Genomic DNA, 134,530 nt, shown 5'->3' on the forward strand with positions numbered 1-134,530 from the left:
GTGAGCATGCAGAGTGAGGTTAAAAGAGTGTCTGGATTACTTTCCTGAGGAAATCCCATATACAATTTTCAGGTAAAGATTGGGGGAGATATGGTAAGAAGGATAAGATGGGTAAGAAGAAGAGGCTAGAGAACAGGAAAAAGAAAAACAAACAAACAAAAAAACAGTCCCAGGGGAGTCTAGTCTCACAGAGGTCAAGGAACAAGAGGGTTTTAAGAGGAGGACATGGCCAAGTGTGTGGAATGTTATTGAGAGCTTAAGTAAAAGGACTGAAAATTGTTCTTCAGATTTCTTGACAAGGAGGCAATCTGGATATTAGTAAGGTGGTTTTGGTGGAGTGATGAAGGCAGTAAGCAGAGGAGTGGATGGGAGACAGAGAAATAAAGATGGTAAGGGTAGAACTATCTTAATGAAATTTGGTTCTAAATGGGATGAGAGAAATAAGTATGACATTAGAGGAAAATGAGAGGTTAGGAGACGCAATGCCCTAGAGAACCAGAAGTTCCTTCAAAAAACCCCTATTTAGCAAGCACCCACCTGCTCTTACCCCCATTCACTAATTCCAAATAACAGAATTATTGGCAATGGTACGCAACTTGTATATCAGGAAGGTGTGATGGGCTGCGAAGGCTGTTCAGTTCAGGTTTCAGAGCAAATTCGAGAGAAATAAAGAGCCCAGAGCAAGTGTACCCATTAAGAGTACAACTCTCCTCTCAGCTGCATATGTCACCTTCTCCCGGCCTCAGAAGGGCAAGGATTTTGACTAAAGGTCAGCTTATAAGAAAAAAGTCAGAACTTTGGGACCCTTAACTAACCCCTTTAGGGCAAGCTCCATGTTTTATTTGACTTTATATGCCCCCAGTGCTAGTGGCAGGATCTGGAAACCTCTCTGTTTTTGTGTAATCAATGTAGTTTCCCTTGGGAAAATTAGTACAAGCAGTAGTGCTACCCCCTCTCCAATAATGTCCTCAGAATGGTTACCCTGCAGGATGTCACAGATAAGGTACCCTTCAGACCAGGCCATGGTTGTGCCTTTGGGAAACCATAATCAGAATCAACGCTTCTGTCACAGCTTCCCCAACTCTATAGATTCTGATATTTCTATTCTCTGCCCACTAGTCTCTCAGGAGTGAGAGAGGGGGCTTTTAAACCACAAGTTATAACACTAAGATGTAAGCTGTAAGGGGTTGGGGTAATAGCTCCTTGGTAGAGTGCTTTCTTAGGATGCATGAGGTGCTGGATTCTATTCACAGTACCTTCATTAAAAAAAAAAAAAGGACAAAATGTAAGCTGTGGTTCAGCTTATTATTGGATATTAAAGTTGGCAATGTTATTCATGAGCCATATCTGAATGTGATTTCTATGATGGGAGCAGTCAACTATATATTGACATGTTTTTGAATTCTTTGGAACACAAATGCTTGTTCTACCATTTATCCTTGCTACAAAATACATTCTGAATAGATAATATGGGGTTTCTTCTCTAAATTCATACCTGCTCACCCAAACATGTTAGCTTTGTGTGTGTGTGTGTGTGTGTGTGTGTGTGTGTGTGTGTGTGTGTCTGTACGTGTCTACTCCCCTGGAAGCCACACCTTGTCCTAACTTTATCTTATTGGTAGGTCAACCTGTTTTCAGCAGAAACGGTGAACTCACCCTAAGCCCTCTGCAGATCTGTAGGGGAATCTCCCTTGAATGTTACCTGTCAGGTTATGTGTCCTATTTCTGGTGTGTCCTCACTGCCACTCCTTAGCCTATCCGCAGTAGAATCCCTTCAACCCAAGTACTGGTGGGAGCTGACAGCCTAAACCATGCTCAGTATCCTTGACTTTATCTTTCAGTAATAAACTTACCTTCCTGAATATCTTGATGGGGCAAATATTATCTGAAAATACTTTTTTACTTAAAATATTAAAATTATTAGGTGTTAACAATATTCCAGGCCCCATATAAGGTAACGTTTTTGCATTCCATATAAATCTTTCAGGAGCTAGTCATTTCTGTTTTTCTGTCTTTATTTATCTTTCCATCCCCTCACCTATGCCCTCTTATATTCCCAAGTGGGCTTGTGGCAGCTTATAACAAGCACAGACAATAAACTAATGAGGAATGAGAAATAGAGTCACGACTAGAGGATGCATCAGTAAGAATAGGATAGAAGATCCCAAACATGTAGGCCATAAATGCTATGTGGTTGTTGTATTTACTCTGACATTTAGCTCTGGGTTTCCTGGTAATCAGTGCAAGTAGAAAGACCTAATATTCCTTTTTGGAGAGGAGGAAGCATCTCAGTTCCTTAGGGAAGGCAAAATTGTTTTTAGCACTAAGTTCTGAAAAACATTTTCAATGTGGTGCTTTATATAAGGGACACTGAATGTGACAGTAGATAATGTTCTTGAAAGTCCATGTGACTGTCTCTTGTTTTGTCTTTAGATAATAGTGATACATCTTAAAATGCATCTTCCTGATGGTAATTCTGCAAGGACTCACCTCCAATAAAATGAAAGCTGTCTGGGCAAATGAATTGTATCCATCAGAAAGTCCTGATTAACTCTAGGATCCATCCAAGGAAAAGGACTGAATACACTCAATTTCTCCTTGGGAAGAGTTCATACTCACTGTCATTATTCTCTTAGTCATTTGAGCACTGCTTTCTGGCCCCAATCCAGTTGTCCCTTTTTTGTTTAATTTTTGGTATCTTGCTTTCAGCTAGCTGTTGTTATTAATTCTCATAGTAGCCAGAAGAGTCTCAATGTCAACTGAGTTTTGGAATTGATGAGTTTTAAAAAGTTTAAGATTTTTTTTCCTAATTGTTGATCTTCTCAAAGCTAATATATATTGTGACAAACTAAGAGGGAAAAATAATGTTTAGTACTTTTCAACCTTGAGTACAGAGTTCCTTTCTCGTGCATCAAACACCTGGTGGGACATGCTACTGAAAGGTATTCTTTGATAATATCTCAGTGATAGTCCTCATAGGGTACTGACACTTTAATATAGGATTAATCATGGTTAATAAATCTTTGGAATTCAGGACCATGAATTTTCAATAGAGCATCCTAAGCACATTGGCAAGTTGATGAAATATATTTGGGCAAGTGGGCCTTCCTAGAATCCCTAGGTCATTACCGTGTATCTATAAGACCAGTGCCCACAGTCTTGGACATGGTCTAAATGTGCATCTTTTCACAAGAAATCAAGATTGTATTCTTTAGCCTTATCTTTGAATTCACCTGAAATAATATAACTAGTAAAAATACTGTTGAGTGGGGGAGATCAAGAAGGAGAAATAAGAGGACATGGAGCTCACCTCCCCCCACAAACACATCAAAACTACACCTACACATGGAGCAGTTCTCACTGAAAACAAACTGGAGACCATCAGAAAAACTCTTATACAACCAAGGCCGTAAGAAACATCCACATGGAAGGGAAGAGAAATAGTCAGGTTGGGATCTGTGCCCCTAGGAGGAGGGGAATTACACAGGCTTGGAGATATTCCCTGCGGAGTGAGTGGTTTGAACCACATATTGGTCATCCCAGCTCTGGGATCTAACCACTAGGAGGATGAGTCCTCTCAGCTAGTTTGAAAACCAGTGGGACTGACAGTGGGCCTTAAGAAAACTAGAATCTGCTCATGAAGAGTGTGCACATGCTTGCTTATACACCAAACAAGGCGGAGAAAGGAGATTGAAATTGTGACCAGTATGAAGCTAGAAATCAATTGCAGGAAAAAAAATGGGAAAAACAAACACATGGAGGCTAAACAACATGCTATTTAAAAACCAACGGGTCAATCAAGCAACCAAAGAGGAATTCAAAAAATACCTTGAGACAAATGAAAATAAAAACACAACTTTCCAAAATCTATGTGACACAGCAAAAGCAGTTCTAAGCAGGAAATTTTAACAAAACAGGCCTTCCTCAAGAAACAAGAAAAATCTCAAATAAACAACCTAACCTACCATTTAAGGAGTTAGAAAAAGAAGAACAAACAAAAACCAAAGTCAGCAGAAAGGAGGAATAAAGATCAGAGAGGGAATAAATAAAATAGAGAACAAAAAATAATAGAAGAGATAAATGAAACCAAGAGATGTTTTTTTGAAAAGATAAATTGTAAGTGTTTAGCCAGGCTCATGACATGACATTCTATAAGAGGACTCTAAAGTTTCCACCCCAAAACTATTAGAACTAATAAATGAATTCAGCAGGGTAGCAGGATACAAGATTAATATACAGAAATCTGTCGTGTTTCTATACACTAATAAGGAAATATCAGAAAGAGAAAGTAAAAAACCAATTTTATTTAAAATTGTGTCAAAAAATACCTAGGAATAAACTTAACCAAGGAGGTGAAAGGCCTATGTGCTGACACGTGTTTATAAAACACTGATAAAGGAAATTGAAGGAGATTCAAAGAAATAGAAAAATATGTCATGTTCTTGGGTTGGAAGGATTAGTAGTAGTGTTAGGATGGCCATGCTACCCAAAGAAATCTACAGAGTTAATGCAGTCCCTATCAAAGTACCCATGACGTTTTTCACTAGACTAGAACAAATTGTAAAATTTATATGGAACCACAAAGGACCCAGAATTGCCAAAGCAATCCTGAAGAAAAAAATGAAGTTGGAGGTATCATGCTCCCTGACTTCAGATTATACCAAAGCTATAGTAATCAAAACAGCATGGTATTGGCACAAAAGCAGACACATAGATCAATGGAACAGAATCGAGAGCCCCAAAGTAAACCCACACACCTGTGGTCATTTAATCTACGACAAAGGAAGCATGAGTATATTATGGACAAAAGGCAGTCTCTTTGATAAGTGATGCTGGGAAAACTGGAGAGCCACATATAAAATACTGAGATTAGAACATTTTCTTGCACCATATACAAAAATAAACTCAAAATGGCTTAAAGACATAAATAGAAGACCTGAAACTGTGAAAATCCTAGAAGAGAACATAGATGGAACACTCTGAATGTTTGAATATTTTCTTGGATCAGCCTCTGAAGGCAAAAGAAATAAAAGTAAAGATAAACAAATGGGACCTAATTAAACGTAAAAGCTGTTGCACAGCAAAGGAAATGGTAGACAAAGTGAAAAGACAACTTACAGAATGGGAGAAAATATTTGCAAATGGTGCGACTGACAAGGATTATTATTCAAAATATATAAACAGCTCATACAACTCAGTATCAAAAAACCCCAAATAATCCAATCAAAAATGGGGAGATGTGAATAAATATTTTTCCAAAGAAGACATACAGATGGCTAACAGGCACATGAAAAGATGGTTCAGCATCACTCATTATTAGAGAAGTGCAATTCAGAACCACAATGAGGTGTGAAACCTCACACCTGTCAGAATGGCTGTCATCAAAAAGATCACAAATAGCACATGCTGGAGAGGATATAGAGAAAAGGGAACTCTCATACTCTGTTGGTGGGAACATACATTGGTGCAGCCATTGTGGGAAACAGTATGGCGGCTCCTTAAAAAGCTAACAATAGAACTACCATATGATCCAGCAATTCCACTCTTGGGTTTATATCTGAAGAAAATGAAATAGCTAATTGAAAAAGATGCGTACACCCTAATGTTTATAGCAGCACTATTTGTAATAACCAAGGTATGGAAGCAATCTAAGTGTTCATGAACAAATGAATGGATAAAGATGTGTCATGTATACACACACATACACACACACAGTGGAATACTCAGCCATAGAAAGGAATGAAATTTTGTCATTTGTGTTAACATGGATAGACATGGAGGGTACTATGCTTAGTGAAATAAGTCAGATGGAGGGAGACAAATACTGTAGGGTATCACTTATGTGTGGGATCTAAAAAAATAAAGACATGAATATAACAAAACAGAAACAGACCTACATATATAGAGAACAAAGTAGTGGTTGCCAGTGGGGAGAAGGAAGGAGGGAGAGGCAAGAAAGGCGTAGGGTATTAAGAGATACAAACGACTATGTATAGATTAAATAAGCTACAAGGATATATTGTACAACCCAGGGGATATAGAAAATATTTTATAATAAGTTTAAATGGGGTATAATCTATAAAAATATTGAATTACCATGCTGTACACCTGAAACTAATATAATATTGTAAATCAACTGTACTTCAATAAGAAGAATCATTAAAACCAAATAGAGAATATTTATGTTCGCACAAAAGCCTGTACACAGGTGTTTATGGCAGCTTTATTTATAATTGCTAAAACTTTGAAGCAACAAAGTTGTCCTTCATAGGTGAAAGCATAAACTGTAGAATACTATTCAGGGATAAAAAGAAATGAACTATTAAGCTGTAAAAAGACATAGAGGAATCTTAAATACATATTGCTAAGTAAAAGAAGGCAATCTGAAAAAGCTGCATACTGTATGATTCCAACTATATGACATTGTGGAGAAGATAAAAAATGAAGACACTAAATAGATCAGTAGTTGCCAGGAGTTAAGGAGAAAGGAGGGATGAATAGGCAGAGCACAGAGGATTTTTAGGTCAGTGACACTACTCTGTATGATACTATAATGGTGGATACATGTCATTATACATTTGTCCAAACCCATAGAATGTACAGCAGCAAGAGTGAATCCTAGTGTAAACTATGGACTTTGAGTGATAATGATGTGTCAATATGGGTTCATTGATTAAAACAAACGTATACTCTGGTTGGGGATGTTGACAGTGGGAGAGGCTGTGCATGTGTGGGCAGCAGGAATATAGAGATTGTCTGCTCTTTCTGCTCAATTTTGCTCTGCCCTGAAAACATCTCTGAAAAAGTCTATTAAAAAAGAATTTTGAAAAAAATTCTGTTGAGATTATTTGAAGCATATCTTGTTTGTAAACTACCACCTAAAGAAATTACGCTTAACAATATCTAAGCAAGAATTATAAAGAATATATAAGATGGTGGCTCTAAAAGTGCCCGTTACTGTCAATACGACACAAAATTATTATGATCAAAATTTTTAGAAGTTGTTAAGAAGACATTTCAAAACACAACGGTTAGCTAGTGACATCTAGTACCTCCTGTATGGAGATTTATAATTCTGTAAAGCTGGAAATTACTGAAGATCTTGAGATTGGATAGAATGAAAACAGATTTCATTTTTTACTTCTTAGAAATAAATATTTGTAACCATCTGGAGTCTGTTTTCTGGATTGAGGACAAGAACAATAACCTCACAAATTTCTCTTTGAAATGTCACATCTCGCTTTTGGTGGCTGAACAGTCCTACAGCTTTTTTTTCTCCATTATACTGAATACACTATTAAAATTTTTCTCCTTAAAAATAGAATTTTAACATTTGAAACAAAAGTAGTTTCTATCCTCTAAGTATAGCATTAGTCACCAGAGAATGGAATTCTGTTTGAAGGTTACTTTTTCTCTGTTCTCTGTTTAAGTCTAGACTGAACACTTAACTCTTCCACTCTTCTGTGTCTTTGACTTACTGTTCTGTTTACTGCAGGGAACTCTCCCTAATGCATAATGAACTCATATTCATCCTCTAAAACCCAATACAGTTTTATCTGTTAGGAAGGCTTTTCTTACCTTCCTCCTAGCTTCCACGTGTATTTTATCATTCTTTCCTTTGTGCTAACTTTGTGCTTACACTTATTTCTGTTTTTCCATTTATCATACCACGTTCTTAGGGAATTTTCACCCATGAACAGTGTGAGTTCAAAGAAGATACGAACTACATCTTGCTCATTTCTGCATTTGGGGGCTAAAGTTTACACCACAATACAAATCTGCGCAAAATATGCTGCTTTTTAAAAATTTGTTGTAAGTCAACTTATCTAGCTCTGGATATCCCAGCTCTTCTGCTAGTGGGAGCATGAGTGTGGTAGAAAACACTTACCTTTCTTGTTAAGGGTAACTCAGCCTCTTCTGGTTTAACAGAAGTTTCTTTGTGATTGATTCAGTCTTTCTGATTAGTCTCTAAGGCAGGTGGTAGAATAAAAATAAAATATTCCATCAGTTCAAAATCCAAACTCCCAATCAGCATTCTTTCCCCCCACCTCTCATAGTCTTTTCTTTCCCCAAGATGGCATGTGTATTCTGAGAGAGGATTGGCTTGTTTAATGCAGCATGGAGGCAGCCTTCTGGTGTTGGGCTGCCTTCTCTGTTCTTGCTGGTCTCTGTTGAGGAGTGATTAGCCTATTCAGTGCCTGGTTTTCTTTGGCCAGTGTCCACTAAGGTATAGGTAATCCCACCTCATCTACCTGGGTTTCCTGCTGGGACCTCCTCTTAACACCTGTAGTCCCTTTCATGTGCTCCAGGGTCCCGTGTCCTATGGTCTCACTCTCCCAGTGCCAGATCCTTCACATCTCTTATCACAAGGCTCCCCAGCTCCCCGTTTTGGGCCTTTGGGCTTCTTGGCCTTCCATGTAGCAAGTGTTGGTCATGGGGGTGGGGATGCTCACTTCCATCTACTTGCACCTCATCTTCCACAGTTGAGGAGGATTGTTCTAGAAGGAGGAAAATTTCAAGAGACAGAACTGCTTCAACCTGTCTGATCTCAGTGGAGAGTGACCATTCAGAAAATCACTGTCATAAGACATCTGGGAGAATGAAGAAAAATGGAGTAGATTTTGCCACTCTTGTTGGTGGAAAGAGGACATTCAGTCAGCTGTTGAGCTTTACAAAACTGTGGTTATGTCAGATTGGAGAGTTATCTAGAACTACCGAAGCATAAATTGAAGAAAGGTGATAGGTTTTCAGCTATAGACACTTCCATGACTCTGATACTGTTTGGGATTAATATCTTTAGGAAAGATTAAGAGATATTGTCAACTTTTGCATAATAATTTATAGTATTAGTTTCCAGTAAACCTTGCTCTTAAGGTTGGCCAGTGGAATTGCTTATATGGCATTGTTTAATCCTTGGAAAAATAACTAGATGTGACATAATTCTTTGTATCTGTTCTGTTAAAATGCTCCCTGTGAAAGAATAGAATCCAGTGGATACTGGGTAGCAGACCAAGGCAGTGAATAATATCTGTTACGTTCAGAGATCGTTTAGTCTGGCATCACTTGCTTTTCTCCTTCTGCTGAAAACCTCTAAATTTTTTTGAAGCTATGAACATAAAAATTATAACCTAAGAATTCCCAGCAGGCTGAATTATTTGCTGAAACCTTAAGACCAGCAGGTGTTTTGGAAAAATGTGGCATCAAAAGCCATCTTCTCTCAGCTAAAGCAATCTTTCACATGGAGGTACAAAATGGAATCAGGATTTATACAGGAAAAATGCTGAAGCCATCTGTTATTTTTTGCCCTCATGTCTGTGCTTGAGTGTTTTTTGCCTTCATTTTTTAAGTCATTTTAGGCATGTGTTTTGAATGATAAATCCTTACTTACTCTTTATTTCTTTGGATTTATCACTTATATACAAATGAAAATATATTTGGTATATAATTAACCAGCAATTCTCTGATTATTCCCTTTCTAAAGTTTTATAGGAATTATGGGCATTATCATTCAAATTAGTACTTAATTATATATCATTTTGTCATTGTTTGCTGTGGTTTATGGTGTTTGTCTTACTTCTTCTCTAAGTGATAGGTTTTTTGTGTAGGTGGGTGTGATGGTTAATTCTGTGTGTCAACTTGACTGGGTCACTGGGGTGCCCAGACGTTTGGCCAAACATTGCTCTGGGTGTGTCTGTGAGGGTGTTTCTGGATGAAAGTAACGTTTGAATCAGTGGGCTCCCTACCATGCATGGGCCTCATCCAAATAACTGAAGACCTAACTAGAACAAAAAGGTTGTGTAAGAGGGAACTGCTTTGAGCTGGGGCATTGCTCTTTTCCTGCTTTTATATACAAACTGAAATACTGACTTTTCCTGGACCTGGAGGCTGCCTGGCTTCAGACTAGACTTATGCCTTTGGCTCCCCTAGGTTCTGCTGACTGCACATCTTGGGACTTCTAGCCTCCATTGTCATGTGAGCCATTTCTTTAAATAGGACTCTTTATATATACATTTACCCTGTTCTGTTTCTTTGGAGAACTTTGACCAATACAATGGATCATGTCTGATACTCATATTATTCATAAGTATGGCACACCATTGGCTATGTTAGAAACTTAAAATAGACTTTTAAAAGCAGAGAGATCTTTGATCAAAATGACTCATGAAACTTAATGTCAGTTATTCTGAGACAAAATCCTGACTATGCATTTGCAGATGCACTGTTGCACTTGTCAGTTTTGACAAAGATGAAAATAAAGCCAATGAGAGATGCAGGATTGATCTTGATTAGGTGGTGTCAAATGAGCTGAATTTCTATATTTGAATGATGAATTGTAATTATAGCTCATTATACAACATGATTTTCATCATGAAAGTTATTACTTAAGTGATAATTTAAACTCATTTGCCCTAGTCAGAAGTGTATATCTTCTGAAAATTCATGATATTATAAGTGTGAAAAATTAATAGAAACCTCGATTAAATAGATTTGGAAGACCAGACGGGGGAGCTCGCACTCCTTGTGATGATAGCAGAGCCCTATAGGACGAAAAAGACTCCTCTTTCCGGCAAGAACGCAGCCAGTGAAAGGCCATGGATTATCTGTTTACCGTACCCTCCCAACTTCCTCTTCTCCTATATGAAAATGTGTGTTCCCCATGCCCTGTGGGGACTTGCGTGTGCCTCACCACGGTTGCAGACCTCGAATTGCAGTTCTCCGCTGATCCGAATAAACCCATCTTTGCTGGAGAAACATTTGGCAGTCTGTTTCAGTTCAACATAAGTGATGTAAGAAAGATGCTTCTTACCACTGCTGCTGTAAGATTTGTAAACCAATTAAGGCATATCATCCTCCCTGTAGCCACTGGTGCTTTTGACCCTTGTCAGGGCATGCATTTGGAGTTGTTTTTCACATAGTTGTGATGAATGTCTTGTCTGATTTTGCCTATGACCCTTGACATGGATTTGTAGGAGGACTGATCAAGATGAAGGCTTTAGTGTGTTTGTTACCAAACAGAGTGAAGCTACAACTGGTTCGTGTTAAATTGAACCCCACGGCCTTGGCTTCAGTGGGGTTGTGTAGTAACTGACTGAATTAGTGGCGTAAAGTTAGAAAGTGTGCCAAACCATAAACCAGAGATAAGTGAGCAGAGAAGTACGTTTGACGTGTGTAGCGTGATTCTTTTCACTTCAGAGTGGTCACGTGAAAGAGTATTGTGATCTCTTGCGGTTGAGACTAAACACTTACAGCCTTTGTTATGTGAACATTATAAACACAATTTATGAATATATGAAATGTTTCTTTCCTCCAGGGAAGAGAGCTAAGATATTTCAGCTAAGAAATCTGAGAAAGCAGAAACGTCAAATTGACGAACAAAATTCTCCTCTGAAATATCTGGTATTCCGCATTTGTCACTGATTTAGTTTTTATATGTATTTCAGAAAGCAATTGTTCCCCAATACTTGGCTAGATTTCCCATAGAAATATTGAAAAATAGAACACCTGCTAATGTTGCCCACCTGATCTTGAGCATGACAGAATTAAACACTCCTGAGCTGCAACTTCTCCTTTGAAAGCTGACACTATTTCAGGGGCAGTCAGCACGGCATTCCCAGGACGGGGTGTCTTTTTAACTTTGCTCTCATTAGGTAGCTTTTCTTCCTCTTCAAATGTGAGGAAAATAGAGCCATCTCCCTCACCTGAACACAGAGCATGCCCAAAGTGGACGCTCTCCATGGGACACAGACAGCTCAAAACAGAGACAAGTGGCCGATGGCATTCTGCAGTCCCAGTGGAGAGCAGTGGAAACACCCACGTTAACAACGTAACTACCAAGAGTGGATATTAAATGGAACATTGAGCGAGCCCGTGAGCAGATAGTAAGAAGAACCAATCTGCTAGAAGAAAGTGACCTGTGGTGCACACCTGTGAAACCATGGTGTGTGGCTTTCAACAGAAGGGATGCAGAAATTGGAACAAGGAGACAAGAGAAATCAGACCTGGACTGAACTCCATTAGTGATGATTCTCTTAATCATCCTTGACTAAGGATTTTCACCCAAGACATATTGAGGAGAATACTGGAAACTAATATTAGAATTCTCTGTATGCCATTTTTAATTTTTATTCCTCATATAATTATGATTATATTTATATTTATTAGTAGTACATTACATAGTAAGATACTGTCATTTTTTGTTTTACAGTGCAGATCCATTCCATCTAAATTAGTGTTTTTATTGTCACAAAGTTCTTGAATTAAAACATGCCTCACACGTTGTTGTAGATGACTGGACTGGGAAGACATTACCCGAAAATGGCTATCTACGTCTGGGGCCCAGAGGAGCAAAACCTAGAAATCAGTCCTTTGTCCACAATGCTTGCTTTGCTATGCTCATTTCAGCCTGCAGATACTAGACCATGTCTGTCATTTTTAGAGATCAGCAGGGTCTTCGTAAGAGAATTTTAGGGGGGAAAAAGTGAGTGTGATTAAAAAGATTATCTTTTGCACTTTATTCAAAGTGACTACACTCAATCACTTATTAAGAGTGACTAGTCCTTATTTGAGAATATGCTGGAGAGGAACTCATACATTTTCTGTCCCCAGCTAAGATCGCTGTGTTCCAGGGAGACATTCCTCTGACCTAGCTCCAGAAATGGAAGCAAACCGAGTGACAAATGCTTATTCATCCCTTTTTATGGACCCAACACTGGGCTAAGGGTAAAGTGTATAAAATAGAGACCAACTACATTCCTGAATCTTGAATAATTATTCTAAACACAAAAAAGAATTGTTGGTCTAAAACATTTCATGTTAGCTAGAGAGACAAATCAAAAGAAATTATTGTGACCTAGAGCAAAGAGAATTCATGAAAAAAGCATAATTGGAAATGCTCCTGGAAGGAGAAGGCTAGGAGGGAGGAGAATGGATGGACAGATGGGAGGAGTAAATCCTCCACGCTGAGAAACCCATCCCAGGTGTGTGCGTCATCCCTGAGCTGCAGTTTCTACTGTTAATGCCATGGTGCCCACACATGCAATAGTTTCTGTGACTGTGTTCTGAAATCTCAGTTTCTGAAATTAAGATCCCTCCAATTTCAACTCCACTCTACCATCTTGACTATTTGTCTTCCATGAGGACAAAGAGTTTGAGAGAGAGAGACATGGTTTTGATCCCAAGATTTTTTTTTATCTCAAGATAATTTTCTGTGCTTGCTTTTCTCAGGAGGGGTTATTTCTTCACTCTGTTTTTGCAGTTAAGTGTCCTCAAATCTCTGTAAAATAAGATACTAGTTTTGGCAGATGCCATTGCTCCCCGAGCCCCCAGGTAGATCACACTTCCCCTAACAGGTGAGTGTTGCCATGTGAGTGTTCTGGGCAGTGGTAAGTGAGCGGGAATAATGAGACCATTTCCAGACTGGCGCATGGAGGATCTTCCCTGTGTGATTCTCTTATTTTCTGGCTGATTGGAGAGGACTCTAGGGAACCAAAGGATGAGGCCTCTGATGGGAAGGATCCTGGTCCCTGACTTATGGACATAGGAAGGTGCCTTCCCCTCCCCCATCACCACTCATATTGTGATGTGATGTGAGCTAGAAAGAATCCTGATGAGTTGATTTCTCAAAGTGATATTACTGTCAATTTAAAACATATAGATGAATTTATTACAAAAGAGCATAGCTAATCCTGATAAAATTAATTTTTTTTAAAATTTGGAAGTGATTTGAAAACAGTAAAAGTCCCAAGAACAGCACAAAGAGCACCTGCTACCCCGTGCCTTGGTTCACCTACTGTTCGTTCCATTTCCTTTGTCTCTTGCGCCTTCTTCACATGTAGGCAGGTTACTCATTTTTTTCTGAACCCAGTCTCTTCTTAAGATTGACACTCTCCCACACAATCGTAGCACAGTTACCAACCTAAAAACAAAAACAAAACAACCCTGACCTCTGTTCAATCCACTGTTTATATTCTACTCTGTGAATTGACCCACACTGCCCTTCATAGTATTTTTTTTCTCTCTAGTACAACATCCAATGTAGTGATTTACTTGTGATCTCTCCTTAGTATCCTTTAAGCTTTGTCTTTGCCTTTAATTTTTGTCTTTTATGACACTCACAATTTCACCTTCCTACCTCCCTTCCCCACTGGTAACCATAAGTTTGTTTTCTATGTCTGTGAATCTGTTTCTGTTTTGTAAACAAGTTCATTTGTCTTTTTTTTTTTTTTTTTTTTTTTTTTTTTTAGATTCCACATATTAGTGATATCATATGGTATTTTTCTTTCTCTTTCTGGCTTACTTTACTAAGAATGACATTCTCCAGGTCCATCCATGTTGCTGCAAATCGCATTATTTTAGTCATTTTTTTTTTTTATCACTGAGTAGTATTCTGTTGTATATATATGCACCATGTCTTTATCCAGTCATCTGTTGATGGACATTTAGGTTGTTTCCATGACTTAACTATTGAAAATAGTGCTGCTATGAACATTGGGGTGCATGTATCTTTTCGAATTATAGATCCCTCTGATATATGCCCGGGAGTGGGATTGCTGGATCATATGGTAACTCTATTTTTAGTTTTTTGAGGAATCTCTGTACTGTTTTCTACAATGGCTGCACCAAATTGCATTCCCACCAACACTGCAGGAGGGTTCCCTTTTCTCCACACCCTGTCCAGCATTTATCATTTGTGGACTTTTGAATGATGGCCATTCTGACTGCTGTGTGGTGATACCTCATTGTAGTTTTGATTTGCATTTCTCTGATAATTAGCGATGTTGAACATTTTTTCATGTGCCCATTAAGCCAGGCATTTTGAACTGAAACTTTGCATAGCACCTTGAACAAGAGTTGGAGAGGGAGGCATTGCAGTTGCAGTAGTTGTTTGGTTGCTGAGTTACAAGGTGGTTGCAGTTTCTAAAAACAACAAAAATGTAGTTTCTTAGAATATACCCCAAATACCAGCTCTTTTGGAGACGGGAAGTGGTATGTAAAATTAGGATACTGGTGGTGGTTCACAGCTTCCTGTTCAGCATCTCAGAACCTCCTACTGCTCGGTGCTTTTAGAATGCCACAGACTCTCTTCTGACTGGAGAAGCATATGTGGTAACCTGGCAGACACACATTAGTGTCTGTGTAGGTGTATTCACCTACCAAAGATACATGCATTTAGAAGATGATGTCTGGGATGAGCGATTCATGACTTTTAAAGCATGGTTTTCCGAGGACGACATTTCTGAGACGTGGTACTTGGATAGGGGAAATGGTTTGGAGCAATGTGATGGTTAATTTTATGGGTCCACTTGGCTAGGCTCTTGTAACCAGTTGTTAGGTTAAACTCTTAACTAGATGTTGTTGTGAAAGCATTTTGTAGATGTGGTTAATATCTACAGTCAGCTGATTTGATGTAAAGGACATTAACCTTGATAATGTGGGTGGGCCTCACCCAGTCAGTTGAGGGCCCTAAGAGCAAAAGCGGAGGCTTTCTTGAGTAGAGGACATTCTGCCTCGAGACTTCAGCATCAACTCCTGCCTGAATTTCCAGCCTGCCAGCCTGCCCTACAGGTTTCAGACTTCCAGCTTCCATAACTGTGTACACCAGTTCCTTCGAATAAATCTCTTTATGCATATGTGTCTCCTGTTGGTTCTGTTTCTCTGGAGAGCTCTGACTAACACAGATGGGCAGTCATTTTTGTATTCCTCATGTTAGGCCCCAGAAGTGGTGATTGGTAGTGTGGCGGTTTAGACATGAGAAATGGTAAAATGATATATGGTAAATGGGTCAATGAGTAACCAACTGTAGATTCAATTACTAAGAAAGTTAATAGTGTGGTTCTTCCTTATCCATGGGCGTAATGTTCCAAGTCCTCTGTGGAAGCTCGAAACAGTGGCTTGTACCAAATCCTATATATACTTTGTTTTCTAGTGGATGGGTAGGGTATACAGTGTGGATCCACTGGACAAAGGGATGGTTCACATTCTGGGCAGGATGGTGAGGGATTTCATTGTGTACTCAGAAGGGCTGCTATTTAAAACTTATGAATTGTTTATTTCTAGAATTTTCCTTTTAATATTTTTGGACTGCAGTTGACTGAAGGTAACTGAAACCATGGAAAGCAAAACTGTGGATAAAGGGGACTACTGCATTGAGGCTTTGAAGTGAAAAATGAAATTTGAGCCTAATGGTGATATTTCTTCATAATACTGAAGTTCCCCCAAAATAAATAGAAATATGCGTATTTTTTTTTAACTCTTAAGAAATAAAGTCTTCTGGTTATTTGTTTATTGCCATGTAAACTTGAAGTAATTTTGCTGTCTAGGACTCTAATGGTTTTCTATTTAGCAAGTAGCGATGCTGGTTTGTTCTGTTTCTGTAATGAGTAGGTGTTATCTACGTATAAAAATTTTTGCTGCCCTCTGGTGGACAGCAAATCAATAAATCAAAAATATATAAATATATATCAAGTAGTCTTCTGTTTGAATATGTTTTCCAGATTTCCTTTGTAAGTTCCAAAGTCCAAATGCATCTTTCATATAAAGTGAGAGATCAGAATCTCAAATTTGTTTTATAAATCCCGACTAGAATACATGAAGTACTTAAAATATGGCACCCAAGGAGCATAACAAGAAGTTGACTGATTCCATGAGAAAATGCACTGAAAAGTCTCACTTGGAAATCCAGTGACGGTTTCCCCTGCTGTGGCCTTGGTTCCCGGCCCCTCACTGGGCTGGGCTGTGGGTTGGGCTGGCGTCGGTGCTGGCAGGAGAGGGATGGGCTGGTGCGCACAGACCCCAAGGTTTTTGGGAATGGGGCGGGGTCGGGGGTAGAGATAGGAAGTGAGGCAGAGCTGTGCCCTGAGGAGTAGGGTAAGAAGCTCAGTTTGAGAGAGAGAGAAGATCTGGAAATAAAATACATAATGGGGCTGGAGGAACCAGAGCGACACCGAAGGCAGGAGGGGCAGGAAGGAGCAGTGGGCTGGGCTGTGGGGTACTGGAGCTCCACCGCATCCACTTGCAAGAGCCAGGTGGTACATTTTTGGGAATTTTGTGAGCCAGTTGTTAAACAAAGATGTTAGTAAAAATTAAACCATATAAACTTACAACTGAATAAGTTGTTTTTAAAACTAAGGTAGCATACACTCAAAACTCATCACTTTCTAATTATTTTACTGCACTTTTACTACATGACTAATGGGAAAGCCACTGATTGAGGTGATTTATGTGTTTTATATTTGTGCGGTGGGAATGCTAGACAGCGGTGTGCGGCTGTGTGTGTCACACAGCTCTGCATTCTGTGACATCAGTAGCTTGTCGTTGGTCTTGGTGAGAATGTTTTTGCCAAGGAAATTGAAAAATGCTATAAAACCAAGAGTTGGTTTAAACCTTTGCCAGCACACCACTGGGTAAATAGATGTCTTTGAGAATGAAAAAAGGAAACTTCCTATTTTATTATTTTATTAAAAAAATTTTATTTTTTTATTTTTTATGTTACTTATTTATTTAATATTTTAAATTCCACCACCTAGGCTGGATTGATGCTCTGGTGGTCTAGTTCATTTATTCACTCAATCAACAAATATTTTTCGATGCTCTGTTTGTTGACAGACAAGTTTTGATGGGTCTCTTGTGTTCCTGTGCGTCTTACAGGAAAGGCACTGGCTGCCCTTTGTCCCAGAACACCCTTTCACAGATGTTCATATTGTGAATGGCCTTGGAAGATAGAGACCATGTCTCCCTCTGGAGCACAGGGCAGGCATGCTCACAGCCTGTTACAACGTTTTTGGATTCTTTATACTCAGGGTTTATGGATTGTATCACAACCCACTGTGTGTGCAGGTATCATCTGGCCCTTTTGGTGTCAGCCTATGGAACTGGGCTCAAGGGACTGCGGCAAAAGTGCCAATACTCTGGCTACTGCTGTTGCTGTGATTAAAAAGCTGTCCTTCACTTCTGCTCCAGAGTGTTGTGTCTTCTGTCAGCATCAGGCTAACTTTTGATCTGCAAGTAGGGTAAAATCTTAGATCCTTTCCTGTTTTTGATAGACTGTCAGGCACTGGGCTAGGTGCTGGGACGAAGAGATGGACAAGGCGGACAAAAGCCTGCCCTATGGGACTCAGAATGTCCTATGGGATTATAAAGCAAAACCATTAACACCACACAAGAAGCAGTGAACCATTATACTGGGGTAAGGATGAAGAAACAGTTGAACAGTGGGGTGATGGAGTCATGAGGCAGTCTAGAGAGAAATCTCCTTACAGTTTGTTGGGGAAGTTCCTTCTGGTGGGTGGTTGGATGAGGAGAAGCAGATTAGGACTGAGGAGTGAAGAGGTGGATTAAGTAAAATGGTGACACAATGAAGTAACAATTGTTGATTGATTGATGAAAGGGAGTTTTTAAAAATCAGGTTGTCATTTGGTTCATTACTGAGGTAAATAAATGGGAGGAGTGTCATCAGACTGGTAGTAATGGCAGGGGATTCCTACCATTTTATTGCATTGGAGTCCCATGAAATTCCAAATATTGTGTGATGATTTGGGATTTGAGGAAATTTCTGGAACTTGGGGACTGGATAGGAGAGTGCCAGTGTCGTGGGTAGAAGAGAGCAGATTTGGCAGGAAAGATAGCTGTAGTGAAGGAGATGGAATCCCCCATTTCTATGGGAGTGGTGAGGGAGGGACCTGCCTCGGCACTTTCCTAGGTGAGAGCGTGTGAGTCAGGGACGAATTGTCAGGAGTTTTACAATTTTCCCTTGACCATTATTTTGGAAAATTAGGTAGCAAAATCCACGGAGTCTGGATACACTAACTGTTGAGAGTTAGAGTGAAGTTAGTCTCTAGCTCAAGGACTGAGATGTTTCTGAGATCCAGTGCCGGTCACTTGAATTAATGGCTCCGTGACCTCTCTACTGTCCTTACAAGATGTGGAGCTTTTTCTGAGAGGTTGTTTTAAAAGCCTCACTGAAGACCTGAGACCTGAAAGTGCAGGCAGAAGAGTGGGAGATAAAAGTTCCCTTGTGTCTTCCACACATGCGGCCTGAGCACTTCTGTGGAGTTTCAGAAATATGTGTTAGAATGTGCACTCAGAGCAGGTTAAAAATAACATTTCTACACTCAGTTATTTTTATTGATGTAAATACCGCAAATGGTATGTTCTAGGTGGAATCTGTCAATTGGTTATAATTGCTCATTTCTTTTAATACCAGCCATTAGATAACCTTAAGTTAGGCACAAAGCATCTGTCCCTGGGTAATAAATATATTACTGGCTCCTGGGGAGTTTCCACAGTAAAATGCTAACAAAATAAATCTAGAAACCATCCAGATTGTTTTACTGTATAATTTTGTTAAAATGAATACATCACCGTAGTCATGTACCCATATGTGTGCCAGGCATGCAACGTACAGTATCATAGTCCTATAGAAATCCCCCAAAGTAGTTATTGCTATTATTTTGTTTTTTGTAGGTGAGGAAGCAAGCTCGGAGGTGGAGTGAGTGGCTTCGGTCACATAATTAGTAAGCAGCTGAGTCAGGAAGCTGCTGTGAGGCTTTTGAACATCTAGGCAGTGCTCTCTGATCTAAAGCTTTAAGAAATTTTTGCGGATTTCCCTTTTGTTGCTCTTTTTTAGTTTATGGAATATCCTAACCCCATACCCCGATTCTTGGGGTCATGGCCTGTTCTTGCTGGTCCAAGCTTCCTGAGTCATAAGTCTGAATTGAGATCATGGTCCCAGTCCTTGTCCTCTGGAAAAGCAGGATCATTGCCTTTATCTTGAGTGTGTTGGTGGTTTCACATACCCTAATGTTTTGGAAAACCCATCCACAAGAAAAGTACCCTTTTGTTCAGGATTAGGCCATCATGAACACTTAACCCCAGCACAGTTTAACTTAATATCCTATTGGTGAAAAGGAGAAAACATGTCCATTTCTGTTTAGAAAAGAAAACGAGGGCTAAATATTTGCAGCTGTTAGGAAAAAAACTCAGAGATACTGTCTATAGAACAACTGCCCTCAGGAATATTAAAAACTCTTAACTTACTAGGAAATCTACAAGATGATTATACTTAGGACTTAAAATATGAGGTATTAAAAAAAATTCTTGACACAGTCAACTAGCAAAATCTCTTAGGTGGTGGGGAGGGGTGTTTAAAATAAGAAAATAACATAATAAAAAGGACATGAAACTATAGATGTATAGTTACCAGTCAGGGAACCTCAAAGTAAGTACCACCTAGATCAAGAAATAGAACTTTTCCAGCAGCTGGAAGCCTCTCTCTGAGCACAAAGCTCTCCCCTACTCCTCTGTAAAGGTGATTTTTATGGTAAATTTTTTTCTTATTTTTGTTGTTGTTTGTTTTTGTTTTTAACACTGAAGTGTATACACACTGTAGATATTTGTGTATGTATAGTGTATGTATGTATTTTATATGTGGTGTGCATACTTTATATATTTTACATGTGGTTTATAATAAATTATATATATGGGGTGTGTGTATATGTGTAATTTTAACCAGTCCTCTAGTTAGAGAATACGTCTGTGGGATTTGTGAACTCCTCAAGATTAGCCAACCTTACTCATGGACCCTGATACTTAATAAGCTTGTAATAGCATGCAATAAATCTTTGTCGAGTGTAAAAGAAAAATTACTAAACAGAAACCTCAATTAAATAGAGTAGGGAGACCAGAAGAGGGAGTTCTCACACCTTACGATGATAGCAGAGCCCAACAGAGAAGAAGAAAGTCTTCTTTTTTCCTGGCAAGGACTCAGCCAATTGAAAAGCCATGGATGATTTGTGTACTGTAGCCCTCCTGACTTCCTTTTCCCCTGTATAGAGGTTTTCTTGCCAATGGGGACTTGGCCTGTGGCTCACCAAATTGCAATTCTCGGCTAAATGAACCCATCTTTGCTGAAGAAATATCTGCAGTCTATTTGATTCAGGTCAACATGAGCAAGTAAATTATAAGTTGTTAAGTAAGAGATCATTATTTTACTTACCTTTTGGAGACTTTTTTTGATTATGTGGTGGCATAGTATGTACTGAGATACAAACTGATACTTTTTTCCTTTAAGATTTCCTAAACCCAGTTTCCTCCATTTCAACAGTTGAATGTCCTGCCTTCGTTGCTGTAGGGAAGGGACAACACAGACAAATCAGATTACAAAAGAAGTAAATTCTTGGCTAATCTATTTCTATTTCCAGGAGTCAAAGGATTTGGAAGATTAGATAAAGGGTTATTTTTTTCTGTTCCTGAATCTCTGGACCAGAGAAGAAAGGAAGTCAGAAGACAAAGAAGAGATTAGATGCGAGGCTGTCACTGAAAATGGAAGGTTGACACTTGATTGTTTGCCTTCCTTGACCTCAACCCTAGAATGACAGAAACCTCGGATAGGCTTGAGGGCTCTGAAATCGAGGAGACCTGCACCGTAGTGTGCTGGGTCTGTCTTGTCCCCGCTTCTAAGAGCCAACTGTCACATTTTTAGAAGTTGTATGAGCTTGTTGGTATCACATGGGTAGTTTGAAATCAGCTGTGGTGAGGGTGTTCCTCTCTGGAAATGGGCAAATACTCTTCCACCGCACCCTGGAGAGCTGGTTGTTAAACGTTTATCAGCACCCTCTGGACTTGTGCCTCCATTCCTGCAGCCTGAGCCTGGAAAAGTAGCGGGACAGCCAAGGACTGGCCATCTTCTGAAATTACACGTCAAGTGTGAAATTTGTGGTGTGATGTGTCCAGGAAGGTGGGCCTCAGTCAGCCTCCCAGGGCTCCTGCTATGTCTTTCTGCCACGGGGAGAAGTAGAGCAATTTCTATGCATGGAAGGCAGGACAGAAGGGGTCGAGTATCTTAGACAACCCTCATAATTGACCAGAACTCCAGAGTGATATGGGATTGCAGATCATTGTTTTCTAAACAACTTACAATGGGTATGGATGTAATTGAATGAGGACTAATTTTGAAGGGTCTTGGAAGTTGAAGCCAATGGCCTGCCAGCAACCTGAGTGGATCGGTGACCTTGAACTGCATGAGCAACATGCATGTCAAAGAATGCTGGTGTCCATAGATGCATTGCTTCAATCTCATGATTAAGCTTTACTGGATGAGGAGTTGTTTCTTATGAATGAGGAAAGAAAGCAGTTCCTTGAGAGAGAATGTACTCCTGGTGAAGATGCTGTGAAGATTATTGAAATGACAACAAAGGATTTGGAATATTGCGTGAACTAAGTTGATAAAACAGTGGCAGGGTTTGAGAGGATGGACTCTAATTTCGAAAGAAATTCTACTGTGGATAAAAACTATCAAACAGCATCGAACGCTACAAAGAAATCATTTGTGAAGGGAAGAGTCAGTCAATGCGGCGTACCTCATTTTGTTATTTTTAAGAAATTGCCACAGCCACCCCAGCCTTCAGCAACCATCACCCTGGTCAGTCAGCAGCCGTCAACATCAAGGTGAGATCCCCCACCTGCAAAAAGATTACAACTTGTTGAAGGCTCAGATGATGGTTAGCATTTTTTAGTAATGAAGTATTTTTTAATTAAAGTATGTACATTGTTTTTTAGAGATAATGCTAATGCGCACGTAATAGGCTAAGTTGTAGCACAAACATAACTTTTATATACACTGGGAAACAAAAAAATTTGTGTGACTCACTTTATTGAGATATTCTCTTTATTAAGGTGATCTGGAACCAGACCTGAAATATCTCAGAGGTACGTCTGTACCTGTGTCTATGTATACACATCTCTCTCTCTCCATTCAGTATTTATTACAGTCTGCCAGCTTTTCTGGTACTAGAGGTACAGTCACTGGTGTAGGGTACTTAGGATTCCCTTCAGCAATTTGTCAAAAATGACAGACATGTATTTTAACCCACAATTCCATAAATTCGTGCTTCACTTATTTTCTGTCTTGGGTAATGTCAGCTTCCATCTATTCTCAGCCTCTGTTGCTTCTAGTAGGAATTTTGAAAAAAGATATTTTATCAGTCTATGTGCAGAGAACTCTGAAAATTCTTATGCATTATCTCATTTAATATGGCAGCTCCAAAAGAGATGAACTGTTCACATATCCATTTACAAGTGAAGAAACTGAGGCTAAAGGTGATCACGTGTCTACTTGGTTCAAAGCCCATGTATGTTCTCACTGGGCCAAACTGCCAGCTAGTGTCCTGATGCCTCACGGCAGGATCCACTGATGTCCCTTCCCTCATTTTGCAAATGTGTTTTCCTTTTTCTTTGAACTAGAAGATTGTGCAGCATTTCTAGTTCACAGGAGTTGTATTATTTCTACTTGTTCTTATGAACATAATGTCTGATGAAATATTGAAACTATGTTTATTTGTGAATGATAATTTCCCAAAGAATGTCAACAGATAGTTCTGATGATGAAAATGAATAGACAATGAAAAGAAAAGAAAATTGTTATACTTAGGCACAAAATGAAAGATTTATGGAATAGATGACAGACCGTGTTGATATTTGTGAATTGGATCAGGACCCTCTCATTTGCAAACGTCAGAAACCCCACTCAAGCAAGGTCTTGGGAGCTGAACTGCTGCCCCTGTGGAGTGGGCGGGGGTCTAGAGTGGCAGGAAGCACTGGATGCAGGGATGTGAGGGCCACCTGAGCCAGGTCCAGACAGGAGCCGTCTGAAGGTCACTGCTGCAGGGCGACAGTAGGGCCATAGAAAGAGGGAAAGAGAAGTGAGTAGGATACACTGGGAAATGGAGCATTTTCCCTTTATCTCTTTGCCATGGGTGGCATTTCTGGAAGTGACTGTGTCTCCTCTGTGGCTCCTGCTGTCTGTGATGATGCTTGCTGTGGCTTCCCATTCTCCTGGGTAACCCAGCCATGTAACTGGGTTACATGGGTAACATGCAGCTCCTGTAACACTACTTCCTTCTTTGGTTCCTCAAATCTGCTGGTGTCAGTCAGGTTGTTTACTAATGCTGTTTGGCTTCTCAGCTTTTGACTCACCTGTGTTATCAATTTCCTACACAAATTTCCCTCTGATTTAAATATTCAGAGTGGTTTATGATTCCTGGTTGAATGCTGACTTGTGCACTCTGCTTCTGGTCCTTGACCTTTATAAACCTAGAACCTAATAATACTTTAATCATTAATGGCATACAAGTATAGGACCATTAAGAACAGTTAGCATGACCATTTTCTTAAAATGCCGTATTTTGAAGCATTTGAATCGTTTTTTTTTTGCATTCTTTTTTATTGAAGTATAGTCATTTTACAATGCTGTGGCAATTTCTGGTGTACACCATAATAGTTCAGTTATACATATACATACATATATTCATTTTCATATTCTTTTTCATTATAAGTTACTACAAGATATTGAATATAGTTCCCTGTGCTATACAGTATAAACTTCTTGTTTATCTATTTAATATATAGTAGTTAGTATTTGCAAATCTCGAACTCGCAAGAAGCACTTGAATCTTAAAGCAAGAGGTTCATAGTCAAAAAACGACAATGAGGTTTTGGTAAAGCCAGGAAGATGAATCTAGAAATGCGTATGGAATGAGTTGAAGGTGCATACTACGAGACAAGAGGCCTGAGCAAGTTGGCATGAGAAGAAAAAGGAACCAGGAAATGCTGGGAGGGTCTTTGATTACATCAAGATCCCAGTGGTGGCATTTTAGGGTGAAGAACATAGATGGGGAGGAGCACTTTTAGCTAAGGGGCAAATAAAGGGAAGGTGAATAAAAGGGAGGGTGTTAGTTGGGAATGATTTTTGTAGTAGATTCAATGAAGTACTTCAGTATGTCTCAGTGGAAACGTAAGTTCATAGTAGAAGTCACCCAAATGAATTCCCCAGCAAAGCCTAATGTAAGCAAAAAAAATTAATCTGTTTCCTATCTTTCACTCTTAGATGATAAATAGGGCACTTTGTAGATTTTTGAAATCCTACCTCTTCATCCTCCCACCCCCATATTTGCCTTCACTCTTTTGCCCTTTCCATTATTCAAGCAGATCTGCTGTTCTGTGTTCTTTGCTTGGATAGGAATGTGGGAGGTGAAGGTTTGGTGAAATGAAGTTGGTTTCCATTTTCTCCCTGGCTTTTCCTTTCCAAAATGCTAAGGCTTCAAGGAAAAAAAAAAAAAAAAAAAAAAAAAGGCAGAGCTGAGGATAAGAGTAGGGTAGATCTTCTCCAGGCACATAGCAACATTTCAAATGAGTTTGTAGAATTTGTGATTAAAGGGATCTCTGCCTTGCTCCTTAGGAAGAGCACTGGAGAAGTGGTAAGATGCCATCTGTTGCTGTTTTCTGATTGGATTCTGACTTACACACTGTGCTACTCATTTTTGATCTCTATAAACTTAGACCCTCACAATACTTTAATCATTAATGATATACATATATATAGGATCACAAAGAAGACTTAGCACAGCCATTCTCTTCAGGTGCCATATTTTAGAGGCTATGTGGCAGCTTAGAGAATCACACAGCTGTCCTATATCCCAGTATGGTATTGATGTAGAAAAAGTCTCCCAGAAGTAGCAGAGATTGTGTTGGACCTGAAGGGGCCATGCGTACAGAGCTGAGGCATATTTCAGTATGCCCTGCCTGCGCCAATGAGCAGAAGGAGGCAATCCCCAGTTTATGCCACTAGGATCAGATAACACACAGGGCCAGATAATCTTCTTTTGATGCTTAGGTTAAGAAAAGGAAAATAGCATGGAGGTTCCTCAAAATATTAAAAATAGAACTACTGTATGATTCAGCAATCCCACTTCTGGGTATATACCAAAAGAATTCAAATCAGAGTCTCAAAGAGATATTAGCCCTCCTATGTTCACTGCAGCTGTTCACAATAGGCAAGATATGGAAACAACCCAAATGTCCACTGGGAGATGACTAAATAAAGACAATATGAATATATGTACAATGGGATATCATTCAGCCTTAAAAAAAAAAAAAGGATATCCAACCACTTGCAACAACATGGATGGATGTGAAAGTCATTATGCTTAGTGAAATAAATCAGTCACAGAAGGATAAATACTGTGTGATTCCACTTACATGAAGTATCTAAAATAGTCAAATTTGTAGAAGCAGAAAAATAGAATGGTGGTTGCCAGGGGATGGGGGAAGAGAGAAGGGGCAGTTGTTCAATAGGTATAAAGTTACAGTTATACAAGGTAAGTTCTAGACACCTGCTGTACAACATAATGCCTGTAGTTAACAAAATAGAATTGTGTACTTAAAAATTTAAGAGGATGGAGTTCATACTAAGTGTTCTACTCGGCCCCCTCAAATGAAACAAAAGAACAACAACAACAACAAAAAAAACCAGAGGAAAACCAAAGAGACCCAAGGAAACTTTTGGAGGTGATGGATATGTTTATTACCATGATTGTTGTGATGAATCACAGGTGTACCCATACATTCAAACTCACCAAATTTTATACATTAAATATGTGTGGTTTTTGTTCTATCAGTTATGCCTCACTAAATCAATAAAAAGAAAACATAAAAAAGAGAAAGAAGCTTACTTTTTTCAGTTAATGTTTGGATTGTCCCCAAATCATTTATTGAACAATTCATCTTCTTCAACTGATTTGAAATAACACTTTTATGACATACTGAAGTATTTTTATATATTTAGGTCTGTGTTTGCACTTTCTCTTTTCTCTCAATGAATTTTTTAATCAATTTTAGAGGAGGTTTTGTGTTAATATTGTAGCTTTATAACTTATTTTATAAACAGTAGGGCTAGTTCTTCTGTGTTCCTCTTCAGAATTTTCTTGTTTATTTTTGCTTGTTATATTTTGATATAAACTTTAAGATTAGTTTCCTTAGTTATAAGTATTGCTAGTATTTTTACTAGGATCAATTAAAAATTATGGATTAATTAATGGGGATTTGCACTTTTATTATGTTGAGTTTTCCTTATCAAGAATATGGTGTGCTTTTCCATTTTTTTCACACCTATTTTTGTGTTCATTACTAATATTTTAAAGTCTCTTCATACAAATTTTGCACATTTTTGCAAATTTCTTACATTTCTTGCTGAGTGTATTAGTCAGGGTCCTGGCAAGAAAGAGATAGCAAATACTTAAATGGAATAATGGAGGAGAATTTAATGGAAGGGCTGTTTTCAGAGGTGTGGGAAAGGGTTAAGAAAACTCAATAAGGCAGAGTTAAAATATCCCATGATTAGTGACAGCAGAGAGTAGGAAGGGGGGAAAGTTGACTCAATTCCTCACTATAAAATTTTAGAACTTTCAAACTGTGCAGGAAGTGAATTCTTAATACATATTAATGGTTTGATTGTTCAGGTGGAGAAGGAGTGAGGATGAATGCATTGATAGCTGACTTTTGTGCTGTGTGTAAATTTGGTCACACACTTGAAGCGTCAGAAGGAGAATCATAGGGTGGCAGGAGAGAATTAAATAATTCATCAGCTTCTCAGCCGACCTTTGGGATAATTCAGAAGGAGCACACAGGAGACTCTAAATAAATCCTGTTGAATAAATAAACTGGGAGCTACGGGTTATGTGATTTGCTTTTCTACTATTGTGAATTGGGAGAAAGATTTAAATTGTAGAAACAGCAATATTTCCAGCAAAATATCTACAAATTTCAAATACCCCTGCAAATAAGCGAATAAATTTATTTATATTGAATTTGAGTTATTCTTTTTTAGGGGTTATTTTATTTGGTGCATTTTATACAGGGAATCCAGGACTGCAAGTGTGTAGCACACTTTCTGAATACCTTTGAGTAAATGATTATTCCATGATAATTGTCCATTAAAGGCAAATAGTAGACCCAATAACTTCTATTGGTTGTTTGTAGTGATTATTGGTTCTTTGAGATGTTTAAAAGAAGTTTTATATTGTAATAATTACTATTTTAATTTTTGACTTGATTAATATAGTCAGTCAGTTAATCAGTTTCAGTAAACATACGGTAATGTAATGAGAATGTCAGTCCAGCTAGTAGAGGTGATGCTTAACTCTCCTCAAGAGGGCAGCAAAACCGCACAGCTCAGTTCTCAGAGCTCAGGATGAAAACCTTAAAAAGCTCGTTCAGAGACATTCCCTGACCTGATCATTCCTATTAGTCCAACTAATTAAACATAACATGTGCTGATATTTGTATTGGCATTTTATGGAAGTTTGGCCTTTTCTTTGTGAAATGAAAAAAAGATTCTTCTTTTTCATTTTTGGTTAGACAAAGGAACTACACTTGCTTGGGGTCTCAAAATGCATTATTTAAACAAGGCCAAATGTTTAAGTTAGCTACTGTGGATAACAAAGTAAGAGCTTCCCCTTATCCCAGATAATGTGACCAGATAATGGTTGTTTGACTTTATTGGGGCTATTTTGGAGATTGCCTTTCTCTCTATGTCCTATCCCGGGCAGAAGAACCTTCAAAGATATGTATCCTAGAGTGAAGAAAATTTGAAGATTGGTCCCAGGCAAATGGGAGAGAGCTGAACACATCCCGGCTCTGCTCTATCAAAGGAGATTTGGTCATTTTCTAGACCAGATTATAGGTGCGGCTTGTTATTACCACTTAACACATCTTCTTTTAGTACTTTCTGTTTCTGGCTCTCCAGGCACCATTCTTGTTCTTAGAAGGGGATCAAGTGATCCTGGTAAAGGTGTTACCTAATAGTGGTTCAAAATGTTTCTTCTATCTGGTGTATTTGCATTGAATAGAGGATATGTGAAGATTAGAAGATGTTTAAGGCATAAAGGAATGGATCATAGAATGGTAGCATTTTGGTCCTTAGCAGGTTTATCCTTTGTGTATAGTAGGCTTTCGCTAAATAGTTATTCAATAAATGAATAAAACCCTAAAAGAATAAATGAAAGATGTAGCTGCTCTTCCATCTGTCCAAAGTACAGAATAGAAATTCTCTTCCTTTTTTCATGAGGCTGACTTTGATGGAGTAAAATTTAGCTTATTGTTAACAGAAATAGTGCAGGTAGATGATTCAGGCAGAAGTATTTGGTGATTCCTCATTACATTATGTTGAATAGGTTAAGAAAGGGTCAAAAAAGTTCCAGTAACATGGTGACCATGAATGAACTTGAAGCTTGAACGTTAGGATTCTCATCTTTCAGCTCTTTAAAGGTTTTATAAGAATTAACATTCATATTTATCAAGCAATTATTCTTTGCAAATCTCTGTGCTAGTCCTGTGTTGCAATTTACTACACAGTATAAAAAGGAGGATGTCATAATGCTGTCTTCAGTGAATTTATAATCTCCCTGGAGTCCCAAGACTAGCACACATGAAAACATCGGTGACCATAGAGGTACAGATTACTAATGCAGAAGAGTGAGTGGCATGCTTCAGGATTAAAGGGGCTAGTTCGAGATCCTACACACAGAAAGAGGCCCTTGAGCAGATTCCTAGAGAGCAGATCGGGTTCAGATACAGAGAGAAAGGGAGGGTGTGCGAGGAAGAACAGCTTGTACAGAGATGGAGAAGGGATGAGCATGGTAGGTACATTCAGAAAACAAACTAGAGAATAATTGCAAATTGGGTGATAGGGCTCAAGTTGGAGAACTGATCTGTAATATAAAGGTTTGGGAACTTAAGCTACAGAAAAAGATGAACTATATATAACATTGTTGAGTAGGAGAGTAAAAGGTTAGTCTTGTTTCAAAACGGACCTCTCTCCACTTCCATTGCTGTGGAAACCACCAAGAACTTTGGAGTAACAGTAAGAGGAGGAATGTTTAGGGATGGGTAAAGGACAGTGGGATCCATTTGCTTCTCAACTCTGACTGTTACTGTGCTGAGTTATGTTTTTGAACCTATATTATGATATAGTTTAAGAAAGTAGGCTTAGAAATAACAAATCTATGTCTCAATTTCCATACCAAGATAGTATTAGTGATAAATTCCAACCTGGATCCCATGTATGTATGACAGTCACTAGAGATCCACTTAAACTAAAAGATGAGATCCAATGATGGTACAATTTTATTTTTCACTAAGAAACTATTTCTAACATTGAACACTGGTAAACTAATGGTTTGTTGGCAAGAAACATACCCTTTAATAGAAAGCCAACACGTTAAGTCAAGAACATTTTATTTCTTCCAAATGGAAATCCACTACAGAAGCAATGTTGTGTGTGTGTGTGTGTGTGTGTGTGTGTGTGTGTGTGTGTGTTTGGAAACGAACATATATTGCAGAAACAGACACAGGATATTTTTATATATCAAACTAATGTCTTTGCCAGGTTGCAATTATGTACTTTCATGATACGAATATTATCACTAACAGTCATTTCCAAACTAGCTTTCAGTTGAAGTGGCAAATTTGCCATTTTAATGACACATTTGAAAAGTTAGTTTCTTATAGAAGAGTACAAATAAGTAAAATAAAACAGAATACATGGAGGAAAATATACCTCAAAATGCTGAGAATAGGATAAATAACTTCTTAAAGCCCTGGAGTCAGAGACATTTCAGCACCTAACAGAATTTGGTAAGTGACAATGGAAAGCTATTTTGTTCATACACAGTTTGTTCATTTTCCGTTCTCCCTCACTCTCTTGCTCTCTCCCCTACACCACCCCCCTACCTTACACTCACCCCTAGGTCTTGTTTTTTAATTCTTCCAGATTGTCAGTAGAGATTTCATACATGTTTTAAACTTGGGCATTTTCTCAACCATGATCCTTTTTTTCCTTTTCTCCCTTTATATTCAAGTCATTGCAAGAATTTGATTTTTTTTTTTTTTTGTAGAATGTCTCAAAGTCTGTCACTTTTTGCTTTTCTGACTTCAAAGCAAGAATGTTGTGTTATTTGGCCACTTTTAACTTTGTTGTAACATTTTCTCCATAAATATCCCCATATGATCTCTATCTCCTCTAATGCTGAATAGCAACATTTATTTAATCTTTTTTGTTTTCTCCTGTCACCCCAAATATCCCATTTCCCACTTTCATTATTATCAGAATAAATTTATGTGCGTATATTTTGTTTTATTTTGTTTTCTAAAACAAATTCAAGATTATATATTTAAAATAACTTGGTAATTTAAATATGTAATTTAGATATTATTCCTGTTTTTAAGATTTGGAAGCTGAGAGATGAGAGGTCATGCCAACCAACAAATAGTTATTGAACATCTTGAATGGATCTAGGACAGCCCTCAGTGCTATAGGGAACATAAGAAATGTAAGTATTTGGAATATTTTAGCAATATTTCCTAACACCAGATTTGCAAGTACCACTGGAGAATGTGTTTCCTCATATACTTTATTCTTGATGGTCATAAGAGTAGAAAATAACAAAGTTCTTTTGAGATAGTAGACTTCCCACTAATAGTAGCAGCAACAACACCTAATCTTTATTGAGGGCTTAATATGTACCAATCAGTTTTGTAATCACTTTTTATGTATTTATTTTTTCATTAAAGCAACCATGTGATATAATCATATTAATATACTCTTCAAATAAGAGATAATGTGGCAAAAAAAATTTTAAGTAACTTGCTAACGGTCACCCAGTTTGTAAGTGATGGAGCCATGGATTTGAACCTGGGTAGGCTATTTCTAGAACCAGCATTCATAACCACATTTACCATTCATTACTCTGTATTTCCTCTATATGCCCCACCAAGCTCACTCTAGTTAGGAGCATGACTATCTCATGGTGTGCCTTAGAGAAATTACAAATTGTTTTATATCAGAGACATTCCTGATTGTTTGGAAATAAGCAAAAATCAAGAATTTAAATGACAATTATAGAGAATTATTCTTGATCACAAAATACATACAACATAGTTGGAGAAGTTAGAGATATAGATGCAATTACTGTGCAAATTGGCCACATATATACTAGCATTGTAATCTGACATACAGAAACTCTAAGGAGGGCAGCACAGACAATAATTAGGGAAGAATTACTGGAGAGGGATCTAGAGTGCCTTGATGTATACAAGGAACTATTGTCTGAGAGTGTTGAAGAACGTGTAGGTTTTGCAGAGGGAGTGCTGGTTGGGGTGGGGGTGGGGGATGGGGAGGAGAGCATGAGGACAGAGGGGATGTGCTATTGGGAAACAACGAAAAGTGATGAGTGCCCCTTCCAAGCAGAAGCTTCGGGAGCTGCACTGTGGTTTGCCATGTTGTCTTTTCTTTTTTCTGTGAGACTGGCAATTTTTTAGACAAGGGCTTCTTCATCACCTTGACTCTCAGGGTGAAGAAGCATGAGATGGAGTCCCCCAAGGACCCATATTTCAAAGTTGAAATAAACTCTCTTACTGTTAGTCATTGAGATTCTGGGATCATTTATTGACACAGCACTTCTTAGCTTATATAAGTAGCTAGTAGGCAATTTCAGCATCCCAAGCATAAATGGTTAAGGATTTAGGCATGAAGAACAAGAGACCCATCTAAAAGTCAGTGTCAAGGAAGAATTGCAAGACTTGGTGACTGATGGGTTGTGAGGTGCAAAGATTTAGGCGAACCTAGCAGGATAGCCTTAATCATTTTGGTTTGGGAGAATAAATCATTATTAAAAATGATGAAGTAAGGGTGGAAGGTGATTTGAAAGTTAGGACATAAACCCTTAAATCCTTTTCAAGGAGTTAAAGATATTACAAGGTGGAGTAAAGGAAAAATGTTATCAAGCAGAGATCACTTTGAAAAATTTGGTAGTTCAGAGGACTTTCATAATACTGAGAAGGTGAACTACTTCAACAGAAGTCAGTAGAAGGTTTTTGTTTTATTATGTTTTTTTTTTAAAGTTAGGCTATACATTTGCATCTTTGGAATCATAAAAAGTGTAGAAATCCAGCAGTGTGGAAAAGATGCTGGGGAGATGGTTAAGTATGAGATTCAAGGTCCACAGAAATTAGGAAGGGGTGTGACTGAGAACGTAGAGGAATAATCTTTGGAGAGTGAAAGGGAAACATCTTCATTATAATTTTGGGGAGGAAGGGTTGACAGAGAGATAGTAGGCACTAAAATGAGGACAGGGATTAGCATAAGACCAAAACTTGATAGTCACAGTGTCTTAATTTTCCATTAAAATTGGACAGGTTATCAGCTGAGGGAGAAGTAGGGAGAGAGCAGAGAAAAGAGTTTTTGAACTAGCCACTGAAAGGAGAAACCTGGTTGTGGTTAGGAGATTGCTGAATACAGAGGGCTCATTTGAAGTTAGACCACAGGAATTTGTAATGGGACAAGTCTGAGAGCTCTCTGTCCTCTCAGGGGTGTTCAGTGTCCTGGGCACGGGCAGAAAAAGCTCACAGAGAGGCTGATCAGATTTGTGGTTTTTATGGGTTAAATTATTTGTCCAAGGTCATACTAGAATTCTGTTTAATCCCTTCTTATTTTTTTTTTTTTAAGAAAAATACAGTGTCTCCCCATGGACACATTTTTATTTTCCCGTGGTTCTGATAATCTTCACATTGGTTTGAAATTCAGCTCCTTTAACCACTGGGGCTTAGATTTCTTTTTTTACAGTTAGTTCTTTATAAAGAATGATTTTGGTTTTTGGGTAACCTTTCTACTTTCTCACTTTTTCATTTTGATAAACTTCTCAGGTAACTTTCACTGGTGGAAAGAATTTCCTGCATTTTTTTTTTAAATAAAAATTTGTCACCTCACTTAATTCATATGTAAGCTAATTAATGATCATTTTTAAATGCCTCATATATTCTGAATGCTGTGCTAAAGCCCAAGGATACCAAGATAAATGAAATAAGGAATGTGTCCTTGATGTGCTTACAGAGGTCAAAACTCCAGCTGGGCAGCACCAGCTGACAGCACCAGAAGCCGAGTAACTTGAAGCTTTTCAAGCTCCTAGAATTCTAGGGGCTTTTGCTCTAACTTGCTATTGAGGAACCTAGCTCTCTGAAAAAATCCCTCCTCTCTCCCAGCCCATACCACCCCCAGTCCACATATACTTATTACTGGGTTGCTTTTCATCAACTTTGGTTAATCGTTACATGGAATGAACCATTTCTCCTCATCCTGCTTCAGTCCCCACTGATGAAAATGATACTTATTGTTGACACCATCTCATCCCGCTAGTCACCATACTCTCTCCACGGGTTTTGCCATGTTTTTGCAGAAATGCTGCCACTTCTACAGGCTGTCCCAGTGTCTACTGATATATTGGAACCCTTGAGTATTAAAGATGATTGCTGTTCTGTTTTGACTAGAAAGCCAAGTTCTGTTTTCCTATCAGGTTACATCTATTCAGAAGAGAACCAGTGCAGTGTGCTTGATAGCTATCAGTTGATGTGGAAATGGCTACTACTTAACATATAGTGCTTGTGGACTCTGCTTTTAAATAAAATCAGCTGGAACCCACATTTTATGCTTTGTGAAGGTGTCAGCTCTTCCAGAAAGATCCAAGGGCATGTGGGTGGACGTGTGAGCACCTCTGATTCCAGTTTACTGTTTCTGCTGGACTTCTCTTTCCCTGGTGTCTAACACACCACATCTTTTGGTTCCACAGAGTGTTGTTTAATTATGGCACTTGGCTCCATATCAGTATCTACAAAGAAACTATCCTCACACAATCCTGAAATTTTTTTGGTGGGAAACAGGGAGAAATGCTTACAATTTAGAAATGCAGGCAAATTAAAATTGAATGTTACAAACTCTTATTAATGAAAGTCTGCTAGTGGGCATTTTTCACCCCTGAGTCATACTCTTCTCTTTCTTCTTTCCCTTTTCTGCTTCTTGCCTCTCATTTTTCCTACTCTGTTCAGAAGGAAATACATTCCTCACGTTGCCTCATGAATAAAATCCAGTGTTCATTTTGGTTGCCTTGGTTTTTCCTTCCAAATCTCTCCTTTTACCCTGTGAGCTTTATCAAATAAGGTGTTTCCCCAAATGTTTTTTCCTAGCTCTTGTAATCATAAAACGCTCAACCCCATTACAAGACTCACAATTCCATTAATCCAAATGATGTGAAAAAACTCCGGAGTGAAAAAATTGGTGCAGCCACTTGGGGAAGAGTTTGGCAGGATCAGCCTCATGCACAAGTGACCTGTGCAGTCACGGAGGACCCTGTGCTTAGAAGGGCCCCACACTTGTTTTAATATTCTCCTCTTTCTGTCTTGAAATTCTTAATAATTTTTGACTGAGGGGCTCTGGATTGTCACATATCACTGGGCCCAGAAAGTTACATAGGGAGTCCTGTAGTTTAGTACTACCCACCAAAGCTGAGCAAACCCGGTGAATGACCCAGGGATTTCACTCTGGGACAAAAATCCAACTGCAGCTCATACCTATCTTCATCAGAAGATGGTACAGAAATATTTATCTCAGTATTATTCATAATAGCCAAAAAACTAGAAACAACTGAATTTCCAGCAATAATGAATGGACATGTAAATTCAGTTATATTTATATAAAAATATGATACAGCGGAGAAGATTAATGATCTACTATGAAAAGTTACAGTGTATTAATGTCATAAACATAGTATCAGGGGAAAGAGGTGAGACAAAATAAAAGTTTAAGATTCCATTTACTTAAGGTTTGTCAACAGGCACACTTACAATGCCAGAACAGTGTAGAGGTTGATTTGGGGGCACAGAGGTTCATAGTAATTGGGAGGGAATGTTATGGAGGCCTCAGAGATTCCGTTAATGTTTCATTTTTTGACCTGGGTGGAGGTTACGTGTGTGTCACTTTGTAAAGCTCTTATATTTATGTTTTATATACTTTTTGAATGTGTCTCATACATACAAAAAATTAAAAATAATACATAGCTTGTTGTTATTGAGAAAAATTGGATTATCTGTTGTGAGCCGAGTAGAAACTCTTAAATCATCTCTGATTAAGTAACTCATTGTAATAATAGATGCTCTTCATTCCTGCTGTAAAACAGCACACTGTCAGAGATTACAAGACTCGCTGGATGTTCGTATCCAGTAAGTTTCTTTCTTGTGGCCCATTTTAATAAGCCAACAAACTTCCACTTGGATGAGAAAAGGGCATCCATGGCCACATCTTCTTTCTCCGCTCATTTGTGGATGGACACTTAGGTTGCTTCCATATCTTGGCAATTGTACATAATGCTGCTGTGAACATTGGGGTGCGTGTATCTTTTTGAATTGATATTTTTATTTTCTTTAGATATATATGCAGTGGTAGAATTCCTGGATCATGTAGTAGTTCTATTTTTAGTTTTTTGAGGAACCTCCATATTATTTTCCAAGTTGATGTGGCAATTTATATTCCCAGTAACATTGTATAAGGGTTCCCTTTTCTCTACATCCTTGCCAACATTTGCTATTTGTGATCTTTTTGATAATAGCCGTTCTGACAAGTGTGAGGTGATATCTCATTATGGTTTTGGTTTGCATCTGATTAGGGATGTTGAGCATCTTTTCACGTGCCTGTTGGCCATCCATATGTCTTCTTTGGAAAGTACCTATTCAGATCTTGATATAAACAGTTTAATGGTAATTCATCAAGCTTTTATTTGCTTGTAAAACTCTCTCTCTCTTTCGGTTCTGAATGATAACCGTGCCGGGTAGAATATTCTTTCTTGGTTGTAGGTTTTTTCCTTTCAGCATTCTAAATATATCAGGCTACTCTCTTCTGCCCTGCAGAGTTTCTGCTGAAAGGTCAGCTCATGGTCTTATGAGAGATCCCTTGTATTTAACTAGTTGCTTTTATCTTGCTGCTTTTAAGATTTTTCTTTTATGTTTAAATTTTGCCACTTTAATTACAGTGTGTCTTGGTTTGGACCTATTTTGGCTCATCTTGTTTGATATTCTCTATGCTTTCTGACCTAGATGTCTGTTTCCTTGCTCAGATTAGAGAATTTTTAGTATTATTTCTTCAAATATGTTCTCTGCCCCTTTCTCTCTCTCTTCTCCTTCTTGGACTTGTATAATGTGAATGTGACTATGCCTGATGTTGTCCAAGAGGTCCCTTAAACTGTCCTTAACTTTCTTAATTCTTTTTAATTTTTTTCTTCTTCTTGGGTTATTTCTACTACTCTACCTTCCAGATGGCTGATCCATTCTTCTTTATCATCTCATCTACTGTTTATTCCCTTTAGTGTAATTTCTATTTCAGTGATTGTACTGCTCAGCTCCGATAGGTTCTTTCTATATTTTATAACTTTTGTTGAAGTTCTCACTGTGTTCAGCCGTTTTTCTCCTGAGCTCTGTGAGCCACTTTGTGATCATTACCTTGAACTCTTTATCAGGTAGATTGCTTGTCTCTGTTTCATTTGGTTATTTTTCTGGGATTCTGTCTTGTTCTTTCATTTGGTACATATTCCTCTATCTCCTTAGCTTGCCTAATTCTCTGTGTTTGTTTCTTTGTATTAGGCAGAGATCCATTATGTCTTCTGATCTTGGAGAAGTGGCCTTATGTAGATGTGCTGTGGGGCCCAGCAGCATGCTCCCCTTAGGTCACGAGAATGAGTTCCCTGAAACAAGAGAGGTAGAAAATCACCATTAGAACACCACAATAATAATTGCTGCCGGCAAGATCCACTGATGATGCCAAAATTAGTGGTGGAAAGTTTAAGGTTAAACAGGATTTTTGTGTAACATCAAAGAATGACCCATTTAAATATGTGTTCCACGGGGAGAAACACTATTCAGTGGAGAACCTTGGCAGACACCACCTTAACCAGGTGATCAAGATTAACATTTGTCATGTGCTGAGGCTATATTGCCTCTGTGGAATTCTTCTAAAAATTCATAACCTCAATGTACTCATTGAGAAAACAGCAGAAAAATCCAAACTGAGGAAAATTCTACAAAATACCTAACTGGTACTCTTCAGCTATATCAAGGTCACAGAAGATATCAAGATAGAGGAATGATCACAGTTTGGAGAAGACTTAAGGATTCATGACAACTAAATAAAATGTGGGCTTCTGGATTGATACTGACACAGAGAGAAAATTTTATTAGAAAAACTAGGGAAATCCAGTTTAAGTCTGAAGTTTAGCTAACAATATTGTACCGGTGTTAATTTCCTGGTTTCGATAACTGATCTGTAAGATGTTAACATTAGGAGAAGCTTGATAACGCCTAGATGGCGATTCTCTGTATGATTTTTGCAATTATCCTATAAGTCTAAAATGATACCAAATTAAAAAAATTTAAAGAATAATAATGATAAAGAGAACCAGTGAGTTCCCTGCATGGGGTGCACATGGCTTTCTGTTGTGATGGAGCCAACACTGTAGGTACACTGGTATGTGGGGCTGGCTCCCTGCCTGGCTGGCTGTGTGGTCCAGAGCATGCAATGTTGTGGGTGTGCTAGTGGGCACAGTAGACCCCAGTGTGGCTGGCTGTGAGCTTGGAGATGCATAATTGGTGTGGGCACCCTGGTGTTCAGGGCAGGCCCCTGGCATGGCTGGCTGTGTGGATTGGGAGTATGCAACAACTGTGGGCACCCTGAGGTTCACAGGCCCCCAGCATGGCTGGCTGTGAGTTCCAGTGGTGTACAACCACTGTGGCTGTGTTAGTGGGTATGGCAGGCCCTCAGTGTGGCTGACTGGGCAGCCTGGTGGAGTGTGACCTCTGTGGGCATGCTGATGGATGGAGCAGATCCCTTGCTCATCTGGCAGTGACATCTGGTGACACCTGATCACTGTGAGTGCAGTGGTCGGCCAGACAGGACCTTGGCACGGCTGGCTGTGAGGACTGGCATGTTTGATTCCTACAGATGTACTGGTGCATGGGGCAAGCCCCTAGCACTAATAGGCTAGATGGAGGATTCCAAAATGGTGCCTGCCAGTGCTGGTGTCATCATGGTAGAATGATATCACAAATATGGCTGTCACCAGTATCTCAATCCCTGCGGAAATTTCCAGCTGCCTTCTGCCTCTCTAAGAAGTTCTCCAAGATCAGGAATTGGGACTGACCCTGGAAATTTTCAAACTGCAGCCTCTGCACTGTCTTAGAGCGAGTGAATTTTTGCATGCACCCTTTAAGAATAGGGTCTAGATTTCCTACAGCTCTTGAATGTAAGCCCTGCTGGTTCTCAAAGGCAGACATTTTGAGAACTTGACTTTCTCATGCAGGACCCCTGGGCTGGGGAGCCTAATGTGACGTCTAGATTCCTTGTTCCTTGGGGAAGAGCTCTGTGGTTGTGGTTTTCCTTCTGTTTCGGGGTCACTGTGCTGGGGATGTGAGTCCACCCTTCCTACACATTTTGTTGTGGCTCCTTCTTTATATTTTTAGTTGTGGGAAATCTTTTCTGCTAGTTTTCAAGTTGTTCTCAGAGATAGTTGCTCTTTAAATTGCTGTAATCTTGGTGTGCCTGTGGGAAGAGGTGAGCTCAGGGTCTTTCTACTCCATCATCTTGATCTGGACCCAAGAAGCAGTTTTTAAATATGATACCGAAAACCATAACGAGCATTAATACATTTGATTACATCAGAATAAAAAAAACTTAATTTTGATTAAATCACCATATAAATTTAAAGACAAGTGTGATGGTTAATTTTACATAAATGTCTGCTTGAGTAAGCTACAGTCACCATTATTTATTCAAATACTAATCTAGGTGTTGCTGCGAAGATATTTTGAAGATGCTATTAAATTCCATTACTACTTGCCTTTAAGCAAAGGAGATTACTTTAGATTATGTAGATGGGCCTGATTTAATCTTTTGGAAGCCCTAAGAGCAGATTTGAGGTTTCCTTGAAGGAGAAGAAATTCTGCCCCATGAACTGCAGCTTCAGTTCAATTTGAAGAGGCCTTCCCTATGAATTTTGAGCCTACCTATCCAGCGTCTACAACTGCATAAACCAATTCCCTACAATAACTCTGTTAATAGATATTTCCTACTGGTTCTGTTTTTCCATAATGGACTAGAAGAAAATATCTGTGAAACTTAAAAAGGAGTATATTTCAGAATAAAAAAGTTAAAACAACATTCTAAAAAGGATAAAGAACTAACCTAACAGAAAAATGGTCAAAGTATATATTTCAATTATCTGTTGCTGTGTAACAAACCAGTCTTTGATGTCTTAAAGCAATGGTTTATTATTTCTCATTACCTATAGGTTGAAAATCTGGGAGGTTCTTATCCTGGTTTCACCTGGGATCATTCAATATACAATTATCTGAAGGTTCTACTGGGGTTGGGGGGTCCAAGTTGTCTTCACTCTGATGTGTGGCAGTGGGTGCTGGATGTCAGCTGAGATGCCTCAGTTCTCCTCCACATGATCTCTCACCTTCTGGTAAGTTGGTTTGGGCTTCTTCATAACATTGAAGTGGCAGGGTTACAAGAGGATGACAGTGGAAGCTGCAAGAATAGGGGTTTTCCCTGGGGAGTGATGGGAGAGTGTTACTCAAAGGAGAATTTTTATCTTATCTGAAATATTTAAATGTTTTAATATGCAGTCATGATTTACCTATATAATTAAAGAAGTATATATAAATATTGTTATGGACTGAATATGCCCCTCCCCTCCAAATTTATAGTTGCAACCTAATCCCCATTGGTATTTGGAGGTGTGGCCTTAGGGCTCTCATTAGGTTACAAGGGTGGATCCCTCATGAATGCGATTAGTGCCCTTATAAAAGAGACCCCAGAGAGCTCCCTTACCTCTTCTGCCATGTGAGGACATAGCAAGATGACTATCTATGAGTCAACAAGTGGCTCTTACAAGGCACAGAACCTGTTGGCACCTTGATCTTGGACTACCCAGTTTCTAGAACAGTGAGAAATAAATTTCTGTTGTGTATACACCACCCATTCTATCATATCAGTGATAGCACCTATACTGACTCTTTGTCATTTCAGCCAAAGTTGCAAAAAGGTTAAGGCTGACCTATACTTTTTGTTAGCCAGCATTATGCCAATGATAGACTTCTCCATTCACTGCCCAAGTTTTCAACTGGAAGAATAATTATGTGAGATGCTTAGAATGATCAATGAGGAAATATTGAAGGATGGTTTCATGTTAGGATCCCAGGTCTGGTAAAACTATACATTAGGCTTAGACAAAGACATTGTTGTGGGTTTTTGGGGTCACTAACAGTAGAAGTCTGTCTTAACATATCTTACAGTCAGAGCTTCTGAACTTCACTTTCTTGGTTGCATTCTGAGATCTGATGTCAGGCTTACTGATAACTGTGCCATAACTTGTAAGAAAAGGTTGGGTGTCTGGGGCCACTGCAAGTTGGGACCTACTTCTGTTGCTGTGCATTATTTTTCTGGTATAGGAAGTGTTCTGAAACTCTTCTATTTCAAGTAAAAAGGGGACAATTCTTTTCTTTGCATTTGGCAAATATAAAAACAAAGGGAAGTACTTCTAGTTTGAAGAAGAGTTGGTCTCATATTTTTGAAGAAATAGTTTGAAGAAGATTTGGTCTAATATTACAATATGTACCTAGTTTCTTCATATCCAGTTAGAAATGGGCACAAATTGTATCAGGATAGGCTTTGCTGAAAACAAAACTGGGAACTGAAGTGCTGATGGGAAGGGTACCATGATAGATTTGATGGACAATAAAGAAGAAGAACTTTTCTTTCTTCCATTGAGAGCAGCCTTTTGATGGAGTTCTTTCACTATAACCTTGGCTTGGTCTCCTGTATAATTCTCTGGAGTATGAAAGTTGTTCCTAGAAAGGTGGAGGATGAAAGACAGATGATTCAAATGGTAGAAGAAAAAGAACAATTGCAGCTTGGATTGACCACTGCTTAGAGCTCTCAGCAGAATTCAAACTGAGTAAAAAAGACCCCCTACTAGTAGGGAATAATTGGAAAGGAAAAACTGACTTTATAGTTACCTTTAAAAGTTGTCGGTCTTGAAGATTATGGTGTGAAATGTTTTTAGCTTGACATGAGCACATACACAGCAATGATGATGACCTCTAACAGCAGTCAGAAGCAGGCTTCTCTAGTGCAGATGCTTCTTATAAATATCTGAGAAACTGGGCAGTGACCAGATAAGTTGAGGCATACCTTGGAGATATTGTGGGTTCGATTCCAGACCACCACGATAAAGTGACTATTGCAATGAAGCAAGTCACACAATTTTTTTCGGTTTCTCAGTACATATAAAAGTTATGTTTACACTATACTGTAGTCTATTATGTGTGCAGAAGCTTTATGTCTAAAAAAAACTACAAATCTTAATTAAAAAATACTTTGTTGCTAAAAAATGCTAACCATCATCTGAGTCTTCAGTGAGTTTTAATATTTTTGCTGATGGAGGGGTTGAAATATTATAGGAATCACCAAAATGTGATACAGAGATACAAAGTGAGCAAATAATGTTGGAAAAATGGCGTTAATAGACTTGCTCGAAGCAAGGTTGCCACAAACTTTCAGTTTGTAAAAAATTCAATATCTGCAAAGAGCAATAAAGTGAAGCATAAATGAGATATGTCTCTAGAGGACACATTTTTATTTCTCCCTAATTACTGTGAGGAAGTTGCAGAATGAGATGAAAAATGAGCTTGTGAAAAATTGTCTTTTTCTCTCTTAAGCTGTAGCCATATTTATAAGGACTTGATACTATTTGATATGAGGTAGAGAAATTGACAAGTGACTAGTTAAAATCAGTTTTCATGGACTTTTCAAAGTGACTATACTAAAAGTACTCTTCCTAAGGCCAATAACTGAATTGTTCAATTGGGACCATGAGTCCCTGATGTGAGAACTACGGAATTTTCTCTTTAATATGAATATTTGTCCTGGTGTGGAAATTAGTCTTGAATGGATATTAATGCAGAATAGCATGCTCATGAGGGTCATAGTGTTCCTATAGCTTCCTTTTGAGTTACAAGGATGCTTGACCTTTCCGAAGTTAGAAAGAACATAAGTTTAGAGATCAATGTTTATGTAACCATTATTTAGACTGTCAGCACTTCCCCTCCGTGCCCACAACTGCATTTTTGCTGAGAAATGTTTCATTTTCTTTGCTAACAGCGACTAGGGGGGGTGAAAGTGGTGGGCACACAGACAAACTTCTTAGAAATAATAGATTTGATGATTTCTTTACTATCAGCCTTACTCTGTATGAGGTGAACTAACAGAGTGAATTAGTTGGCCTCTACTGGCCAAAGTTGAATATGAAAAAAGATTCTCAAGATTGTTTTAGAAACTTCTGTTTTTGTTCAATAATAATGACCTTTCATATCTGAAAGTATTGAATGACAAGTGCCTCATTGCAGGTTGGAAATTCTTGAGTTCTCCTTTGCCTGCTAAACTGGGGGCATAACATCAGAATCCACCTAATGCTAAATTGAAAAACAAGGACTTGAGCTCTCTATTGCTTACACTCTGGTGCCCCATCCCTGCAGTGGGAGGTGCTCAGTATATATTAAGTGAAGACTGTGGAAAGGATTTCTCCGTTTGGTAATGTATTACTGGGTGTGAATATGGAGAAATCACTCATAGATTGTTAGGTCAGCATCGTGTGATTTAAAAAATTGCTCCATGGGGTACCTTTGACTCTGTGGAATGCTAAATTTGGATATGGACTTAGAATGTCTAATTATGTAACAGTTTGATTGCTTTCAGCTTACTTCTGATTGGGAACTGTTTTCACAAGTTATGAACCCTGAGTACAGTTTTAATGGTGGTTCCAACAGTAACATGCTGGAGACTTGAAGATGCTTAGAACAATCTAGGCTTTGTTTCTTTTTGTCAGTAATTTCTGGAAGGAAATGGATTCCCAATTCTCAGATGTAATTTAGTGGACTTTAGGACTCAATTTCTAGAAAGTTGTAGAGTCATGCTGGATAATACATTTGGCTTAAAAAATTTTCCAGATTAAATTGGTTAGGTGAGAAGTGTAAAAGCATATATATTCTGGAAGTGCAACCTAATTGTGTCACACCCTTGGCTTTTCAGTTGCAAGTTAAATATTATAAGTGTGTTTGAAGAAAACCTTTTAGTTAAGAATTATGACTAGAATATGTTTTGTCTCCATTTCATTCACTCAGAAATTGCCATAAATAAACTTGTCATTAAGGTGTTTTAAACCGAAGAGCAGTTCTCTTCTCATAAATTTTCAGCCTGCCGCCTTGACCAATTGAATCAAAACGGCCAGTTTAAAAATAATTATGATTTCTTTTATTTCCCTTAAATGACCTTGCCTGCCTAAAGTCATGGGATTAAATAATAATATTCCTGGAGATTCACTTTGTGATTGTAAATGGCATTCATGGAATGATTAAATGGCTGCTCTTGTCCGTCTGAGACAGTTTCCCTGAGAACAAACCCTGAATTAAGTATTGCTTTTGTCGAGTTTGTGCTATTATTGTCATTGATATAAACGCTATACAATTGTTCTACTCTTTTCTCTTAAAACCTTACAACCTAACTTTAAGCTCTTCTGTTCTATTACTTTTCTTTCCTCTTGGAAACACTTACCTTTAATCTCCAGGAGAGTGTTAGGCAGATTCAGTTAAAACTCTGCATGACGACACTTCTGCAGTCGCCAGGAGAGTGCTAATGCAGAAGCCACCAGAGCAGCTCATCTTAGAGTTGCCAAATACACCTGAAAATCGTATAATGAGTGGATCTGCTATTGCACATAGATTCAGTTGAAGTTCAGCGGTTGAAGTTTTGATTTGCCCTTTGGAATGATATACTTCAGGGGGAAAAACCACTTGAGTTTTGAGAATAGGATTTTTACAAAAGCCCGAAGTGCTGTGAAGCAAGTCAGGTCGTTTGCATTCCAGACTTGCATGCCCTCTTACTAATTCTATGGTTTGCTGTCTCCAGTACTTCATTTGCCAAGTAGTTTTTGGGGTATTTGTCAGATATGACATTTGTCAAGTAAGTTTTGAGGATTAAACAAGGCTATCTCAGCAAAGGTTCAGAAATATGTTAAAGGCAGTCCAATTATTTGTTCAACTGAATGCTGATGCCTTTGATCTGGGAAGAAAAAGATTTTTGAGAAGTTCTTATAAATGCAGGGAGTCTTCTCGTATCCACCCTTGCAGCTTTTAGGTTTGCAGTGACTGAGTTGGAAAAGAAGCACCTCTGTCCTCCCAGTCCTTTATATCAGATACCTGAGAATTTTCCTTGATTTTTCTCTCATTCACCAACCCTATGTTACATCGGATTAATCACTCTGCCTCTTAAATATCTCTGGAACCACTTGACCTGCTCCACCTTGATTGCCACTATCACATTTAAGCCATCATCATACCTCACATCTAGTATCACCTCACTCTATTCCATTTTCTGCACTTGCAGAATGATTTCAGTAAAATAAACATTATATAGCTTTCCTACCCCAAATCTTTCAATGTCCGCCCACCCCGTCAAAATAATGTTCAGACGTCTTATTGTTCTTTTACACCGCCTGGTCTTACTCTCACTTCTTTGTTATCTTTCTCTCTCTCTTTTCTCCTCCATTTTTGTTCATTTGGGCCTTAGGAAACCACATGGGATAGGCTGTTACTAATGTGGTGAAGGAAACTCATCTGGTAAGGGACCATCGGTTATAGAAATGGGAGATGGTTTTAATTTTTACCTTTTTAAATATAAGCCTTGACCAGAAGGTCGATTTGGATGTCTCATATACTATAAACCAGAATGTCCTTATCTTCTTTTCAGTAACCTCAAGGTCCTGAGAGATCCTAACTACTAAAAAGAAACTCTGATGAAGAAAAGAGACAAAGATACATTATAGAAATATTTTAAAAAAATCTTTCAGCACAAACTTCAGGCTTCTTAAATCTAATCAACTAAAACTTGGAGGTGTCAGAGACCTAAATACCCTTTATGAGCAAAATGTTTTGGGCTTGAGAATTTTGATCTGATCTTACTTTTTAGGTAGTGAATTTAATATAAACATGACCCGAAACGGGGACTTCAAGAAGTTATCTGGTTTAAATATTCTTCTTGTGGCAGAGAACTGCCTTCATCAATTAGTACAGATTGTTAGTAATATTTCCAAGAAATTTTACACCTTTTTTGGCAATATACTCCAGAGTTCCAATGTCAAAGTCAACAGTTTCTTCCTTATGCCTAACCAAACTCTCTTGCCCTCACTCTAATTTTAGCACGTTTCCTGCATTCTTTCCTTGGTCAAGATGCAGAATAATTTGGTTGATATTTTTACTCACTCTGACACTTCTCATTAAATCTCCCCCTAGGCTTCTCTTTTCCAGATTAAACAGTCTTGGTGTCTTTAATCTTTTCTCCAAATAACTGCTTTTCTTCTTCTTTTTTTTCCCTCAGTGTATTTTACCACTTTTGTTCTCTTCTAGCCCCTCTCAGATTTCTTCATATTCATTTTAAACTGCAAAGACAAACACTGGACACAGTATTCTTTTAGGGTCAGACCATTGCCAGGAAGGAGTAGAAGGTGGCTTCCTGACTCCTGGCAAGTGACTCTCCTGTGAATACATCCTGGTATCCTACTACTTTTTTCTAAAATTTTACTCTTCCAAAAACATTGTCTTCAAAAGCATTTGTTCAGTGTCTGTGTGCGGAGCCAGCTTGCAAAAGTATCGAAATTCAGATGCTCATCTGTTCCCTTCAGACTCCTGGTAGGAATAAACACCCAGTGCTGTGAGCCAAAGGGACACAAATAGGGAAGACTGTAAAAACCAAAATTAAGATTTTCTCAGTGGAAGTTAGTGAGAAAGGAGGAGTCTGAGATGCTGTTTGTGTCTAAACTTGCTGGAAATAAACACGAGTAGAGAGCAGAAAAATAAGGGCAGGTTTATTTAGCACCAGAGCCTTTGACCATAAGCTGGAAAATTCAGCCCACTCTCTGAATACAGGGGGACTACACACGGGTCTTTCAGTGCTGAGCCTGAAGGTACTTTCCTGGCCTGGGGGCGCTCAGTGTGTTCATGCTGTTTTGGTGCAAAACTGGGGCATCTAGCCTGAGTTCCTTGTCTTTTCTGGCTGACACTACTCTGTTCCATGGATGTTTTCCCTTTGCTTGAGTCTCTTCAACTCGCTCTTTCTTGCTTGCTCATGAAGACAAAAACACTTGCTTCTCCTATGTTAAGGATGCATGCAGTCACCCTCACTAGAAGGAAATAAAGAATTAGGAAGATTTTTCAAAAATCAGGGGGAAGGTACACAGTTTACTAAATTGGCTTTTCAGATGAGTGCTATTGCTATAAAATATTTTTGCTCTCAACTTTTAGTCCAGGGTATGGGGTATCAAACCTCCTGCCTCTTTCTGATTGTGCCCTTAAAAGTAATCAGGGTCAGGTTATGAAAGAAAACTAGAACAATGGTGAATCCTTGGTTCAAGTGGAAGATGCATGTGTCTTTGAAACTTCCCAAGCAACTTTACTCAGTTCACTGAGTTTTTTGTCTTCTCATTCCCTCATAATTTCTCAATATCTACATGGATGTTTGATGATGTATGGACATAATTTAAGGAAATCTCTTTTCTGAAACAGTGAGCCATTTGAAATTCAGAAAACAGCTTCAGGAAATTCTACACTCTGACTTTCGATGAAGAAAGTGGATTTTGATCATGATTATTAACTTGAGAAATTTCTCATTTATCATATAAAAATGAAGTAAATAAAAAAGGAAGATTTTCTCAAAGGAAAATGTGCAAAGTCATAGACTACAGTATTTATTACAAATAAGAACAAAATCTGTTATTGTAAAGAATGTAAGTTTAATTCAAGTATAGGAAATCACCTCATTTTCCTCTTTGACTTTCCAAAAGTTAACAGTCCATGGTCTGAGTGGTCTGAGTCAATTGGCATTTATATTTACAATTTAGAGAAAGTAAGTAGGTCTTATCAGGAAAGAGAGACAAAATTATTTTCCTACATTTCCATACTTAGGACAGCTTGGATGTTATTTTAATATGGTAGTTTCAATTAAAAAAGGTGATTCAATATTATAACAAATACAGTCTAATCATAGTTAGAATTTTCAGGAAATTAAAACAGAATCACTGCCCTTTAAAAGATAATAGTGGCTGTGCTCTAAAGTATTATCAGAAACTTCCGTGGTATCAGCACTGACATCATGATTGGTGAACAGTGATGAGATGGTAAGGGAGCAGATAATAATGGGGTGAGGAGTTGGCAGAGAAGCCCATCCTGTGTTGGGTGATATAACAATGTGCCTATCTGCTCTTCAAGATACTGTTGTCAGATCCCTGTAGGTAACTCTTCATTCTGACCTACTCTTTGGTGGCTCAAACACACAATTTGCTCTCTTCTAATGCTGGCCTTGTTCTTCAGCCAGAGAGGACTTTGAATCTTAGAACTGGAAGATCAGACTCCTGGAACTGGAGCAGATATTAGAAAGCAGGTAATCCAAAGAGTCCATTTATGTAAAAGTCCAGTTGAGACCAAAAAAAGATAAAAGGCAGATTGTTTCTCCAGGGTCTCACCATAAAGAGTCACAGAGAAAGGCATGGGATTCTGGTCTGTTGAGTGGAGAGCCTGCTTTTCTCCACCAGCTGACTCTTATAAAGTTTCACTCTTGTTTACTTTGTGACGAAGTGTGAGCGTAGAGGACTAAAAAAGAGTTTCAGTTTCATTTACACAAAAAGTATTTCCGTTAATACCCTATTTTTTGGCACAAGTCTCACCTCTGAAACCCTTAAATAACATTATGCCATTCTGATGACTCCCTTGAGCTTGGCCCCACCAGGATTATATAAAGTTTATTTTTTCTCATTGCCACACCATTGCTTAGATTTGCTAATTATTGATGGTTGTTTTAGATATACACAATTTATTTCCCTGAATAGAATTTAGGGTCACAAGGGGTGACCTTCCACCTGTTTTAGATTTACCATTGTCTAAACCATATTGGATTCTGAAACAAAGCAAAATGTATTCAGTATGTGCAAGTTGAATACAGGATACACAAGTAAATTGAGAAAAAACATGTTACCACTTATACCTCTAAGATTGAAGAGTTAATAATTCCAAGTTGAAATGATCGATATGATCAACTTTGCTTATTAGTTATTTGAAGGTTGATAATCACTGTGTATATATTGATGTGGCCTTATAGGTTGGTAAAATAGTGATACATTTCTACACTCTTGGCAAAAAGCCACTACATCCTCTCCAACCCAGAGCCACAGCCCTTTTTCTGGGGGATACCCTGGACTTCTCCACAATGCAGCAAATGAGGGGTTAAGCCTGGCCACAGAGGTTTCCCCAGACCCTGTGCAGCATCCCCACTGGTGTCTAAGCTAATTGGATTTAGAATATTGTGGGCAGGTTGACAGAAACACTGTCTCGTATAGCTGGCCTGAATTTTCCTGTGTAAAAGCTGAGACTAATCACTGAATAAATAAATATTCCAGGTTCTCAGCTAATGGGATCTGTTCAGTTCTTAAGTTAAGGTTATGTTGGATGATAGATTAAATGGCTCGTCACACACCAATATGCACAGCATGTGATAGATCCTGCTTTCAAGGCTCTGTTGACTGCTCTGGCCAAGTTCACTAATAGTTTCTTGATGTTCAAATCCCAGAAATGTTTTCCAGTCCTCATCTTAACTTTTCTGAGACATTTGATACAATCAATGGCTCCTTGTTTTGAAACTTTTTTTGGCCTCTCCAAAGCCATTGTCTTTTGGTCTCCTCTCTCACCAACTATTCCTTCTCGATCTCCTTCACCAGATTCTCTTATTCTGTTATCTCCCCAAACTTGGTATGGTTCAGAATCTGTTTTTGGTCTTTTCCTTTCCTTCCAGGAAGATGCACTGTTATCTTCTTGCATGACTTTAACCCATACTGATGCCCTGATGCCTCTCCAGCCTGGATCTCTCGTCCAGCTTCTCCTGGATTCCTCCTGCCTTCCCCACGCAGTTCCCCAAACCTGAATGCTTTTCTCTCCACATCTCCCGCATCGTTACTCTTCAAGAAACAATATTTGTTTATATCTCTTGTTTGTACTCTCTTTTCTGCTGGGTTTATTTCTCACTGGGATTGGTTCAGACTTTCATGTTTTACTTATGTATTATTCAGTAACCTTCAAACTCAAGTGCAGTATATTTGCTTATAAGGCTTTCTCCTTTGTAAGATCATGAGCTTCTGGGTAGCAAGGACTGTGTCTCTGTCAGGTCTGTATTCCTAGGACCTAATAATGTCTGCTACATAGTAGGTTCTCCATAAATGCTTGTTGAGTGAATGACACACTGTATCTGAATGTTCACCTTTTGGGGAGATTCTTTTGCCTCTTTCCCTTTGCATGAAACTTCAGTGTTACTGTAGTCTGTTCTTTTACCACCTCTTTGTGTCTGAGAAGTAAGCTCATTATCTTTGAAGTGCTGATTGCCCATGTTAGTATGAGTTCAGCTAGAGCTACCTAAAAGCAAGTTTGGCCCGCAGTGAGCATCTTGTTGTAAATGACCAGCTTTGAAAGGTTCCTCTGTGAATCTAATCAATCTCTGTGAGAAGGGACATCTTGCATTGCTGCTTTCCAGGAAGCCGCCAGATGGCTCAAGGAAAAGCATCCTTATTTAAAATCCTTTCAGAGATGTCTGGGGAAAATGTTGTGGGCAAGTATTGAAACAAGATCAGCAAATTAAGTAGTGACTAAGGAAAGAATATCATTTAACTTACCTATCCCCAGCTGATCCTTCTCCTTGCTTCTGAGCAAGGAGAAGTCTGATTTACTGTCTCACCACAGTTCTTAAACTGTGATTTTTAATCCCTAAGAGCAGGCTACAAACACACCTCTTAACAAAACTTTAAACTATGTCTTGAGGATGAGATTATATTGCTATTATGGTTTTTGTTAAAGGAAGATAAATGGATGGTAACACAGTGCTTCTCAAATATAAACAAACTTTGGGTGATAAATTCTCAGTATGTGAGAGGTCATAAAAAGGATAGACAACAGTGAATGGACTTATTTGAAGAAGGAAAAAGGGACTAGTGTTTGCTTCCCCTAAGGTTTTCATTGTTTCTTCTCCGGTCTTTAATGTGACCACATCAAAAGAGCTGGAGACGTTAAAAAGAATTGGGAGTGAGACAAATTCAATTCCATGAATAGAAATTTATAGGAAGTTTCCTGGTCCTGGCTAGATCAAACCACACCAATAAATTCAGGGTCTTCCAAATGTGGAGCTGGATTACCCCAGAGATCAATGGGTAAGTGTACAGGGACCTATTTTTAAGGACATGGGCAAAGTAGAGAGAACTTACATTTTCTCTATATTTTTCTCAAAAATGAGGAATCAAGAACATTTATCTTCTCTCAAAGGTGTAACCTAAACTTATCCTAAAAGCTTTGTTTATTTATTTGTTGTACTTTGAAGCCCATGAGTAGCTAAATACCTTATTTTCTTATAAATTGAACTTCTGTTCTTCAATGTGAAGAATTGAAGATATTATCAAATCTATTTTATCGTGCTGGATGAGAGGTCAGAGTTTTAATTTATTCCCATTTTTGATCTGAAAGCAGTTTTCTCATGAGCTGAAGGGGGTTTGGGTAGTGGTTCTGAAACATGGATTCCCTAGAGTTCTGTTGTAGAGGTTTGATGCAGATGGACAAGCTGACCCGGAGGATTTGTCTGTGCTGTGCAGGGCGGGTGGCTCGCTGGCCATCTGTGAGTAATTATGCATAATATCGATACCTGGGCATGGGAGCTCTTTTACTGCGAGATGTGTCCGTAGAAAGGAAACTTTCAGAAAAACTGGAGGGGAGCCCAGCTTATAAAGTAGTATTTTTCCCCTGAAATACAAAAAGCTTTGAGAAAATAAATTACATTATCACGAGTATAGCAAGTAGTTAATAAATCTAGTGCGAATTGTTGTTGAGAAGTAACACATCCTTCATGAAAGGCAGTCAGCTAATCCTCAAAAGTGTCAACGAAAGGGTTTCCTTTGTTCATTCTTTTACTTAGTTGGATGTGCCAGGAATACCATTCCAGGAACCCATAGCTCTTTACTGCAGAGAGTATACCCCCGAATTGAGTTAGATAAAAACCATTCTAATTTGCTAATCTATTTGTCAAATAGAGTTTACTGTATTTACATTAAAAAAATGTCAGATTGGGAAAATTCCAGATGATGAGAACATCTCAGTCATCATCTTTCTGGCCAGAAAAACACCTCTTTCTCCTCCTTCTTCTCTGCCTTTGGCGTCTGCATCTTTTTACAGCTTCTCTCTAGTATCCAGCAGAAGGTGTGCCACCAGCCTGCTCCATCTCTCTTCTGTCCCTACTTCGGTTTCACCCGTTTATGACCTTTTGCATTAATACTCAGAGAAAGGCACCAGAAAAATAAAGAGTGTTTGGTTAAAATGAAATCACTTTAAATTTAATCTGTTAATGGCTTTTATTCTCCCATCAATAGAGACAACTTGCCAAAAAAATCACAAACATACACAATTATGGGAAAATGTATTCAGAGTGCATAATCACACTCTGTTGTTCATCTTTGACTGAGAAAAGTATTTAATCAAGAGACTTGTTAAATCAGAGATTATACAAATTAACATAACACTCATGTTTTGAAATTTCTTCAGGAGAGAAAAGCTACCTTTGAAGTTGAAATAAAATTTAAAAAATGTCTTTTTTTGTATCAAATCCATCTCATTTAGGGAATGATAGGTACACGTGTTTCGTATTTTACACGTGAATGACCTGCAAAAAGCTGTAACATGTATCTAAGCAGGAAAAATGATATTAAAAGTACAGAAAGAATATCTGTAAAATAAATTCACACACAGACACAAGCACAACACATGCATACTTAAATGTATACATGAAAGTGCCCAAACCAAAGAGAATTAATTTATTTCAGTTTAAAAACTAAAAGCCAACAATTTTGTGTATTAAGGAGTTTAGTGGGAGTGACCTGGCAGCTGTGCTATAGAGGGGACTGATTTTTTTTTTCCGAGTAAGTGGGTACCCTTCTTTGTGGACAGTATTGTCCTTTATGTAAGAATTAGTTTGTCTGTTTCAGTGTTTGTTTTAAAAAGGTTTATTTTGAATTGTTTGTTTCCAACAGGTTGAGGATTATTTCCAGACAAAGAATCCCTGGTTTAACTATCAGTGAATATCTGTAAACACTGCCAAAACCTCACTTTCCCTGTGATCTAACATAATCAATGTCTGTCTGGAAATCTTAGAGAACTTTGGTTTGCACGATCTATTTCTGATTTGCTTGATCTATTTTGATCAAGTTAACCAGATACCTGACACCTACCATTTTTAACATGAGCCAGTGGTGCCACAGATGTGTTAGGTCTGCAACTGCTAGTTTCTGTCTTGTCCTGTTTAGTTTTTTCCTGTGTTACATTTAGGCAAATGAAATAGAAGCCAAGAACATCTGGCAACAATCAGTAAACAACAGTTTGAAAATTTCTGCTTCATTTAGACTCATACTTCAGAAAAGACTATTCATAGAATAATTAAATTTACATTTTAATTTCATCTGGAAAGTTCGTGTACATGAGACCTCTAAAGCTACAAATTCCCCATTTACTTTGTTATTGTCCTCATTTAGCAATAATTTTACAGACTCCGTTCTCCTCAAAACATACCCATCCAGTCTCCAGACATACAGATTTCCTCCTAAAACATAAAATGGAAACTCTTGTCACTCTAGTTTATAAACCTCCAAAGTCTTCCAATGGTGTGCTGAAAAAATTCACGCTCCCTAGGTTCAAGTTCAGCCTTCACCGTATGCTGGGATCCAGCTGGTCTCACCTCGATCTCATCTCTTCACACTCTGTGTAGTCTGACCACAGCTTTCTATTTCACTGTATGTACTTTTTCTTTGCTTCCTCTTCTCCTTCTCCTCCTCCATCTCTGTTTCCCTTTCTCTCTTCCCCTCCCCCTTCTTCCGTCTATCATTGTTATTATTTTTAAAAAACTTTATTGATGGATTATGGAATCTTCAAATTCACCTCTGTCACTCCCTCCCCCATTACAACAAATTGCTACTTCCTTTGGGCTTCTGTCGTACACTGTTTAAACCCTCATGATGCAGGGTATAACTTACAGATGGTTGCTCATCGCTTTCTTCTAGATTCTGAGTTTCTTGAGCACAGGACCCACCTCTTATTCACCATTGTATCTCAGTGCCTAGCATAATGGTGTTGTGAGAGGAATTTCTTATTAAAAAGGAACACAATAAAAATTAGTAGAGGGACAAAAAGAATGAATACATGAAAGACCCAGGGTCATCTTGTTATAAAGAGAAAAAAATTGAATTGTGTGACCAAGACACCTCAAATTTAAAATTACTTAATTATTCTATTTAATGACAACTCTGAATGGCTATCAAGGGAAGCTCAGATTATTAAAAAAAAAACAAAAAACAAAAACCAAAAAACATTTGGGAGACTGGTTTTGGAAACAGAAAACTGGACTGGATGGATTGTAGTTCTGATGCAATATGAGAATTCCTAGTTCTTGTATCCACCAATATTAAAATATAATTTCTTAAACATTTTAATATTCTGTGTGTTTTGTGGATTTTGTATCTGCATATCTGTAGTTATCCGGCTCTGATCTGGTGAGAAATGGCATTCACAGTCTCGGGCAATATACTTAGGGCGTAGGCTTACAACTCTAGTCTGAGTTAAACTTAGGGGGCCCTGAAGCAAGTGTTGTTCATTCCCAGCAGTGATTGTAGAAATACAATCCAAAGTAGGGCTGCAACGGGTGTCACTGAGAAGAGGAGAAATTCGAAGGAGTACACGGGACTTGGGTTACCAGGGGCAGGAAGAAAGAAAAAATATTTACCTCCCAATATTTCTTACAGTGTAAAAAGGACTTCTGATTGACCTATTCAGGTAGAGGGTGGTTGAGTCCTCAACTTGTCTTGCTCTTATTTCTCAAGTCACCTCAACCACAGGAAAAATGCTAAAAGCATGGATTCTAATCAAGACCTACGGGACTGGGTGTAAGCCTCTGAATTGGTTGCTCTGCTTGTTCATTGTTTTCTTTATGTGCTGCAACTCCAGAATTGCCTCACAGGCTTTTCCCATCATCTTGTGTAGAGTCAGGGTAATTCGCTTTATTGAGAGGAGAAAAGGACCTCAAGCACAGTGATTCCTTAGGTGATCAGCTCCTCTTAGCAACTCCTTGGAGCCTCTATTGCTGCCGATTTCCGTTTGCTCCAGTGTCTGGTGATGCAAAAAGTCCCCCAGATGCCCCTTTGCCTTCAGTAGTGAACAGAAGCTTCTTCATGTGGCTGGCAGATAACTGTAGCTTCTTTTGATCATGGAAGTTTTATTTCTTCAACTATTGAGATATTTATGCCAAAGAGTTGAACTAGGACACTCTTAGTGTGGTGCACTTGTTAATGATACAGGTGAGTCATTTTTCAGTGACTACAAACCTAAGGTCCAAAGAGGAGTCCTATCCTTTTACTTTTCTGTACATAAAAAATACTTGTCTTCCTGGCTCATCCTACAGTGTCCTCTCTTTTGTGAGTTACCTTATTCCAGCTTTAGGGTGTCTACATTTTTGCCCTTAATTTCTCATCATAGTTTCTCTCTAGGAGCCTGGATTTTCTTATGCAACTAGGGCCTCTTAGATTTACCTCAAGGTCTAAGATTTGCTGAGCTGAACGAGCCCAGTAGGTTCCACTGTGTTCTTCAAGATGCCTTCTACCCATTAACGGTGTTATTGCTACTTGTGACCACACCTCTCCTTTCAACAGGAGATGAATGGTTGGGATTTGGAGAAGAGAGAAAGAAAAAGGAGTGCAAAGACAGTCTTCATCCTTTCCGAAACTGGAGTCTTTCAGAAACACATTTCTAGTGGTCCAGGTGAGATAGGAGGGAAGGAGGCAGGGCACAGCCATTAAAAGAATGACATAGCAATTAGCACCAAGGTGGTGGAAGGTTCTACTCCCAGTAAACCTTGAGCTTCAATATACACTCATTGAAATACAATAGCATGCTAAATGGTATGCCCGCAGGTGCCAGGACAGTTTTAAGGCTGACCACAAAAGGTCAAAGGGTAGGTGATGGCCAATTCCTGGGAATCCCACTCCCCTAAAGTAGTTAGAATAATCCTCCCACTTGTTAGCATATGAGGTTCCAGAGCCCATAAAAACTAGCAACATGGTGCCTCGCGGCCACTCTCCCTTCTGAAGGACATGGACCACACTCCGTCTATGGGGTGTGTATATATTTCTACTTTAAACTGAGCACCCAACCCCGATACCTCTTGGCCTTTCTCTTGCCTTCTAAAACAACCTGCACTCTGTCTATGGAGTGTGTATCTCTCTGAATAAATCTAGCTTTAGTCAACTGTGGCTCACTCTTGAATTCTTTCCTGAGTGAAGCCAAGGACCCACACTTGGTGGGGAGCATCCCAGGGACTCAGCCGAAACCTGGGGCACTGCCATCCTCTCGCCCCACATTCTTTTTCCTGTATCACAGGATCAGTCAATCAATTAATCAATCAGTATTCAAATATTTAAGGACTGTTTGTTACTGTGAGCCCAACAATTGCCGTTTCTTTACAGAGCAGAATCATAGCAGGACCAACGCCTACCTTGTTGCTTGACACAAGTTAGATGGTCACTTAACTGCATCCAAGTCCCTTCAGAACTCATTCATGGACTAATGGTCTTTGTTAAAACAATGTTTGTCCTGCACCGTTACAGGAATTTTTCTGAAAATCTCTATATTTTCCAGTAGCAATGTTAGGCAGCATTCATTGCTGAATTCCTGCATCATGAGGTTCTGATATTGTGATTTATAATAAGAACAGGACAGTTTTAAGGTCCTTGTCCCCATTTCTGGCACAGAGCTCTCAAAACCCTTGGAATTTCCTAAGTGAGGAGGGTGATAAAGATGTCTTTTGTTGTTAATGAGGTGACTTCTGGAAAGCCCCTAGGTTACTGTAGGATGGGGACTGGTTGCCAAGGGAACCAACCACAACTAGAGGGTTGGAACTTCCATTCCCACCCTTTGATTTCCAGGGAGGGAAGAGAGGCTGAGAATTGAATGAATCACCAATGGCCAGTGATGTAATCAATCATGTCTTTATAAGAAAGCATTCATAAAAATCCAAAAGGACGGGATTCTGAGGGCTTCTGGGTTGGTGAACATTATGAGAGAGTGGCAGGATTAGAGAGTATAGAAGCTGGGTGCCCCTTCCTGCGTACTTTGCTGTATGTGTCTCTTCATTTCGCTGTTGATTTGTATCCTTTAATATCCTTTGTCATAAACTGGCAATCTTGTAAGTAGGTTCCTGAGTCCTGTGAGCCACTCTCACAAATCATTCAGACCCACAGAGGGGGTCTTGGGAACCTCTGATTTATAGTTGACCAGAAGCACAGGTGATAACCTGGACTTGTGACTGGCATCTCAGGGTGGGCGGTGGGCAGTCTTGTGGGACTGAGGCCATAATCTGTGGGATCTGATGCAATCTCTGTGTCAATAGTGTCAGAATTGGGTTGAACTGTATGACACCCAACTGGTGTTGGAAAACTGCTTGGTGTGGGGAATCCCTTCCCTCCTCCCCCAACATTGGACTTGGTCCCAGAACCCTTGGGGGCCACTCTGTCTTCTGCTCTGGTCTGTTGGGAATGTGTGTTTTCTCTCAAGCATTGACAGTTGTTTGTGTCACATGAGGGAGTGATAGAGCCTCCTCCATACACCTGCCTGCTCTCAGGGACCTTTCCATAGTTGTCTCCCCTGCTACTTAAGGTCAGGGGTTTATCCATATTCCTGATCATTCATGCTTCTTTTAGTATTAATAGCATGTCTTTTTCTGTGATCCACTGTCTCCTCTCCGTACATACAGTGGCTTTGTATGGAACTCAAAGATGTCATGCGTATCTTTTTATTACACGTAGTACTTCCTTGGCAGGTGGTTTCTTCCTCCTTTGCATAAAAGGTAGCTTGCAATTGATGTGTTTCATTTGTGATTGGTCCTAGTTCCAAACTGTGAGAAGTAGATAATTCCTTTAATGAAGGAAACCTATAGTTTCCTTTATTAAAAATTCGATTCCCCTAGTTCTTTCTCCTTATAGGTTTAGAACCCCTATGTTCCAAAACCCCTCTGCCAGTAGGCACAGTATACCTCAGCCTGCTGAAAACACACATTGATAGATCTAGTTCCAGCTTTAAATGCCATTTTCAGGAATTTGCCTTCAGAGGCGCAGTCAGGGCAGACATTCAGGGTTGGGCACCTGTCTTCTGTTGCTTGTTTTTGAATGAAGCTCAGATGCTCCTGAACCCCACACGTGGGTTGGGATCTTGGTAGCTGTGCCTGGCCCAGTGCTGCACATTCTGCCTGCCTGTCTCCTTGCAGTGTTCAGTCACCTCTCCTGTATTCCTTATTATTGTCTGGGTTTCCCTATACACTTACCAGGATACCATTCTGCTTCTTGGATCATTTGTGTTGGCTGTATGCCTCAATGATTATATTTGAATCATGTGTCTCACCTATTGAACTCTCTGTTATCAGCCACCTTATACCTTAACCCTAACTACCCCAACCCCCTAACCATCCTCTCATTCTAGAGGATGGCTCACATTTAAGAGTCATTGCTTTCTCCTCATAGCCTAGTTGTCTTATAAGTATTCTTCGAAGCCTTTTTTTTTTTTAAATCAGAGATACAACATAGAATACATTATTGGTACCTGTTGTTGAGTACCATTTCTATGAGACTATTATTTATCATATTTATTCTGACAAAACTGGGGTCAACTTAATGAAGGAAGACCTGGGCTTTGTCAGTCTTTGAATTCTCCCTCTCCCTTTCTCCAGGGCCTAGCGCAGTGATAAACACATGGTGAACACCTGACAGACATTTACCAAATGGTAACCAATGGAGTCAGCACAGAGTTCATTTGGAATCTCTCACCACGTAGGACATTTGTCTTAGATGGAAGAGAAAATCTTTATCTTATTCTCAGTGATGATTCCTGTGCACCTGGTGCTTGTGTTATTTCAGAACTCTGATTGTTGCTGAGTGCTTTTCAACTTTAGAAATCAAAAGACCTTTAGGAATAAGGGTTCTTTATGCTTCAGAGTACGTGGCTTGCCAGAAACCATCAATGGTGTTGTAATAACTACTCAGAAAATTACATATAGTCCAAGACTGTGGACACCTAGGCTATCTGTTTAAGTTGCTTCTTTTAATAGTGTCAGTTGATTCTTTTGCTCAACATAATTAAATGAAGCTGTTGCCCCCCCTGAAATCTTCCAATTCATAGGTCGAAAGCATAAATAAGTTGCTTTAAATGTCAAAGTCTTGGGTAATTTTCTTCTCATATTTGTTTTATCTTAAACATGTATTTGTGATTTCTCAGTTAAATTTTTCATATTGAAGGAGAGAACAGTGAATATGAAGGACAAAAATTAAAAGGAAAATGTGAAGTAAAGAGAAGGAGGAGAAAGAATATGCTAAGATTGCATTATGAATACCATTCAAAATACCAGCTATCTATATAAAAATGTTATATGAAATACATCTGCAAGCCACTCACAGAACTAGTGACTCTTCAGCTTAAATGCTAAGTTAAGTTTTTATTAGGAAATACATACTGGCTTGTATTCCATTTTACTTTTTGAGAAAATTCTAGCTTTTTTTATATACAAATCTTATGATGAAAAGATTAAAGTTAACTATTTAAATACATCATTGTTTTGTGAGCAAATTAGAAAAAAATGCAAAAATGGCTTTTCCTTCCTTCTTCCTAAATTCTGGAGATACAGTATGGTATTTTGAATAACAGTATATGATACCTAGCAGAGTTCTTTAAAGCGTTAATATAATATTAAATCTAGACTATGGATTTTGATGTCCTAAAGGTGGATGCAACCTTATGGTTTCTTAATTTTTAATATCTAGAGAATTCTTGGGATCTACTGTTTGGGCCTCACATGAATTTAACCTTCTTTCCATTTGCTGCGTGTTTTTATCTGGAGAGACTTTTGCGAGAGTAACACTCCTGGTCTCTTGTCCCACCCGCCATGCATTTCCGTACATGAGATGAAGTGAGTCTCTTAATTGATAAGTGGCATCTGGGTCTGTTTGCTCTGTTGGACCTTGGAGATTAACTATCTTTTTCTTCTCACATTGCCCTAGGCCAGTGTGAGTGACCAGTTTTGGGCAAATGCAACTATTTTTCTTTGGTGGACTGTATAGGTGTGTCTGTATAGGTAGTGGTGGTGTGGGAGCAGAGACGACCGTAAGCCTTTTAACCACAGAACTAAATTTACATTTCCCAATCAGCTTGTAAAAATAAAGCCAACATTTTCATTTCCATCTATTTGTCTTCTCTGTCTTATTTCCCAATTTGCTCCAAAATCAACAGGAGGAGACAGGAATTCTGCCAGATTTCAACATTTACTGTAATAAAGTAGATGTGTGGGATGCTACCATCCGTTTCATAAATGATGTAGTGAATAATGCCTCACTTAAAGAGAATCAAACTTTTTCTGGAATGTTAATTCACTCATTCAGACCAAGACATGCCTGTCCAATGGCATTACTGGTACTTGTCCAGAAGTTTAAGATCCTTAGCCATCTTCTAAGGATTCTGTCCCAAGAAATACACAAACTTCTTGTGAAGTTACTGAAATACATCCTGGGCAAAGCAGCACTTAGGAATTATTGAGAGTCTTCTCTTTATCCCCATCTTCTTCTCCTCCTTCTTCCTCTTTCCTTTTTGTCAAGCTGTAGCTAGGGAAATGTCAAGTTAAGGGATGGGTTGGGGAAATATATGTAGGGTAGACTCAGATAAAATACACATTTAATAAATGTAATGAGAAATAACAGTGGCCTATCTGCTCCTCTGCCCCACAGCGAGATTCTTCCAGGAATAGATGCACTTTGTTTCCATTTTTATTTCTCATTATGGCTGCCATATACTGTCCTCCCCATCTCATACCATTTTGAATTTTTCTAAAGTCTTTGAGAAATAAATACTGTTTTTGGAAAACAAAAACAACAACAACAACAAACAGATATGATGAACCAAAATAACAATTATATAAATAACCTGAGTAGTAGGGAATCAAGTGGGCTGAATGCCTCTCTGGTCTATAGAATTTTTGGTATAAACACAACTTTTTGAAATAAGACTATCAATATCTTCTACTTGAGCAATCCACTGGAAAAGGAAACAAATTTTACTTTTTGATAAAATTGTCTTTATGAAAATTGGTTTTAAAGTCTTGAAATTGGGGTAATCTTATATTTTATGGCAGACATTTGAAGATTATTTTGGTAAAAGACACACCAGAAGAGATAATTCCTTGCAAAACAAACATCTTTAATCACTAATGAAAGGCTCATTAATGAGTCAATAGATGTAGGGAATAATTGCATCAGGAGACTAGGAATTGCCAAATATCAAACGATTTTATAGAGAAGATACATTACTGTTGAGGCAGCCAAAATGTCCTTTTAATATATAGAGAGGGTCTGTTCTATTAATTGTTCGACTGCCATTTGAAGTTGTGTTTAGGAAGACCAGTGACATTTTCTTCATGTTAGTTAACATGAAATACATGTTAATAGATTATAGATATGTTATTATTCTTAAAGATTTAAACTCAACTCTTAAAAAAAGAGACAATAAGGTCATTAAAACAGAAACATAAACTAAAAGGAAAATTTAGAAGAAATACATTTACCCAAACCTAGGTTTTCCATTGTATCTAGGAAAGCAATCTAATTGCTTTAAAATGTCCTACAAAGCCTTGCAATAACTGACTCCTGCTTAATTTCTTAATCATACCAGTTTTTTGTTTTAACTTTATACATCACATTATTGGCACACTGGCCACTTTTCAGATTTTCAAAGGCCCCAAGGCCTTTAATCCAGTGTTCCTTATGCAGTATTCTGCCAGGAGCACCCCTCCTCGTCTTCACTATTTCCTGGGGAACTCCCTATCCTTTGAGGGCTAGTGTCATCTCCTTAATGAGGTCTTCTCTTCCCACACTCACGTGGCTTCCTTGCTCCAACATCCAAAAATTATGGTCAGTCATTAATCAATTCAAGGGACACAAAGGGTCCTCAGTCTTTACACTCCTTATTAGAACCCTAAACAACTCAACAAATATTTTGACTATTTATGAAAGTTTGAGTACAAATTTTAAAATAATTTTGAATCATGAATGATCCTCAAACTTAATATAATGAGATGTATTTTCACAGAGCCCATGTTATATTCTGTCATCTAAAGTTTCTGTGAGAGATGGACTTTTGTTAACTTGACAAAATTGTGAAACTGACAGATTAAAAGTAAAATTTTACTTACTGTTTTTTAAGCGTCTATACTTTTGGTTAGAAATCTGGAAAAGGGGTGTGTAGGTAATTGATCCTTTTTATTTTAATCATAGCAATGTATTATTTCAGGAATTTCAGAGCCAAGTTTAAGGCCAAACGTAACACCAATACTCACCATTCATTCAACAGATATTAATTGAGCACCTTTCATGTGTCAATGAGAAACTGACCGAATCTCTGAAAATCAGTTCTCCTGTTAATCAATTCATCTAATAATCAAATTCACCAAATTCAACCAGCTCGCCAAGTTCAAAAGTTACTGGTAATGGTTTCCTGCCAGCTCTTTAGCCATGAGGTTGTCGGAGTGCACTCTGCACTATAATATTCGACATTAGAATTTGGTAGATTGTCTTCATTTGTTCAGCTTGACTGCTATACTGTTATCCTTAATTACTCCTTCTACTCTTTAGACTGTTTGTTCAGATATATTCTCTTAAAATAATTTATTAAAATTATTTCAAATTTTATTTTTGTCATTCAGTTTCTAAGAAGGTCAGTGTAAACTTGAAATAGTAAGAACATCCTCTTCTTTCATCTACGTTGTTGGGAAGCACTGTTAGTGCTTGTGTGACGTCAGGCCTGACTTGTATGGGATAGTTCCTGGAAATGGTTTCTAGGAAGATTTAAATCACTGCGATCAGTTTTGTCATAGAAACCTTCATTGCTTTGTGCAGCCACCTATGGATAGAGGGATTGGAACAGTGTTTCCTCAGTTTGGGATTGCAACCTTCAGAAAACTTTACAGGAGACTGTGGAAGAGGGGACTAAGATAGATTAAGCACTTTCTACATGTTTTCACATTTATTAAACCATTTATTCATTTCTCAACCTGTCAGGGAGCTAGCATTGTCCCCAGTTTATAGATGAGCAAGCTAAAGTTTGAGGAGATTGAAGATGTTGGCTCACCTTTTTTTCCCCTTAGTTCTTTACACTTTGCCATTTTGTATGTGCCAGAAATAGCAAGAGATACATCTCAGAGCCACCAAGAGTATGTTGAATCCTCATGCTTGGAATTTCCTTTGCCTTCCTCATCTTATTCCAGCTGGAGAATATTCTCCACTCTGAAGGGCTCATGAGATTAGATTGGGCTGTCCCAGGTAATTCAGAATAATCTTTTTTTAATTTAGAGCCTGTAACCTTAATTACAGCTACAATTTTGCTGGTAATGTAACATATTCATAGGTTCCAAGATTAGGAAATGGATATTTTGGGGGGACTGTTGCCTACCATAGACAGAAGAGGAGTAGAAAGGGTGGAAATTTTCTCAGTTTAGAAGTATATTTGAGGGAATTCTTGATTTTTTTTAGGTAAAATTTATTATAAGTACAAAATTCTTTGTTTAATGATTGTTTTCTTGCTTAGTTGGAATTCGTGGGTAAATAAATGTACAGAACTATATGTATATAGCTTAGGGTTTATTTATCTTCCATTTCTGATGTAGTCTGGTTTTATTTTGATTTCTTAGTCCTGATTTATAACCTTGCAAGCATGATTAAGTTTTGATTTTTTTTTTTTGGCTTATCCATTTGGAATACATTTCCCTTGATTACTACACATTTTTGGTTTATTGTAGTTTCACTTGGATTACTGTAGTGATTAACATGGCTGAGCACAGAGGTTTGGAAATTCTATCACTTTAGAAAATCTGAAAATTGATGGAGCAGATTGTTGGCAGTAATTAGTTACAAATGGCAACTTTTTTTTTTTTTTTGAAAAATGACTTTTCCTTGAGGAATTATGTTCTGTATTGTTTTTCAGAGTGTTGGTCTTTGGAGAGGTACTTGTGATTTTAGGAAACACTGTAACTTTATCTTCAAATTAAATGTCACTTAGGCCTTTGATGCCATGTCTTCTAAGCTCTTTAAATTAAAAATAACTTTACCCCTTTTTCAAAGAATCCAAGTAGTTCAAGGTTAAATAGTATGTATTGTGATGTCAGGGAGGCCTCCACTTTGTTCCTCCAAAAATGTTCTATTCCATGGTTTCTTACCTTACTTCAATAGAAGAATATTGACATAAATTAAAAGTGAGCACTGAATTGCTCTTTTGGGAACTGCTCCCTCCTTTTTTCCTGTACTGACATTAAAATCATCCATTTCATTTTGCCTGGAGACAAAAATGTGTTATATCATTTTTCCATCTACATTTTGCCTGAGAAAAAATGTGCAAGACAGCTGTTTCATGTTGAAATGGATCCAGTTTCTACTAAATATGTCCTCAGAGCTTCTGAGGGTTTATTTTTAACTCTGATAGAATTAATTTAGAATAAGACATAAATGACCACTACTGTACCTATCTGATTTTCTGGAGAATGTGTGGTCACCTATGCCTTTGAGTACACAGTGGTAATGTGCATTCTCAAGTAAATCAGAAAAAATATTGTTGCAGGGTAAAAATAGTGTATCTACTCAATTCCTGCTGCAGTCATTTGAATTGACTAATATTTTGATTGTTTGATTAAGAATTTAAAAGAAGTTATACATTCATTTAAATCAGCACACCTATGTTGTATGTAAAGCCTCTTCTTAGACACTGTTCAAGTTTATATGCTAGGCTGTGGTTGGTGGGTGAGAGTGTCAGGTGTGAAGAGGGAAAGGATATTGCATTGAATTCCATCAAAAGGTTGCAAGCTTAAAGATTAGATTCCATTTTGGGGCTTCAGGGGCACCTGGCCATTCTTTTTATGACCTGATCAGGGCTTAAACACGTCTGAAGATTGATTTCCCCTCACCTCATTCACCTCACGTGGATTGAATCGCCCACATGCGTTGTGTGCATGTGACCATGGGTGCACACACCTGTGTTGGCAGTGAGGGCGGGGACAAACTGTTCTGTCTCTGTTCCATCCTTCACTTTGAAAAGGATGAGCCCCCAGATGGAGCCTAATCTTCAAGCCTGTCACAAAGCAGGATAGATATGTGTTTGAATCATGGCTCCCTCCCTTGTCAATACCTGTGTAACCTTCCATGAAAACTGGAGACAACAATTTTGAGAACTGGAGGTCACTTAATTAAAGTACCCTGCACATTTTCAGTCCCACTGTAGACGGTTAGGCCTAGTAGTTATTATTATTGTCATTATTACAAAAATCCTCCTGTCACTATATTTAACTAATGTATTCCATCCATGGGAAACATATACATATAGAAGCAAAGTAGTTCTTTGTTATTGTGTAAGAAGCCATGTTTGGAGTCCCACACTGTGGGTGACTTCCTGAGCACAGGAGGATCTGAGGGTGCAGGTGCTGTCTGAGGGAGCTTTCAGAGCCTAGCTCTAACTTTGTAGTTTATTAATCTGCTGCCATGGAAACAAATATTTAATCCTTAAAAACAAGAAAACGGCTTTCAACAAAGCACTATTTCAAACAGTATGATGGTGATGGGCAGTATTTTTTTTTTTTTTAAACAGTATGATTTTTAAGTGACTAACCTCATTTTTTGGCAATCTGATTTGAGTTTCCATGGAAACAAAAGTGACAGCTGAAGTCTCTAAGCTCTTGTAACTTGTGGGGCTCAGGTTAAGTCTACAAATGTCAGTTGTCTCAAGGCACCTAGAGGAGCCAACAGAAATAACAGTCAACTGAGCTCCAGGGAAGAGGAAGGAAAATGATAAATCAAGCATTTACAAAATTATATCTACACAATGCTGGGAGTCTGAGAAAAGCACATGTGATGGGTAGATAGAGACTTGCGGACGTAATTCAGGGCTAGAGACTTAGTATGTGGCTTTCCCTCACTGTAGCTAAGCAACTTACCTATTTGTAATGTATTTTTAAAATATTGAGTAGAGGAATATTAGGAAAGGCTAAAAGAGTGGAGGATTAATAAAATATCACATAATGGTTCTATTGTTTACCAGCATTAGAACCACGAAAAAAGAAAAATTAAATAAAAATGTATAAAAGCCAAGTTATAAGAACAGATGTGATACCGGTCCAAGTATTTATTTTGGGGCTTTTATTATTGTTTTTGTAGAGATTTTTTTTTCTAATTCTGAATATTTAACAATGGCATACCTCCCTGGCTGGATATGAAGGTACTTTTCACTGTCTACTTTAGAAAGACTTTTCAGTAGTTCCATATCACATCAGAGGGAGAAACAAATCAGGAATTCACCTCTTTAGTCTCTAATACGTGATATGAAACACACCATTTTTTTCCCCCAAACTCACGTTTATTGAAAGTATGTGAGTGCTTACTGGCAGTGTTTACTCCCTACAAGAAGAGCTATGTTTCTGAATTGCTTTGTGAGTGGTGAGGATCATCCAATCTAGGCTACTCAGATTACCAGATCTTTCACTGAAAATCTCATTTGTCTTACAGGTATTTATAAAGTTTTCTTTATAAGTATCCATATGGGTTTCCATAAATGAAGATTTTATTAAAAAAAAAAGCAAAACATTTAGTTGACAAACAGCTCATACAGCTTAATATCAAAAAACCCTCAAACATCCCAATCCAAAAACGGGCAGAACTAAATAAGCATTTCTCCAAAGAAGACATCCAGATGACCAACAGGCACATGAAAGGATGCTCAATATCACTCATTATTAGAGAAATGCAAGTGAAAACTACAGTGAGGTGTCACCTCACACCAGTTGGAATGGCTGTTGTTAAAAAGTCTACAAATAATATTTCTGGAGAGGATGTGGAGAAAAAGGAACCCACCACACTGTTGGTGGGAATGTAAATTGGTGCAGCCACTATAGAGAACAGTGTGGAGGTTCCTTAAAAAACTAAAAGTAGAGTTACTATATGATCCAGCAATCACACTCCTGGGCATGTATCTGGAGAAAACTAATTTGAAAAGACACATACACCCCAATATTTATAGCAGCACTATTTACAATAGCAAAGACATGGAAACAAACTAAATGTCCATTGACAGGTGAATGGATAAAAAAGATGTGGTATATATATATATACAATAGAATATTACTCAGCTATAAAAAAAGAATGAAATAATGCCATTTGTAGCAATATGGATGGACCTAGAGAATTATCAATATTAAGTGAAGTAAGTCAGACAGAGAAAGACAAATGTCATATGATACCACTTATATGTGGAATCTAAAAAAAAATACAAATTTTATTTACAAACCATAAATAGACTCACAGCCATAGAAAACAAACTATGGTTACCAATGGAGGAAGGTGGAAGAGGGATAAATTGGGAGTTTGGGATTAATAGACACACACTACTATATATAAAATAGATAAATAACAAGGACCTACTGTATAGCACAGCGAACTATATTCAGTTTCTTGTGGTAAGCTATAATAGAAAAGAATCTGAAAATATATGTGTGTGTGTATATATATATATATATATATATATATATATATGTATGTATAACTGAATCACTTTGCTGTATCCCTGTGCTTAACACTGTAAATCAAATACACTTCAATGAAAAATAAAATTTTAAAAAGTTTAGTTGAGAAGGATTGTGGGCTTTGTGGCATAAACAATATAAAGTGTCTCAACTTTTAAGCCTAAACAGATACATAGCAAGTGGAATGTAATATTCAAATTAAAAGGTAATCTCATTTTTTATCCCACTAAGGAATGATTTTATTATAGGAAATTTTTATTAATTACTTTTCTGATTATTAAAATTCTGTATGCTCTTTTAAAATCTTTTAAAACAAAACTAAAGAATTAAAAAGAAAATAAAAGTCATTCACAATCCAACCACTTAGCGTTTACATGTAAAGCATACATATAAAATACCATCACATACATTTTTATATGTTTTGACTTAAATGCAGTTATAATATCCTTTCACATATATACTCTCATTTGTATATTTATGTAAATTTATAACAGTATATATTCTTTCTAACCTACTTTATTTTTAACAGGCATTTTTTATTTAAAATTTTTAAAATTTTATTTTATTATTTTATTATTTTTTAAATTTGTGGTAAGAACCCTTAACGTGAGATCTATCATCTTCATAAATATTTAAGTGTACAAAACAGTGTTTTAACTTTAGGCACAGCACTGTACAGCAGATCTCTAGAGTTCATGCTCATTGATTAGCACCTGCCTTTTCCTCCTACTGTCAACACCTGGAACCCACCATTCCACTTCTGATTCTGTGAGTTTGAATAGATTTGTCATTTAAGAGGAATCATGTAGTATTTGTTTTTCTGTGACTGACTTCTTTCTCTTAGCATAATGTCCATAAGTTTCATTCATGTTGTTACATCTAGGAGGATTTCCTCCTTTTTTAAGGGTGAGTAATACACCATTGTATGTATGTACCACATTTTCTTTATCTGTTCATTCATTAATAGGCATTTAGGTTGTTTACAGATCTTGGCTGTTGTGAACAGTGCTGCAATGAACATGGGAGTGCTAATATCTCTTTGAGATACTGATTTCAATTCTTTTGGATAAATACCCAGAAGTAGGAATGCTGAATCATATGATAATTTCATTTTCAGTTTTTTGAGGAACTTCCATACCATTTTCCATAGTGGCTGCATCATTTTGCATTCCCATTAACAGCATTTTAGTTTCTCCATATCCTCATCAACATTTGCTGTCTTTTGTTTTGTTTTTTTTTTTGATAATAACCATCCTAACAACTGTGAGGTGATATCTCATAGTAGTTTTGATTTGCATTTCCCTGATTAGTGATGTTGAGCATCTTTTCAAATACTTATTTGCCATATGTATGTCTTCTCTGGGGAAATGTCTATTCAGCTCCTTCACCCATTTTTTTAACTGGGTTATTTGTTGTTTTGCTATTGAGTTGTAAGAATTCTTTATATATTTTGGATATTAACCTCTTATCAGATGCAAGGTTTGTATATTTCTCCCATTCCATAGGTTGTCTTTTCATTTTGTTGATCATTTCCTTTGCTGAGTAGAAGCTTTTAAATCTGATGTAACCCCATTTGTCAATTTTTGCTTTTGTTACCTGTGCTTTTTGATGTCACATCCAAGAAGTCATTGCCAAGACCAATGTCATAAAGCTTTTTCCCTATGCTTTATTCTAGGAGTTTTATAGTTCCAGGTCTTATGTTTAAGTCTTTATTTTGAGTTGATTGTTGTGTGTTGTAGAAGAAAGGTTGAGTTCATTTTTTTGCCTGTGGATGGATATTCGGTTTTCTCAACACCATTTGTTGAAGTGTCTATCCTTTCCCCATTGTGTATTTTTGGCACATTTATTGAAAATGAGTTGATCCTATATGCATAAGTTTATTTTGGGGCTCTCTATTCTGTTCTTCTGACTATATGTCTTTGTGCCTGTATCATACTGTTTTGATTACTGTAGCTTTGTAATATATTTTGAAATCAGGAAGTGTGATGCCTCCAGCTTTGTTCTTTTTTCTCAAGATTTATTTGGCTATTTGGGGCCCTTTGTAGTTGCATATGAATTTTTGAATTGTTTTTTCTGTCTGTAAAAAATGCTACTTAACCTGCTTCATTTTTAACTTCAACTGTGTTATAAATATCCTTCCATGGCTATAACAGTAAAATCAGTATTAACTTTTAATAGTGGCCTTATAATGTTACATTGTGTGAGTATATTATATGCCATTTAATAAAGTCTCCATTTTAGGGTATTTACATAATTTTTCTTTTACATTGTTTATGATTATTTTAAGAAATATGTTCATACATATACTTTGTGAATTTGTCTGGTTATTTATTTGGAATGAATTTATAAAAATGATATTTTCTAGTTAGGAGGTATACACACTTAAAGTTTTAGGTAAAAGTTGTAAAATTTCCTCCAAAATTCCTGTAGCTGTTTATACCACTTTTGCAGTGCTTGAGATATCTCATTTCCCTACATCTTCACCCAAACTAAATTTTATTATTGGTTTTTTTTATCTTAGTTAATCAAGGAGACAAAACGTAGTATCTTAAATTTTGCTTACTTTGTATATCCTTTACTACTGATTGGCTTATTTCACTTATTAAGTGCCAATTTGTATTTCATATTTTATGGATTTCTGGCTTACTGTATTTGCCCACTTTTTTGTTGGAATTTTTAAAATATACTTTGTAAGATTTGTTTTTCAGATTCTTTTCCATTATAGGTTATTACAAGTTATTGAATATATTTCCCTGTGCTCTACAGTAGGTCCTTGTTGTTTATCTATTTTATATATATTAGTATAATTGAATCACTTTGATGTATACCTGAAACTAACACAACATTGTAAATCAACTATACTTTGATAAAAAATTTCTTTATACAGTAATGATATTAACCCTTAATCAAATATATAATTAAAATATTTTTCAGTTTATTGTTTGCCTTTTGCATATGATTTTTTTGTCTTGACTCATTTTAGTGTGTGTTTTATCTTTTTCTGTTCTAGCATTACCAATGTATAATTGATAAATAAAATTGTAGTATGGTTAACATGTACAATATGATGATTTGGTGTATGTGTGTATGCATTGTGAAATGACTCCAACAATCAAATCAGTTTAAGACTTCAACACATAGTTTCCTTTTTGTTTTTTTGTGAGAATGCTTAACATCTACTCTTTTAGCAAATTTCAAGTGTTCAACACAGTACTGTTAACTATGGTCACCATACTATAAATCAGATTCTCAGAGCTTATTTATCTTATAACTGAAAGTTTATCCCCTTTCTCCAACCTGTCCCCCTCCCACCTTTTTTTTTTTTAGATTTCACGTATAAGTGATATCATACAGTATTCATCTCTGTCTGGTCTATTTTACTTAGCGTAATGCCCTCCAGTTTTATCCATGTTGTCACAAATGGCAAGATTCCTTTGTTTTTTTTTTTATAGCTGAATTATATGTATATGTATGTATAATATAATATGTATTATATATATATGTATATATAAATCTTATATTTTTCTTCCCTTTAATCCAACATTTTGTTTTATTGCCTTTTTAGCAAACTTTCTTCATTATATCAAGAGTACTACTTTGTGGACAGTTGCTATTTCCAGCATTAAGTTATCTTCTCCTCAATTCCACCACTCATCATTCTGGGATTTACTTACCTGTTCGGTTCCACCAATTAGTAGCAAACCTGGCAATGCTGCATTAACTGGAAGTTCTCATAGAATCACACGGTCATGGGAGAATGGTATTTCTACAGTGAGAGAGGGAAAATTCCAGTTGTTTTTCCTTCTTCTTTTCTTGGTCTAGTTTTCAATTAGTTCCTGAGATAAATTGTTCTGGCTCACATGTTGCAATTTTATGGTGACTTACAGGGTGTGAATTAAGGAGCAAAAAGGAGGGTTCCTATGGACCATTTGTCTCCCAGGAGAGAATATCTTCCACTGTTAGAAGTCCATTCTTCTGGTTTAAGACTCTGTTTCCAATAGAATGAAAATAACTCTTAGAGGAATAACCCCTTAGACTATTATAACTTAGTAACATTTCAATTTGCAGATTATTTCCATCTGGATTGTTATGTAAGAGCAAGACCCTGACCATTATTAGACATTGGACACAGCAGTTTTTATAGTGGGGTGATTGGTAGAGAGGACAGAAAATGACAAAATTGGAGGAATAGATGTGGTCTTTTAAAGAGAGAGAAGATCTTTATGAGAAGTTAGGAGAACTCAGAAAATGAAATTTTTTTTTGTCTATGGCTTGCCTTGCCTAGTTGTATAGGAAAATTGCATGAGGAATAGAGGAATAGAGGGGGTGGAGGTTATAGCTGCTTTTACAGTAAGATCCATTAAGTTTCCTTCCCACTAGCCCAATCTCAGCCAACAGAAGACAGGGTTATTATTATTAAAAAGCAAGCCAGCAGCAGGGTTCCTACCATGTATAGAATTCTATTGTCATCAATGCAGTCATTTTTAGTGACACATTAAAACAAACATCGAGGCCAGAATTACTTTTAAAAAATATCTTTCCAACTGTAATCATTAGCATAATCATTCAATACTGCATTTTCTAATAAAATATAGCCACTTTATTCTACCTAATAGTCTATGTGGCGTTGTTACTGATGTGACAAATAAAAAAAAATCACTTCCAAGCAGCTACATTTTGTGTGCAGCACACACAGCTGCCACTTGAAGCTCAGCTCACAATCAATTTGATAAATCAATCAATTTTCACTTTGTCTTCATCTCCTAGGTAACCAGAGCATCCATCCAGACCCTTGCCAAGGAAGAACATTTAAAAAGCAATATGTATTCATAATCGGTTTTCTTCTAACACTGACTTAATAAAAAAGCAAAGAGCTACACATGCAGTTTTTAAATCACAATAACACAAATTTTCTTTGATTCTGGAGAGAGAGCTTGAGGGGAAACATACTGTAGAGTACAACATTGTTATATTTCAGTCTCTTATGATCTATCAGGAACAAAAACTGCACCACCTGCTTTGTCTATTATGTGTTTAACGTGAATAACAAGCATCCCACTGCTGGTTATTAAAACAAATCATAAGCCATCTGACATTGTACTTATAACCCATCCCTTGCTTCATGCCTCTGAGAAAGACGCAACTTGGTGGGTGGGGAGGGGAGGAGGAGTGCATTGGGGCAAACCTTTTGATGTGAATGCAAGGCATCTGGCCTCAAAGGAAGTCATTTATCTGCATCCAAATCCCTAAAAAAAAGCATTATGTAAAATATAATTATAAAACAATTTTATTGGCACAGTGTAGAGGATGAAAATTTCTAGCAGTTGCAGAAAACATTAAGTTTTACCTTACCTGAATCCTCTTGGTGTGCGAAGTCATGAGAAAATGGAACATTTGGTGTTTTTAGGAATAACTCATGTGCAGGAAGTCATGGATCTTGCTAAGTTTGTTGATACAGTGTGAGATTCAAATTCCACTGATTGCACAGGTTTCAAGTTCAGCTGGGCCTGCCCCATCTACCTGGATGTAGCTAGTTGCTTTATTGGCCATTATTTCCTATGGGACGTTTTAACCCATGCCTTGTAAAGATTCAACACCAAATATACATTGGAGAACTTACATGCAAATTTACACTGGAGAAGAATAATCTTTGTTGAATACCTGTTAGAGCTGAAAAAAGGAAGAATTTGAAAATAAAATAGTATGGATGGGGTTATCAGTCCTTGAGTTTCTATGTTGTAAATATTGTTTTTGCTTAAATATTTTTTAAGGACTTGGAAACTATTTAAGGCCTTGGTTTTATATTTAAGAGCAAGATGGAGGTGAAGACTGGACACAGCATGGTCTTATAGGAAGACCACTTACCTGAACATCTGTCCAGGCTGTTTAGGGCCCTTTGGTGGGAGTTTGATGAAATCACTTATTTCTGTTTGGGCCTCATCTGTAAAACGAAGTGTTGATGAAGAAGACGTTGAGTTTCTCCCAACTCTCAAGTTCTGTGGCTTTATCTAATAGAGTAGGAGGACTTAGAGAGTTCCTTTCCACCCCCACATCTGCACATTTAGACTGTGTTTATTTAAGTGCTCTAAAACTCTGAGGAACACACATCTTAACAAGATTTATATTAGAGTTTCAAAATGGTATCGAGTGGCTATTTATCTAATCTTTTTTTTTTTTAATGTCAAAAAAACAAAAATGTAACAAAACGAAACACAGGCAGTGCCATGTGTTTGGATTTGAATCTGCTTGAGTTTATTTTATTTTATATTATCCTGCAATGAAAGGGCCAAACTCTTTTCAGCTAATGAAAGAGCCCACAATATGTCAATCAATTCAAGGCTCTTCAGGTTATTTATAACCCCAGTAAATACATTCCATTTTTCAAAAACGAATAGGTGCTATGGACTAAACTGAGTATTTTACAAACTCATTAATTAAGGTTCCATTTATGAAGAATTAAAGAAGAACTTGGGAGTAAACAGATAAACATTTCTGGAAGCTTCTTGATTCTTCTTGGTAAACATAGCAAGAGACAGAGTGCAGATTAAAATTTTAAAAAATTTTTATTAAAAGTTTTAATTTATTTATTTATTGAAGTGTACAATAAAATTTAATAAGACCTTTGTTTACTACAGTGCTCTTTGTGGCTCCCCTGTGGTCCTTGCTAAAGAGAATAACGATCAGTACATAGGACTTTGGAGAGTCCTATGTCATGGGATTCAAGCCCCCTAAAACTCTTCATAAAATGCCATTGTTCCCTATGTTGACTGAAATAAAATGCACAACCTGAAAGTTGAGAGTTAGGTTTCATTCAGTAGACATTTCCGAGGACTTGATCATGGGATGACAGCCTTTCAGATCTCTCTGAGGGACTGCTCCCAAGAGATAGGGGAGGAGCCAGGATAGATAGAAGTTTTTACAAGAAAGACCAGGTATTTGGAACATTAAAAGATTACTGTTAACTAAAGAAAACCAGATATCTCAAGTTAAAGAATTTAACGTTTTTGTACCTATGGGAAGGGGCAAAGGTCTGGGTTTATTGAAATCATGCCTTTGATATGCAAGTAGCTATCTAGGGCCAGTATCCTGTTCTTCATCCTGAGTTCCCTCAGGGTGCACCGTCGGGGGTGGCAGCAGAGGCTGGGCTGCCTGCTTGTCTGCATCCTAACTTTCCCATGCTCACTCTCAGGGGTGCCGGTAGCAGCTGATGACTTGATGGCCAGAGCATCCTTTGTTTACTGATATGGCTGGCAGTATTGTTCATTCACACCTATAGTTGATTTTATTTTTAATTATAGCCAAACCGTTATATTATATGTGTAAGTGTTTATAAGAATATAAATATAATATATAAAATATTGTAAAATAACATTTATTTAATGTAAAAATAAAATACATAAAATAAAAAAAATCTATATACTCCCTTCCCTCTCCTCCCCTCTCCTCTCCTCTCACGTGTCTCTTTGTCTTTCTGCCTCTGTTTCTGTCTCTGTTCACACTTAGCTGTAATGCTTGGGAAAAGCACAGTGAGACTCTCTGTAAGTTTTATGTCTTAAAAGCTGAAGATATTTTCCTGCCAACTCTGCTATATAAATCTTTTATCCTTTTTTTCCTGTGTACAAACTGAGAAACTTTCCTTCAGCCAGTATGCTGGTGTGTAAGGATATTTAGTTATATCTTTACACACTATACAGTAACATTTCCACTACAGTTTCAAATAGTTCAGGTGATTTTCAGTGCTGAATTTAAGCATGTTATAGTCTAGAAATATCAGTTGAATACATAATTGAGAATTAGTCCTAAGAAATTTTTAATTTGATATTCTTTAGGAAATCACATCCTTGAATAACACTAGGTAACAATCCCAGCTCTTGTGCAAGCGGGTCTCTTGCCTCTCCTGTCACCACCATCTTAATTATTTCTAACCATCCCTACCTTCTTGGGTCATTCCCTCAGGGTCTTTCTGGAGAGCACCCAATCAGCCAAGACTGGGTTTCAATGCTTTTGGCCTGATTGCTGAAGCACTGGGTGAAGGAATCGGTTCCTTCAAGTTCTGAAGTGAGAATTGGGGCCCCAAATCTCATTCACATTGCTGACCTCCAAATGAGGTTGAAGTGTCCAGTATATTTTGTGTTCAAGACCTTTTGTACCCTGGCTATGCCCACTGCTTCAACATGATCACCCGATTATCTCCTCCTTGGCTTCTACTGAACTGAATGACTTGTTATTCTTTGTATGTGTTATGTGGCATCTGATTTGGTTACTCTTCCTCAAGCTAGAAAAAAAAAATCCTTTTTGATAAGATCAAGTGCCAATTGTTGGTAAATTGAAGTGTAGAATGTAAAATATCGTCTAAAGCCTAGGAGGAAATGAGGCTACAAAAAGGAAATTCTAGCAAGACAGAAAAAACTAAATAATAATGTTTCTTCTGGAATCTGCACCTCCCTTAGACACTTATTTTCTTCTAGCTTATGTTAAAGTTATCTACGTCCTTATGCTTTATCATTGTGGACCTAATGCAACCTGAGGGCAGGAACCAAGTGTGATTATCTTGGAATCCTCTGCAGGACCTGGTACAGTGGATTAGCAGGAAGATGCTGCTCAGTCTGGAGGAGGAGGCTGTGACCTAAACCAAGAAACACACTGAGCTAAGCAGCATGGTGTAAGGAAATAGAGGCGCAGTGGGGAAGTAGCTGGGAATCAGATTGACCCTCAGGGAGCAGGAGGAGAATCTCAGAGAGATTTGAACTGGGAATTGAAGGATATAAGTGTATTTTTGCAAAGCAAACAATGCAGTGGAGGGCTGAATGTTCAGATTTTATCTTTAATGTGAAGAACGATTTTCTTAATAATAAAACTCTCCAACAAAGACTGAAATGCTTCACAAAGTCATGAACCTGGAGGTATTTAATCAATTGACTACTTTTGCAGACTTTCTGGAGGAAATTCACATACTCTTTGGATGAGACCTCTGAGGACCTGAAAACTCTGGATATATGATTCCTACCAAAACATCCTAGAGGAATCTAAAGATTAAAAAATGGTTTGAATAGAGAATTTTTATTAGCTAAATATATATTACTTTAAAAATCAACTTTAAATAAAACCATTTCCTTGACTTGTAGGAAAACATGTTTTATTCTGAGAGTAAAACATGAAGAATTATTTTTATACCCAGAGCATTGAATAAATGAGACTAACAACATCAATTGTTGTAATGCAACTTCAATTTTGTTTCCCATCTTGCCTTCAAATCCATACTCTGGGACTAGTTACTCTGCTTTCCCTGGAGAAAAATCTCCAAATAATCTCATTTCAATCGTTGGTATGTCTAGATATGTGTAGTAATCAAAAAATGTGTTTCAAATCAAAGCTGCTTCCTTTTCCCAGGGAAGGTCTGCTGAAGTCCAGAACCTGCACAGGGGACAGGGAGTAGGGGTCGTGACCAGCTGCTGCTTCTCCCACCGTAGTCTCTTTCTCTCCCTCCTTTTCTTGCTGTCTCTGTTTCCAATTCCACCAGGATCATGCAGGCGAAGAGAGCAGGAAAGGTTTTACTTGATTAGTCCTGCTGTCAGCATTCTTTGGGCTGGGCAGATGGACAATGGTGGGTTGTGGGATCTTTGCAGACCTCCTCTCAGCCAGGGAGCTCTTCCCAGCAGTTTCTTGATGTAGATGGTCAGCCTCCAGCTGGTCATATCAGGAGACACATATCAACCTCTCCAAATGGACCTCTGCTGGAGGAGAGAAACATTTCCTCATCTCCTTCATAGTAAGTGAGAGAGAAGCAGCCACAGCACTCTAACACTTTTTTTCAAGAGAAAAACCTCTTTCAAATATCTACTTTCAACCTCTTAAAACACTTGAAGTGTGTGCAAAAATAAAAGTTGCAAAATTGGGTTTTGACCATCTCCTTTTCAAATATTGTTATATTTTGGAGGTCTAGCCACTCCATTTGTAACATGATAATAATTGATATATTTATTTATTTATTCATTTATTTATTTATTTATTTATTAAAGTATAGTTGATTTACAGTATTGGATTAATTTATATTTTTGACTTAGGGCCTCAGTCATAACTGATATTGAGTCTTATTTTAACACCTTCTGTCTTAGGATTTTCCTAAACACACCAACAAGGTGAAACTTACTAGATATTTGCTGAATGTATAGAAGACTCTCACAGACTTGTCCCTTGGCCTGCAGGAAGTATATGACTGTAATAAAATTCTGATAGAGTGATAGTCTTAAGGTATTTTAGGATGGGATGTGCTTTCTGCTTGTCTTTTTTGGTTTCCTGAAGTCCTACATGAACTTTGGGAACTATATGTTACTTAACTGGGCTGGATATCTAATTAGCTACTTATTACTGCTCCCATTTGTGTCTCTTGTTCCAGGAATTCACTTTTTTTTTTTTAATCTGTATTTTTGCCATGGTATCATTCAAATAAGAAAAACACATTAGCTGTCTCTGTGAACGTTAAAAGCTTCCTTGGGGAATAAGAAAAAGGTTCACCTGATTTTCTGTAAAGTATTTCTCCTCATTCTATGGAGAAAGGGCTTCCTTGGCTTCCCCACACCAATGATAAATTATTGAAGAGGTCTCCTGGGCAGGAGAGGGAAATATGGTTCTGCTGACAGCACTGTGACAAATATTCATATTAATTATAAAAAATAACAAGGGTGAAAGTTCAAAATCCAAACCTTGCTCTCAAAACAGCTTTTTTTTCTCCCCTGAGATAGAGTTCAGCTTTCAAAATTGAACTTCCTGAAAAATAGAGTGTAACTTGATCCTAAAGATTAGTTTAGCATACTCTATTTTTTTTACTTTGGTTTTTAAAGAGGAAACATCCAAATGAGCTAAAAAAAAAAAATGATAATAATAATCCAATCTGTGGTAGAGTCAGAGTCCAAGATTAGGCCAGGGAGGAAATGAGAGGCTATTTGGAAGCACTGGGCCCAGGCCACCACCTAACATGGAAAGTAGGGGCAGAAGTTCAGGCCTTGTGACCAGAGACCACAGAACACATGCAGAGTAAGGTAGTGCGGGGTGAAAATAAACAGCCAAATGATTGACTATAGTGGAACTGAAAACCAGAGGGCATTTTCAGTCCATGGAGGCAGAGTGTCTGAGAACAAGGGCCACCACCCACTTCAGGGAATTTTGATAACAGTTTGATAATGTGCCAGGATTCAGTTTTATTGGCCTTGCTGCCTACACGGGGAACTTTCCAGGGGGTGTGTTTAAAGAGCCCATGAGGATGAGTCTCTAGGCAAACGGTCCATAAGGATGTCTTTCTTTTTGTTATAAATACAGTGTAATGACATGCCTCACTTACCGGTTAAAGCTGTAATGGCTTATTCAGATCCATCATGCTAAGGATTACTCAGGGGCTGTTGAACAGACACTTGTTTCTGCTGCCAGCAGATATATTTAGTCCTCCTGTTGCACTGTGTTACACTGTGATATGCTGGTTCTTCATGAGTTGTTAAAAAGGCATAGGTACAGGAGGGGGAAAATTTGTGCCATGAAATTGGCCTCATCTTCCTGCTGATTATTTCCTTCAACCCTTTTATCATTTCTTTGCAACAGGAAAGCAAAAGCAAAAGCAAATTTAATAATTATAAAGTAGGTGACTTTTATAGAAAATATCTGGATATAGTCTTTTTTCCATGATTCTACCCACTTATTTTCTAGAACTGTCAAGTTGTATGAATTAAATGATTAAAACTTAATACTGACCCTAGCTCTTTAGTCTTCCTTAAAGATTATTTTTCCATGCTGCTGTTACCCCAAAAGGTAAAGACCCCATATCTGAAAGATGAGTTTACAGTCGGGAGATGTTGTGCTGGGTAGTGAAAGATTTTAAAAGATTCATTTTAAAAAAAGGAAAAGTACACCCCAAGAATGGGAGGCAGGCTGATCAAGGGAGGAAAAGCAGTGGTTTTTGTCTCCCTTTTCTCTTACACACTTGCTTAGAGGTGGTTTTTTGATTGATTGACAGCTCTTGTTCCTGGAATGCTTAGTCATGTTTGGCCCCTTTTGCACATGTGCACACAGAAAAACTCATATGAGGGGGTGGGGCCCTAAACTGCAATGTTAATTATAATACAATGAACCTTGGGTCGTGTCCAGTTGAGTCCTTTCTGCTACTGCACAGTTGTGGCTGTCGGGTTCTAACTGGTTTCTTGCTGGCACTCATTTAGAAGAAGTTCCTTTATGCTGGAAGCAGGCATAACATCATCTTCTGGACCCATTCTCCCCCTCCTCCACCTATCTGCCTGGTGCCCCCACTTATTTAACCACCTAAAATTACTGCTAAAGCGAGTGTAGAAATGACGCCTAACAGATAAAATCCCAGTATTAAGATGTCGAGAAGAGTTTAGTTCTAATTCCTTCAGTTTCTTTTTAACTTTGTTATAATTTTTGTATTTCATACTTCTTTCTTTAATTTTTAAAATTTTCACCTTCAGTTTTAAAGCCTTTACTTTACATGTTGGCTTTGAATAGTAAGATGGTTGCTCTGAGACATGTGAGGCGTATGAAGTTCTGACCCTGAAGCAGGACACCTGCAAGTGGCCCAGCACTGGGTTCTCCACGAACTTCACGTGGGTACTTTAGCCCCCGAGAAAGGGGACCTCTGCCTTAGCCCTGGCTCCAACACTCAGACCCCAGTGGGCCCCATAACCCCGTGGGGTGGAAGACATCCTCTCTTCCACTTTAAGCTGTCTATAGGGATCACAGAAATGTATGTTGATGAACAGAGAGGCCTTCTGGGGATCAAAGACACCACTGTCACTAGGATGAATACACTCTGTCTTAATCTGAGCTGCTATTAACCAAGTACTACAGACTTGATGGCTTATAAACAAGAGAATTTTATGTCTCACTGTTCTGGAGGCAGGAAGTTCCAGATCATGGTACCAGCATACTTAGGTTCTGGTGAGGCCCTTTTCCAAGTTGCAGACAGCCATCTCCACGTTGTAGTTGCACATGGCAGAAAGAAGGCAAGAGAGAGAACTCCCTGGAATCTCTTTTATAAGGGCACTAATCCCTTATGCCCCAGTGACCTCCTAACATCTCATCTTACTGGGGGCTAAGATTTCAACATATGAATTTGGGGAGGGTATAATCTGTACACTGCAAACTCTTTGGTTGAGGACAGTGCTGTTAAAATCAAGACCCCTGGGTGTTTACCTTCTCTAGCTTCCTCTAGCTTCTGATGCATTTTTCTTTTCTGCCTTAATGTTGGCAGGAGATTGCTGTTCAATGCATACCAAACTTTCTTCAAATGGCAGATAACATGCAATGACCAATCTCACAGTAAAGATCATTTTCACTTAAAAGATTTTGTTACTGTCTACACCGGCAGATCATAAAGGCTTCAGAAAAATAATACATCAACATTCTAAAGTGCATATTAAAAATGAAAGCCAATATTGATTGATTGCTTTCTAAGCAATAAGCAGACTATTAGGCACTTTACACATGTCATTTCATTTAATAATACATGTTTATTTAATAATACATATTTGTTTAATAATACGTGTTCATTTAACAGTTTATTGAAGGGATGGATGGCAATTATTCTATATATAACTCAGAATGTATATGCAAAATTTCTTCAACTCTTCCTGATGGAGGAGTACCTAGCTTATCAGCTAAAAGAAATGTTTCATCTGTTTGCCTTTTTCTTAGAAAAATAATTACTAAATTAAAATTTTGATAAGTAAACCTAAGCAAAGCATTATCAGCCTGAGAAAAGGCAAGTTAGTAAAAGTTCTATCCTCATATATTTTTTCTAGCTTGAGGGGACATCTTTGATCATATATTTTAAATTACTTACTGTGTTTAATGGATACTGGAATAGACAACATGCTCTTGTAATCAAGAATAATATGTAAATTGGTTTTTAGAAGAAAGAAGGTTTTAGCTTTTACTCTCTGAGTAGTGTCAGAGGTCTAAATCAATATGTATTAGCATACTCTACTTCTACTGCATTAAATCTTCCTCAAGGATTTAGGAAAAAAGAATCAGTTACAGCAGAAATACTCTTGGGAGGATTAAAATAGAATGATGTTGGTATTATGTTTGTTGGTCTATCTGAAATAGATAACCATGGCTTTTAGGAAATAAAGCATACAGTCATTTGAATTACATGGAAAAGCATCAGGTCAAATGAGGACAATTAAATTTTTACAGCTTATAAATTTATTTGTTTGTTTATTTAAAACCAATTTACTCACACATATGGAAGCAGTCATCAGCCCCAGATTCATTTTTTACTCTTTTTCAAAAAATCACACAAACTATCACACTATATAGATATGAATTCTCAGGTTTATTACTCAATTCTGATGGCATGTATTTTTAATATGTGAAACAGGTATCATCTTTTTTTTTGCCGCATTGTTTGCGAAGATTAAATGAAATAATGAATTGTCAAAAATGTATTAGAGGTCCTAAGCATTGTAGCTAATGTTACTTTTATTTGTGTGAAGATATCCTGCCATCACTACTGGCAATGACGTAATAAAACTAGCAACCTTCGGTTGTGGTAAGACTTACTAGATCAGACACTGGGCTGACTTTTGCTTTACTTCAGTCCATTTCATTTGAGTAGGTCATGTTATTCCCATTTTACAGATAGAGGAAGCAAATAACTTATTGATCAGTTGAACAATGGCAGAGTACGGATTCAAATACAGGTGCAAGTGCCAGCCGTTAAAAAAGGAATCGGCTAGGATAGGTGCATAGCAGAGGGTTTATGAGTCTGGACACTGGCGCCAGATCAGCTAGGTTTTAATTCTGCCATTTCCTTTCAGCATGACTTGGGCAAGTTGTATATTCACTCTCCTTGCCCCAGTTTCTTTATGGGTAAAATAGAAATAGTAATAATATTACCTAACTCATGGGGGTCATTATGATTATTAAAGGAGGCAATGTTTACGAGGCGCTTTAGAACTGCGCCTAGCACATAGTAAGTGCTGTAAAAGTGTTTGCTTAATAAAATAAAGAGGCTCCGAATTTCACTCTGTACTGGCAAGGACTATTTAAAAGGCAAATTTAAATAGCCTTCTTAAGGGATTTCTGTGAGTTGGTTATAACCCACAGGTCTAAAAATGTTCGAGTTAAAGTTATCTGGAGACAACATGAGATTCAGGAGAGAGCAAATGACCAGACAGTCCTCCAGATCCTAAACCTCTTTATGTGAATGTGTCATCTTTCTGAGGCGCCTTGAATAGCTTGACTGTCACTGGCCCCAGTTTGGAGAGCTGGACCCTTTTAGGAGCTGGCGGGATCCACATCCACCCTAGGAAGCATGGAGCTGCCCTTCACCCATGCCTCGGCACCCCCCGATAGGCACGGGCACAGGACTTCTCACAGGTTGCTGCCACTTCTATTGCTCGTGCTAGACCCCTCCCCCTACTCAGAAGCACTGAAGGGCCAACAGATCAGAAGGAGCTCAGTTACATCTGTACTGATACTTAGATTCTATACAGTCACTCAGTGCCAAAAATGGTGAAATTAATTTTCTTGTGCAAAATGTTCTTTCCATTCTGATCTTAGAATCAGAGCTAGTGGTGTTTCCGGCTAAAGTGATAAGATTAGCCCTAGGCCATCTCGCCAAGGGTTATCTTTCTACTGAGAAATATTTCCTAGAATGGTTTCATATACATCCATGGTAACTCTTCTCTTAAAGCTTGACTACCGGGAAACTGGTGGCAGAATTATAATGTTGCCCTCGTCCACTCTGCCATCCTGATGCAATTCGGCTGCAGAGTGAAGCACTTAAGTAGCTTAGTGCCTTCCCTCTGACACTTCAAAAGTGGCCATCAATGAACAACTGTTGGCTTAATGTTACAGATGCAACAGTGGGCCTCTCAATGAATGACAAAAAGCTTTTTCCTCCCTAATTTGGGGTTCAGCGGCACCATTAAACATAAATATTTTGTGTTTATGTCTTGGGATTGAAAAATCAAAATATTCAAGAAATTTCTATAGCAAATGTTGTACACATATAGATTTTCAAAGAATGTTGAGTTGAGTCGGGGAAAGAAACTAATTCAAGAAAAAAAAAAACGGAAGTGTGATGTAGTGGTCCGAAGGGTCCGGTTAAGCAGTCATAGTCAGGTTTCATAGAATCGAGAAACATACTAATCTAGAGGGGGGCTGAGGCCTCATTGTGGCCTTTTGGAGTAGTCATTTTCTAAGAGCTGACAATAGAAATATGTTATTTGTTATGGAAAATATGTATATTTACCAATGAAATGTTTCCTGCATTTATACAACACATAATTACTGTATACTTCATTATGAGCCAGATCCTCACCAAGCTGGTAGCCTAGTATTTGTACTGATTTTCATAAACACTGGGTTCAAATCAGCAGGAACAACTTCAGATTTAATTAGGTGCTTGCATCGTGATTAATGTTTCAGAAATATAGACGTGAGAAAATATTGGTACCTATTGATTGCATACACTGAGTTACCTAAGGCATTCCACAGCTCCTAAGAGAACCCAGGAAACTCCTTAAATTGAGCCTGCTATTTGTTCTCCACAGACAAGATACAGCAAATAAATGAACGATGTAGCAGAGGTTATACTGGTGAAGAAACTTACTTGAAGGTTTTTCAGTTTATACTAAAGATATGGTGGCATCAAACATAGAAGTTAACTAGAGATTTTAGATGTGCAGAATTTCTACAGTTTCCACACAGGAATTGTATCACTAAGTATATTCTGGATCAATATTGGTTCAAGCAAAATTCTAATACGGAGTTTGGAACAGTTGAAAACTGATCAGTAAGAAAATAGTGGGATAGTTTCTTGAATATTAAAAGTCAAATCCACGCACAAATCTATTATTACACTGTGTAGTTTTAAGTGCATTTGTTTTGAAGAAAATGAAGAAAAGAGTCACAGGGAGTTATTGTTCCTGTGAAAAATGCTTTGCTAGAGGTATTACAACACGTTAAGTTGGGAAACATTTACTATTTACATCTTATAATTTCCCCTGTGTAAATTGTTCCAATTTTTATAATGATAGGGATGGCTAGATCATATTTTATTTTATGTTACTCTGTTGGCATATTGGTTCCAGATAAATGACTCAAAATTAGCCTAGTCTGGTTACTCTTTGAAAAGGTTCATTAAAATAGATGAAATGTCCCAGAAACACACTCTGATTACTGATGTTTTTGAAATAAACCCACTTTAAAACAATATTGGGTTTCAGACATATTCACTTTGAGACAATATTGGGTTTCAGACATACTCACTGCACAGAATTCTGTGATGAGTAAAAAAGAAAAATATTAGAAAACTATTTGGTACATTGATTTTCTGATTTTTGCTTTTCTGAAGCATTGCCTTCTCATATTTTTTCCATCATAGACAATTGAGTCCAAACTCTGTTCATGATTTTCTTCATGAATACAGTTACATTCAGTTGAATAGTTTAGGTCTAGTGGTCATAAATATGTTCATGTATTTTTAAACTGTATAGCTAAAAATGTAGGGATTGTAATATATGTATGATGCTTTTTCCTCTAGTCTTTTTCATGTTTAACTTGTGCTCAACAGATATTATTTAATTTTTAAAAGAAACCACAATTAAAATAAAACAAGGAAGTATACTTTTTTCCTTGAAAGTACAAACCAAGGGGTTGAGGAAGGATTACTAGATGCCTAGTGATCACATTATTATTATTTGGACTCTAAAACATAGATTATACAAATCACATTTAGAAAATGCTAGATATAATTCAGTTATGTAATAAAGTATAAAATGACAAGAATGTAAAAAATAATATACATCTTCAAGACTCCAAATTTACTCTTAATGCTGTACAACCTAATTGAAATTCACAATACATTGGAATTGTTGGCTGGCTTACCTTTCAAAGACACACTATTTGAGTCACAGTCAGTTAGGCAGAAGGAATGGACACAGAACAGGTAAGTCCAGCCAGACACACAGACATGATCTACATTGTTTTGAAATCACTGCCATGTTCAAATCCTCATATGGACAACTTGGACTGTCTGTAGTTAGAACTGTTAAAAAGAAAAGTGATTTAACTCAGAGAATTCACCTGGTGGGTCAAATATTCCCACAAGTAACAGGAGAAGTTTCTCATCTGGTGAAGATCTATTGCCGGAACTCTTGACAAATTATCACTGCAACTAATTTGCTTCTTTATCCGTGTCCCATATTTAAACTCTTCATCATAGTCCCACTGAATCCTTCTCAAAATCCCAGCCTTCTACATCTTCTTTTTAAAATCTGTTTTTGTTTAATCAGGAGTCCACTTTTCCACAAATATAGTTTGTTTGTGCTGTCTCTTTGACTCACAGGTAAGGTTTTTTAATAATATGAATCATTTGTGGGTTATAACTGGAAAAAAATGAAACATTCGAATACCAACTATTGAGGGAGACAGAAACAAAACACTTAAAAACCAACTTGTCTTTAAAGGGAAGCCTTAACAGTTTTGAGATTTTCAAGGGCTTCCACTTAAGTTTTTTTAGCACCATCATTATGAAAAATCCATCAAATTTTGACAGTTCTGTTTATTTAAGCAAGATGAAATGAAAAACAGAACAATTTAGTTTAGCCGTCAGGAAGCAAGATTCTTCTTTGGCAGTACACGTATTAGCAAGGACCACTTTCTAGTGTTGTTAGAAGCCATATTGACTTCTGAACGTTTATTTGAATGTTTCAACCAGAGTGCTTTTTGAAGTTAGTAGGATTTTTAGTATGGCAAAATATTTAACGGCAATTTTCCAGATTAATTATGTATGTTGTGTGTAATGCTACCATTTCCATATTTACTCTCTACTGGGATGAGAGTGTGATAGTAAGGATAAGTAGATAGAGAGAAACATGATATTATCAATTTTTGTCCAGATATTTAATGATCGTGTTCGATATTTACTTGGTGGTAAACAGAATTTTTGGCTGATAATTTGAGAAAAAATGTAAAATAACACTCTACATTCCCCTGTTGTTTCTCTTAGGAATAAGTACAGTAAACAGTTGATTGTAATCAGTACAATAGTCCGAGTAGACATCAAGGCAAGAAAAGAAAGCATAAACGAGTATTTTAAGGCAAAATTGGGAGCTTGGGTTTTGAAGATTCAGGTGATGGAAAAGGGTATTTTCATTGTTTTGGAGGGAAGAATATAAAAATATAACTTGGCATAACTGTTATTTTCTCTTTCTTAAAATTTCCCTCCCCCACTAATAAAGAGAGAAAGATTTGTCTGCAAAAACTAAAGTCCACTACAGCTCTTTCTGAAAGGCAGTATTTTTATTTTTAAAGGATCCTGCTCTTTTCATTCTCTCAAGCTGCAGTTTAGTCCTTAGCTTTACAGTTTTTTGCTGTGATTAAATCATCTACTCTTTCAGTATTTATCAAAAAGTTTTAAAGCTAGGGTAATAGGAAGATGTTATTTTCCTTCTTTCTCTTAAACTGTTGATGGTAGCAAAAGACAGTGACGTTTCAATAAAGCAGGTTTGCTGCGGGAGATTCTGTGGGTTTCATAGACGTGGTGCCCTGCAGGCTACTGATCTACTCCGCATGGTGGGCCACAGGGCTGCACGGGGCACTCCTGTTTCTTTTACAGAGAAGACTGCAGATGGGCTCAGTCCACTCAGCAAACACTGAGTGCCTGCTATGAGAGGGACATTATTGTAGGTGTATCCATGATATTCTAAATAAATGGAAGGAAAGTGATGTCTGACAAGATGCAATCTGACAAGTACATTTAATTCTCTATTTGAAGTTTATCCGTGTTGCATCTCCTCTGTTTTGACATGGTGGAGACTTACAGGATATTGATAGGATCAAGAAGGATTGGTGGTTGGGCATTAGGATGCTGGTGGTGTGAGTGTTTGAGCATTCGGCCGGTGGCATTATCATCTCCCAGACACCTAAACTGAATGACATTGTGACTTCTGCTCCTTTGCTCTCATTTGTCATCATAAACATTTTTCCTTTAATAAATACATCATTCCCCTCTGTCTTTTAATTTCTACTGACACTGTTCATGTCAGGCCCTTCCTTCACCCTTAGATTACTGCAGTAGCCCCTGACTTGCTCACTGTCCAAATAATAGCCTAGATTAATCTTTATAATGCATTCCTACGAGTCTGTCTCTTGTCTGCTGAAAAATGTAAAAGGATAGCTTTTCAAATAATCTTAAAGCACTCTGTGTCACCTTTATTAATGAACATGAGCTTATAGAATAACTTAACTATCATACTCTAATTGAGCAGGTAATTGTGCATTTGAGGAAATTGAGCCCTAAGAAGCTTAACTGACTGGTCCAAGTTTACTAGTTATTAGGGAGAAGTGTTGGAAATAAAACAGATCTCTTAATTTTCAGGTCTGTGTACTCCATCTTGTCACATAATGTCTTGCATTCAATTTATTTTTTTCTCCTACTATGAGAACCTCTGAAGGTTAGTCACTATGGGAAAACACCTAGAAGACAGAAAAGAATACTAGTGAACTGAAACAGACTCACAGACAGAGGACAAACTTATGGTTACCAGGGGATAAAGGAGGTGGGAAGGGATAAATTGGGAGTTCGAAATTTGCGCCTCTTGGGGAGTGATGGAAATGTTAGGCATCTTGATTGTGGTGGTGGTTTCATATTTCATAGGTGTATACATCTATCAAAATTCATCAAATTTTACATCTGAAATATGTGTGGTTTACCATACAAAAATTATACCACAATAAAGTTAAAATAAAAAGAATGCTAGTGAACTGGGTCACCATGCTACAGGATTTGCAAATAGAAGTTGTCCACTTGAGTTACTGTGCAGTCTTAATTACAGCTATACTTGTGGCTGTGGTCGAGATGGGTGTTGTTTAATAAATGGATGAATGAATAAATGAAAGAGAGTTGAATATGGCCTTCAGGATATAATTTCAGTGTGAAAGCTTGTTGAAAGTCAGAAATTATACACCAAGAACCACTGCTGTGGGAATCTAATTAGTTCTGAAATTTCTTACATCATTTGTTTGATTTTTCCAGTGACTTGCCTGGAGAGGTAACCCCGATCAATAAGGTGTGGCTTCCTCCCTCCCCTGCCTCACGTTCTCACTCCTGTTACCTGCGTGTCTTGGGATTACCTCTCAAATAAACTGCTTTCACTCAAACCCTCATTTTAGTGTTTGCTCTGGGGAAACCCAAACGAAGAAATTGTTTAGGGTAAAACTTAGCTGTAGTTGTCTCTGTTGGTCATTAAAAAACTGTTCTAGTGAGATCATCCCTAAGAATTTCTCTACTTAAAGTGCTGCCGGTGGTCGGCTATCCACTGTCACTGCTTCAGCTGCTCTTCCTAGAGTCTCAGGACTCCTTGGTACTTCCAGTTTAGGTTCTTGCCAAAATTAGGGATGATTTCTGCCTACTTTGATGGAATTTTTGAGACATTAAGTTATGGAGAGAGGTTGAAAGAACATTCTTCTGTTTCCTGTATTCTTTAGCACCAAAATGATGCTAAGTGATACAGAAGTATGTTGGATACCAATCTTCTGCTACTTTATAGTAAGACTGGTAAGACAGCTTACTAGAACTAAGTCTCCATTTCATTGGCTTTTGAGGATGGAGATAAAGGAGTTTGCTCAAAACATGTATCCAGGCTCTGTGGGCACAGGCTAGTTGGTTACTACCTCAAAGAGGGGAGATACTCTTATCCCCTGCATTCTCTCCTGTGGCAACAAGTGCCGAGCATTTGCCACAGTAACTGGTTAGCGTTCAGTCATAAGGATATCATATTATTGAGAGCTGATCAAAATGGCAGGCTTTTTCTCTTTCCCTACAGCAGCACTAAGCTAGTAAGGAGGTGTAGTTTGTCAACTTGGAAAGCATTGTGTAAAAGTAAGTTTTATGTGTTGAAATGTGTATAATTTCTGGGAAGCTTGCTTAATGAAAATAGATAGTCTTTGCCAATTTTATTTGTTTCCCATGTAAGGAAAAAAGAAAAAAAAATTCAAGTGGTGGAATTTTGGTGCAAGTTAGGAGGCCTTTTGTTTCAAAAGTGGGAATCTGACCAACAACCTCCCCAGTCTTCCATCTCTCATGACATTTCTCTTCATCCTTCTGCCTGGGTTTCCCTTTGACCATCTCACTTTCCAGCTCTCCAAGAGAAAAGATGTGATAAATTCAGGTAGTCAACAAGCAGCTCAGGTTAATCCTATGGAACCAACCTTTCAACCCAAGTCACCTTGTAGGCTGTTAGCTGGTGTTGAGAATGCTATCCTCAAATGAAGCACAGATCCTGGTTCAACAGAGTGCAGTCAAGGTGGCTATATTGGGGTCAGGAGCTTGTGTTTTGTCCGGTTATTAACGGTCAGGGTGACAGGGGCACATGGAATAGAGCAAAGAGATCTATGTGTAGAAAATATTCATAGTTGTTTCAAGAGGGATTGTAAGTTATGGCAAATACTCTGAGGTTTCTTGGAAGGGTCAGTATATAGGTCAAATACCTTGCTTGGCCAGTCTGTTACACCCTTCCAGTTCCCTTCATGATCTGATTTTTTATAACCTGCCTGTATAGTCCTAATTCTACCACTTGTTAGTTGCATGACCTAAGAAAAGTAACTTAAACATTTTAACTATCAGTTCTCTTATGTGAAAAATGTAGATTAAAATAATTCTTTGTAGAGATGTTGTAAGGAAAAAATGTTATGATCTGTGCACAAGTTCTTAAAGCCATGTTTGTTGCATTATAAGCAGTCAAAATGCTAGTTATGTTCATTATTATGGTAAGCTATGTGTTCCTAGCCTATGTTCAAAGCAAACAGAAATGTGGGTATTAGTGGAAGTTAGTTGAAAGCAGTATTGTATGCTATAGAAACAGATATTCAAGGGATACAAAATTAATATTCCAAAATAAAAAAATCTGGCTTTTATTTTTATCTTTGTTTTTTATAATTTCACTGACATATTAATCAGCTTTGCTGTAGTAATTAACAATGCCTGAATCCCACTGGCTTATAAATAAGAGTTAATATCTCATGCATGTTTCTTATATGGTGGGTGTAGCTGTGGCTCTGCTCCATTTGTCTTCTTATACAAGGCCACAGAATTGAGCAAGCAGCCTCTGTGGGTGACTTGCCTATTCTTGAAGCTGAAGGAAAGAACAACGAAGCTGGAATTCATGATGCTTTAAAAACTTCTGTTTGGGCATGACTTATGTCTTATTTACCCACATTCCATTGGCCAAAACATTATATGGCCAAGCCCAAGGTTAATGAGACTGAAAACTCTTCTCTTTCCATGGAAAGCACTGACTAGTCATATGGAAATGGATGGGGGTGGATAATCTTCTTACTGGGAAGGGTGATAGTGAATAATTGCAAACAATTATGCAATCTTCAGCAAATGGACATCAAGGATACTTTCTGTTTAAGCCCAGTGTTTCTTTTTTCCCCCCTCAAGAAGCAGTTTTAAAATTGTTTATATGGCTTAAACAAGTATTGACTTGAAGTTCTATGGAGACTTTAAGAAATAACTATGGGTTGCTAGTTATTTAGGATATGTTCTGCATCACTTTAATAAAATTAATATAAAAAATTATAGTTTTGGTGTTGAAGGAGGTCATCAAGAGAACACAACCCAAGAGCTGGACCTGGGCAGTTGGTGGAAGTTCCTCACCACCTTGCCTGTCCTTAGAACGTACATTCAGCTCACTGTTCCCACACTAGGAGCCATTTCAAGGACATAGCTTTGGGAGAGTAATGTTGAGACCACCTGGCCTGAATACATGACTGAACCCGGTTAAGGCCTCTGTATAAACTTCTCAGATTCTGGCAGGCGGGGGTGGAGCTCTACTTGTCTTGCAGTTGCCCAAGACTGACCTGGTTTGCAAGTTCCCTTGCTTATGAAAAGTCTACCTAACAAATGGGGGTGCTCTGCCTCTTTCTTCTGTCTGCCCTTGCCCTCTGTGTGCAGGGGCCAATTTCAGATTTCACTCAGGAAGTTCCTGAGTTTGCTAACCAAAACTAGGTCAAGGAACTAGTTAAAGGAATAAAGAGGAAATAAAAAGATACTGACAATATGACTGACTGACAGCTACAAGCTCTAGTCAAGTTTTTTGTATTTCTAAGTGCTTGCAAATTACAATTGTATCCTAATACATATATCAGACATAGTCTGCCTGGATGATTATCTTTAATCACCTTCCATCACTCACATAAGTATTGTGTGATGAGGTTTGAAGTCAAGCCACTTCTTTTATTTTTACCTTTCTCTTTTTGAGAGATTTAAAAAAAGTTATTTTTTTATTCCTTAAACTCTTCAGTTTCTCTTGGTGTAAAACGTTGGTTTCTTCCTTAGTGTTAATTGTTTGCTTTTACTTTATTTGCTATGGACTGAATGTTTGTGCCCTTCCAGAATTCACTGTGGTGAAGCCCTAACACACCATGTGGCAACTTTTGGATACGGGGCCTTTAAGGAGGTAAAGTTAAATGAGGTCATGAGGATGAGGCTCTGATCTGATAGGATTAGTATCTTTATAAGAGGAGACAAAAAAAATTCTTTTCTCCCTCCCTCCCCCTCTCTCCCCCTCTGTATGCATACCAAGGGAAGGCCATGTGAGGACAGAGCTAGAAGGCAGCTGTCTACAAGGCAGGAAGAGAGCTCTCACCAAAAACCAAATCAGCTGGAATCTTGATTTTGGACTTCCAGCTTCCAGAACTGTGAGGAAATAAATTTCTTTTGTTTTAAGTCACCTAGTCTGTGTGTTTTGTCATGGTGGCTGGAGTGGATGAGTACCATCATTCAATCAACAAATATTTGTTGAGTGCCTTGCACTATTTTTAATGTTGGAAATACAGCAGTGAATAAGACAGACAAAATCGTTGACCCACGGAGTTTATATTCTAAGTGGGGGAGATACATCAGAAACAACCAATGAATAAATATGTAACATGACTCAACACACAAAACAACGAAGCAAGTTAAAGAGTTAGTGAATGATGAAGGAACACTAGCTTAAACAGTGATCAAAAAGAGCCTCTCAGGGGAGGGTGTAGCTCAGTGGTAGAGTGCATGCCTAGCATGCACAAGGGCCTGGGTTCAAATCCTAGTACCTCTTCTAAACTTACCTCCTCCTATTAAGAAAGAAAAAAAAACCTCTCTAATATGGTGATATTTGGTTATAGATTTGAATGAAAGAGGTTGGAGATGTGCTTTGAGGTACTAGAGCTTAGCATGTATGTGGCATGGTAGAATACTGTAAGGATGTTGAATTTTATTATAAGTGTAAAGGGAAAACATTACAGGATTTTGAGCATATACTTGGTATGATGTTTGTTTTAAAATCGCATCCAAACTGCTGTGTGAAAAATAGACTCTAAGAGGCCAAGAGTAGAAAGAGGGAGCTGACGAGCTGGCATGTTCTTGAAATCATCCAGGTAAGAAATGATGACGACATGGACTAGGATGGCAGCACTGGAAGTAACGAATGTGGTCAGATTTGGAGAATATGTTAAAGATAGAACTGATAAAGCTTATAGATGGGTTGGCTGTGAGGCATGGAAGGGAAGGTGGGGTCAAGGGTACTCCTAGGTTTTTTTGGTTGAGCATTTGAGTAAATGAAGGTGCATTTTAATGAAATGAAGAAGACTGAACAAGTGAGGTGGGGTTAGGAATATACAGGATTGTTTTGGATTTTTTATTTTTGAAATACAGACTTTTCCACCATAGGCTTCTAGTGGAATGTCAAGAGGTTGGCTGGAGATCTATGTTTGGAGTTTGTCAGCATTCAGGAGGCATTTAATACCATGGCCTTAGGTGACATTGATTTGGTCTGAAAGTAGTTGGAAGAGACAAGAGTACCAAACCCAGGGATGCCCTGATATTTAGAGGTCAACTAGAGGAGGCAGTTCGAGCAAATGAGAGAGAGAGGCAGCAGCCAGAAAGTTAAGGGAAAAATCAGAAGAGCGTGTGATCCTTGAAACTAAGTAACAGTCAAGAGATTCTTTATTTTGGTTCCAGTACCCCAGGCATCTGCATCACGCATTGAGCTTTGCTGCACTCACGCTCTCTGACTACCTGTTTTTTTTTTTTTTATTCCAATTCTAGTTCACCTTGTCTAGTGGCCGGTTTCCTTTCAGATGAGGAAAGGTAACTTGAGGCTTATTCTCCTTGTCTGCTGGCGTAAAGTAGACTGGATCACTCTAGATAGAAGGGTCCCAGATTGTAGATTGTATGTTAAATAAAACATCTATATATTCCTCCACCTTGATCCCCAATGATGTCGTTGCTTAATATATATCTTACATAGCTTAGCTGAACGAGTGAATGAATTTCAGAGAGATAGAAATAATAACTAGAGTGATGATTAGAACTGATTAGAAGTCTCTCTGCTTTCCCCATGACCTCATGTAGAAAATACAATGCGACCCTCTGTGAGTGGTAAGTAGTGGGAGAGTGTATGATATTGGAGGAAGGAGAAATAAATCATTTCCCTGTGAGCAGTCTTGTTCCTGAAACATCATTGGAAGGGTGCCATGGACTGAATGTTTGTGCTCCCCTTCCCCCATATCATATGTTGAAGTCCTAACTGCCAAGTATCATAATATTTGGAGATGAGCTTTTGGAAGAATATGATGGGGGGCCCTCATGATGGGATTAGTGCCCTTATAAGAAGAGACACCAGAGAGCTTGCTTCCTGTCTTTCTCTGTGTGTGTCATGTGAGGACAGTGAGAAGGCAGCCGTCTGCAAGCCAGGAGAGGGCCATCACCAGGACCCAAATCTGCCAGTGCCTTGTTCTTGAACTTGCCACGTCTGCTGTTTAAACCACTCAGTTTATGGTATTTTGTTATAGCAGGCTGAACCCACTAATACACATTGGTTTCTGTCAAGGGCACTGTATTATTTTGCCAGGGCTACTGCAACAAATTACCACAAACTCGGTGATGTAAAACAACAAAGTTTATTGTCTCACAGGCCTGGAGGCCAAAAGTCTGAAATCATGGTGTTGGCGGGGCTGCCCTCCTTCCAGAGGCTCCAGGCGAGATTTTATTCCTGGCCTCTGCCAGCTGCGGGTGGCTCCAGGCATTCCTTGTCCTGTGGCTGCATTACTCCAGTCACTGCCCTTTCTTCTGTTTCAAACTTCCTCTGCCTTTCTCTTTTAAGAACGCTTTTAGGGCACACCTAAATAATCCAGGGTGGTTGCAAAAGAGACCTTTTCCCAAGTAAGGTGACATTCACAGGCGCTAGGGGTTTGATGTGGGCCTTTTAGGGGGGCATTTTTGACCTTCCACAGTCCCCCTTGATGAATTTTTTTGCCTTTACTTGGACACCTGGAAGTTAATCAAATGGAAGGTTTTAAGGAGAAAAAAATGAGTGTCAAGGAGTCTTAATTTTTCCAGTCCCAAGCCACAAGTTTCTGGTTAACTTTGAATAGCCAGAGCGATTGGCCCTTTCAGGACCCATCCCCTATAATATTAACTCTTATTGCTTCATGATGTTTTGCCCAGAGATGCTTTTCTAAATTCGGTTGAAATTTCTGTTAACTTGTACTGAGACACTCTTAGGTGTGGTTTGTTATTCTAAGCTCCCTAATAAGCATGATCTTTTCCAGTGCTCCCCACAACAGAGGCTCTGAGAGGGTAATTGCTCAGGTTCCCTTTGAACCTGATTTCTTTATTCCAAGTTCAATGCTTTCTCCACTCTTCCCTAGAGATAAGCCTGGGAAGACAGGATTGACCGAAGGAGAGAGGAAGGCCCACATTAACGTCTTAATGTCTTTTGTCTAAATGCCTAACGGGAGATTTAACAGGAATTATTTGATAGCTATTTAGAGCAAGAATGGGCCACTCAGCTGTCTCTGGAGTGGCTCGGGACACTTAAAGAAGAGATAGTCTAGCCACTTCACTAGTATTCTTGGGTTTGGCCTGTGTCAGTACATAGGTGGGCCTGATGGCTTGGCTGCAGCAACTGGCTGGAACCAGCTGAGGATAAGGGGGTGGGGGCCGGCTCACTACAAAGAGCTTCCCCAGCTGGAGCTGCTCTCTGGGGGAGGTGGCGTGGAGGCTAAGCCGCTGTGAAGAACTGGGTGGCCAGTTGCTTGTGGTATGCACCAGCTTGAGAGGGATGTTATTTACAGGAGCCAGCTCCAGCTGGTAACCCACAGGATGCAGGCCACCCTGCATGGTAGCAGGCAGGGGTGGGAAAAGCGTGGGTCAGGACAGAGCTGAGCTTGGGTAACAGAAAGGATGCCAGTGTGTGGAGCCATGAACCCAATCAGGAATGAAGAGTGACCAAGTGTCAAGATGTGTGGAGTTCTTGGCTGTGCATCTGGTTTAACGCCTGTCTGTAAAGACGCAGCTGGCTGGGGCAGGTACCACATCTGACAGTCTTCCGGTCTTGTCCCCCATCATCTTTGGCAAATATGCTCTAGCTTGTTGTCTCTCCTTGACTAATTACATTGGTCAAGGGAGTCAGAGGATTGAGGGTTTAAAGCAGGAATTACCTTTACCCCTTATATGACCTTAATCTTTTATATCTACAATGTATAAATATTTTTACATTCCATTGCCCTTTCTCATACCGAGGTTGTGAGGATCAATAAAACAGCATACAAATGGCTTTCCAGGAAAGAATTGCTGTATAATATAAACATGCCTTGGAAAGGAGTTGAAAAGGCACAAAATATCTGCTTTTCAGAGCATGAAAAACTAGTGATTAGCTATGGTAAAAGAGAAGGCAGGAGATAGTTTTTTCCCCTATGAGAGTAACTTTGGCTGCCCAAAATCTTCAATATGTATTTGCTCACTGTGCTGTAATTGTTGGCTGGAGACCCTTATATAACTGTTTTTGTTGCATTTCTACCTAAAGCTATCTCCTTACCTTATTTTTTTCCCCCAATTAACTTAGTTGTTAGTGAAGAAATTCAAAATCTAAATGCTTAAAATGCATTTTGGAAATATTTATCACCACGATAGTAAAGATATGGCTCATTTGTTTGCCTAAGGACCACTGGTATCCTTTTCTTCTTTGATTCTGAATTTTATACACTGGTAGATAGAACTGTGAGCATAATAATAACAGAGAAAAAGTAGAGTCAGGCACAACTCATGAGTTTTGATGAATTCAGAGACTTAGAAGTTCAGATGAAATAAAGCTTCTAAACTGGTTTATTTAGGACTGTGCAAGTAAGACCAAAAAATTGAAATTCTTCTTGACTTGTGAACAAATCTGAAGATGCCCTCAAAAAGGATATTTTTCTCCTTTTCTTCCATTGAAAAGAGGCAGTTCTGAAGATACAGCAAGTCTATGGTTGACTCTTTTCTGGAACAGGCAGGATGCATCTCCACATGGGGTGGTGGTGGGGGGGTTGGGGAGAAAGGGAGTGAGCAGTAGCCAAATCTACTGAATCACTCCTTACCTCATTCTTTGATGATATCATGAAGCAGTTTGCCAATCTTTGGAAGTCCTATTTTATTGAGAATCCTGCTCATGGGATGGTTTTGGCTCACCCATAGAAGATGATGGAATTTTGTACTTTCTTTAGACACATACCTTCTGCACGGCCTTTCACTCACTGACCTGGTGAATTTTACATTATTAAATAGAATACTTCATAAAGCTGAGCTATATGCATTTGCATTACTTAACTAATGTCTGGTCTAACCTCAAGAATGGGGAATATATCCATCTTGTGGGTTACACTTGCTTGACTAAGTCTGCACAGCAAAGTGTTATTTCCTGGAGCCCAAAAGACTCTACCCCCAAGAAAGTTTCTGCTTTTATTTTTAGAATTTAAGGGGAAAAACTTCTCACAGTTTTAAAAGTGTGTGGTCTAATTTCTGCTAGGTAAAGTTCAGAAATATTGTGTTTTTGACTCAAAGCACAATAAAAATATAGTATTTAAAAGTAGACATTAATGTGTCTTCTAAAATTTTTCTTTTCATCAAATTAGATGTTAAAATATCAGACAGTCTGGTTCAATACTGGTTTCTTGGCTAGCTTAACCTTGACATAGTAAACACATTAGAAAATTTTAATGCTGTAAACCATACCCATAAATGATCAAACTTTGCTGTATTAACAAGGGAAGAATGATAGAAGAAAAATAATTGGTAGAGTCTTATGAAAACATTTCTTTCCCCTTATCAAGAACCTCTCTGGCTGTGGTCTTATTTTTATAGAATTGGTGAGTATCCGCATTTGTAATGATTTTCTCAGAGATGGGAGCATATGATGGTCTTCCTGTTTCACAGTTCTCTTTTATTGGTCTTTTTTTTTTTTTAAACATATACCTTTCTAAACTATGACATCATTTACATCTTTATGATTTTTTTTTGATTTTATTTATTGGTGCTTTAGTTTGCTACGGCTGCCATAACAAAATACCACAGAATGGGTGGCTTAAACAACAGAAATTTACTTTTTCTCCATTCTGGAGACTAGAATCTTGAGATTAAGTAGTTAACAGGGTTGATTTCATTCTGTGGCCTCTCTCCTTATTTGTAGATGGCTGTCTTCTCCCTTAGACTTCATGTGCTCTTTCCTCTGTATCTATGTCCCTGTCCAAATTTCTTCTTCTTATGAGGACATCAGTCATATTGAATTAGAGCCCACCCTAAAGACCTCATTTTCACTTAATGACCTCTTTAAAGACCTTATTCCCAGTATGGTTATATTCTGAGATACTGGAGATTGGAACTGCAATATATGAATTTTGGGCAATTCAGCCCATTTGTTATTTCCAGCCAGTATAATATAGACTCTGTGAGGTTAGGGATTTTTGTTTCTTTTTTGTTGTTGTTGTTCACTTCTGTATCATAATCACCTATATCAGTGCCTGGGACATAATAGGCACTAAATTAATATATGTTGAATGAATAAATGAATGAATCAGTCAATGAAGGAAACAAACAATTCTAGTGACAAGTGTGTAAATCTCAGAGTTCTCTACGTACAGCAGATGCCACATTTGCTACTGAAGATCATTTGTACTTGAATTAGTAAGATTTGAATAGTCTTAGTTATGCTTATTCTGACATATGGGCACATCAACAACATTTGTGGATAAAGTCTGTAGTTAGAAATAAGTACCAAATAAAATGCATTAATAATTTTGAAGTGAAGTAGTAAAATGCACATCAACTGTGGAGGAGAAACAAGGGAACAGTAGGGGTTCCTTCAAGCCAATAAAACTTTAAGGGCAAAAATTTGTAATTAAAACTGAAATGAATTTAATCTTTCCTGCTAATCACTACTGCACTGTTAGCCTGTTTTCATCAAACTAATTGATGGCAGATGGAACAGATGCATAAGTACAGCTCCACTTTATGGCAGGGTTATTGCAAATGTGACTTCCCTCTATTGTATGCATTAACATTCCAAAAAATGCACTCCTTTGCTTTTTTCACACACCAAAATTGTTTCTTCTTTTGTGTGACACTGATTACAAGAAATCAAAGGATGTTTTATGTAAACGGAATCCATCTGATTCCTTAAATCAGTCTCAAGTAAGCATTTACTGAGTACCGATTAAGTGCAAGGTGTGGAAGATACAGTTTGCTGACTTCAAGGAGCCTGCAAGATGTTTTATAGTCCAAGGTTAAACACAATCATTACTTTTTGGTCAAATTTCAGGATTACAGTTTTTGAAGTGTATGAAGTTTAAAATTGAGTCTCACAAAATTTGCCTCTTTAATTCCATTTCAACAAAGGAAACTGAAGTATAAAGCAAGTAATACCTTAAAAGATTCCTTTCTAGAAATAACATGCCTTTTTATTAGTTTTCTTAAAGCAATAATTAAACTAAATTGGAATAAACCTAAATAATTATCTCCGAATTGTAGATTTGGGAATCACTGATACAAAGCAAAGTGCAAATTATACTTAATTATACTATCACTCTGTAGTTACATAGAAGAATAGCACATGAATTACCTAAAGTTTGGTATGATTTGTAGATGTTAGGTGTAACTTAGGTAATGGGAATTTCATCTTGAAATGAGTGCTGAGACGCCAACACTTAGGTAAAGTATAGTGCCTTTTAGTATTAACCACTACCTTGTTCTTTCTTACGTTAATCTTTAATTCTATAACTTTTTGTGACCTTAGAGTCATTTCAGCTCCTCCAAACCATACGAATAAAAATACAAAAATGGCAGAAAGCTCATATGTCAGCTCTTAACTGAGATATCATCTGTCTGTAGGAAATTTCTGTATACTACAAGTAAATTAGCTACCTCTCCTATATGTTATTCTCCGTCACATCTTATTTCCTTTTAACGTTTCCTTTTTCTGTCTGTCTGTCTGTCTGTCTATCTATCTATCTATCTAACTATGTAACTTGTTTATTATCTCTTTTTCCATATAAGCTTCTTAAGATCAGAAACTAGGTTTGTCTTGTTAAGTATTTTATCCCCAGTGCCTAGACGGTTACTACTGCATAATATATGCCCTATAAATATTTGTTGAATATTGTTGAATAAATGATTTCAAAGCCACTTGTTTAGCCCAGCCCAGTTTACAGATAGATGTATACTTTATATCTAAATGAACAGCTGCATCTTTTTTTAATGATAAAAATGAAAGGAGATTTTATAAATCCAATCTCTTTATTTTTTGGGGTCTGGTCTAATTTAGAACCAGACATGAAAAATTGTTAAGTGGGCCACGCATGTTATATTGTCCATTATGCCTTCTTCCCTTTGTCACTTCCCTTAATTTTTTTGAAGCATTCTTATGGCCTCTTTAATTTCTTCCTTATCAAATGAAATGAGGTGAGACATTATTTTCATTGACATGAATGAACCAATAACACCTCTCCTAATGATATAGGTAAGTATTTATAGGGATGTCAACTTTATTTATATTATTTAAAAAATTTTTAAATTGAAGTATAGTTGATTTACAATGTTGTGTTAGTTTCAGTTGTGCAGCAAAATGATTCAATGATATATAACTATATATGTTCTTTTTCAGATTCTTTACAATATAAGATTAGATTCAATACAAGATATTGAACACAGTAGGTCCTTGTTTATCTGTCTTACATAGTATTGTGTATATGTTAATCCCAAACTCCTAATTTATTCCTCCCCACTACTTTCCCCTTTGATAACCATAGTTTGTCTTTTATGTCTGTGAGTCTATTTCTGGTTTGTTAAATAAGTTCATTTCATTATTTTTTCAGATTTCACATATAAGTGATATATTTCTCTTTCTCTGTCTGATGTACTTCACTTAATATTCTGTCTCTAATTCATTTGAGTTTATTTTTGTATATAGTGTGGGAAAGTAGCCCAGTTTGATTCTTTTGCACATAGCTGTCTAGATTTCACAACACAATTTATTGAAGAGGGCATCTTTTCCCCACTGTATATTCTTGCCTCCATTGCCATAGATTAATTGACCATATAAGGTTGGCTTCATTTCTGGGCTCTCTTTTTCTGTTCCATTAATCTACCTATCTGTTTTTGTGCTGGTACCATACTGTCTTGATTACTATAGCTTTGTAGTATAGTTTGAAATAAAAAAGTGTGATGCTGCCATCTTTGTTCTACTTTTAAATCAATCAATCAATCAATCAATCAATCTAGACCCTAAAGCCAGCCACGTAGGATCCCAGCCCCACTCACCAGCAGGATAGCACCAGCCCCTGAGACCTCAGGCCCTGCAAGACAAGCATGCCCACTCTCACTACATCTATTTAACATAGTATTGGAGGTCCTAGCCACAGAAATCAAGCAAGAAAAAAAGTTAAAAGGCATTCAAATTGAAAAGAAAGAAGTAAAACTGTCACTGTTTGCATATGACATGATACTATAAATAGGAATCCTAAAGACTATCAGAAAACTCTTAGAACTAATAAATGAATTTATTAAATTGCAGGATACCAAATTAATATACAGAAATCTGTTGCATTTCTATGCACTAACAGCAAATTTTCAGAAAAAGGAATCAAGAAAACAATCCTATTTATAATCACGTCAAAAAAAATAAAATACCTAGGAATAAACGTACTGAGGAGGTAAAAGACTTGTACTCAGAAAACTATAAGACACTTATGAAGGAAAATGAAGATGAAATAAATAAGTGGGAAGATATAATAGTTTATGGATTAGAAGAATTAATATTATTAAAATCACCATAGACCCAAGGCAATCTACAGATTCAGTGCAATCCCTATTACAGTACCAATAGCATTTTTTCACAGAACTAGAACATATGATTCTAAAATTTGTATGGATACACAAAGTCCCTGAGTAGCCAAAGCAATCTTGTCTTGTTTCTGATCTTAGAGGAAATGCTTTCAGATTTTCATTGTTGAGTATGATGTTTTCTGTAGGTTTGTCATATTACGTTATTTATTATGTTGAGGTATATTCCCTTTATACCCACTTTGTTGAGAGTTTTTGTAATAAATGAATGTTGAATTTTGTCAAAAGCTTTTTCTGCATCTATTGAGTTGATCATACGGTTTTTAATCTTCACTTTGTTGATGCCATGTATCACTTTGACTGATTTGCGGATATTGAACCTTGCATCCCTGGGATAAATCTCACTTGATCATGGTGTATGATCCTTCTAATGTATTGTTTAATTTGGTTTGCTGGTATTTTGTTGAGGATTTTTGCATCTGTGTTCATCAGGGGTATTGGCCTGTGGTTTTCTTTTTTGTGATATCTTTGTCTGGTTTTGATATCAGGGTGATAGTGGCCTCATAGAATGAGTTTGGAAGTAGAAATCCCAGTGCTGGTGCTGGCTGGCTAGTGGGCATGCGTGGGTGATTTGGGAGTACTGTTGCTGGTCCCAGCTTGCAGCTGGATGTTGCTGAGTTCCCACACAACTGGCTTCTCTGTCTGTGGGGTCTTAGACTGGTGCCAACCAGCTGGTGGGCAGGACTGGGTCCCAGCACTAATAAGCTAGAGGGAGGATTCCAAAATGACTCTTGCTGGCACCACTGTCCTCATGATAGAACAACCTCCCTCCAGATGGCCGCTGTCACCATTTCTATATCTGCAGGGGGGTTCCCAGTGGCCTCCTGCCCCGCTGGGAGTGTCTCCAAGATCAGCAAGTGGGTCCGACCCAGGCTTCTCTTAAATTAATGTCTCTGTGCTGGGTCACAGCATGTTTGAGATTTTCCATGTGCCCTTTGAAGAGAGTGGAGTCTCTCTTCCCTACTGCTCTCCCATATGCAAGTCCCACTGGCTCTCAAAGCCAGACATCCTGGTGGCTTGTCTTCCAGGTGCAGGATTCACAGGCTGGGGAGCCCAATGTTGGGCTCAGATCCCTTGTCCTAGAGAAGAACCTCTGAAATTTTGGTTATCTTCCTGTTCGTGGGTCACCTACCCTGGGTATACAGGTCTCGACTATACCGTGTCTCTGCCCCTTGTCTCATTGTAGTTCCTTCTTTATATCTCTAGTTTGTGGAAAATCTTTTCTGTTAGTCTTTAGGTCATTCTCATCGATAGTTGCTCTGTAAGTAGTTGTAATTTTGGTGTAGTTGTGAGAGGAGATGAGCTCAGGGTCCTCCCACTCTGTCATCTTACCCACCCCCTGGAACAGGATCCTGTTGTTTGTAACCAAGAATACAGGAATTCTTACGAGGAGTGGAACTAGGTCAAATTTGATATAGTAAGGACTAAAGGCAGTGAAAATCTTCTTAAGATTCTGGAAAAATAATCTGAAAATTTATTGTATGCAGTAGTGATATAGTTATTTAAATTTTTACCTGTGATCAATTATAATAAAATATCCTTTGAAGGAAAATCTTTGGGAAATCCAATGTCTCTTGCCTTAGAAAAATAGGAGAGGTATAAAAAAGTCAAGGACTGTTGGGTGAGATGGCTTTTTCTGACAGTACTGGACAGATCAGAGAAGTAGAGTGACAAGTTGGAATGCCTAGATTCTTAGCTCAAGGCATCAATTTTCTATGACCATGCCAAAGATTCACTAACCTTTTAAAGCCATAGGTGTGAATTAGTCATGAGCCAAATCAATAGTTTGGCTAAATCAATTAATTACTAAATTAGTATGCCAGTTGGTTTTTCTGGTCCATGATATCTTTAAAAAAAGTCTGGAAACTGAGAATTGGGATGGCAGTATCTAGGATGATGTGAAGCACTTGGCAGAGCTTAAACTGCTAACTCCACTGACCCTTTCATGCCAACTAACGTAAGCCTTTCCTCCTCTTTCTCAAAAAGTTGTTCTCTTTTTGCTTTAAGATGTTGTCTCAATAAAAAATGTTAAAAAAAAAAGATGTCATCATTTTTTTTAATAGACTGAATTTTTTTAGAGCAGTTTCAGGTTTACAGCAGAATTGAGCAGAAAATACAGAGTTCCCACATAGCCCTCCCTACCCATACGTATATACTCCCCTACCCTCAACATCCCTCATCAGTGTGGCATATTTGGTACAATTGACGAACCAACATGGGCACATTATTTTCAACCAAAGTCCATAGTTTACATTAGGGTTCACTCTTGATGTTGTACATTCTTTGGGTTTTGACAAATGCATAATGACATGTAGCCACCACTATAGTATCATACAGAATAATTTCATTGCCCTAAAAATCCCTTGTGTTCTGTCTATTTAAGATGTCATAAGTGTTTAATCTGTGGGAGATTCTTACCAAGACAACTTTTCTCATTTCCACTCTGAGAATGACTTTAATTGTTTGCTTGGTCCAATTTCAAGTACAGATTGAAACCTGTACTTAATGATGGCCCATATTTAATGAGAGATGCCAGAAGTTTCTTGGTAATAATGCAGAAGAAGTTCAAAGACTTTAGGAGACTGAAGTGATGAGGTGAATTTATCTAATATGACCTAATGTGGCTCAGAATATACTTTATTTACAAGACCTTGAAAAATAAATTCATGAGAAAAACGCCATTTCCTTGGAAAGGGGCTTTAGAGGTTGTTCTCTGTAGACTGGGCGCACAGTGAGATGTTGCAGGTGAAACTGTTTCCTTGATTGCAGCAGGGAGAGTTAGACTCTGGGGAAGCAGAGGCCAAAGAGCCTCTTCACCATCACTGACAAAGTGGGCAGCAAAGTTAGTGTGGTATCAGAATGGCTTACCTGCATCCCATATTAGGTAGCAGGGGAGTCCACTAAGTTCCTGATTGATTTGAACTAAGGCCTGATGAATTACACTTTATAGAATGTTCACCCCTTTTCCTAATTGAATCAACTCAGTATCTAAGAATGAAGAGAGTTTAAAGTACCTTTGAGGAAAAACAGACACACAGTGTGAATCTGCCATTCTAGGATTCTCCAGATTATCCTGTTTCCACTTGCCATCACCATTGTCTCATTTTTATGATTCGTTGACAATGCCTGTGAGCAGACACTAATTTCTAAGGGTTCACAGTGCTACTGCAGACTGCCAGGCAGTGTAGGCATTTATGGAAAGTTAGCTGATAAATAGAATTTTGACCCAAGCAATAGCATATCTCTATGGAAGAGCAGAGGTTTGTGCCACAATCAAATACTTGAAAGATGTGGACAGTTGATGTTTACCCCATCCTCCTTTATCTTTACAGTATGGCTGGTGCTGAAGATAGATGAGTTCTAGAAAATGACAGGTGGTTACTTCAGTCACAACTGCTGTTTCAAATGTGATCTACTTACTGGAGCAAATCAACGTACCCTGACACCTGGTATGCAATTATTTATCTGAAAAATGATCTTTTCTTATTCCTTTTGTTCCATTGAGCAGAAAATAACAGGACTTTTAAAAGCTATCATGGCATCTTCAAAATTTGACCCAGGATTCCATCAACATGTAGTTTCACTGTATAGCTTGCATTCTTCTGCCAGAACCTGGAAGGCAGTTCTCTTAAATGTGATAGTATGACATGTGCGGGTTTTCATTCATTCGTTCAAAAGTGGCTATTCAGTGCCTGTTTTGTGTCAGTCATCTCTCTAGGTGCTGAAAATGTAGCCGTGAACAAAAGAACAAGTTCCTGTCCTCTTAAGCTAACATCAGAGAGGGGAGAGACTGACAATAAACAAATGAGCATGTAAATACATCACACATCAAATTCTGGTGAATGCTATACAGAAAAATAAAACAGAGTCAAGGGAAATAGGGGAGGTCAGAGGATGGGGCAGTGTAACTTAGTATTGGACATTAGGTTGAACTATACCAACAGGGGCCTGATGGAAGGGAGGAAGTACATTATGAAAATATCTGGGAGAAACAAGTTCCAAGTATAAGGAAGAAGAAAGGCAAAGACTGTAAAAGCAGTGGCCTGCATTTCCAAGGTGGTCAGAGTAGCTGATATACAGTGAAGGAGGTGGGATAGAGACAGCAGATCATAATGGACATTGCAGGCCCTCTTTGACTGGGTTGGGAAATAGATAATTTTATGCAGAAGTGTGGTATAATCTGAATTATATTTTAAAGGGATCATTGTGATTGACGTATAATGAATATACCAGATGGAAAAGAGGATGCAATTAAGAGACTAAAATTGCAATGATTAAGATGAGAAGTGATTGTGTCTTAGAGCAGGTTGGTTAGGAGTGGGAGATAGTGAGAAGTAATCACACTCTGGATATATTTTTAGAGGAAAGACGGATAATTTTGTTCATGGCTTGAATTTGTGGTGTTAAGAGAAAGAGAAGAATCAAGGGTTTTGACCTGAGGTTAGCCACAGAAGGAAATGGCTACCACTTTTTGGGCTGGAGGAACCACTAAAAGAAGCAGCATTTCCAGAGTCAAAAAATATGATATATAGGAAAGTTGTTAAGAGAGTAAATCCTTTGAGTTCCTATCACAAGACGATTTTTTTCCTTTTTTCCCCTCTTTTTGTCTATTGAATTTAAATGAGAAGAAGGAAGTTAGCTCAATCTATTGTGGTAATCATTTTACATTATATATAAATCAGACCATCACTCTGTATACCTTAAACCTATACAGTGATATATGTCAAATATTTCTCAGTAAAACTGGGAAAAATTGGAGCCATCATGGATACAGAGCCAAGATGAGAGTTTCTCATTGGATGCAAGGGCAGTCCAGCTGGAGCAGAGGCAACGGAGGATAGCACTCATTGCTTGAGATTCCACAGGAAACAGAATGAAGAGTAGAAATAATGTGACTTTTATTTCCTTCCTGCCCTGTAGGCTTCTGCCAGTGCCATCTACTGGCTGAAATGCTCTGGAAGCCAGAATGGAGGGAAACAAGAGATGGCAGGGAGTGAATCTGAGAGCAAACAAGCAGGGGTACAAGATGGTGAACAAGAGGCAGTTAGATGTGCTGGTTTGGACTTCAGGGTGCTATGGTCTGAGTGTGTGTGTCCTCCCCCAATTCATATGTTAAATCCATAACCTCCAATGCGATAGTATTAGGAGGCAGGACCTCTGGGAGGTGTTTAGGTTGTGAGGGTAGAGCTCTCATGATTGGGATTAGTGCTTTTATAAAAGGGACCTCAGAGGGCTTTCTAGCTCCTTCCACCATGTGATGACACAGTGAGAAGTCACCAATCTGCAACCTGACTGAGTGCCTTCCCCAGAACTCCACGAGGCTGATATCCTGATCTCAGATTTCCCAGCTTCCAGAACTGTGAGAAATAAAATTCTGTTGTTTATAAGCCACCCGATCTATAGAATTCTGTTATAGCAGGTGGAATGGACCAAGATAATATATGAATTTGAATTTTTACATCAAAGGCATTTTTTAAAGCTATTGGAACTTGATGAGATACCCTGGGGAGTGAGTAGAGAAAATGGAGAGAAGAGGCCTAAGAACAGAACCCTGGCCCTCCAGTGTTAAGAGAAAGTGGAGGAATTAGCAAAGGGACAAAGAAGTTGTGCTCAGTGAGCCAGGAGGAGAGCTGAGAGAGTTGTGTCCTGGAAGCTACACGCAGGATTTATTTAAAGAAGACAGTGATCAGCCATGTCAAACGCAACTCACAGGTCAAGTAAGATGAGACCTGAGAATTGAGTCATAGGTTTCAGAAATATCAATATCACTGGTGAGCTTAATAACAGGGCCAGGACTAGGGTAAGGCAAGTGAGGTACTTGCCTTGGGTGCAAAAATCTCAGTATTTTAGTGCAATTAAATGATATCTTAATATGATATTTTAAAAAATAAAAATTAATGTAAAATCTACAATAAGTACAATATTCAAAGTTTAAATAATGACAGAATTGGTAACAGTACCAAGCTGAGCCATATTGGAAGCTGAGAAAAAAAGAAACAACTATGATATTGAGCCTGTCTCTATTTAAACATTTCATAATTTCATTGTTAGCTTTTGCATTAATTTTGATTTTTAAAATATTCCTTGAAAATTATTTATCTTGATAAATGAGATTTGGTCCCTCTTAAATTTTGTACCCAACACAAGAATCTCACTTAGCTTCACCCTAGCCGTGTCCCTGCTTAATAAATGGTTTCATTTGAGAGATGAGAGTGAAAGCGTATTTGAAGACTGGGAAGGGATGTGTTGGTGTATAGAAGGGAGAGAAGAGTGAATGGATCAGGACAGGATTGTTCCTTCAGCCTGGGCCCAAGAGTAAGAAGAGATTTGGAGCAGATGTTCAGCCTGGAGCCAACCTACAGTTGACTTGCAAGTTGCATGTAACTTGATGGAGAAATGCACCTTTGTAATTGCAAGGTTCTGGGATTTGGGAATTGTCACCACAGCAAAGATAATCAATAAAAGTTCTCATTCCTTTATTTTGAGAACAGAAGTTTGAGAAAGCTCACTAAAGAATCTTGATTAGCAGAGGCACTGCTTTAAAGCAAAGAGAGTGTAGAGTGCATAGCAGAGGAGGAAAATCATAAATACCGATTACAATCACATCACCAGTTGCAGAATCGAAGACTGTAGCCTATGCCTTTATTTTTTTCCTTTACTGTGTTTTGAAGATTTTTAGTCAGTTGAACTAGTTTTCAATTTTTTTTTTTTTATCATTTTCTTTTCCTATTCTAATTTATAGGAAGTTGATTGTGGTAAAATTTAGTTCACTGGTTGTAGAATATACAGAGAAAATAGTGAAACACTGTAGGGAGAATATAATCTAGATGAAGTAACTCATGAGGCTTTGGGAAGAGGGGAGCCCTTCTGTACCAGGAGAAGCTGGATTGTGTCATTAAAATTTTTGTTTTGGAGTGGAAAATATGAAAAGAAGTTTGTGAACGAATCCTGGGTAGTGCAAGTGATGAACTCTAATATGCTTGAAAGGCATCAGAAAATGGATCCAGAAATAATGTTTAATTTGGGCACCCTGTGGCACAGTAATTTTTGACATCTAAAATAACCATCATGGATTTCCTGTTTTTAACTGATTTTTAAACAGTTTGATTATGATCTGCTTTGGTGTAGTTTCCTTGATATTTCTAGTCTGATTGAAGATGTCCCAGAGTTTACTAATGCTATATTAATTCTTTTTTTCCAGTCTTTTTTATTTGTTTTGTGTTTCCCTTTGGATACTTTCTAGTATATCTTCAAGTTCACCAATCTTTTCTCCTTCAATATCTAATTTGCCATTAATTTAATTCAATTTACTTTTGTCTCAGATATTGAATTTTTTATTTCAGAAATTCAGTTAGGGTTTTTAAAAATCATTAATGTTTACCTAAAGTAATCTTACCTCTACCTTCTTGAATATATGAAGTATAGTTATGTGTGTATTTTAATGTCTTTACTAATTTTATCATCTGATATTTCTGATCAGCTTTTATTGATTGATCTCTTTCTCCTCATTTTGGGTCACAATTTTCTCCTTTGCATGTTTGATAATTATTGATTGGTTGCCAGACATTATATACTGTTACTTACTAGGTGCTGCTTATTTTTTATTCCTGTAACTATTCTTGAGCTTTTTTCTAGGGTGCATTTAGGTTATGTGGAAACTAATCTTTTAGAGGCTTGCTTTTAAGCTTCTTTTAGGTGGGATCGGAGCAGCCTATAGTCCTAGATTAATTTTGCCCCATTACTGAGGTGATACTCTTCTGAGTACTCTGATGGCCTGTGAATTCTGAAATTTTTCTAGTCTGGGTGCTGTGAGCACACACCATTCGTGGCCCTGCATGAGCTGTGAAGAATATTACTGCTAGTCCTCTTGGGTGTTTTTTTCCTGGCTTCGGGTAGTTTCCTCACACGTGCATCCGAAGACTCGAGAGGGATCCTCTGCCAATTTCAGAAGCACTTTCTCTGTGAAAGTTTCTACTCTCTGGTACTCTGCCCTCTAAAGTCTAGACATTTTTGGCCTCCTTGGACTCAACACTGCTCATCTCAGGGAGACCTCTAGGCTCTGCTTGCGTTCCCCCTCCCTGCACTGTGGTCTGAAATCTCTGTCCAGCCAGAAAGTTGGAGCAATTATAGGGCTTAGCTTGTATATCCTTTATCAAGAAACATAATCCTTCTTTCCACCTTGATTGGAAACAGAAGTCTTGTTATGTGTTATCTTGAGTAAACATTTAAAGTAGTGTTGGAAAACTTTTCTAATTGATGTCTGTTACTTGAGATTATAAGTATGTCCCTTCTTTATGAAAATAAACTATTATTTGATTTGGCAAGGGAAAAAGTAACTTCAACAAAGTTCTCCTAAAATTATTAGAACTTTAATATTAGCCAAGATCCTGGGTAGGATTCTTTCTGTTGTAAATATTACTATTTGTGGCACCTTGAGCAATATTGTTTTCCCATATCCAACCATTATCAATAGTATTTTATCTATGCGAAGACCACAAATTTCTGAAAACCAAAGAACAAGAAATTTTGGGATGATTGATATTCTAGAAGGTTAGTGCTTTCAACAAAGACACAAGAACGTGGTAAAATTGCTTTCTAGAGACTGTAGCTTTTCATATTTAGCATCTGTTCAGAATATTAGAGGGTGGGAATAATAAAGCACTTTGTTTTTACCCCAGTATTGAATTAAAACCAGCTAAATTAAAACCAGCTAAATGCTGATACTTAGGAATTGTATCTATCAAACTATTCAGTGTCTTGGAGGGAGATTTAACTGACACTCAAGTAAATAGGGAATAGGGCCAAGTAAAACCTGTGTACTTTCATTTTTAGAAAGTTTTAGTAATAAAATTTCACTTTATTAGCAGGAATAGATGTTACAAATGGGGAACTCTCAAATGTATTTTAAAATAAAGACAGGAAGCATATCTTGAAATGGTAGATGAAGAACATTCTTTTGAAATGATCCATAATGGTAGTCAGAAAGAAATATTAGAAAAGTATCATCTTTTGAAGCACAAAGATGTTCTAGCCTCTATTAAACAGAAATGGAAAGTCATTAGGAGAATAGGGGTTGAAGTGGAAAGGTAAAATGATGCTGGAAGGGGCAATGAAGATTTTAAGGGTATAGTGAAGAGTACAATTGATACCATGGAAGAATTAAATCAGTGATGGAGTGCATCATTTATAGAAGCTCTCCAAGACTGGAGAGAATAAGAGTAAAGGTATAAAAAAAATGTGTGTAAATAAAGATATATGGAAAAACATAACATGTGGAATGCTTGATAATTGTAGGATATCTGACATAAACATTACAACACTTAGCAGCAATAACCAGAGTCTTAAGTGAGGAAAGTACACTAACATTGAAAAAAATTAGTACAAATTGAGAATTTATTTTCAATCTATGTAAAATCAGTGACTCAAGTCTACATCCAGATGCAGCCTTACAAAATCTTTGAAAATAAAAATTGGAAAAGCATCTAGCACCTCCTTCTTTGGGGAAAAGTTATTAGGTTATTTCATCAAAAGGACAAAAAGAAATTCTAGCCTCAGACTTCTCCTCAATATTAAACGCTACAATAAAGTGGAATTAAAGTGATAGAAGTTTAACGGGGAAAACTTGAAATGCTAAATTTTGCATTTAGCCAAGTTATCTTAAATGTTTTTGAACAACAGAAATGCATTCTCAATTATCCAAAGGTTCAGAAGATATACCTCACATCTAAATTAAACAAAAATAAATCTTAAATTTTAACTTCAGGCATATGAATGATCAATAAAAATTACAAATTCAAAGAAAGTAGGAATCATGATAGAAATTCATTATGGCATTCCTTTAGTCAATTTTAGGAAGCCAGTTGGATATTGTAGTTTTGGTTGAATTCTATATAATAGAGATGAAAATTTTCTATGATATTTCACTGATTTGTTGTTTTGCCAATCTGCTCTATTTCCAGAGACAAGGATGAGTATTTCTTTGCTGCATTACTCAAATCCAGTTTAATAGAATCTCTTCTTATGTTTGATGACTACCTCAAGTAAGGGGCGAAATACCTGCCAACAATCACTAAGTTACTTAACACTGTTGGGAGACTGCTTGGAAAATCACCGAACACACACACTTCAGAGTAGAGTTGCAAAGAACAATTTAATGGCCACTGGATGTTTCCTGGCTAGTTTATCATTTAAAATGAATGTAAAATAACTTAATGATGTAAGTTTTGGAGAATTTTAGATATGGGGGCTAACATCAATCATGCATCCCATGTTCGTGTTATCTTACAGGTAGAACTTTTGAATAGTCTGTTAGTGATGCTTATAAATCAGAATCTAAAATATGATCCTAGATATGGGAGCAAAATATTCTTGGATAAAGAGATCATAAGGAAATACCTATACAAATCTATGGTGGGCAGTGTCCAAAATGATGTCCTTGTTATGAATTCATGGTCCAAACTAAAATTTTCAGCCATATTTTATCCCATTTGGGAATGACAGCTATTTGGTATAGTGATAATTCTGATTCGGACAATTCATAATGGTTGGGATTTATGCTGCACTGACATCAAGGGCATACTAAATAATTCCTTTGTGTAAACACCTTGCAAATAAACCTGAGAGATTTACAACTATTATTTATTAATTCTTAGAGTATATTTATTTATTAAGATTGATATCTTCCTAACATCTTAAGAAGAAATGTATTTTGCTTTTGTATGAGAATAGAATAGAAAGTGTAAATCTATAGTTGTAATGCTTAGGAGTGAGGGTACGGGTGAGGAGCAAAGGCCCCAAGTTCACAGAGTCCTATAGAAAATGATACAGGTTCCATGCAGGTCTCTGAATGCGAACACCGTATATAGATTCTGCTCCCCGCCCATTCTGAGCCCTTAAGAGTCTTCAAATTTAATCTAAGATTTTAATATTTAATCTTAATTTTATAATCACTTTTCATTAAAGCCAAAAATAGTCATTAAAATGGGTTTTTGCCTGTGCTTACTGGGTTTCAGAGAATCTTGGCCCTTAAAATCTTGAACCTGCTCTTCTTATTTAGGATCTCCTTTATACCTTTTCTTATATGCTTGATCTAAATTTAGAAATAGTCAACTTTTTAATTCTATATCCATAGAACTCTAGAACTCTGAACTTGATATTGCCCACATAGCTTCCAGTTCTGTGTTTTGGCTCCTCAGAGAACTTGACTCTAAGTCACTCACTGTACCTCATTACTTATTGGAAAATCCCAACCCCTCATCCTCATCCCGATGCCCCCTCAAAACTCAATGTTGGTACATATCAGTTTTTTTTTCATTAATTAAAAAGTTGAAAGAACAATTAAAGACTTTGTGGATTAACCTTTAAGAAATTTGTGGTTTATTATTTTTCTGTTTAGCTCTAATGAAAGGGATTTGACATTTATGTAGGTTATCACCTTCCATTTAACATATATTGAGACAAATTATTCTTGTTTGGTTCCAAATTATCTTCCAAACATGGGCCAAGTTCATGGTCTTATTTTCTTTTACAAATCGATCACATCACACAAATAAGGATATGACTTTACTCAGAAAATTGTTTAAAAATAAGTATGTTATTTAATCATTCAAACAACTTACAAGAATGACTTCTTATCCCTTATATGTTAAGGAGCCTTATTTATTTTTGCTTATGAAATGGCATATTCAAAAACAGTTTTTAAAGGAGCATGGTCATGCTAGCATTAGCAAAAACCCCAGAGTTCTTTATGTTTCACTATTCTTCCTGCATGTGAACTGCCTTTTTCTGAACCCTCATCTCTTATCCTTTCACACTTTATTGTCTTTATAAAAAGGAAGGAGACAACATACAAAATTAATTTAAGTAAAGTCTGCATTACGACTGAAAGCCATTAACTGGCAGCCGTTTACCAAAGCACAGTCAAAAATCAATTTTAATTAGTATTTTTGGCTTTAATGAAAAGTGACCACAAAATTGGCATTTTAGCTAATACTGTTGAGATTTATGATGAGGTAATACTAATTAATTTTCTGTTGAATTGCTATGGGCCTTGAATATCTGCAATAAAATGATATGTTTGCTGATACCAGGGCTGCATCAGCATTTCAGTTTTATAACAAAAGGCTTCTTAGTGGTTTACAGGTATATTTCACACTACTTCTCCTAAGCTACAGAATATATTATTTTTTTTACATAAAAAGACTGTTATTAACAATCAAATTTCATACCATTTTATTAATTGAGGACATTTTATTTTAATGTATCTTGAATGTTAGCCAAAGAACCCTTTAATTTCAAATACAGCTTTCTTTTGGTGTTACAAGTGGTGTAGAAAGGACATGATATACTTTAGTTAGAGAACATTTAATGAATGATTTCTCTTTATTTCCTCACTTTTCCTCCTCTCTTAACTATGTTGGTAGTAAATTGCCTCCTAAACCTAGTTACATATTTTAGATCCATTTGAAAGCAGGAAATAAAAAAGAGCCAAGCTTTACAATTCACTCTTGTCATTTGATTTGAGTTTCAAATGCTCTTCAGCTTGCTTTAACTGAGATTATTTCTTCCTCCCGCAACTTTCATTTAAAGAAAAACTGCTGACTGCACTCTTTAATAATTATATAATTTTCCCTTACACTGAAAATCTTTATCCTTACATTCATTTTGTTTGACCTGTGATTAGAAAGTCATTGTATTCATTTGTTGTTGGCTGTCATACACAGACACAGGAGGCATAACCTAGACTCAATTACAAGAATAGCCTATGGAGACAGAGGGATGGTGTTGGAATCCTGACTCCACCATTGCTTGGCTCTGGGGATTTGGGTAAATTACTTAACATCTTTAAGCCTCACTTTTCTCATCTGTACAAGGAAATAACTATGTCCATGTCAAAATATATTTTGAGTATTAAAAATTTATAAATATCTTAATGTAAAACACTCAGTAAAATATCAATTGTTATTTTGGAAATGAAATTCTATTTGTTAAAGCATCAGCTTATTACTTACTGGAATGTGTATAAACTTGGGTTATATTTTATTTAGGATCCAAGTACAAATCATGAAGATATATTTTTGTAATCATAAAAATCTAAATATAACTTGAGTGAATCATTAATCAAAAATTCAAGATGATAAAAATTATAAATTAGAAACTATAAAGGCAGAATTATAGAATAGACTCAGTTATTTAACTGAGTCATCTAGTCCAGTCTTTTTTCTTTTAAAAATGAGTAAGCTAAGGCTCACAGAAGTTAAATGACTTGGTTAATGATTCACAACTGGGTATCAGAGGAAGGGCTCAGTTAAGTCTATTCTAGTTGCAAATTTTATGATTCTTACACGTGTTTTTGTATGTCAAAGGAAGCAATATAAAACCTATCCACCACATATAGCAGTAACTGTATAAGAGAAAGCTACCTTATGTGGTTCAGATTTGGGTGATGTAACATAGGAAGCTGAATATTTAAAAACAAACAAACAAACAGTAGAAGTAGAAAAATGTTGCTTCTTCTCATTGCCTGAAGTGTTGGACAGCCTATCACAGGAGGCAATAGACAGTGCCCTAGAAGTTTTGGGGGGAAAGTATACACGTTTTAAGTATACATCTAAAATTAAAAAAAAATCCACAAACATCCCTGCTGAAAAGTAAAGGGGAATATTTTCTATCTTAAAGATTTTAGTTTTTATTCAGGAAGAAATATTTACTTTGTTCCCCCAAAAGAGTTTTCAGGGCATGGTACACACGTAAATACACATTTATTAATCAGGTTCTGAATAAATGGCTCTATTCTATCCACCTTCCTCTGAAAACGCTCTTCACCCCATATGATGATATGGCCTCATCTTTGGGACCCATGGGATGTATCACATGCCTCAGAACTATGGTGATAATAGCGTGTGCTCTTTGTGTGTTTGTTTGTCTCTTGTATGTTTTTGTGTGTGTGTTTGGTACTATAGAATCATAGAATTCTAAGAAAGGAATATTAGGGATTATTTGCTCTAAAATCTTTATTTTGCAGATGAGGAATTCGAAGAATTGGAGGAGTTATAAAACTCACCATTATGATGCAGTCAATATGAACCTGGGACTACAGTTTAGGCAGTGTAAATCATAGCTGAGTGGTATTTCCTTTATTCCGTATGTCCAGTAGTCTACCAATAAGTTCAACATTTGATTTAAAATGAGCATCACATCACATTACTAATATCATTTGATATTAGGAAGCTTCCATGTAAAATATTTTAAGAGAAAAATGCTCTTGAGAACAATGTGAAATAATGGAGATATGGATCTAGAGTGGTTGCTTGGGCATGAATATGCAGCACTGTTGAGTTTTTGATGCATTTATCAACCTTGGTCATTATGTAGTATTTATCTGTATTGGTCTGGGAAGCTTTATTGTGGCAATGTATTTAGAGTTCATCAGTTTCTGGCCATTTTCTTTGTTAACTAAATTCAAAATAGTCTTATGCATTCACCAAAATGACAGTATTAAATTATAGTGAGTAATTTAACTTCTGAGTGAATAAATTACTCATTGCTACTTGGAGAAAAGTCTATATGGAAAGGCAAATTACAATTGTAAGATAGAATAATAGGTGTAGAGCAGGAGAAGTTGGTTGTATTCTTTTCATGATTCAAATCACTGAGATGATTGCTAGATGACTCCATCTTCACTGCAGGAGTAAGTTGGTCTAGAATGCCAGATTACTCGTTGCAGGACTGACTTGAAGGTCACTTGACCTGTACAGTCACACAGGGCCCACATTCGAAGGGACCCACCCTTGGTTTAATGCTCTGCTGTTGCAGTCTTGAAATTCTTAATAATGTTATTCTTTGAACTTGTGTTTTATAAATGAAGTCGATGGAACAATGGAACATGTCGGTGAGCATGTCTGTGATTCATGCATTATGTGTGTCTGCTCTTTCTTGCCACTCCTTTCTTATACTGTGTTCAAGATGCTCTGTGAGCATAGAATTCCGTTGGACTTCTGTGTCTGGGAGTTCAGAGAGCCTTAAAGCTTGTTACTTGTACTGAGTAAGCAGGGTGCTGACAGCCCACAAAGCCATGCTTTTTGTTCTAACCAGAGCATGCTTAGAAAGCAGAAAGAACACACTGGTGTGATGAGAAACACAAGTGACCAAGGAAGCCTATTATATTCTTTATTACTCATTTTACTTCCTTGCATTAGCCAACTTCTTATGATGAAAATGATGACACAGAAGGTAAAGGAAAGAGCAACCTATAAGTCCTTTTCCTTTCAGTCCACTTTTTTACTCACCAGTAAGCCAAAGATAGAAAGTGTTAATAAAATGTGTATATATTTATAAGTAAAATAAAAACAGTTGAGTTAGTTTTCTGCTGTTTCCACTTTTCTGGTAAGAATGAAATACACATGCATATATGAGCCCCAAAATATAAATTGTGTAATTTTGATGATTTAACGTACCAGTTAAACACTCTCATATTTGCATTTAAAACTAACATTGCACATTATCAAGATAAATGGTAAAATTCACATTAGTAACTTAAAATATTAATTTTTATTCATTTAGAAAGATATTAAACATAAATAAAAACATCATAATAGTTGAGAGAGAGACTGCAGAATAAAAAAAAAAGGTCTGTTATTTTTTAGTACATTCCTGACACATTTCCTTGCCTTTCTACAAGTGGTTTTGCATTTTCATTTTGCACTGGGCACAACAAATTATGTACCCAGTCCTGACTCATTGTGATCCTTAAGAGAGTAATCTGTCACATCCTGGAAACATGCTATTATTTTATTGTTTTTATGACTTCTCATTTTCTGGATTTCAAATAGATTATCTTTCTATAGACAGAAGATAAAAAAAGACTTTTTCTTCTGTAGATAAATTGCAATATAATTGATTAGATAATCTTTTATTATATCAATAATAACTCAGCCATATGTTTTTGAGATTGTGTCCTGGTCCTCTTAATTGGATTTTGATTTGATTTGTGAGTTAGCCTATCCCCAAGTTTACATCTCAGATGGCTAATTTTATTCTACTTCACGGAGTTGTTGTGGGTACTGTATTTGTGTATTCAGTAAATATTTACTGAGTAGCCATTTCATGCTGGGCATTCTGCTAGGTGCCAGGACTCAGCAGTGAGTAAGACAGATAGATTTTCTGCCCTCAGGGAGGTTTCACTTTAGAAAGGGAGACAAACAATAAGAAGTAGTTAACAGAACAAACCTCCCAGATTTAGATGCATTCTGTGATGAGAATAAACAGGTGATGAGGGGAAAAAAAGCAATGAGGAGAGGCCATTTTGGGTTGGATGGACAGAGTAAGGACAGTGTATAGTATATGAGGGAAGACCTGGATGATGAGTCAGAATTCTTAGAAGAGAGTGCTCCAAGCAGAGGAAACAAGAATTACAAAGACCAAATGTCCATCAACAGATGAATAGATAAAGAAGATGTGGTATAAATATACAATGGAATACTACTTAGCCATAAAAAAGGAATGAAATTCTGCCATTTGCAGCAAAGTGGATGGACCTAGAGATTACTATGCTTAGTGAACTAAGTCAGACAGAGAAAGATAAATATTTTATATCATTTGTATGTGGACTCTAAAAAATAAAACAAATGAATATATATGCAAGACAAAAACAGACTCACAGATACAGAAAACAAACTAGTGGTTACCAAGGGGAGGGGAGGAGATAGGGGCAAATTAGGAGTATGCAATTAAGTGATACAAACTACTATGTATAAAATAGATTAGCAACATGGATATATTATACAGCACAGAGAATTATAACCATTATCTATCTTGTAACAACTTTTAATGGAGTATAATCTCTGAAAATACTGAATCACTATGCTATAAACCTGAGACTAATCTAATATTATAAGTCAACTATACTTCAACTTAAAAAAAAGAATTACAAAGGACTAAAAATGAAAAACCCTTGGTATAGTGAGTTGAATGGTGGCCTCCAAAAAGATAAGTTATAGCCCAGAACCTATGAACGTGACCTTATTTAGAAAAGGAGTCTTTGCAGATGTAATTAAGTTAAAGGTCTTGACATGAGGTCATCTTGGATTAGCTGTGTGGGCCATGAATCTGGTGTAAAGTGTCCCTCCAACAGACAGAGAGATGACAGAGACCCAGAGGAGAAGGCCATGTGAGGGCAGAGGCTGGTGTTGGGGCTAAACTGCCAGAATCCCAGGGCTACCTGGGGTTACCAGAGCCAGAAAGAGGCAGGGAAAGATTCTCTCCTAGAGCCTTCAGAGGAAGCATGGCCATTGCTTTTGAGCTTCTGGCCTCCAAAACTGTGAGAGAATAAACTTCGGTTGTTTTAAGACACTCATTCATGGCAAATTGTTTTGGCAGCCCCAGGAAACTAATACACTTGGCTTTTTTTTGAAGAACAGAGAGGAGATCACAAAGTGAGCAAGGTGATGGAGACTGAGAGATGAGAGAAGTGAACAGAGGCCAGATTCTGCAGGATTGGGTAAACCTTGGGAAGGAGCTGGGATTTTATTGTAGAGTCATGGGAAGTCATTGGTGGCTGGGTATCAAGCTAAAGTAGCTAGAGTATCATTTGTCTATGTTGAAAGTATAGTGCAAAATGTGGGCTGTCAGGTAGAGAGAGATAAATTGGAAGACTAGAATAGTTGACCAGGTGAGAGATGATGGTGGCCCAGGCTGGTCTGGTTGTGCTAGAGATGGAGTGAGGGGGCCAGAACGAGATACATTTTGAGATAGAAATGGCTGGACTTGGTAATGGATTGGATGAGAGGAATCAAAGATGATTTCCAAGATTTTATTGCAAATAAATGGGTACTGGTAAAGTTGTTTACCAAAATGGCAATTACTAGTAGAGGAAAAGGTATCCACTGTTGAGGGTGGAAATCAGGAGTTCACTTAAGTCATAATTAAGGCTTAAAAATCCAGATGCTAATATTATTTAGGTAGCTTTAGTTGAGATAGTGTATACTAAAAGCCTGATTAATTGCACTTATATATTGCTCAAAAATAAATGCATCCTTCAACATTTAATGATGACTTGACTTTCTTAGTTTAGTTCTCATAAGATAACCTTTTTATCTCTTGGAGACATCACTCCCCAGCTGCTGTCACTGCAGTAATTAGTTCTTGCCTTCATTTATTATTGGAGCAGACTAATGTTCTTTAAGGACCAGGTTGCAAGAGCTGAGCTAATTTTCATGTCTCCATATTTGATGTTTCTACACCAGTCCACAGATCAGAGAGTGTAATTGTAAGTTTAGGGCTAACTTGCACTGAAACATAGAGAGTGATTTCCCCCCAAGTAAGCAATTCCCTGAACTTCGTGATTTGCTTGAGTGCTTAATCCACCAACTAGAGGAAATGCAGGAATCAACTTTTTGCCCAAACTCTACTTTAATCTTGGCTCAAGAAGCCTGAAAATCTGGGCTTACAGATGCTCTTTCTAACCTTTCTCCATTTAATCAATAATGACTCTGGCAGAAGAGAAAGTATATCTTATTTCCCTAACAGAGGCAGTTGAATATGGCCTAATTAGATTAACTGCACTACTATGATGCCATAGTGATAGGTGATATATGGGAGGCTTGGCAGTGATAATTGTGAGAAATATTATTTAATATAAAATGAAGGATACAGAGTCTGGAGGCCACAGCTATGAATATGGTGTCCTCTTCCCCTCTCAAAATTTGAGTGTGTAGTTTTATATTAAAAATGGAATGTTTTCAGTTATTAAAATATGTTCAACTCCTTTCTATGGCTTCTAAGTTTATATACTAATACTTTAGATTGCTTGCATTATTTTTGCTTGGGCAAGAGATAGCAACGTAGCTCCTTTCTGGTCAGAGCAGGGAGGAATATACCACCGACCCTTCCCACATTCACACTGCAGTAAATAGGAAACCAACAGTACTGGGGAAGGCCAGCGTGCCATGTTTTGACTGGAATCAGGCTCAGCCATTATGTCTACAAAGAGTATGGGTAACTGATCTCCTTTTGGGGGAAACAGACATATTATGGAGAAAAATGGAGAAAAGCTACCAACTTGACCTCATGCCACCTGGTCTGACCTAAAGCACTTTGGTGGAAGGCAAATGTGATAAAAAATTTTTATGAGGCAACACAGTTTGAGTAGTGAGGACAAGAGGCCATTTAAAAAAAATGTGACATGTGTTCTATAACTCTAACCACCGATCTTAGGAAAATGGCCACCAACTCTTTCATTGTGTTAGGTGTGCTGTATCTCCATGGTCTGCAGGAAAACATAACACCTTTTCCTCTCATCCATTTAGGACGTTATGAACACTTACTATGTTCTCTGTATGGGTTAGTTGCACTTGACTGTTTGGAAGCTGTTTATGGAAGAAAGAGTTGACACTGCTAACTATGCAATCAGACAAAAGAGGCCAAATTAAAAATCTCTTTTTTCCTGAGGAAAAAAAAGGAGGAATTGACTTGCTTCTCTCAATAATAATGAAGTTTAATATTTTTTCCTGAAACTCTAAATAGGAGAAGTGAAGTTGTGAAGGAACTTGAAAATGTTTCTTGACATCTATTCAACACTGAAATTTTTGTGAAAAAAAATAAATTTTTTTTCCTTTGTAAAATGAGATAATTTCTGATGAGGTAACTTGGGTAGGAGAGAGAGAAATGATTAAGGGAACTAGGTATGAAGATCCAAGTCTATGACTTCATAACCACATCTTATTTGGTGTATTTGTCTTCATATTCATGAATTAAAAAAAAATCCTAGACTTAAGTATAGGAGATAATAAGAGCTGAAGAATGTAACACCAAATGAAAACAAAAAGAAACAAATATTCTGAAGCCCATTAAACCCTATGGGCAAAAAAATGGCAAGATTTCTATATAAGTGTATTTAATCTGTGACAAACTCTGTTTATAATCTTTGAACTTGAATGGCATGCCAAGTGATAGAATCATGCTTTCAAATGAGTATGTTACAGAAGCAAAATATTAGTCAAAGTTGTTATTTATGCAGATAAATAAGTTTGACCAATCATTGTGGAAAAATTTTGAAGCTTTCCAAATCCAAGTGGAAAATTTTATCATTTATCTGTCTTTATTAACCAGATTGGCTAGATCATGAACAGATCTGGAATTCACAGGATGCTGTATTATGACTATGAGTTCAAGACCAAACGTAACTCAAATAATTAACAATACTACTTAGGAATATAATGTAATTTATTTTCCTTCTTACATTTTAGTTCCAATGATATTAGTTTGCTAGGGCTGCATAGCAAAGCATTACAGACTGGATGACTTAAACAACAGAAGTTTGTTTTCTTAAACTTCTGGGGGCCAGAAGTCCATTATCAAGGTGTTAGAAGGTTTGATTTGTCTGAGGCCTCTCTCTGTGGCTTGCGGACGGCCACCTTCTTGCTGTGCTCTCACATGGGCCTTTTTCTGTGTGCACGCATCTTCTGTGTCTAAATTTTCTCTTCTTATAAAGGACACCAGTCAGAATGGATTAGATCCCTCCTTAATGGCCTTATTTCAACTTGTTCACCTCCTTAAAGACCTTCTCTTCCAACATGGTTACATTTGAGGTACGAGGAGTTAGGACTTTAACATATGAATTTTGGGGAGACACAGTTTAGCCCATAACATCAATGGAATTCACACATCTACCAATATTGACTGAGCCCCTATTAGGAATCAGCACTGAGCAGGGCACAGATGATACAGTAGTGATGGGGCCTCTACCTTCATGAAGCTAACAGTTTAGTAGAAGAGAAAAAGTCAGTTAAGAGTTAAGCAAACAAGCAGCTACATATTTATAGATGATGATAAGTGCTATGAAGGTAACAGATGTGATGAAGATCAATAGGGTGAGTGGGGGGGAAGTTGTGGGAAACCTGCCTAGATGGGATCCTGAGGAAAAGCACCCACGGAGGGGCAATTTCTTTGAGGTGTGAGAGGCTGTATTTGAACAGCTGAAAAGCGGTCGAGGTGGTTGAAGCATAATGAATAAAGAGTTGTGAAATGAGACTGGATAGAGGGCCATTAGGTATTTGGATTTGTATGGCTTTGTAGGCCTCCAGAAGGAGTCTGGGTTTTATTTGAATTGCAGAATGAAGCCCTTGAACATGTTAAAACCAGAAAAGATTTCTGTTTTGAAAACCTTACCCTGGCTGCTGTGGTGTGGAAGGGATAGAGTAGACACAGGGAACCCATTTAAAGGCAGTAAATTCTTAGGGCAGAGGATGAAGGTAGCAGCAGGGAAGACGAGGGAAGTAGGTGGATCCAAGATATATCTGAAGGGTAGAAATGACAAGACTTGCAGACAAGTTGATGTGCAGAGTAAGGAGAGAGCAGAACCAAGAATGACTCCCAGGTTTGAACAGCTGAGTAGATGTTTATGCCATTTGCTATGAAAGAGCTAGGGGTTGAGGGGGTGGTTTACATAGAGAGTGGGCTTGGGAAGGGCGGTTGAGATCTAACAGTTTAGCTTTGTTCATTTTCCTTCCTGTTTAATAAAATATTTTATTTTTGTAATGAAGAATTATGAATACATATAAATTCTGAACTTCTACCTTGCACTGAAGTTCATTTTGCTAAACGAAGCACAAAACCCTGAGGTTTCAGGCTGAACACATCTGCCACAATGTGGTATGGCTTCTGTAGTCAGCGCCTCAACTTTAGGCTCCCAAAGCACTTGGAATGAATGAAGATCTAAAGGACATTTTGAGGACGGGGCAGAGAGGGTGAAGCTGGAAGGCGGAGCTGCATCACAGGAAGAAGGAAAAGATCAGGAGTGTGCCCAGGAGGGCAGGAGAGCTGGATGGGTTGAAGGGGAGCCAGGTCCAGCTTTCTCTCCCTGTTATCTCTTCCTGGAGACCTGGAGTTTGAGGTGCTTATTAGGTTATCCTAAGAGTCTTAGAGTTGCTCCAGTAGAAACATGTTATGAAAGCAGAAAGATAAGTTTTGGAAGTTGGTGTAAAATTATATCCATTTATTAATGGTCCTAGTGACTCAGAATTAAAATGTGTCTATGAGCTTAAATAACTTGCTTTCAAATTAAGGTTTGACTAAAGGGTTAGGTACCGCTTTGTCTTTTCCCCCTATACAATAGAATAAATATTGGACATTTTACATGACATAGTTCCAGACTCAGTCAAAGGGTTTCATCTTTGTGTTCCTATCTAATTTGATGGTGCTATTTTTAAAGGCATCTTGGAGGGGCAATGTCAAATTGTTTGAAACCAAAGACTGACATGCTAGACTTTAAAAGTGCAATTGAAGAGTATTTTAGAACTTACACGAAAGTGCCAAGCAAAATGCTTTTAGCACGAATTTGCAAATTATAAATCTGGCCGAGACTAAGAAATGTTTGGCTCCTCTGGCTTCAGTGATTTAGTGAGTTTAGTGATTTAGTAAAGACTTCTTGTTAACAGTTTCTTAAATATTTAATGCTCTAGGCAGAAAGATAGGAAGATAAAAAGTTTGCTGTTGATGAAGAAAATAAATCATTTGGCTTACCTCTAACTCTTGGGGCTTAAAAAGAATCATGCGTGTTAGTAAGTTAAGCAAGGCCTTTTTGTTATTTTCAAATGTTTGTTAATTTTGAAAATAACTTATGAAAAACAGGAAAATAAACTAGAATCAAATATGCATAAAAATGTGTACTTGAGAGTCCAAGAATATATTATAGAGCATCTGGTATAGATATGATAAAGTTGATGATTCTAAAGGTAGGAAAAAACATGTTAGCCATTCTCTCATTCTCAGCTTTTCTAGAAGTTAGTTTGGCAGGAAGGATTGTATGTTCAGTGTTTAAGTTGCTCCCAGGAATAAAGTGAACTTTTCCAGGAGAAGCTCATTACTAAAATGACCTGTAGAAATCCTGGTACTTGTGCATGCTGAAGGCTAATGTTCATTTATCCACAGGAGGATGGTGACAGTCAGTAGGGCAGGCATGTAAGTTGTCTGATAGTAGTGATTCATTTTATAGGGTGTTATTAAAAAAAGCCCTAAGGATTCTTGTTTCCAGCATCTTCATTTCATGGATAAGGAAACTAGGCTCCACATAGGTGAAACGTAGCTAGCCCACAGCTGGTTAATGGAAAGCTGGTTGGGCTAGAATGCAGGGATTCTGATTTCTAGGCTAGTACCTTTCAACTCACAATGCTGTGTTTTGTAGACTGGTCTCTTCTTTTGGTATATAAAATATTTGGGCAGTTCCTTTGTTAAAAGAACTAAGTTTGTGCTTTGTTAGAAGTACTAACTGAATCTGAAATCACCACGATTTTGTTAGAAATCCTTACCATAGATATAAAAGACTTGCGAGGAAGGGTGGGCAGGGTTTAAAGCATGTTGTGTCTCCGTGTGCTTCCGTGCACACATATTGGCATCTTTTGACTAACACTGGTTCACCTTTCCCCTTTGGCACAGATTTAGTTGTCCCCGATATCAGGCTCTTTTGCCGCCATTGTCTGCAATGAGGGAAACATTTCTGGCCAGTATTTTGAAAGATGCTCCTTGAAACCTGTGAATTAAATTTGTCACTTTTGATTTCATTAACATGATTTTCAACCGGATTTCTCTGATCAACAAATTTAAGCTAAGGGAATCAAACTTCTAGACCCTCACAAATATATTTTTCTTTCTTTAATCCATGTTTAGATAGATTTTCAAACATTGAGGAAATAAAAATACTGCAGAGAATATTAAATTTCTCATTAGGCACACTGCATGCAACTCAAGTTAAATATTGATTTTCGTGGTTGATATAGCAGTTTTCAAGCCCAAGCTCTTTATGCATTATATATCTGATATGGAAATGACATAGTCTATCAATGGTGAAAGCGAGAGAAGACCTGCTCTGAAGGAGTTAAATGTGCTAGCTGCCTCAGAACAACTCTGCCCAAAAGTTTAGGAAAGGGAGTGAAGACTATTATGAACAGCTAAATATACTGGAAGAGAAAAGATGTCATAAGATAATATAAAATTTGGTGAATAAGAAAGGGGAAATATTTTTTCTCTTGCCAAAGAACCACAGGATCTTTACATCACTGATGTTGGCACTGCTGACCTGAGGTACTGTTTGTTGTAATGCTGACATTGCAATTCTGCATTGACCTCAGAAGACATTTTGTTGCATATAGAATTGCCAGTGTCCAAAGTAGCCAAAATAGTTTTGTTTGGTTTTCATTAAAATGCTGACCTGGTCTGATACATTAATTTCTAGTGGCTGGAAGGACCAAAATTTTACAGTGACTTCACTGCAAATGAGATGACTGCTTTAGAGCTGAACTTCCATTTGTCCATTGATGATATCAGGACCCTCAAGTAGTATTACAAAGGCAGGTCAACAGTAGCATATTTTCGGAGATAAATAGAAAAATCTAATTGTCTATATCTACCTATTTCTTAATATTTATTTTGAACAACTTTTTTTTTGGCTTCCTTTGAAAGAAGTAGAGTGACACGTACAAAGAGTAGGTAATGAATTGTGCAGGAAGTAATAGATTGCTTTGCAGAGTTCTTGCACTTCTGAGGACTGAAAAGCACAAAGAAGAAAGCATCCGCATACCAGCTCGCACCAGGATAACTGTACCCACAGCTGCACATCTTCCTCACAGATGTGTCTATCATTTTTCTCTCTCTGTCTTTCTGTTGCTGTACATCACACGTCCTACCACACATATACACACATGTGATACAATATCATATACATGACAAATATGTATAATTTGTGATATTATGTATCAAATCATGCATATATATCTTATCATACACATGATATATATATCATATGTAATTTATATCTACCTGTGATGAAAGTATATGTATACATGATATATGTGTGTGTGTATGTGTATATATATACACACAGAGAAAGAGAAACAGAGAGGTGGAAAACCAAAACAATGGTGATGTGACAGAGAAGTTGTTCTAATAGAATAGCAACATCAATGCCAAAAGCAAATTCTACAGAATTTTCTTCCATTTTTTTAATGGCTTGTGACTATGTCATTATTAATTTGGCCTCATTATAGCTGTGTAATATAACAGCCTAGTTTAGGAAAATAGCCGCTGACATCGAAACACTACTTGCTACTTCCCCAAAGTCTAGCTGTTCTGTGGTAGCAGAACTTACTGGGCGAGTAGTGATTTTACAGAACATGATCATGGCAATCTAAGTACAGAAAAGTTCTGGATTCGAATGACCTGGGCATTCTGTCTGCAGGGGTAATGTAATGGCAGCCCTCTTTCTGTCTCTGGTATCATACTCCCAACATGATAATGACAATGGAAATGAATGCAGAGTAGGCATCAGTGAAGATATAAACACCTGCAAGATGTAGATTTTGAATGGCATACTAAACTATGCTAACTATGTCAAAGCTTGTCAAGACCCAGGATAGAGGTGATTCTGTTCCATTGGTTCTCAGTATTTACACAAGCCCGATATCTGAAACAATGAAAATGATGAAAATACTGTGTTTAGCAGAAAATAATGATTAAAAAAAGTCATTGGTTATAGACTCATGAAACAACACTCCATGTGACAGTGTGTTGTTTGTAATTGACATAATCCCTGGATTGAGTGTTGATAGAAGGTGAATCAGGTTAAGTTGGCATTGGAGCAACAGGAAAACAGAGGAAGAATATTAAAAAAAAGGAAGAATCACCAGACCATAAACGTGATAGAGTATGAGTTCAGTGACAAAGAAAACTCACCAAATACAGGTATGCCACACTTTTCCAAAGTTTGCTTTATACCACTTTGCTTTTATGAAAGACCTACATTAGTACCTATTTTCACTAACTGAAAGAAATTTTAAGAGGATTTTTGCTTTTATGAAAAAGAAGGAAAGCGAAAATAGCTTTCAGCCTTTGTTTTGCAGCCAGCCATTATAGAGGCAGTGTGCATCCTGAGCAGTGAGTGGCGCCATCAAGCTGCTTCCCTGGGAACGACATGCAGCGTCTCAGCATGAAGCACCATAGCTTTGAAATGTGTCTGTGAGCACTTGTGCTTTATCTTGATTTATTTTGTGCATCCGTTAGCAAAATGTATCCTAAGGTAATTGCTTCTTTCTTTTAGGCCATTTCGGCTTATGAAAGGTTTCATAGGAACGCTCTGCTTTCGGACAGCAGGGGAAACTTGTAGCGCAAAGCTTACACGTTCGAAAATAACAAGCAGCAGCCCAGAAGCTGATCTCAGCTTGGGGGTTGGCATGTTAATTTTAATGCAGAAAAAGTATTCTTTAAAAGGAAAATCCTCCTCCAGAAGACACAAAGGACCTCTATAGAAAACCGTCATTTCTTCTGATTTTGTGAAAAACAAAACTACCTTACGATGGATGGAATTATAATTACATTTTCAGAAAAACATTAAAAAAAAGTGACAAAAACAGCAGGATATGGCTGGTTTGATGAAAGTTCCCTAAAACTGAATCCTTTCAAAGAACTGACGACGGGAATTAGCGTGGATCCAAAAAAGTTTCCAAGAGCGATGATAGAGATGGTTTCCAGTTTAGACCTTTGCTGACAGTCCAGCTGTGTTTACCCTTCATGAAGCCCTGAGGAGCAAAGTAACAGAATCAGTATAGAAGAGCTGCTCATGGACTCAGAGTTCAGAGAGGAGGGGGCAGAGAAGATAGCTGAACGTGCTGGAAGGATGTTTCAGCGGGGGGACACACTTTGTAATTAGGATTCCGTAGGCATACTTGCCACAGTTTACTGCTACCCTTTCCTTCCATCTATTTACTGAAGATATATTGAAGACGAACAGCATGACATTAATTAATTTAAAATAGACTGTTCCTATTTGTATACAGATATTTCTCTGGGAAAAGTGAGAGAGAATCGATTGTGTGCCCTTGGGGGTAAACATAGGTGTGTTTATAAGAATCCCACCTAGGCTCATACTATTTGAGAAAAAAATAACAGTAACCACAACTATTTTCAAGCAAATTAAAATTTCGTGATGATTTTAGGTTTTGATTGGTTAAATATGAAAGAGAATTAAAATATATTTAGGAGATTTGTAATTTGTAAACATTCAAATAGTTCTTTTTTATACAATCAAGGAATTATGTAAAGAATATTACTTTAAAAAACACTTGAAGAAGCAGAGTCATTTCTGGAAATCCTGCCATTTGTGACAATATAGATGATCCTGAAGGACATTATGCTAAGTGAAATAAGCCAACCACAGAAGGACAAATACTACATAATTGCACTTGCATGAGGAATGTAAAATAGTCAAACCCAAGGAAGCAGAGTAGAAGGGTAGCTGCCAGGGCCTGGGGGGAAGGGGCACAGGGAGGTGCTGGTCACAGGGTACTAAGTTTCAGTTACACAAGATGAGTAAGTCCTAGAGATGAATTGTACATTATAGTGCTTGTAGTTAACAGTACTGTCTTGTGCTTAAAAGTTTGCTAAGAGATAGATCTTCTGTTGAGTGTTCTTATCACAAAAAAACACAAAGAGGTAAGGAGGAAACTTATGGAGGTAATCAATAAGTTTATGGCATTGATTGTAGTGATGGTGTCATGGGTGTATAGCTGTCACTAAACTCATCAAATTTTATACTTTAATTATACGGGTTTTTGTATGTCAGTCATACCTCAATAAAATACCTAGTTTAAAAAAAAAACCCTTAATGAATTCCCATTGCTCTTAAGATAAAGGCCAAACATTTGAACATGGCCTCCAGGTCCAAGCATTGCCTGGTATTCATCATCCTCCTTTGCATCTCATTTTTTTCACATTTCTCACTCCTGCTTTCTATTCTCTGTCTACTATATTGCTCATGTGATCAGCTGCTTCTCATTAAAGGTCGTTCCCTCTTTCTGGACGATATCCCCCTTTTACACTCAAGCTCTCCTTCACCTCATGCTTCTACTGTTCTCTGAGACTATAAATCAATCTTCATTTTTCCTAAGAGTCTTTCACTGGCCTGCTGCCCTGGGTCAGATGTTCCTTTCTGCATTAGCACTTATCACAATTATAATTTATTTTAAATTGTGTTAGACTTAAATAATCCCCATCTCTCCCATGAGAGCTCTGTCAGTTTTCACTTACTAATTTATTCTCAGTGCCTAATACAATGCCTGACACTAGCTAGGTATTTGACAATTTTTGATAAAATTAATAAAAATGAATCTAAATTAAAAATATGTAATGAGTGTCTGCCTTATTAATATTTCAGTAATAGTTTATAGTTAATTAAGTTAAGTGAAAGGAGATTCAACAAGAATATTGCTGTTAACACAAATGGAATCATGATGTCAAATGATTGGTGTATGTGGTGCTAGCAGTTACCCCATTGTTGTGTGTTGGGTGGACGAAGTCATTTGTGAATCAGATACAGCTCATGCTTTTGAAAATGGTGGTTGCTACTACCAATTGAAGGATGGGTTTTATGATTAGGTTCCATGGGGAGGATTGATGCTTGTACCCACTATATGATTATCTTACCATATCGTGCTCTTTGAACACAAGGGCACACACACATGATGTACGCACACACCTCCAGCTTCTCTGTATAGCCAGTCATGCCCAGTTTCTGATTCAATCCACAGCCCTGCATTGAAATCGGCCTTATGAAACACTGTAAACCACCTGAGGACATAGACCTTCTCTTTCACCTTCTCATCTTCAAGCTCTAATAAAATACTTGGCTCATAACACTCTAAAAATTATATGATAAATGAGTAAATTTAATGATTAATGAATGCACAAAAGGCATGGACCTCTATGCACATAGTTCTCTCAAGGAATTTTGAGAATTGAGAATGCCATAGGTATTTGGAGACTTGAAATTTTGTGTCAGTAGTGTTATTTCTTTCCTGATAAGATGATTAGTGGAGTGTTATTTAATAAGAAGTGAAAGATTTTAAGCAAAGCATTGCACTCCTCGAGATTGCAGTCAAGTTGCTGATGAAGCCTAAGTACAGAAGCAGGCAGACAGACATTACATTAAAATTTTTAAGAAGTTCAGGAGGAAAACACCATTGTTTTAGCAAAGCTAGGGATCATTCATCATTCAGAGGTACTCGTTGAATGCGATATTGGAGACAATTTTGATAAAACATGAGACACTAAGGCACTTTCGTTTTTCTTGGCAACAAAAGCTCAAGTGAAGTTTTGAATAATTATTTGAGGGTATTAAGAAATGCATTAAAAAAACTTTTAACATGAATGCTGTGATGGCACATTTGAGAAGGAAGAAACTCACATTGTTAATGATGCACTGCTGTTTAGCAGAAGCAACCTAATCCAGTTTAGCTACTTCATCGGAAAATTTGAAAGGCAAATATTTGTTACATTTCAGTGACCACCCACCATATAAATCTATAGCAAATTTTGTTAGGGAGGTTATGGAGGATTTTGGTATTGATTGCTGACTCTAAAACTGAGTTAGAGTTAAATTAACTTGGAAACTTGAAATTTCTTTTTTTCATGCCCTCTACTCATGATTCATGCTGCTAAATTACATTTTCTGTGAAATATAAGGTTATGTATTTTATTTCAGGTTATTAAAAAGCTAGGAAATTATGTGCTCGATTTCCAATCTTCTTTCATAAATATGCAACATTTCTTTTCCTGTAAACTAAGATTTTCAGACCAGAAATTGTTTAATTCTAAGAGAGGCTCTAACAATTTTCTTTCTTTCAATTACATGTTTTTTTAAATCTGATTTTTAAGCCACAATAAGAGAAAGTCTGACGTTGTTTAATTTACATTTGAATATTTTATTTCTGTGTGTTTTTTCTCATATGATGCTATAGGTTTGAATGTCCCTCTCTAGGGACTGGTAACTGATGAGAGAGCCCATTCCACTTCCTCCACGAATAAGAGATCTCATAACAACTTTGTGGAAGGACCTTGAAATGGGGACAGAGAAAATCATGTAGGGAGAAGGATAAAATCCCTGCCATTGCCTAAAAAGAAATATGGGTGGATTCTTGTACCACATTTTCTGTGAAGTATAACTTAGGGGGCTGTCATGGGCTGAATTATGTTTCCTCCAAAGTTATAAGCTGAAGCTCTAACCTCCAGTACCTCAGAATGTGACATTATTTAGAGATAGAGTCTTTAAAGAAGTAACTAAAATGAGGATGTTAGGGTGGGTCCTAATCTAATTTGACATGTTCTTAAAAGGAAAGGGACTTTGGACATACAGATACCAGGGCAGTTCACACACACAGAGACGACTGTGAAGAGGCAGCAAGAAGGGGGCCATCTACAAGCCAAGGAGGGGACTTGGGAGAAACCATATCTGCTGGCACCTTGATCTTGGACTTCTGGCCTCCTTAACTGTGAGAAAATAAATTTCTATTGTTTAAGTCACTATCTGTGATTGTTTGTTATGGCAGCCTTAGCAAACACATATAGAGGCATGGAAGATGCTTAGTGAGCTGTGTTTCATGCAGACAGTATAAAGGGCTCCTTGTAGGTACTCACCTCAGCACATGTTGGTATCACTTTTAAGCCATATAGAGAGATATCTGAGCTGGTGAGAGAAGACTTCTTGGAAAGATGAGTAGAAACTTTGTTATGGATTGAACTGTGTTCCCCCAAAAGATATGTTGAAAGCCTAACCACTAGGACTTCATAAGGTGACCTTCTGTGAAAATAGAGTCTTTGCAGACGAAGTCAAGTTAGGGTGAGGTCTTTAGGGGGGACCTCAATGCAGTATGACCTGTGTCCATATAGAAAGGGGAAATTTGGACACAGACATGCACATGGGGAGAACAGCTTGTGAAGATAAAGACAATCAGGACGATGCTTCTACAAGTCAAGCAATGCTGATTGTCAGCAGACTGCCGGGAGCGAAGGGAGACACATTCAGCAGATTTTCCCTCCCAGCCCTCAGAAAGAACCAACCCTACCTACGTGTTGATCCAGGACTTCCAGCCCCCAGAGCCATGAGACAATACATTCCTGTTGTTTAAGCACCTGCCCGGCAGCCCTAGAAAAACAACACACACTTGATTTCATTTCTTTTCGTTCATACTTGAGAAATGTGGATTCCTGAATCATAAAACTTCAGTTATTATTGTTTATTGTCTCCAATAATGTTCTCTAAACATTGCTATTCCAAATAATTTCCCACTTCTCTTTTGTATGACTGGCTGTGTCCTCAGCCAGCAGTCTATTCAGAGTTCATTTGTGATCGACTCTTTCTTCACACCTAAGAAGTTGCTGAGTAGATTAAAACATTTTTTTTCATTTCAGCATTCACTGGATTTTAATTCTTGTTCTGTTTCATTTCTCTTTCCTCCCAACCTTTAGTCTTTCTCTTTTCATCGAAGTACTAGATTTTCTCTTTTATTTCCCCTCTCATTTAAAAAATAAAATGATACACAACAAAAATCCTTTTTTTTTTAAGATTAATTTTGCCCTCTCTTCAGTCTACACCTCTAAATGTTTGCTTCTCTTCAAGATCAAACTTCTATTTGAAACCAAAGTTTTTAGAATAGATGTTTCAGTCTGCTCTCACTCTGTCCTTCCCTAAAGATTATTCCGTCGTCCACTGGACACTGTTCTGGCATCCTCTCTCACCCTGAAAGTGTTCTTGTTGATGGTACCAAATTGAGTTGACCTTTTGAAGGCCTCATCTTACTGGACATCTCTGCATGATTGAAAATTTCCTTCTTGAAAATTCTCTTCTCTCTGGGTTATGAAGCTCTATTTCAATATCATGAGGCAATTCCTTTCATTTTTAACCCATACATGAACCCTTCACAGTTCCTGACACCTGGAAAACCTCAACAGTTTCCTTTCCTTGCAAGTTAACCTGCCACAGTTTCATATAACTCTTGGGTTAGAGACTAGGAGTCTTTTTACTTAACACTAGCAGTGCCAGAGAATCAGCATTTGCACTATTTTCTGAGCTCTGATTCCCACAAAGGGACACAAAGAAGGCCACTCTGTGAGTTGCACTATAGAAGAGGAATTCTGAGCTTAGAGAAGCAAGATATTGTGTAATGGACTCTAAGTCTGTCTGATCTTCACCCTGCAGGAAGACATTATCTTTGTTATTCTGGGCCGGAACTAAACTTCCCCATGTTCTGGAGGGAGACACTAACTCCATCTTCTAAGCTTATTAACTACACAAACATCCTTGAAAAGATAGCCCAGAACAAAGACCATCAGTGCATCTGCTTTCAAGATAAGACATGAGAGACTCATGGAGAACTGTCTCCTAAACCTAAAAAATGGTCCTTCAACTACCATTTTAACTTCAATGACCTCTAAAACTTTCTCTCTTTGAACTCTCATCATGGCAACTTGGATGATATGTCTAAAATAGAACCGTTTTTCTTTATCCCAATTATGTTCTCTTTCTGCATTTCTCAGTTTAGTAAATGCTGTCAATATTTATTATTGCAAAGTAGTAAAATCATAGCCATTCTTTGAACCTTTCTTTCTTGTTCACTAATAAGTTATTAAAGCCCTGTGGGTTTTACTTGAATAATTTTTTTTTTTTTTTACAATTATAATTCCCACCTCTGTTTTGGTTCAGCCCTCAACATCCTACTTGAGGCTGTAACTACAGCTCTTTAATTGGTCTCTCTAATTCTATGCTCACTCCTTCAGTTCTATCCTCTACATGGTTGCCTGAGTGATCTTTCTAAAAATGTATCTATTTCAGAACTTTTTAGTAACTCCCTGTATGGATGACACTTGGTACCTCTTCCCTAAAATCTGAGGTGTGGATGGCCAAGTGAAAAGTGGACAGAGATCTTATCTGTGGAATACACATTTCTGTTTCATTTAGTAGTAAATCATACATGCCTGTACCTTATGTAATATTTAACATCCAAAATAAGCTTTATTTTCTCCTATACACACTACAT

The 134,530-nt window shown here is 37.6% G+C and overlaps 1 long non-coding RNA gene across 1 annotated transcript; it reads left to right on the forward strand.

Annotated features, from left to right (window-relative positions):
• Window positions 1–22,133: 22,133 nt before the first annotated feature.
• Window positions 22,134–105,105, forward strand: LOC135318964 (uncharacterized). Its single transcript, XR_010377449.1, has 4 exons — window positions 22,134–22,443; window positions 31,057–31,160; window positions 39,990–40,166; window positions 105,008–105,105. It is a non-coding gene; the product is annotated as an uncharacterized LOC135318964 (long non-coding RNA).
• Window positions 105,106–134,530: the final 29,425 nt, after the last annotated feature.

This window comes from Camelus dromedarius, chromosome 2 (genome assembly GCF_036321535.1).
Source record: "Camelus dromedarius isolate mCamDro1 chromosome 2, mCamDro1.pat, whole genome shotgun sequence".
Taxonomy (NCBI): domain Eukaryota; kingdom Metazoa; phylum Chordata; class Mammalia; order Artiodactyla; family Camelidae; genus Camelus; species Camelus dromedarius.